The 144,179-nt window shown below is 38.3% G+C and overlaps 2 protein-coding genes across 2 annotated transcripts in view; one reads left to right on the top strand and one right to left on the bottom strand.

The window, feature by feature from the left end:
- Positions 1-6,975: 6,975 nt before the first annotated feature.
- On the top strand, positions 6,976-97,146 carry LGR5 (leucine rich repeat containing G protein-coupled receptor 5). The gene is made up of 18 exons (XM_039571481.1): positions 6,976-7,362; positions 44,823-44,894; positions 58,436-58,507; positions 60,073-60,144; positions 71,047-71,262; positions 73,605-73,676; positions 76,041-76,109; positions 78,358-78,429; positions 79,246-79,317; positions 79,428-79,496; positions 79,629-79,700; positions 82,612-82,677; positions 82,874-82,945; positions 83,820-83,891; positions 85,783-85,908; positions 90,798-90,943; positions 92,550-92,633; positions 93,153-97,146. Exons 1-18 carry the CDS (start codon positions 7,145-7,147, stop codon positions 94,241-94,243), a joined length of 2,733 nt encoding a protein of 910 aa, XP_039427415.1. The 5' UTR covers positions 6,976-7,144; the 3' UTR covers positions 94,244-97,146.
- Positions 97,147-113,998: 16,852 nt separating this feature from the next.
- The window catches only part of ZFC3H1 (zinc finger C3H1-type containing), a 41,578-nt gene continuing 11,397 nt past the window's right edge, over positions 113,999-144,179 (bottom strand). The window contains 29 exon segments of the mRNA XM_039570394.1: positions 113,999-114,849; positions 114,975-115,037; positions 117,431-117,470; positions 118,071-118,172; positions 119,353-119,453; positions 120,117-120,282; positions 120,379-120,483; positions 122,741-122,851; positions 123,754-123,848; positions 124,321-124,519; positions 124,608-124,713; positions 125,879-126,116; positions 128,013-128,204; positions 128,610-128,796; positions 130,554-130,737; positions 131,630-131,746; positions 132,119-132,220; positions 132,774-132,895; positions 133,876-134,007; positions 135,207-135,316; positions 135,400-135,948; positions 136,642-136,773; positions 136,993-137,167; positions 138,085-138,231; positions 138,572-138,690; positions 139,095-139,232; positions 140,819-140,983; positions 141,621-141,824; positions 142,765-142,862. Coding sequence (XP_039426328.1) covers positions 114,712-114,849; positions 114,975-115,037; positions 117,431-117,470; positions 118,071-118,172; positions 119,353-119,453; positions 120,117-120,282; positions 120,379-120,483; positions 122,741-122,851; positions 123,754-123,848; positions 124,321-124,519; positions 124,608-124,713; positions 125,879-126,116; positions 128,013-128,204; positions 128,610-128,796; positions 130,554-130,737; positions 131,630-131,746; positions 132,119-132,220; positions 132,774-132,895; positions 133,876-134,007; positions 135,207-135,316; positions 135,400-135,948; positions 136,642-136,773; positions 136,993-137,167; positions 138,085-138,231; positions 138,572-138,690; positions 139,095-139,232; positions 140,819-140,983; positions 141,621-141,824; positions 142,765-142,862 — 4,337 coding nt within the window. The 3' untranslated portion in view covers positions 113,999-114,711.

The following is a 144,179-nucleotide window of genomic DNA, read 5'->3' on the forward strand; positions in this document are numbered from 1 at the left end:
TAGCTTGCTTCAAAGACAAACACATCACAAACAAATGTGCCTGCCCTAAAGTCAGCTATCCAGCCTTGCCAAGGAACAGAAGGGCAACGCAACGCAATGCATGTTATAAACATGTTCATGTTATGTAAGGCCTCGATTCTGGCATTCAGTCCAGAAATATATCTCTACATCTTTCAAAAAAATTTAGCACAAATACACGGCAATTCACAGAATATTAACACTATCAGGGCAGTGTTTGTAGAAGAAAGAGCAAGAAACTTGAGAGCTGTATATTTCAGCTGACTGAATTCATTGCATGTATCAAGACCTCTTGCCTCTTTCTCTTGCAAGTGTTTTGTGGGACACCTTCTCTCCTCTTCTCTGTAAAGATCTCCCTATCATTCACCTGCCCTAAAACTCCTATTTTCTCTGAGTGTCCCCATTCTCTTTTTCCAAACACAAGGGATCATCCAACTCACTCTCATCTTCCTATAAACATGTGTGCTGCAATCATTCTTCCTCCTTTTGCTTTATGCCCCTGTGCATAAGGCTCCTTCTCTCTTCAGGTCCTTGGCAGCTGAAGAGATTCCAGTTTTCCTTTCTGATGGTTGCTCTACCCAAATTCTTGACCTTCTTCCACCTACAGCAAGAGCTTTGCATGATTGCCAGCCATGCAGAAGAAATAGCATTTCTTGTACATCCATGTATCTCTGGCAGGCACTGGTGAAAGCTTTGTGGATATGTTGAAGGTCACAGATCTATATTTTGCTCCTTCCCTCCCTTTGTGTAATTTTACATTACTGCAGATGGGACTATATCAGCTTCAGAGACTCAACAGAGGTGTATCCTGACAGCTTATCACCATGGTACAAAGTGTGGATGAAGCACAGATACAAGGACACTTCAGCGACTATTCTGATTAACTATAAAGCTTTGGGAATTAATTTTCCACCGGCCAGTATACAAATAGATCTCAAGACCTTCTTAGAAAATTAAGTCCCATAAGGCATTTCCCATCTGATTTTTTCCAAAATTCGAATCAATAAGAGGAAAAGCTCTGCTGTCAAGAGGACAGAGATGTTTGAAATATTTTCATCTTACTCATCAATAAAAAAATCTTGACTTCCCTCCCTGCAAAGAAATTTGCTTTTTCTATGCTTACACCTCAGATGACAAATACACAGAGAAAGAAATAAAAATACAGGCCTCTCCCTCCTTCTGGAGGGGAATTTACAGGAAAACAAAGTATTACACCACATATAAAGCCTTCTGACAATTTGTCACAATTAGGTGATTCTTTCTTACATACATTTCTTCCTTTTGTATGGCAGCTGATCCCAGAATGACTAAAGCTATTACAACCACCACAAAAAAGAAAAAGAAGTACAAAAAATATTATTGTGACCTCCTTCAAACAACTACAAAACACTGTAATCACTCATTATACAGTATCATGCAAATATACTTCAAAACCACAGGAACCCCAGGGTGTTTGCCACACAGACACAGTGGGACAAGGAGGAAAGAATAGGACAGAATTTCTAAATTAAGAAATTACTCTATTCATGTGCATGGTAGGTATAAGCTCTTGTCTTTTACCCAGAGCAGAATGCAGATTAACACAGCACATACCGGACACAGAAATACATCATGCCCTTCCACATGCATACATATTCAAAGGTTTGACATCTTACAAGAGTTTAAGGAAAACAAAAACAACCCTGCAACCCTCTGTGAACTGGAGTTAACTTCCTCACAGGAGTGGAGGTACTGACTTTCCATCGGAGTGATGAACTTTTGTTGCATTAAGTAAAAAATATTTTGAAGACCTCTCTCAAAGTCCCACTGACAAACACCACAGAATGCAGAGGTCTCTGAACATAGCTATAGTGCTAAAATGCACAGTAGTGCATTTCTAAACGTTTGGTTCTGACACCTGCTATTATGTGGAACAGGTAGTTACTGATTACTTTTGTGGGGTGAGAAAGTAGAGATCCAAGACTATGCAATTCAGGAAACTGTCAATGGGATTTCCTCCACCACAGCATACCCTTCCAAAATTCACGTCCTTCTTTCAGTCCTTTCAGAGAAATATTTGAGCCCACTCAGCGTTGGGATTCAAACCTACTAGGTGTTCTTCTGTCCATGAAAAAACAGGACAAATCAGTCCAGAGACCTGCTGCAACAATTTACTGACTATAAGAAGGCACGGTTAAGGCTATGACATAAACACCTGACTAGAGGAAGGCAACAGCTGATTTGACCTGCCTTGCTGCCACACTCCCAGTTCTGCACCTTTCTGAAGAAACTGTATCTTAGCTGTGGATGTGAATGTCTGGGGCTACAAGTGAGACAAACTTCGAATGTGCAGTTAGATGTATCTTGAGAAAATAAGACTTAGTGAGCCAAAAAGAAAGCTCTTGTCTGTTTTCAAAGTTTAGTTGTTCTGATAAAAATTTTGTTACTCATTTAATGCCTTACCATTTTTCATGCATCTTTAGACATAACTTATATGTTCTCCTCTTTCTTCTTCTGGCTTTACCTGAGACATGCAAGGATAAGGTAACAGGCCAGTAAATGTTAGAGTCTGAAAGTTTCATTTAATGTAAAGTTTAAAGCACATCGTTTCCGTGTTGGTGAAATACTCAACACTTTTGCTGCCTGGCTGTGATTCTCTGAATGATATCACATCCACCTCAACTCAAAATAATAGGAGGTTCTCTTCATATACCTTATTTTCACCCTAACACATGGATTTTATTTCCTAAACAGAGAATTACTGTAACAATCAGCTTTCATTTCCTCCAAAAAAAGTTCAGTAAATCTGCAGCCCACATATTTACATTTTTCCCTTGTTTCTTTCCCAAATTTCTAACTATTAAAATGTGCCTGGGTAATCCTGACTTTTGCAGTAATGTTGCCAACTTTACAATCAGATATTTTCAGACTAAAAATAATGTTTCTGCCATCATTTGCTTCAAAATCATATGTATAAGCCAACTGTCACCTCATGAATTGTAACAGTAATAATACTTTTTTTCTATTTTTGTCCCTTCTTCCCAGAAGAAACTTGACTATTGAAGCATATTTCAAAAGAATCCAAGTAAATCTTAGCTGTCAGAGGTTTCAGCTCAGTCCTACCGTCACACTGACTACAGAACTGCGGAGGGAACCTGCAGGTAGATGGCAGTGTGCCAAACTAAAGAATCAATATGAAATTGACTATTTCTAATAATGTGTGACATAGTATGCCTTAAATAGCATGAAAAACAAAAAAATCAAATCCATAATGATAAAATAAAATCTCCCACAAAATCATTTTCACTGAAAAGCTGTAGCCAGGTGGGAAATTGAGCCAGGGCACTGAAAAATCTTCTATTTCGTTCTGGTTCAAAGAGTGACTCTACCCTGACCATCCTCCATTTCAGGTACCAGCTCCTATCACTATGTAAAACAGAAACAGTGCAATCTGCCTTGGTTTGAAGAACACTGTATGGCTTAATAAAGGGATGTAAATACTCATGTTAGCTCAAGGTCCTCCGTGAAACGGGACAGATAATGTGATGGAAACGAATGTGAATATACACCAATAGGCAAATGAACCCAGCATATCAATAGCCTTCTGTTCTAGCTATAAAAAGCCTGTATAGTGATAAATCTTAAGGCATGACCCATTCTCCAGGGCTAGCTGGGATAAAAGGGCAAATCAGGCGTCATGCAAGGAGGAAAGGATCCTTCTGCTCACGTCACTGGGCAGTTGCTGTACTGCTCTCCAGCAGAACAGCCTTAGGGCTGTGGAGCTGCACACTTGCCCACTGAACCCTTGCAATGTAAGGACTTCAACACATCCACTGAAGAATTAATTTCTTATCCCATTAGGCAGAAAAATAATTCCCACTGTGCTCAGGATCTTTGTTTTCTCCACAGTCTAAACACACAGTTGTACTTACTGCCTTCTAGGAAACTACCCTTCATCCATAGGCAGGAAAGGAACAGACATGCTACAGTCAACTATAAACTATCTTGTCCTCTGCTGCTGTGCTTTTTACTTTGGCTCTGTATAGGACTTCCCTTAATATTTAAACTAGCTGCTACCTTTGCTAGTCCAGGATCTGTTAACACTTCTGCTTTAAACTCCATTTTGGCTGGGACAACTGATCATTTCAGGATTAAGCATAATTTTCCATTGTCAAATGTCTTAGCCACACTTTTTAAAAATAATTCTATTCAGTTTAAGTTTACAAAACAGAAATAGCAGTGAATATTTTAGATAGACAGTTTTCTTTTTACAGTCCAATATTTTAAACACAAATTTCACATAAAATCTAAAATCTGCCATGCTGTAATGATCTAAAAGATTCATGTTAAATATATATACATTATATATATATCTGCTGTGACATATGAATTGTGTGCTAAGAATATATAACACAACATACAATTTTGTTTACTTGTAGGTAACATTTCATAAAGATACCTTTGATACTGTTAGACCTCAGGCTGGAGCATCATTAAATCATATATCATATTCAAAAGATAGGGGGTTTTCCCTGAGTATCAGGAAGACAGATTCAAGAGAGCATTCTGCTGAGATCCCTGAGGGATTTTATTTATTGCCTCGATGAAAGCCGAAGACCATTGATGGCTGTACCATGGATGTCACTTCAAGTGACCAGGACATTATGGTGAGATGTTAGAACCTGCAGGAAATCTGACAGTCCCAATGGCCTTTTGGAACAGTAACAGCACCTCCCAGAAACATTGCCAAACAGACTGTTGTTTTTCCTTTTCCCTTTATGGAGAACCAGAGACCTACAAGAAATATGATAAGGAAAAAACTGTACAGCCTAGTTTAAAAGTACAAAGGTAGGAATTACCCATATCTGTTCCTACAAAATCCTTCTTTTAATCTTCAAGCTACTTTTCTTTCAAAAAATCTTCAAGTATAATTGTATAGAAGTACATTAAACATTTTAAAGAAAGTCACTAGCTCAACAAATGTATTTATGCAAAATAAACAACATACAGAGAAGGACTTTTACAGTTGAACCCTCACTACTAATTAATCTACATCTGTCTAACTTCAAGTATCTTGTGCAAGCTGATAAACCCTCAACAGAAAATGAAGAAACAATATACTCCTGGCTTTCTAGAACATAAAAAAAGAGAAGTGTATAAAAGCCTCAGGTTACAAAAAAAACTGTTTCACTACACTTATGAAAAATATAGACGTGGGCAAAAGACAGCCAGAACTTTTGGGGAAAGAGGTCTCCTGGACACATATCATGGCACAGAATGAAAAATCCTCTTCCTCGAGAATTTTTCTCTTCGGGCATTTCTCAAGGACACCTTATGCTTTCAACCACTGTTGTTATTAGCTTAGGACGAGGTGATGCTTGGGGAAAAGTCTCACAGCGGCCCAGTAGGCCAAAACATTCTGGCCTGTCTAAGTAGCCAGACAGCAAATTCCTCTTTTATTATTTCAGATAAAAGTCTTGAGTTCAAGTCTGTAGATTATACCAGAATGTGGTCCAGAGGTGAAAACCCGTGTTACGAACTGGGTAGAATATAAAAGCATGTATTTTGCTGGCCTTTTCATTAGGCTCTCATTTCAGACTTAATTGTAGATTCAAAGAGTGTAGCAGAAAACCTTTAACTAATGTTCTCCAATGCAAATTGAGTAGCCGGACCAACAATTTAGCAACCAGTCTAAACAGGAATTGGGCCGGGACTGGGTTCTTAAACTCTCAGCTAGTCTCAAATCTGGAGCTTGTGGCCAACTTTGTTCACTCTGAAAACTGATTTGGAGGAAAAAGGTTTTAAAAAACTTGCCATCCTCACCTTTACCTCACTCAGTCACAGAAGAGTAGCACTACCTAAGGAGAACTACCTAAGGAGAACTACGTAAGTGCACTACCTAAGGAGAACCTCTGGCAAGAAGATGGGTGAGGAACATCTCAAGAGCTTTCAGTGGCAGCCTCACTGTGAACTCAGTTTCCCTCAACAGCCAGTCTCCTTTAGAAAATTGTTGCCTGTTGGCAAGCCTGTGATTTGACCCTGTGATGAGGGAAGCGAGTGGATCCCCATCATTGACCAGGAGCATGGTCCGCAGCTGGACTGCTGTCCAACTAAATAAGGCCTTAGAGTTTAGATCTCCCTAACAGCCCACTGGAGCACCCAAGCCTTTGTCCCATCTCCCCAGAGACCCACCCCTCACCCCATGGCCTCAGGACCTTACCCTCACTTCCACAACTGCCTGTTCTCCCACTTTCCAGAAACATCCACCACATGCATCCCTGCCCCGAGGGGACATTCCCCCTCAAGAAGAAAGGACTGAGAGGGGACCTCATTAATGTGTATAAATACCCCGACGCGGGGGAGGGAGTGGCAAGAAGGTGAAGCCGGGCTTTTCTCAGTGGTGCCAGCCACTAGGACACAAGGACACGCACAGAAGTTGGACAATGCTCTTGCACATGGTGAGATTCTTGGGGTGTCCTGTGCAGAGCCAGGATTTGGACTTGATGGTCCTGATGAGTCCCTTCCAACTCAGCTTATTCTATGGTGCTTTGGCTGTATGATGCACAGAAGTTCCACCTGATTATTCTTTACTGAGCGGGTGACCACGCATTGGAACAGGTTGTGGAGTCTCCCTCAGTGGAGGTATTCAGGAGCTGCCTGGATGCCATCCTGTGCAGTGTGCTCCGGGATGACTGCTTGAGCAGGGAGGTTGGACCAGATGCCCCACTGCCGTCCCCTCCAGCCTGACCCACTGTGTGAATGTGTGAGACCACGGCCCGAGGCGAGGGCCGAGGCGCGGCCGCCGCCCGCACGGAGGGCTGGCGGAAGGCGGTGTTCCCCCGCTCCCTCCTCCCTCCTGCCCGCCGGGCCCGCGGCCGCCCCCGCCCGCCCGCCCGCTCTCTCGCACGGCGGCGCGGGCAGGGCCCGGCGCGCTACAGCGGGCAAGGCTGGGGCGGCGTCAGCGGGCGCGCGGTGCCGGCTCCAGGGCTTTAAAGCAGCGTGTAAGCTGAGATGCTACCACAGACAGCGGCGCGGCGGCGGCGGCCGCAGGAGCTCCTCGAGCCCAGACGGGCGCCCGCCTTTCGCCCCCGCCGCGCCGCGGGGCATGAGAGCGGCCGCCCCGCGGCTCTAGGTACCCCCGGGCCCCATGGCGACGTCCCGCGCTGCCCGCGCCCTCCCGCTGCTGCTGCTGCTGCTGCTGTGCCCGCCGGGGCTGCGGCGGGGGGCGCGGGGCGGCGCGCAGCGCCCGCGGGGCTGTCCGGCGCCGTGCCGCTGCGAGCTGGACGGAGTGCTGCTCCGCGCCGACTGCTCCGACCGCGGGCTCACCGCCGTGCCCGCCAACCTCAGCGTCTTCACCTCCTACCTGTAAGTGCGGGCGGGCCGGGCAGGGCGCGCCGGCGGCGGCGGGAGGGCTCGGGCCGGCCCCGGCGCTGACAGGCGGCGCTCCGTGCCCGGAGAGAACAGCCGACTTCAAATAAGTTTCTAATCGCTTTTTAATCAGCGGGCGCGTTGTAAAGGTTTGTAGGTATCTGGCTATCGCGGTGCCCGGTCCGGCGCCCGGACGATCGCTGTGTGATGTGCCGTTTGAAGGGTAATTAAAAGGGATTGCAACGGCAGAAACTCGATGCGATCCGCGGGGTCGTTATCTTCACCTTTGCTTCCCGGGACAGGGCTTTGAACTGCGGCCGCTGCTGATTTAATCGTTAACAGATCTCCCCTCGGGTGGAGCAAAGGCAGTGAATAAAGCGCGCTCCCGGGAGGCGGGCAGCGCTCGGGGACCGGAGTGCCTGTGCCCAGACACAGGTGCCTGTGTCCAGATCCGGGCTCGGGCCGGCGCACCCCGCCCCTCCGGAGGCTCCCCCGGGCCTCGCAGTGCCCGTCTGACAGAGCATGCCCGCCGGGACGGGCTGCGGTGCTTGCGGACTGCGCTGTATCTCGGGCGCGCTGAGTTACAGCGTGTAGGGACAGAGCCGGCGAGAACGGAGAAACTTTGTATTTCACCACCCAAAACTGGTGAAACGTTCTTTGGTTCCTTATTTTTGGCTCAGTGTTCATCGTTTAGCCTCTCGTGATTTCGTGTGTTCAAAGTGCTGGTGCTCTAAGTGTTCCTTTGGTGTTCTCCTTACTGGTTCCATAGTTTTTTGTGGTTGCATGACCAGTAGGTTTATTTACTGCTTATTTTCATATCCAGCATAAAGTATGTCTGTTTTGAACGTGTTTGTCCAGTCTCCGTATTTTGACATGCTGTTAACATGCTTGCTGCTATAGTTACTGTGAAGATGCTTTCACAGCGTTATGTGTGTGGGGTACTAAAGTGATCATTCTGAGCACACTTCTCTGTTAATACCATACTTCAAATGACATAAAACATATCTTACACCTGAAAAACTAAAGTAAGCTATAAATGGACTTCTAAGAGAAGTATAAACATGACAACATAGACAAGGTGGAAATTAAATGCAACCAACCAAATCCAAGTATATATTAGGGGAAACCCGAATTTAATGAAAATAGCATTAATTTATAAAGAAGATGAGCAGCTGAAAGACTTTTTTATATATTATGCATGTAAATACTATTCTGAAATTTTTCTTAAGATCAGTTTTAGCTTATTTTATCAGAAACATTTCAAAGTCCAAGCTATTAATAATGTTAGGAGGCAGGAGTCAGCAGTCAGCATTCCTGAACAACCACTTACAGTAGAGCAAAACTTTGGCTATGTGTAATAAAGATACAATCCTTAAGAGACATACAAGGTCTGCCACTAGTTCCAAAAGTAGCAGGTCAGGATTTTGGGTATACATAAGATACTATGTTTTCTGGTGCTTTGGAAAGCCATAAGCAGAAAGGTAGATAGTGATGGTATAAAGGTATACTTAAGCTGCACATATCCTGTGTTAAGGAGTAGAGACCCTAAATTCTTCATTGTTTGGAGGAATGCTAAAATGAGCAACATGAGATAATCTACTGTTTGACTATTTATGAAGAAGAAGACAGCATATGCATGATGATGTCAAAATACCATTGCTGGGGGTCTTCTGGCTCTGATAACCTGCTTCTTGGGAGGATTGTGATCTAGTCTGCCCTTTTGTTTTTAAATCCTTCTGTCCTTCAGAAGGAATGTCTTTCTCCAGTCAAAAATCCTCTGTTGTTCAGTAACATACGCCCTGAAGTGAAAAAATGTTATTTGGACAGGCAGACTTTTAAAAGACCGAGACTGCGTGCAGGCAGTATAAAGTATAAAACACTAGTTCATACACATAGGCAGCTACACTTACCGTTTCCAAATTCACAAGGTTGCTATCCTCGGATTGGTTAATTATTGCCTAATTATGCAGAATTGTAGCTCCTGCCTGCCTTCCGTAAAGAACTGTCAAGTCTCATTGTCTGTAGATGGCTAAGCAATGGCAAATTTTTAAACATGCCTGCTTGTTACAGGCATGTTTGCCTCCCTGAGCTTGGTAATGGCCAACCAGCTACTCCCTGATTATTCTCCTTTCTGTTTTGGGTTTTATTTCCCTAAAAAACCAAAAATGTCTCTTTCCGCTGTGAAAATTTTTACCCCTGATCAAAGCAGGAGATTAAAATTATGTACTCACATTTAATCTCTTTCCAGAAAAAAAAAATCTTCTTTAGTCAATTCTGTTCTTGCACCATAGATATATCTGACCAAAACCAGTGTGTAGTACTGCCTTGTATTAAGTTTGAGCTTTTAAAGCTTTGGGGATTTTTTCTAAATTTCTGACATTTTTACCTTAGTTTAACACTTGCATAGGAGAAAAAGGTAACTGTTTTCTTGGTGTGTACTGGAGATGGTGTGAAAAGCTGAAATGCTGAGGCCATTAAAGGTTTGTTTTATTTTAGGACAAATGTCTACAGAATATGATATATTATGGTGACTGAATTTTGCATGTACCATCATTTTTTTTATGATGGTGCTTTTGCAGCAGAGCTAAATGTACTCTACAGATGGACCTGCTACAATTTTCTCCATTCTCATTTATAATCCCAGGCAGCAATTCTTGCCTCCCATCAAAAATATTTTTATTTATGATTATGTGTCTTCTGTCATGAACTGTTAGATTTTTTAAGAACAGGCAAGGAGAATCCATGAGTTTCTTTCCGTTCCTTTTTCTTCATTTACTTTTAGGCTAAGTAATGTATTCAATGTATTCAAGGCAACTCCTGTTGACATAAATGAGAATTCCATGTGCTGATGAAGGGCAGCACTGAGTCTCTTTTTCAAATTAAGAACAGGTCACTTTCCTATCAGTTCAGAGTGGAAAGAAGCAGCCAGAATCTACAGGTCTTTTGCACATGGGACCCTCATTAATTCTCAAACCAAACCCATGAGTAAGTGAAATATTGTTAATATTTGCTGTGATGCGGAAAACTGAAGTGGAGCAGGACTTGCTCAAAGTTAGAGGTAAAGCCAGTCATTAAAGAAAAAATGCCTTATCCTAACTCCATTGTTTAACCACAGGCTTGTCGTTAATTACTCGTTAAAAATTGTGTAAAATCTGGAATCTCCTGTTCAAGAATATTTAGTATTACAAGTGATGAAAACAGATTTTCTTTTCAGTCTTGTGTGGTGACAATATAGAAGACAACACTTACAGATTTTGAGGTTCTTTGTTATGGGCCTGGACAATACAAAAAAGTAAATTTATTATAAATACTATGGCTGTCTAAAAATTCATATGTCGTGTTTGTGATCAAAACCTGTCAATGATAAGCAGAATGTTTGCAAAATATTGTCGTCATAGACTGACAGAGTCATGCATGAATACAAATATAAATATTGCAGCATATTGCCTTTTACATTATAGTTTACTTTAAAGGTTTAAATTTAAGTACATTTTAAATATGTATGCTAACACTTCATGAAATATGATCCATATAATTTTTGATTTTTCATAGAAATAATTTATTAAGGAAAAATTATTTCTCAAAACTTTAATAACATTGATATTATTACAGTAGAACCTATGAAGAAGAAATCAGTGCATATTATAAGGTTCCAAACTTACCGGTCTTCAAGTAAATTTTGACCTTCCACTTTATTCATTGCTATACTATTGTATTTGATGATTACTATTCCTGTAGAGCACAGTCAAAACCCTTTAAGATATCTGAAAGTGTTTAAGACTACTAAACATAAAAAATGAAAAGAAAAAAAAATACGATGAACCTGAGAGAAAAAATTACCTACTATTTTAAAGGTAAAGAAGTATGTTCCCAGAAATTGACAAAGCTTCTGAAATAAGAAATATAGTAATTTCTGTGACAGGAATACCCAGAATCATTAAGACCAACCCTTTGGGGTAAATTTGCACCCTTTTAGTCATTCTGATCTCACAGTGCAAACTCAAGTCTTGTCTGTGTCTTCATCAGAGGTATTTTAGGAATGACCATGGTTTTTCAAAGCGATCAAACAGCAGTGTATCTTCTTACAAAGAAGTGAGATTTATAAAGTCTCTCACACCTTCCAGACCCCCTGACAAGATTTAGGAGTTAGGTATTTCATAAAATGTGTGTCTTTTCTTAGAAAGTTCTTCTTTACATAGCTACAAACTTTATAGACCTTAAATTAACTGATTGTCATGTGGTTTCAGTTAGTAATCTGAATCTTGTCCTGATTGAGGATGGAGATGCATCCAGGTTCTGGATTTAGAATTCAGTGCTAAATCTCGCTTTTGAAAAGGAAACATAGCATTTCCTCTCTACTTGTGGGGATAGCACATATGCAAAGGTGAAATATACACAGAGATAAATTAGAGGTAAACAAAAACTGAAGAAGTAACAAACTATGTAAAGTTCACATTTGACAGTTTTCAAGAGATTTGCTTTGAATTTCAAAACGTACTTTGTCAAGTCAAAGTTAGTTTCTTTGAGAAAAATTTGGATTGAAAATGTATTTTGAAGTGTCATTTTTCTCACTTGAGAATACAGTGCTAAAAATAACTCTTTACACTGCTTCCTAAAGAGCCTCTTGCTGCTCAGAGGAGAAAAAAAAAAGGCTCTCACACATTACCTCTTTCCTTTAGCATTTGCTCTGTGGAAACACTGCATATATTGACAGGGAAAAGGAAGCTGTCTTTAAACTGGTAGAATATAAAGCGCTGACAGAGTGAAGGCACCTTCAATTTGGTTGGTATCTCAAGTGCATAGGACAATTGGCCGGGCAGAGGGAGCCTGACTCCAGCTGAGAACGCGTGCACCGGGCTGACCTTCCCAGTCAGGATGCCAGCGGAGATTAGACTTTCCTCAAGTGCTCCCTTGTTAACCCAGTCTTTCCTGCAATACCATTTGTCTTTCAAATGCTTAAAATTGCTACCAATTTTTCAGTAGTCCAGATCACTTTGTTTTATTCTGTTTGTTGGCCAAGATAATATTTCATCTGCATGTACTGCTTTCTTAATTCTCTGTTGGCTATTTAAATGGTCATGATTAAGACAATTTATGGTGTTTTCCCTGACTTCTTTACTTGAACTGTCTAGCAGATCTGATTCTTTTCCCAGTAAAAATCATGGTAAATAAGGTGTGGTTACTTTGGCTTCAAGTAAACTGATTGAAGGCAGGACGTGATGTGGTGTTTTTGACATACCAGAACAGCTTTAGACTTCAGTTAGAAGAAAATACCCTAACATCTTTTAAAAAAATAAGATGTGATCAAAGCATGCTTGCTCCTCAGAGATTTAGCAATTCATGTGGCCAATCCATATGCTATACGCTCTGTACTGTTGGCTGAGAAAACCTGAGAATCTCCTGTACAATTTTACTGATCAGATGAGAGAAATTTATTGCCTGGAGAATTATAAAAGAAATAAGTGTGGTTGGGGAGGGGTAGGGTCTGAAATTATGTTGCTGACACTTGTTGAAGGAGTGCTACCTCCTTCTATCTTTCGGAATTGAGGTTTAAATACGAAATGTGCAAAACTAACATAATGAACTGTTTCAGCTGTATAGGACAGCAGCTCATGGTACCCTGACATAGTCCTTGTGCTTTTTTTTTTCCCTGAAAGTCTACAGGGAATAGCTTGTTATTTTTTAACTGGAGACCTTAGAATGAATATTAAAGCAGCAGTGCCCAAATAAAATACTGTCCTGGAATGTCTTTGCCATTTACATGAAAAAGACCCCCAGCCAGCTCGTAGTATACTAAGCACCAGCAATTCCTGGAACTCTAAGCAGGAATGCAATGGGATTACAGTGCAAGTCCCCAGGAACTAGTGCTTTGCTGGGACAGTACATTCTGTATCACCTTCCAGTTTTCTTATTTTGCTGTGTTTTATTAATTTTTATCTATGAGCTTTGGGTTTTGGAGGCCGTGGCCACGGCACTGAGATCATTCCCTGAAAGGACAAGTTATATTTTCATGTCTAGTGCAAAAAATAATTAATCTGAAGTGCAGTGTTATCCAACAATGATAATTATAATAATCAGCCACTCTCAAACTGAGATTTTATTGGTAACAAATGGGCTCTTAGTTTGGGTCCAATTGTATGATTTGGCTTCAGTCCTGCAAATACTTATCCAGATACTTAACTCTACTGTCAGGAATGGTTCCACGGAAATCACATGTGCAAATGTTTGTTGATCAAGGCCTTTGGTAATTCTAAAACAATTATCCGTTTCCCAAGTATCAGTTCATTTGTGGGGAGTAGTTTCATTAAGCTGTTCTGCTCCACTGTCTCACTGCACAGCCTAAAGCATCATGTATATCATAAATAATTTAATACAATTTTTTTTCAAAAATTCTCAAAATCTTACACTGATTTGAATTTAGTTTTATCTGGACTGCACTGTCTTTCAACAGTATTAAGTTATGTAGTTGCAGTGAAATAATTTTAAGGACATATTTTGGTTAAAAATTGCTAAAACATTTTGCATTATATTTTAGAAGTAGAGTCAGTTTTGTACAGGTGATATGATATGGTGTGCATGTAGATGTGTGTGTATAGACAGACTTTGGACAAATTAAAGAAAGAATCTATCCGTCTAAAGCAGCACAAACAACTATACCTCCCACCACACAAAATCTCTCCCCTCTTTTGATGGCACTTGATTAAATGATTTCCTTTTTATTGAGAGTAATCATGCTTAGTGAAATTATTATACTTAAACATTAATTACTTAAGTAATGCAGAAGTAGTTTTTGGATTGGGACAATGTGTATGATTGTGAATAAACTTAACCCTTTTTTTGTGCTTGTGTCATACAGATTTTCCCATGAAAAGTGTACAATAATTTGATACTGATATTTATAAAGGGGGAGTGGGAGGTAGAAGACTAAAGCTGATGTTTGGTACTACTACTTCTCTTGGGGTTTTTTTTTTTGTTTTTTTTTTTGCTGTTAGTTTCTTTACCTAACACTTCAGCCTGCTTTGTTTGAGGATAGAACAGTTAACGCACTGATATTACACAGAAATAGGACTTTTCCTAGCCCTTGTTTCTGCAGCAGTAGGCATCTTATGATGCCAATTAAACCATGTCTTCTGGATCCTGTGATAATAAAAATGCTAGTGTAAGTGAATGAAAGAACAGATGTGAGGTGATGTCAGCATCAAGGGAAGTGTAGCTGCACTGATTTGGCATTCACTGAGTTTGTAAATGAGTCTCTGTGTACCCTGAGGGGAGGAGTAGGTCATAGCTGGCAAAGGAAGCAATAAGATGAGACAAAGCTCTCTCTCATCCACAATTGAAAGTTACCTTTTCTGAACCACCTTGATGAGTAACTTGCCTTTGAGCTTGATCCTTAATCAGCTTGGTGTGGAGGCTGCCTCAGAAATCAAATATTTCTCCTGTAGGTCTCGCACATGATGAGGTTGCATTTATGTTTGTGGTGGAGGGCGAGACCAAGTTGTCCAGTGTCCAGAAATAATATTCATCCTTCTGAAGGCATAGAAACCACAGTTTCTTAAACACCCTGATTCACCGAGATTGTCATTTTGGAAGCATGAGAAAAGGGCAGAAACTGCTTCTGGGAACAGGGACTATTACCAGTTAGCCATAACTGGGATTCAGGTAGTGAGACCTTTAAGTTCTGCTCCTGGATATAGTAATTTACGAATTCAAGTAAATCATGCAACTTTTCTCTAGTCTTATTCTACATATGTGGTGGCTGGGACAACTACCTACGTCTGAATTTGACTAATTTGGTAGTAGCTGAAAAAAGCTGGAGATTGGCAGATTGAGTACTTAATTAGATGCTAATTATGAGTATGACATGGTAAAATAGGGGAAGGAAGTCCCAAGGAATTTTCTTCTCTTCACAAGGATGTATGTTTGCCTTGCTGTTTTGCTCCTGGCTGTCTATGCGAGCTGAACTCTGTGATACATAAGATTCTTATTGGAATGACTAAAGTCTCTGCAGGCATCTGAGAGTAATATTTGACCTGCTGACAAGAAAATACAGGATCCATATGCTTGGTGCTATATGGAAGTATTGCCTGCGCTTATGCTGAAGTTGTGCAAAGACAAGGATTTGGAAGCAATCCAAAAGAGGTGCAGGTTCAACCTTGTGACCTGACAAGGGTCTCAGAGAGAACATTCCTGTCCTAGAGTGTCCCTGCATAAAGCGTTGCTGTATTGACTGTAACCTGCAACAGGCACACACAATTACAGGAAGGTTAACAGAGCAACAAAAAGTACCAGGAGAGCAAAGAGAAAGCAGGTTGCTTGGGAATCTGCCTATATCGGTGCCATAGAGTAGTGAAATGTACCTCTCATCAGGCAGCTTAACCAACTTTAAACATTTTAAATCCTCAGGAGAAGTGGCACTCTAGTCTAGCACTGAATTCTAAATTCACATTTGTGCCATGTGTATGCAGTAAGACTTTGTAGCGTAGTTACTGTGGTAGAGTTATTGTCAGAAACATTGTTTCTTTAGTGGAGATAAGACCTGAGGATATAGGTGTGGTGTGGTGAAGAGTAAGGATGTGCAGTACTCCTGATAGTGTTTTTAAAACTTGAGCATGAGGCACTGTGGAAGAGTAATTGGTAGCGGGAAAAGGGGTTTCATGTGGTCTTTTTTAAGCCTCTCACTGAAAAGGGATAATGTGAAAGCTCTTGATCAGAGAATAGCATCTGGGAAGACTGTGAGTTCCCCAGCATATGGAGGCTTCACGTTGCCTCTTACCTGTTGCCTGCACATATGTAAAGTAGCGTGAACTGTCAAGTGCCAGAAGTTTACTTCCTTCTGGCCAAGACAGAAGATGTGAGAAGAAAGACCAGAACAAGCACTTTGGAACATCCTAACTGCCTGAAGGCCAGAGACAGTACAGAACATAGCTAAACACATTCTTGATATCTTGATGTACATGTTTTTAGAATAAAAAAATATTTACTGAATATGCACTATGATCTCAGAAATGCTTGTTAGCCCTCAACCTTGTTGAACAGCACCCGGGCTAGCCTCATTTTCTTCTTATCGGAAACCCCGTCTGCTCCCAGGAACTAGTTCTGTCTAATGAGCTCCTGTTTTTTAATGAACAGCCATGGAAATTTATTTTTCTTGCTTGAATGACAATCCAAGTGGAACAACATTTTTGTTATCAAACTTTCAAAGGAAGTTACCGACCTGAATTGTGACCACGATGGAAAATTACTGTGACTAAAGCCAACTCCTTGCGACCCTATAAACAGCAGTCCTAAGTGAGACCCTTTGAGCTCTCCTGGTTCACCAGGAATCTCCCTCTGAGTGGGACACCTCTCAGAGCCAGCAAACTCTCAAGTTTGCTATACTTGCAGGATCACTGCCAAATGCCGCCCATGGAACCTGGGTCAATATCCCCACTCCTTGAGACTCAAACCTTCATCCATAGAGAAGATGCAGTGGCATCTGATATGAGTACTGCACTTAAAGGGGAATTTTTCACAGATCGATACCTTGTGCATGCTCCTTTAGGTGTTCATGTGTGTGAGTGTGACTATGCTGTAAAAATGTGCTGCAAATGTTAGATTTTTAAATAGGTTAGATTCATAAGGTAGCTCTATAATGGAGGTGCTATTGCACTTTTAGTAAATTCTATTGAATCTTTTGATAAATTGTCTAAATTTGGCTACTGGTTAAGTGCTGCTAAGTTTAAGTGTGGTTAAAATCTTTAGGCATAAGACACTGATCAAGTCTAGGGCTCAGTTAGATTTCAGTCTGATTTTTCTCTGTGTGCTTTAATCTCTGTGTGTAAGCAGTAGAGTGAACCTTGCCAATGAGCTTTGTCACGCTTTCACTTTAATATTAAACCTGCTTTTGCCAGTGATTCTTTGAGCAACCTAAGACACCTACAGATCCATCTCCACGTGCTATTCCATGTATGTAAATTGGTAGATTTATGCCAAGGAAGACTTCACGTAGTTTCTGGGGTACTTATACTAATGGAACTAACTTAATTGTGTGGAATTGGTACTGCTAAAAAAAATTGAATTTGAAAAATTTGAAGATTTTTGAAAAGTATCAGTGAATATAATTCAATCTAGGCATCTGCTTTGGTTTTAAAGTGCCAACTCTTGACAGAAAAGCTTCTATTATGTCATTAGTATGCACAGTGTCTGTCTTTTTGAAATAAATAAAAGTCAATTTTTCTTTAGAAAAAGGATTTTAGGCATACAAACAAGTGATCATTATTATTGCCTTGTTTGCATGAGGATGCAGACTCTGGCAGGTGAGTTGTGTTGTGTCAGGGAGTTGTGTCAATTCTACAGATTTTGCAGGAGTTTGAGGAAGGAAGGAATTTCTTTGGTTTTCAGTCCTTTTGTGGCCATTGTTGATAGCATTCAGTGAACAGAGCAACAGTTTTTTTGGAGGATGCTTACACAGCACTGTGGTACATTCATTCCACTTATCATAGGCAGAAACAACTGTCTTACCAAATAGAGTTATCAAAATCACATTTCTGAACATACTGGTGCCTCAGCTGTTCTGCCTTCAATGGCTGTCTCTGGTCAATTTGTGAAGAATCCTGTAAACCTGAAGCCAGATGTGGTCTGTTTTCTACATTTGTCATCAATCATGGACACGGCATCTTGTAGTCATGCAGCTCTATGTTCCTGCCTGTCTTTCCATAATGCAGTGCGGGAAGAGCATCAGATTTCACAAGGAATTTGTAATATCCAGATTTACTGGATGGTATTATTTGCAGTGTTGTATCTCTGTGTGGGAAGTCTCTAAGGAAATGCTGCCCGCTCTCAATGTGCTGCTAGTTTAATCCCTTCTGATAAGGGTTTGTGAAAACTAATTATGAGGCAGTTTAGTTCCCAATGAAGCTAGAACTGAAACTCCTTTCAGTCATGTGGGTTGGACCCCTGGTATGTCAGAGTTAGTTTTATTGTAGAGGATTCTGTTGGTATGAGTCTAATCTAAGGGAAATTACTCACTCTTTATCCAAATATCTTCGTATGTTGAGTACACAAGCAGGTATTTTTTTAGTATTTGGTGAATGAGTAATTACCTAAGTAGCAATTATAGTAATTAATTGTTAATGACATTCATTCGAGGTTTGGATTATCTTAGCATGAAGAGCTTCCATTAAGTTGTGTTCACCATATTTATAAAGCAGTATTAAGGTGGTTGTTCGATAATGACCAAATGAAAATAAGAAATCTGTGTATCATCATGTAACTATGAATTTGGTAAATGGATGGATGTCCCAGCCACAGGAGAATTATAACAGAAAGACATAAAGGAAAAAAAATACACCTTACCAGCAAAACATTATATCTGTGTTCTTTCAGTTAGTAATATCACTACTAGTATTAAAGATAAATGTTTTTTCTCTATCTGTAAAATGGTGTTGCTTATCAGAAAAAAATTCCAGAAATTAAAAGGCTTAGTAATTTAACATTTATTAGCAGGTTTAGACATTAACTGAGTGTTCCTCTGTGTTGCTGAGTCTGTTTACAATGAAATGCCTTGGGCCAGCACTAACCCATGGGACACTAGAAGATGGGTCTAAGAAGTGGACCAAGCAACTGGTGTATCTGTATGCTGTTTAACTCTCGGAGCAGCTCCTGGCTCATTGGGCAAACTGAAGTCTTCAAGCAGAGTGAGAAGCAAATGCCCAAGTCAGTTCCCTCAGGTGCAATTACAGCAGGCCTGTTGCTCCTGCAGTGACCCTGGATGCACTTTGGGAATGCACAGTCCGAGGCTGTGCAAGATGACCTGAAACAAACAGGGCTGGCACCAAGTGGAAGAATGACAGAGGACAAAGGGAGTTCAAAATTTTTCTTTATACACTATGGCACAATTATTGATGAAGACAAAAAATGAAGTGGAATTTCTCAGCAGTTAAAGTACGAGATAGAAGCTTTGAAATTGCATCATAAGATGATTCTGCAGTGCTGCTTCAGAGCATTTAATTCCTGAGTTAATATTTAAATGATGTACTATATATATGTTTTCACTTCTAGTTAAAAAAGACATGTTTTGAGTATTTTATTCCGTGTTGGGGGAAGTATAGTGAAAGAACTATGCACAGAGATTGATTTCAGTAGCACAGGGTTTTAAAAGTGGAGAAAGAAACCCCAACAACATTCAGATATTTATGTTCCTTTTAATGTCATCATCCACCAAAATAGATAATGCAGGTCATGTAAAATCAAGAGTTATTTCCTGTGAATATTGATTTTATTTCTTTCTTTGTCATAATAATCTTGTTCATGCAGTTGTCTCTGACTGCCAGTTTTAGTAAAAATACGTAATTAAATGTTTTGGTAGGCAAGGTGATGGTTAGGTTTGCTGATGGCATGACATCATAAACTAACTTTAAAATTATTATCAAGCACTCAGAGAATGAATTGTATTAACATAATATTTTGAGTATTAACATTAATTAACATGAGACACAATATTGATGGATAAAAATTCAAACTGGGCAAATGAAAGTGCACGTTAGAGCAATGGAATAATATCTTTAAACATATGACATTAAATAGACCTGCAGTTTTCTATGAATAGATTGCTGCTGGAGAGAAACAAGTCTGGGATGTCGCTGGGTAAGTATATACATAAGGCTGAGTGATATTAAAATGAATAAAAGGTTGATTACCAGTTTGAATACCTGTTCTGTCCCTCATGCTGCTCTATCAGTATTTCACAGAACACGTGATGCCATTGACTGCGCTAGTTACTAAGAAGAATTCAGTAAGGGATATTGGAGTAGAGTTCATGCTGCTTCTAAAATTCAGGAGCAGGGGTGGCTAGAGGTATATTTTTCTATTTTAAAATACTTTCCTTTGTAGGTTACTTAAGACAGCAATAGAGCTCACAAAGAAAGGCTTCTTAGAAAAGCAGTCAGCTCATGTATATATAGGGAATTGTTTCACTAGTTGGAACTGTCAAGCAGAGAATGTAAAATGTCTTTGTCTGGCTTCTGAGGAGGTTTGCCATATACCACTGTCTTGTCCCAAGAGAGCTACTTAGAGGTGAATGAGGACTGTTCAGACTGATCCACTCTTCCTCAGTTCTGTTAAAAATGATGGTCTGTCAGAACTGTGAGTTTAGTTTAGTAGTTCAAATCATTGGCTTTTCTTGGATCTTTAAAGAAATTACATTTATGTTCTTAAACTTTCACATGAAGAAGGCATGACAATGTAACTACAAGCTTTGCTAGTTCTAAGAAAAGCTTGCCAGTAAAATTATTTGATTTATTTTACATATTCCAATTGTAGGCTAATACCAATGTGTGCATCTTCAGGGTAATGATTTCAGCCACAGTGCTTCTCTATAGTGCAGTGCCTCCACATGGCCTTTAAATCCTACCTTTCAAGTGTTAAATATGTTAAGATATAAAACTTAGTGTATCTTTTTCTCATTGTCTGAATCCTTCATTCCAAAGGGGAAATACTACTCAACTGTACATTAAATTTTCCTTGGATGCCAAGATATCCTGTGTTCATGGGAGTCTGGCAGTTACATTATTTTGGATACAGCTGTTGACCTAGCTGGTTTGTGTCTGGAAGTGATGCCATGAAGATTTTTTGCCTTTTCTTTTATACCCCTGTTATACCTTTCTTCCAGCTTCTGTATTCTTAGTGCTTTTTTCCTACATTCTTGGACTTGTTTGTCAAGCTGAGAGACTAAACATTTGAGAAGCTTCGTAGTTAGGGATCAGTGTGCCCCAGACACCAAGGTCCTCTCCAGAACACATTCTGTAAACCAAGATAAAACCATCCAGGGGAAGGCTCCTTGGGGAGGGGGGCTCACTCGAGCCTCTCATTGGGGAATCTTTGATAGATCTGCTAATTAGTAAAACCTATAATGTGATACCAGATCTTTTGGGGGGGCATTTTGCGGGGTGCATTTCAGTGCATTCAACCTGGACGTGTGCACCTAAGGATCCTTAAAATAAATACCAAGGTAAAATCCCTTTTCCCCTTCTAACCATGTATGAGTCTTGATTTTAAGACCAGGAAAAGGCATCAGAAGGAAAGATGTATTGTGCTGTGACTGGGGTGACATCAGGCAATCAGCTGTGGAGCCTATTACCTCCATATCTTCTGCTCAGTGCCTGGTCCCTTCCTCGTATGTCTGTGTTTGCCATTTGCATCTCTAAGTGCCGACACAGCTTTTAAGACCTTTATCCATCCATCTTTATTGCCCTACACCAGAAAACAAAGCTTTTTCAAGCTTCTTAGATTACTATTCCAGATCTAGGAAGAGACTTTTCCTAAGATTTTTGTAGCTGTTGAATCTGAATTACATCTCATTTTTTTCAGACATAACCTGATAAGATAAAGAAGACTATTTCTTTTCTAAGTTGTGCTTGTTGCAATACATAGAAATATTGTATGTGCCTGTATACAGGCTGGGAAAGAGCTTCTTGGCATATGTTTGAGCCTTATAATATTTATTGTGTTGTATGCTCTTATGGTAAGTTGTTTGGGATCTTTAAAATGCCTTTAAATTAAAGTTCTCAAAATAAATAGTGAATGTCTAGTGAATACAATTTTTTAAAAAAATTATTTACTTACCAAAATGAAAAAAATACAGAGTAGTTGAAATCAGTGCCACCATTGCAGAAGCTGCCTTTGAGAGCCAATTTGTTCTCTGCTCTAATTACTCTGCCTGAAAGGACAGCAGAATGAAGACACTGTGGACATGTAGGGTTCAGTCCAAAGATTGTACTTGAGGGTATGTAATGAAATCTTACAGCATTAGTGCTTTAGTGAAAGAGGGCAGGAATAGCTTGATTTGTATGCTTTATTTTCTAATAGATTTAATCTATACACTTCCAGTCCCATGAGCACAGAATTTCATCATTCAAAAGTAGAAGAAACCAAAATGGGCTCTTTCTCCAAGCTGTGAAAGGAAACAGATTTAGGACTGGCTAGATCTGTGAGGAAAAACAACTTAGAAAAAGTAGAGCACCAAAAGTGAACTTCCAAGGTGCCAGCATGTGTGCTGACTCCTGAGAGCCCTGGCTCAAGCACAGTTGATGATTTTGCTTAGCAGGGCAGGGCACTGGGAAAAGAACTTGCTTTCCGCAGCAGAATTCCGTGTGTACGAGTTGCTTGTCTTTGCTAGTTAAGTTTCTGAATTCACAGAAGTGGTAGAAGATAGTGCTCAAAATTTTCTGGAAGATTGGAGTTGGAATAGGAAACTCAGGAAAAAATGTGCTTCCATATTAAGAGTCCCTCTGAAACAGAGATGTGTTTAGGTGTCCATACTGGCCTTTCCCTCCCCTTGGAGCCAGTTGTTCCCACCCTCCTGCTCTAGGCTCCATGTCTTTCAGCTGCACTGACTCAGCTCTGTTGGACTGTGCTCCTAATCAGTTCTGTGAAATAATCTAGTTTAAAAAGAAACACATTTCTGGTTGAAAAGTATGTATCTCATTTCACTGATATGCTTTAGAATGTAGCCACAGAAGCAGCCAAACCAGCAAGGCTGAAGGGACAGGGACAACAGATTGGGAGTTCAGTGAGCAGATGAAGGGGATCAGAAAGCTTTTCAAGTGCCCTTGCACCACTGCAGATTCCTGTGCAAAAATGATCCTACAGAAAACCATAAGGATGGGATTTTCTTATCCTTGGTTTAGTTGTAGTCATGTGCCCGTTAGCAAAAGTCTTTTCCCTTGATTAACTTGGTATAGTTGATGAACAGTATTTTGTAAAAATTTCATTGGCGATGCTTATAACAGACACAGTATAAATTCTTTAGAGTATTGCAGATGAATCTAGAATTCAGGAAAACTGAGCAGCTAAACATTTGTAGAGAATCTGAGTTCATTTACAGTGCTTCAATTTAGTAGTCAACCGAGAGAAATATTTTCACGCAGACTTAGCTCTATAAGTCACAGCTCTTGAATTTGTGAGTCTAGAAATTGTGAAGTATATACACCAAATTTCATATATATACACACAGATAATTCCAAAATAATGACTGGGAAAAAAACTTTTTCCTAAATAAGAAAAAAAATCCTCTTTATTCCATATTGAAGTATGGGAAAAACATTTTTGTCACCCTAATGGCAAACTTCACCCCATATATATATAGAGAGAGAGAGATATATATATAATTAGCCTAAAGAGCACACAAGGCCATGTCTAAGAAAGTGAAAGATTCATCTGATATGACCTTACAGTTGAAAATGTCATCTTGCTCTGAAAAAGCCATGAAATATATCATCCAGAACAAATTATTAACGTAATAATAATTATTAACCCTGTAGAAAGAAGTATGGCTTGTGTGTATATGCTCAACATCCTGCTACAAAAATAATTTCAATCCTTTGGATACCATAGCACTATTATGATACAATAACAGAACAAAAGCATTTTAAGAAGTGATTGCAGCAGCCAGATTCAAATATATTTGCTGGTTTTACCAAATTCCATATGCAGAAAGGGAATATTCTCTTCTTTCTTCCAGGTGCCGTTGCTTGCTGTGAAAATCAACCAAATTCTGCATCCACAACCAATGCTCAACAAATAAAAATACCACAATCAACCAAATTAATAGGTTATCATCTCATATTATCACTTTACCAAAAAAACAAAAAGGCAGACATGTTTGCTTTTAAAAAAAAAACCCACATAAATCTTCCAATTTTGTGTTTTGCTTTTCTAAAATTCAGGAATGTGAGAAATGGTACACTTGGGGCACTAAAGAAATGTACCTTTATAACTGAATCATCTCATTGTGAGTCTCTTACAGTAGCCAGAAACTGCACTTACATGAGACATACAGCATGACAACATTCATCAGAACTGCTTTTTTTTGCTAAGATTTGTATTTCAACATTTTCAAGGCTGTTCTGTATTTCTGGATTATCAAGTATCTAAACCCTCAGATACATTTTAGAATCACCCTTAACATTTTAAGAAGCTATGTTAAATGTATAACCAGGTAAGTAGGGCTGTATTTTAGACTCTTATTTCTCTTATGTGGTGTTTAAGGCAAAGAAAACTTACATATACTTCTGTAAAAAGTGTTTATTAAAATGGACTTTGTTTTACAGTTTAGAAAACTCTGCAGGTAGCCTTAAGAGCCTGCTCAATTCATTATCATTAAATCAACAACCAGATCTTCTTTCTGCCATTCCCTGGCAGGATTAATGGATTTTGGTGTGATTTGTGTATTTAACAGTGAAAGCTCTTGCTGGGTAAGCTAGCAAGCTTGACTAATTCTCAGTTGTGCTAACTTCATAAACCTATTTTAAGGTTTTAACTTTGGCTAAAGATTAAAGATAGTGACACATGCTGCTGCATTTGAATATATCTAACATGATCATGGTTATTAAGTGTAACTAAGACATCACATTTATATTGTATGGTACACACGAATAGATGTATGTTACAGATATTTTTTAACATTTTGGGGTTTAAAGTAGATTCCACAAAACTATCGATGTACTAATATTAAAACACTTGCATATATTTAAATGCTTGAAATATTAAATTATACTTTTTAATTACAGAATTACTAAACTCTGTAACAGGAACAGATCATTAGTATTTCAAAATAACTTACACCTGAATAGAAAAATGAACAATTATTATTTTATTTGATCTAAAGCTGGTTTGCCCAGCAAACCAGTTTTAACCCATCAAGCATTCCAGTTTCTATCGTTTTTTTCACCCTTCCAGACAATCCTAGAATCAGTATTCAGAAAAGCCTGAAGAAAGGAGAAAAGAGAGGAAAAAATATTTTCAGCCTGTCTGACAAGACTACATAAAAAGCTTGTGATCAAAGGATCTTAAATACACGTTACTGGTGTGACAAACAACATTTTTGTCCCTTTATTAGATTTATTTTCCTTCTGAAAACTGGAATGGCCAGAGTATAGTTTGTGAAAGAAAGCTGGCAGGGTTGTATTCTTTGATTCCTAATTAACACCTTCAGTCTCAAAAGAGAACTAACAGAAATACCATAAAATGTTGCAGCTGCATTGTTATTCCGCTTGGTTGGTTTGTTAAAAGTCGGCTGGGCATTGGCAGCTGCAATAAAGGAAAAGCTCAATGGATGTTTTGTATTGTGCCCACTGAAGTGAAAGAAGGCAACCATTTTATTTTCAAATGGGCAGCTGCATAGTGATGTTTAAATGGAGCTAAATGTGAGATTTACTGTTAATTTATAGTAATTGGTTATAAATAAAGTAGCAGTATAGCTTGGCTTTAATCTATTAAAGCCATAGAACACAAATTGAGAGGGAATGAGTTATGAAGGGTAAAAAATGAAGGGTAAAATAGTAGAGTGATAGAAAATGCAGTTACTTAGAAGGAGTAATGGTATTCAGTTTTGCAATGTAATGCAGCAGCCACCTTGGGAGCAAGTAGTCAAGCCTTCTTTAGATAGTGCTTTGAGAAGTAAAGGTAGACACCACTTTGTCCCAGTGTAGAGGAAACCAATGTTTTAGTGCTGGGATTAGAACCAAGTGCAACTCTGCCTGAAGAGCATAGGTTTGTATTTTCAGTAGTATAATAAAGGAGGCATTTAACTCTGGTCAGATAAATCTCTCTCACATTCAAAAAATGCAATTAGGGAAATATGTAAATCTAGATGTTTCATCAAATGCTAGCTAAGGGGTTACCAGTTCTTTCCTTGCACAATGACTGAACTAAAGAACTTCAGTGTCTGTGTAAGAACCATTGTCCCAGCCCCCGAGCCCGCTGGAAACCAAGTCCAGACTGGCCGTGGGAAATACCTACATATTTGACACAGGCCCCATTTCTGAGAGAAAAGGGGGTGGAATAGAAAGTATGGAGATTTTACTGTTGCATTCTAATCAGCCATGATCTGCCTAATTTGCTTTGATCAGGAAGATAAACTAATTTTCCTATAGGCTAGATAAAAGTAATTAGTAATCCAATGCTTTCATGCTTTTGTGAAGGGTAAATAAAAGAATAGCAGAAATTGTAATGGTGGGAACAAAGTACCCTTTTCGGCTCATCTGAAAGCATTGTTAATTGAAAATAGGATGGTGCCATAGGAGAGAGGCCCTGATTAAGGTGCTTTTTGGGGCTGGGATATCAGTTCACCATGGTCTATGATGTTACACAGCTAAATGTTTCTGAAGACTAATTTCACATGAGTTTTAGTATATTTAGCTTCTGTTCTCTTTTATGGAAAAAGCATATCCCATGTAAACAGTATGTCTGCCATTCTGAGAGGATGCTGTTTGATTTCACAAGGCATTTTAATATCTTTTTCCACAATTGCATTAGAATAATTCAGTGGTTAGTTAATGTCCGGATCTGCTGCTACCATAAGGCTTCAAGATGAGGGTTTCTTTGGCCATAATAGTGAAATGAAAAACTCTGTAGCCATAGCCAAAGCCAAATTACTGGATATCTAAGTCTCCTGATTCTATTAGGTAACAATTGTGTGGTTCTGTGTCCCTGAACTGTGACTGTTAGCCTCATAAATGCACTATGGTGTAGTATGCCTCAGCTGAGTTTCCTGGGAGCTGTCACTCCTCCTTGGCTTTGGCCATTCTACTTCAGTATAAATCAAAATGTCTTGCAAAATGCTAAGTTTCACAGTATAACCCTTAATATACAAACATAATGGAATGCCATCTTTATCTAGGCAAACTGTTCATTCAGATCTTACTGAATTCCATAGGCTGCAGAATACCTAATTTTTAATGTCTTCCCCTACATTTCCTCATCTTTATATGAATTGATTAGTTCAACGGGCAGTTACAACCAGCTTGCTTAATAATTCTGTCCACCTACCTCTTTGTATTTTCAAAGTTTCATTTAAAAAGTCAGATAGGCTTAAGGACTCTGTTTATCATTAATGGTACAGTTGTATTGCAGTCCACAACCATAATTGGGATTGTGGATCCACTATGTCAGGAACAGCTAAAATATAGGGGCAGGCTCTGTAAAAGTTTTCATAGGAAAAAAAAAGCAGTTATTGGTGATGAATGGGAAAAACATTTTATGGTGTGGATAGAGAAACAGGGGCATGTGTTCTATCTCAAAGACGCTCCTATTAAAAAAATAATATCCTTTAAAGACAAAGTTTGGAAAATTAATTTCCCCTGCCAGCAAGATGCATTGAATAGTATTTGGAGGGGGGAAAAAAGCTCTGTTCCTGTATGATAGCAGTCTTAAACTGAAGTACATAAAAATTTTTTCAGTTGTCTTTCAATGTCCTAAAATATGCTGACATTGTGATCATCTGCAGTGTTTGTATTCCAACCCATGTGATGGCAAAAGCTATGTTAGTTTGAATGTGAGAACATAGTAACAAAAATAAAAACTGATGTAAGAGTTATAAAAAAAGTAGAAGCATTTATTGAAATACCACTGAGAGTTGTGTTTAGCCTGGGAATATTTATTCGTTTTGCTTAAGAAGGCAGCACCACCTCATAGACAACGCACTGATTTGATATTCAAACCTATATTTTCTTTATTTCCTTATTGCATTGTTTAGTGCCACAGCAAAATTGTCTCCCACTCTACCGTCTCCTCAACTCCTACTTAGCAGTTAACTCTTTATGTTGTTCCTTGAAAAGTATTGTGTAATTGAATATTGCTGTACAAAAAGTGCAGGAGGGAAAAGACTGCAAGCACGTAATTCCCCCCACCTGTTGGCAATAAACATCCTTCTTGGATATGGGCGGGCAGAAGTTGCTCCCTCAGCCCTCTCAAGAGAAGACACAGCAATTCTGTTTCAGACTTTGGAATGACATCACTTTTTCTGTAGGATGTGAGCTAGAGTTTAGATTCCTACAACTGTTATTCACAGACCTGAGGAAGGACTGGAGGTTACTTTTGTGCCTCTTTTTGAGTTGCACAGAAATTAGTTTCCTAAATCCTTAGTTTTTCCAAATGAAAACCATGAGGAAATCTGACTATCTGTAATTCTTATGGATAAACCCTGTAAAACACTGGCTCTAATTATGAATGTTGTCCTTCTTCCATAGTGCTCTGTTCATTATGAGGCTGAGCTACTACCCCTTTCTTGTGGTAATATGGAAATACACAATTGTCATAATGGTGCAGAAAAATAGTTTTACAAGTTTGACAGTTTTGCAGTATCACTCATTTCTAGTCCCAAAGAGTTCAATACACAGATGAAGTCAGATCTACGTCAACTTTTATAGGAAGATATGCATAAGCTCTGTCCTTGTTCTGAGCCATCTGGAAACCAGCAGCAAAACACTGAGCCTGACCTTACCTGAGCACTAACCTTACCAAAAAGGATGGTTTTTATCTGGAGTCAGCTAAGGAACTGCATGGGAGAGAAACTTGTTCCACCTCATTGAGCCTAAAGGAGTCTGCCAACAAGATTGAAACCTACATGAAACTGGGCTCTCTAAGTTCTGCTTTTGGGAAACACATACTGATTTACAGAGATGAAAGATTTCACAAGTGTTTTAATTGTTGTTACAGCCTAAATTGCATTCACTTTCTTTAGGGTTTTACTAATTTTCATTAAGTTTCCTGTATTTCTAGGAATATCTACCCATTTATATTTTATAAAAGAAGGCCCAACAATCAAGTCACAAGTCTTAACATGTACTAACAAGAGTAAAGACAGCTTCTCACTTTTCCATGTAAAGAAAACTAGTTTCTTCCACTAAAAGAAAAGCTTGGATAACCAACCAGGCATTACAGTATACATCTGATGTCAGAAAACTTGTATTGGTGCAGATAAGGAATCAGATTTCTTAATCTAATTTCCTTGTTCTACCACTAGTATAAATATTGGGCATACATTTTGTCTTCTAATATAGTTGCTCACCCATACTTGCCTTATGTCCTTTAAGATACTCCAGGTTATCTCCACGGGATACATATGATATGGACTCTACAGGAAGTGCATCCTTTACTGTGTGAATAGCATTGGTTGGGAGCCAGGCAAGTGATCTCAAGAAGTGATGACCCACAGCTAAAAAGATCTGGCAGTTTGGTTTACTTTTACTCAGCCCAGAGCCATGGCATGATTCCCCCAGAAATTTTAAAGACACACAGAGAATTGCAGTATTGTTAACACAGTAACCTGTGTGAGGGAGGAGATTTGGAGTAGAAAACACATTCTTTTTAAATTTGTGCGACAGGCTTCGTATAAGTTTTACAGTGAGTTGGGCTGAGCGTGGATGATCTGTTGTGCCATATCCAAGCTCCACAGTTTTCAAATTTAAATTACAAGGTTTCTTCCTTTGATAGCAAAAAAAGTGTGGGACATTGTGATGTCACACCGCCGACCAGAAGGGAGCACCCAATATTTGTAGGTGCCCGTGGTTGAAAAGGAATGACAAAAGTCAGAGTGTCTGCAAAAACTTATGAACTTTTATTCGTAAAATATAAACTTGGCATGGAAATTGGTATGTTAGTCCTTTATCTTATAGTATAATCCACATGGTCATTGATTTTGAATGAGGGGTAGACAGAGGAGAGGAGAGGAGAGGAGAGGAGAGGAGAGGAGAGGAGAGGAGAGGAGAGGAGAGGAGAGGAGAGGAGAGGAGAGGAGAGGAGAGGAGAGGAGAGGAGAGGAGAGGAGAGGAGAGGAGAGGAGAGGAGAGATTTGACTAAGCTTTTCCCTTTCAAAAGCCCTAGAGGGAAGGATAATCTTTGTGTATCCTGGTGAAGGTTGTCCAGTGAGCTTTGCTGATCCCCAGGCTATGTGTCCTTGACATACACAGTAAATTTTCCAATGTGGTCGAAAGGTCGACTTGTTCAAACAATGAGACCCATCTGGATTGGGGGAAATTTGATGGGGTTTGAATTTTTTTTCTTTTAATACTGAAAAATTTTACTAGCATTGCATCACTGGCATCTCAGACTTTGCCTGGGGTCTCCAATGTGTGATGTTGTTCTGTTTTTCTTCTTTTCTGTGGTGCATAAACATTTTTACCATACTATTTCAATAACAGCAATAATAATAATAATAATAATAATAATGCCTTCTGCCTGTCAAAGTATCTCATACCTTGACTCTGGTTTAAGCCATTGGATATAAAATGAAAAAAAAAAAAAAAAAAAGAAAGAAGAGAATATAAACGTCCTTGGGATGTAAGAACAGCCTAAAAAAAAGTGTTTGTGTGTGTAAGGGGCACAGGTTTTCAGGGTTTAAAGCCTGTCCATTAGCTTTATTTGGAGAAAGTTAAATTAAAACTGTATTGTCCTGAAAGACAAACACAAAGCAGTATGTAACATATTAGAAATTATTAAGTATATAAAGTTTTTATAAAATATCATAAATTATAAATGTTGAATAAGGATTAATATCAATTTCTTGTCTGTACTTTAAATATAAAATAAACAAAAAACTTTTGACATCTGATTAAGGGAAATTTTAGACTGTTTCATTAGATAAAGCAATCAGGTTGTGCTGTAATCAGTTTCTTTGTTGAATTAGAAGAAACATACCTTCCAGTCTTAAAATAGTAACATGATTGTAAAGTTGTCAGTCTAGGGTTTCTGTTTGAACTGATTACACTTGATAAAAATAACAAACCATGACAAATACTGGGGCTAGGTTTCAGTAATTCACTGAAGAATGTCTCTACCAAGTCTTTGTCGCAAAATGTCTTGTTTGCAGGACAAATGCAGAGTTGAAATAACAACCCATGAATACCACTGGTGAAATGGCTATGTACACAAGGTGAATGCTAAAGTTTTCCCTTCTGAATGGATCTTTTAATCTAGGCATTATCTAGGCTCTGAAAAAGTCTTCAGTGGCCTTACGTACAGATTAATGAGAAAATCTGAGACTTGGAGTTGGGCTATTTGCAGAAACAGTTTTCAAGATTTACTGATGGTTGACAAATGCCATTTAAGCTTTCAAAGCCATCAATATGCTATTGAAAGGGATTTAGAGGGAAATCCTCCCACTATAGAAGACGAGGACTTTGAAGGATCTTGGTGGAAGCCCTTGGTCTCCCCACCCCTTCAAACCTTTCACTGGCTTCCTTCAGCATTTAGAGCCCTGAAACGCGTGGCTTTGGGAAGGGGGGGTGGCCCCTTTGAAAGGCGTTTGTATATAACTGAATGTGCCAATCTGCTTTTGTTCAGGCATGAGAACTGAATGGAATTGTTTCCAGAAAAAGTCTCTTGTGCTCATGGTCAGTTTTTCAATGGGCTTTCTGCTAATAGATTTTTAATATAGGAGCTGGAAATGGCGAAATACAAGTTTGAAAATTCTGGTGAATTGAAAAATTGCCCAAGAAAGACTCTGTGCCCTATAGCATTTGTTAACAATGCTACCATTTCCTTCTCTAACACTGGCTTTCAGAGAAAAGGAACTTCATACATTATACATGTATGACAACACAAATCAACTGAGTTTAATTTTTTGAAATAGTGGCCTTTATTCTACAGACATTTTAAAACCTGTTTCTATGTTATTTCTTTTCTTTGGTTCTTTAAAAACTCATTTTCAAACCATATGTTTTTATTAAAAGATGTCCATTATGGGATTCAGTTAGGAAAAAAAGATGATGAATGTTAGATGATCATGTTTTAGTTAAAGGGGTTTTAATTTAAGGTCAGGGTGGCTTGAAGTCCTTGCTTTTGCTCATGCTGTTCTGTATCAGCAGGATTCAAGATGAAAATTCTGAAGAGCTCAATAAAATTGTACAAATGAAAAAGTGGCAGAACCTGCTGCACAGTTCTGGAAAAAGGGATCTCTGGAATCTCTGGTGGATTATGCAAGGATATACTGGGGCTTTATTCATTAAGTTCCTGAGAGATTTGTGGTTTTCAGTCAGAACAAATGCCCACTGTGGTCCTTTTAATAGGAACAGTATTTTTGCATGTAAAACCATGTGGTGCTGTCTTCTTCAGTCTGTCACAAGTATGTGAAAGTTGAGATTCAAAAGCCAAGGCCATGACTGAGGGGGCATCCTTACCTCTAATCTTCACATCACTCCCCACATGGGACAGGAGACCAAAGCCTGGATGTCGGCTTCTGTAGTGTCTTTATACTTGTGTGGGGCATGGAAAAGAACATCATTGTACATCCCATGAACTCCAAACTCCTCATGAAGGGAGAGGAAGGCTGACAGCATTCTGCAGAATGTAGAAAATAGGCCAACACCTCTTAGCAGACGACTTGCTTCTGCTTAGTGACGGCTTTGACTTTACTTCTTTATTGACTTTGACTTTATCTCATTTCTATCTGCACCATTTTCAGGCTGGCATCCATTTTGCCACCATTTGGGGAAGGAGAGCAGCAGTAACAGCGTGTGGCAGGTACTGTCTTGTGCAAGGTGACCGGTGGTCATAAGGAGCTGCCGTCATGTAGCAGTTGGGTGTTGTGGTGTTCAACTGTGCTACTTGTTCATCACAAAGCAAATGAAGCCTGTAGGAGAAATCCCAGATTGTCTAAGGCTTCTAATTCCTAAAAAAGGATGGTGCATCTTCACCCAGATAAAACCATCTGTTAAATCCCACTCTACTCCACAGGTTTGGGCAAATGTTGTTTGATTCGCTCTGGGTAATGCGCGGGAGTAAACAGAATTCTCAGGACATTCAGTACCAAACTTTTACTTGCAAACTTTAGAGCATTAAGGTAGAATAAGGTACTTGGCAAATTTTAGATAAACTTAGGGAACTTTAACTTATCCAGACATACAAAGGCACTTACAAGGCATTGACTGAATTTTTTTTGTCTAGCTTGCAGTATATTTTGAGAAGAAGTTAGAAGAAGAAAGAGAGAAAGAAAGGATAAGAGTAGAAAGATTTTACCACCCGTAGATCCAGCAACAAAACTTGATTGTTCCAATTTAGATGTCTGCTGATCCAAGTGATGGTCATAGGCTTGATCTGCCAGGGGTGGGGGAAGCCCACGAAACACAAAGTTCAATGGGTTAAGGTACGGTGAGGTTCAAGTGGGAAAAGTGGGAATGCCCAGGTACCTCCTCTGGGCGGGGGGGGTGGGGTGGGGTGTGGAATTTTACACTGTCAGATGCAACACTGTGGATCATGTGCAGTCTTCTGGTGAAAAGACCTAGAAATGAGTGGGGGGTGCTTCAGGAGTCTTTGATGGTTTATGATGCCTAAGACATGACAGCTTCCTCTCGTTAGAGTGGTTGAGCCAATTATGTTCCATCAGAAGAGATGAACACCTTCAGACCTACATATGAATGTCCCAGTATCTTCCCAAGAGGGAAGTGTTACACCTGAGCCAGTTGTGTCAGCAAGGACATGATAAAAACAGTACCCCACCTCCCAGGATCTGCTTCTTATCAGCCTCTTCCCTTACCTGGCTCAAATCCCAGCTTCTTGCTAAACAGAGGGTGATTTCTGATGGTCATCCTCTGGTGCTCACACCCTCTGCACCTGGGCTGTTTGCTTGCACGTTGTCAGCAAAGCACCCACTGCTTTTGCAAATGGCTGATTGTTTGAGTCATTAACCATTAACATTTCAGTCTCTCACTCCATCAGACTGTACATTATTCTGAGTAATCCTGGTTTTCTGATGGAGCTGACTGGAAACCTGAACTTGATGTTAAAGACAAATTGAGCAAAGGCTGTGGAAAAGAGAGGGTGACAAAGGAAAAATTAGCCGAATCAGCTTGTCACTTTGAAAAAACACCAGGAATGAAAAGTTAAGTACTGAAAAAATTGGATCAGGTGTGACAACCAAACAGAAAACAAAGAAAGGCTGTAACAGCACAAAATTTCCACTCCTTAGTGATCCACATGACATCTTGCCTTTAACTCAACAGATTTTAGAAATTATAAAAGGGCTGAAAATATATGTAGAAAACTTCCCCATGAACCTATCAGTACAACATGCTCTACTGCAGGCACACCAATGTGCTGTTGCATAATTTCCACAGCCATGAAATACTGCCTATTGGATAGAACCTGGCATTAGGAACTCATAGGCCTGGGATGATGTCTTCCATCTATGGGAGTCACTGGGCGTTTTGCTACCAGCATCAGTGGAGCCAGGTGTTTATCCCCAGGCACTGTTCTCATGCTGACATTGGCTTGCTGTATTAGAGGTTTTAAGACGTGTAAATAATAGGGCAGCTGATTGTTCCCAACATTTTTATAACATTTGGAATAGCCAAATAAAAGAGATCTTGGAAAGTTCATTTTTTGAGCAACATAGGCAGACCAGACAGGTGCAGTATAAGGACACAGTATTTCACATGTGCACACAGGTGCAATAGAGTTGGCAGCAACAGTTTACATTTGGTGAAGGTTTGTTTTGGCTACTGATGTTTTGTGATATTGTTCAGTATTGTCTCCAGGAAGGTCCAGAATTCATATTTAAAGCCTGAATCAGCGACAGGGCAATGGATTTGGCTGAACAGCACCAGTTAATTGCTTGCCCTGAAGAGATTTTCTGTTGATCATCATAACAATCACAAGAAGTGTGGGTCATTGGCCTCGAAATGAGGTTGCCAAACAGTGGACTATGTAAACTCTGTGAATAAAAGGAAGGAAACAGGAATCATTTTTTCTGGATCAGTGCTGCCTCTACTCCTACTAAATACTGGCTTATCCTCTGAACAGCCCAGCTGAGCTCAGTAGAAATAGTTCTGAAGTATTTCGCCTCCATATATTAATTGTAAAGCTCTGATCCCATTAATTTAAGTTGTAAAAGAAAATAATTTCTCAAAAGAAGGCATTTTTATAGTAGAAGGAGTGCAGCTCTTTTCCCTGATGATTATGCTGGTATAAGCACATGAAAAATATGTGCCAGTCCAATACAACACATGAGGTCTCTTTACTGGAGATTTCTCCTTGGTAAGGGGACTTAGAGCATCTCAGCCCTGCTCCTTGACCTGAATTGTTTAAAGTTAGCTCAGGTATTTCAGTAGTCTGCCTATCTGAAGGGCAGCTGATCAGTTACAAGCAAAGAAAATATGTGAATACTGGGTCTAAGTGATGCCAGTATAAGATTAAGGACGTGGTATTTGTGTATATTAAGACTGTTTTATACCAGTCCATGTGAAGGTATCTCATGATGAAAATGAATTTTGAGTGCTTAATAAAAAAGAAATCATTACCTGATGAGGAAATACGGTGTTTTCAAGTGCATTATCTTTGTAAGAACCAAGCTACATATTTCTTGGCACTTCCTGTTGCAGAATTTGGGTGTTCAATCTGTCAGGAAAGATCTAGCAGCTTTGTCCTTCTCTGAGCTCTGTAGGAAGCGTTGGAAGAGGCTGTCAACTAGCCAGGAGCTGGCATATCTGGAGGCCTATTGTGTTTCAGCAAACAAGCTCTGTCAGACATAAAGGGAAGATGTGCATATAAAAAAAAAATCTTAAACTTCCTATATCTGAAGAATGTTTACAATATTTACATCCTAGGTATAAAATCAGCCTGCATTAGTCCAAGCCAAAACTGCCAACTGAAATAAATCAGTTCTGCTTCGCCTTTCTTATGTGTTTCTCCTCTGTATTTGGGCTTGTGGAGGCACAAACACCAAGGTACCAATTCAGGGAACTGATTTCTATTAAAACCAAATTTTTTTCATGATGGATATTTTTTTAAATACAGATCAGTTGCCAACTCTGGTTCAATAGCATCCTCACAAGTAATGAGCAGTTCTGGATTAGGGGGGAGATACGGAGAAATTCTTTTAGTAGCAACATTGAATGAAACTGAGTGTGTTGATAATATGACAGCCGTTGGGTTGTCCGCACAATAAAGAGAAGATTCTGTAAATAATTATTTCAGCTAAGCAACAGCACAAAAATGATCTAAATTGGTACTTCAAAGTAGAACCCTAGTAGGTTCTACTGTAGCTAATGTAGCATTAGCATCATTGTCTTTGCTGAAACTCTTCGATTACTGTTCAACAACACAAGGTACAACTAAATGGTAATGAAAGCAGAAGTGACAGTGCTCTGCTAAAATGATTGGACATGATAATATTAATGGCCTATTCCAGCCTAAACAGTTCTTTGATTCTGATGCTATGATTCAGCACCCATGTATAGGAAAATGGAAACTTACAGGATAAGAGTAGCAAAAAAATCACTGGAAAAAAAAAAAAAAGAAAAAAAAGATTAGAAGATCAGTGGAGATCAAAGGGGTGAACTCTTGTCTTGGCTGATTTATATTTTTGCCATCTCCTTACCAAACCAGAATTTCACTCAGAGTATGTGTATTTTGCAGTGAACTATTTTGGGAATACCAAATGTGAATATTCAGAACACCTGCTACATTATGTCACACAAAGTAGCATTGTGAAGAGACCCTGTGTTGTGAAATTGGAACAGTCATAGCATCATCCTGCTGTACCTGGGATAATTAGTCTCTCTGGGGGCACCTAATATGGTAATGTATCTTCCAGCTCTGGACCCAGCTCACTCATCTGTACCTCTGGGACCTTTGCACTGTGCAATGTAGGACATGTATTTCCTGCCCCGAATACAGGTCTGTTGTGCACAGATTTCCAGATACTCGTGCTTACACCATCACTGTTGAAATGTGTCTGCAGCAGATGCTCTCAACGCTGTTTGAGTTTAAATTCTTCAAATCCATGCTGTGAAATTGAGTTGAGGCAAATTAGGATGCACAAAATAAATTACTTACACTGTATCTTGTTACAAACAAAATCAGGCTAATCATGATTAATTTTCACCCTCAGCAGCCTCGCAGAAGTAATCTTGGGTATTTTGGTGAAGATGAGTTTTAAAATTGGTTTGTGTAACATACAATCTGTGCTGCACATGATTTATGGTTAGGTATTCAGACCAACTGGCTGGTGACCCATAATACCTAATTTAGAAATTTGCACTTTATAACTTTAGGGTTATATCTTGAATCTTTGTTTACACTCATATATTTTGATTTACTTTCTGCTGTAGACAAGATGTTGTATGTCAGTAAACAAACTATGCTGTGCTTTTTGTACATGCTCCCCTCTCATATAAATAACCATAATTTAGGAAAAGCCTCACTGAAACCAGAAGGATGAAATTATAGACAGGGAATTAGAAGAAAATTGGACCCCCAGTTTCTAAAATGGATGAATGTGTCCAGTCATTTGGGGGGGGGGGGGGGAAGGCATTTTAGTAATTTATGTTGCACATAGTTATAAAAATAAGCAACATCTGGGGTGGCAGAAAATATTCTGAAACCAAGGGTTTCTTCTTCCAAGACTTGGTCACATCTAATAAATATCTTTTGTCAATTTAATTGTGCTGTTCGTCATCAAAATAAGATAAACAGTACTTGATAAACAAACAGCTAATGATGAAAAACACAATAACCATGCTGGTAGTTGTCTTCATAAATTACAATAAAAACTGATATTATATTCCTGTTGTATATTGTTTCAGTATTTGAATAAGATTAATCATGTATGCAGTACTCATACAATCCATTTGAACTAGTGCAGCAGAAACAAGCAGTAACTCACAAAGTAAAAATGTAGTAATACAGTCTGTGGGCATGGGTGAAAGAGGAATTCCATTCAGTCCTCTTTTAACTGCTTCTGCTGGCTTCTGTGTTATAAAATGCTCCTTTAGTTATTTAAGTTTTTTGATATGTGAGTTAAGTACAGCAAATGATTGACATGTTGGAATGTTTTTGTAACTTAGCCTGGTAATTGCTCCTTAGCAAACTGAGTCTTCAGCCTCAAATGAACAACCATGAATCAGCTTTGAAAGTAAATGGTTAATTTCATCTAGTGAGCAACATGAATTTGATATTAAAAAAAGCAGACAGCCAGAATCTTTGTACCTAAAATGAAATGTCAGATACTTGTCAGATTAATTCAGCACTGGGTGTGTTTGATCTGATCTTTGATCTTTACTTACCTTTTTTGTCCCTAATTGTTTGTTCTGCCCTGCTCCCTCTGCTGGAGTCTTGGATAAACTGAATGGCAAAACTGTTTCCTGAAAAGATTAATCATGCACATACTGTTTGCTTTACAAATGTTCTGCAGTCTAGATATAAGTAAGACTTTGATGGTTGTTTATATGGCAGAATTGCCTATGTTCAGGAATAATGCATGGTGTTTAAAATGACTCTGTTACAGAGCTTGTGCAGTAACAAGCCAAATTTTGCTGTCTGTGACATCAGAGGAAGTCAGTGACAGGTGTTGGGAGTGCAAAAGCCTGGCCAAAGCATTTTGTTACTTTGTGTTGAATCCAGATGTGACCTATCAGCCTGATTTGCCGGGTTCCAGTGTTATGGGCCAATACACAACAGCACAGAAGAGATGTAGACAGAGCCCTCCTGACCTTACTGGATCACCTTTGAGGTGTCCCTAAGTTCAAGGTGCTTGATCCTTACCATAAATATTTATTTACAATTGGAGTGGCTGGAACAAGCACCACTGGTGTGCTGAGGGAAGGTGTGAGAGGGACAGAGGGAGTACTGTCCATTTACTGGAGTAAAACCCTCTGTGAGGTGTGCAGGCACGCAGACCCACTGCAGGGGCTGTTCTCACATGACCACACACCGTCATTTGCTTTTTGCAAGGCATGTTTTAGTACAAAGGAGTTGGGTCTCTGGAAAGAGTGAGCTTCAATGTCAAGTAACAGAAATTTTCTGTAACAAATGTGTAACAAGCAATCCTCTTTTAGCCTTACACCCCTTCCATGTAAACCTGTAGCACAGGATCTGGTGTTGTTCATTTGCTATTGCAAATAATATTACATAGGATAATGAATTTTTAAATACTTAATATTAGCATTTGTCATTTTCAATATGAAGAAGGGCAGAAATGTCCATGCTATTGCCACTTGTTGTTTACCTTGAATACCTTGATGGTGAGATTTCCTACTCTGTGTAATGTCTATAATAGCTCTCTCTACTGCTTCTTCCTGATAATCTACTACTTCTTCTTCAGAAGATTTTTCCAGTATCAGAGATGTACTCTTCAAATGTGAATCATTTAGTGGAAATTCATATCTTAATCATAGTTTATTACAGGATCATTCAAAAAACCACAGATAAAGTTTGAAGCTAATTATGACAAGAAGTGCTATGGTTTAATTGTCAGAAAGCACTTACAATGCTTATTTATTCATGCTTATACTTTGCCCTGTGCTGCTCTGCATGGGTGTATCAAACATGCAAATACATGACTAGCAATTTTCATGTTGACTTTGAAAGATAATGTAATCTAGGAACATTAAAATGAAAATACGGTCTTTTTTTCTGAGTCTGTTGACAGCTTATGCATTGTACTTTGGTAAATTGGTGTAAATTCCATGGTTGGAGTGTGATCTAATGAAAAGGGTGCTGGACAAATCATCATCAGTGTCATTTTCCTCTGTGTTGTATAAACATCTGTTTGACCATGAACATGTCACTTAGCCATTACGTGTCTTAGTTTCCTTTCTGCAAAAAGATGGTAATTCTTACTGTATTTATTTATTGATACCCTCAAATGAAAACATCTATAGCTATTTATTTGTAAGAAATATGAGCTACTATTACTACAGTGTTGGCAAATAGACTTATCTCCTTAAAGCAGCTGTAGCAGATGAAGATGTTTTCCATAAAAGATGAAGCATTTGCATTAATAGATGACATGCAGTTAATAGGCAATGTATTCTTCCATCATGCAGTGGAGTATTCTGCCAGTACTAGAAACAAGAGTGCCGTGTTAAAAAGATAGGCAGAGCAAGGAAAAAGCAGAAGTAGGATTCACCTGTTTCTGTTATTTTGTGTTGCTACATGGAAGCTAGTGTCAAATTTTGCTGTAAATGAATTAAGGAAATTGTCTTAGTTTAGAAACTGTTCTCAGCTGGTAAGAACTAAGGGACTACATTCAGTCTATTGTCAGTATTCTATGCAAGTGCTTTATCTTTCAAAGACTTTCATTAAAAAGTGTTGTTAGCACATCTTGTTGGGATAAGACAAGCTGAGAAGAATCAAAATTAATGATCCTAATAATGTCTTGATAATTTTCTAAAAATCAAACAGGTTGCAACTGTTTAAAAAAAGAGACTACAAAATTATCTTCAATATTGGATTATTGTATTAGACCTGGAATGAGTAGACAAGTTGGTACCATTCAGTATAATAGACATTTAGCCTAGTAGAAGTTTTGCATGTATCCCTAGGCATACTTTTGTTCTCCTTTAAAAGACATAAATATAATGTGAAAACCTGATCTTCCAAGATGAAACATCATCTTGTAATGAAACATCACTTGTAATAACTGAAAGATCTCTTGTAATAACAGTTAATAGAAGGTTGGTAATGTGGCCTGCAGACTCATCTATTATATGTTAAGAACTAATTCACTTAACTTGTTTTACTGGCTTTCTGGAATTCATTGTGAACTACTCAGTTTTAAGATGGTAACTGGATATTTTTTCAGTGTGTATATGCATGAACAATAAAACTGGGGGGAACAAAGGCCTGTCACATTTGCCTTCTTGGATGCTGTTTTGCAAATGCTCAGAATTTGTTCATCTGCTCATCAATTAAAAAACAGATGCATGGTGGAGTTTTCAATATTTTCTGGTCTTCAAAGATTTCATCAGAGATAGGATTCCTTTAACAAGTCACCAGAGGCACAGCATGGTGATTGATTGGCGCAGAGTATAATTAAGATATCATTATAGTGAGCCATGTTGCCAATGCAGTCGCTGAAGCAAAGCTTCTTATCTTTTGAAAAGATGAAAGTTTCATTTGCTGTTATGTTGCTTTTATAGTCAGCAGCTGGAAACAGGCTGCAGGAATGCTGATGGGAGAAGGGACAATGTGTTCATCTCACTGTTCAAAATAACATATTACCTTCTCAGTACAATATGGCAGCTCATGGTGGTTTTCACCAAGGTAGATCTGGTACTATCGCTGTCTCTATTAGGAGCATTGGTAAACTCAGGGTGTATTCATACCATGTTGCTTCTACTGACATCAGTGGGCTTTGTATGTGCTGTGATGCTGGGAGATGGGAGTAGTTCTGTTACGCTGAGTTATTTAAAGGGTTTCAGTATTCAAATAATTCTAAGTTTTTCATCACTGTAGTTTGTAAGAGTCTACCAAGATTTGATACAAAATCAGAACCATTCCCCTGAGGATAGTTAAAGACCCAGTAGCTTGATTTTAATTTTTTTTATAATTTCATTGCAAATGCTGATGCGCAAGCCATCTTTCATGCCCTTCTCTTTCCTAGACAGAGAAAATTGCTTATTTTGACAGGCTAGCACTGAAAGGAGAAATCAGAAAACCCATTTGAAGGAAAGAAACCGTCATAGGTGCAGGACATAAGACACACCCACTGCAATTGTTATTGGTTTTCATAGTAATAATATGTAACCCTAGAGTTTGCCACCTAGCTGTGTCTTGCTGTTAGCTGTGCTTGTTCTAGCTAATGGCTGTAAATCTCATCCTAGCCATGTCTTCTTGGCAGCATGGTTCAAAATGCTAGCAAACCAAGATGCTGAGAAACTCCTTTATTTGTCTCTAGAGCTCTGTGAGGAATTTCTGTTCAGAAGCCCAAATTTTGCGGTATTGCTCACACGAGACCCAGTGACTGATTGCATTACATTAACTCTTTTTGTTTGTCTCACCTCTCTGAACATCCCCCCTGAAGTAGCTTTGGGTCACGGCGCTTCTCTCAGTCATTCCAGTGAACAAAAATTTGATTCAATGCATCCATGGTAATTCTGAAACAAAAGAATATTCCGAATCTAAAAACTGTGAGCACAGACAAGCTACTGCTTTGCCAGTGTAAAGGATGTGTGGTTTTTTAGGCAGAAATAATGTCACCTATTTAGCCAACTGGTACAGCTGGAAGAAATAGAGAGTTTTGATTTTTGTGCCTGAAAGTTTCTCAGTTTTTCCAGCTGTATCAGCTAGCCTCATCAAATATATTACCCCTCCCTGCCGTAGTCTGCCTTATATTCTTAAACCCTTACAGCTACAAGAATAGCACATTGCCAACATAGACTGGAACATCCTGTGTATTAGTTGCTGGTATGTTAAAAGCTAATTTAAAAAGACATTATTCAGCAAGAGCTTGGGAAATAATTTCTGTTACCTCCACCATCCCTGGAAGTATTTAAAAGATGCATAGATGTGGCACTTAGGGACATGGTTTAGTGATGAACACATGGCAGTGCTGGGTTAATGATTGGACTGGATGATCTGAAGGGTCTTTTCCAACCCAAACAATTCCATGATTCTGTGAAATATGCATAGATAATGTTTAGTAGTTCTGTTGCACAAAAACACCTTTATACGTTACGTTCCAAGAAGAGAATCGTCTGGAAAAAAAAGCAACCAATCTAGCAGAAGGAAATTATTTAACTGGTAGGTTTAAAAAGAGTTAGAAATTGCTGTGGTGTACTGGAAAAAGGAGAGGTTCTCCTCTGTCATATGATGCGGTACACATACTTTACCGCATGAGTGGAGTCCAAAAAGGACACTAGGACATAGCAGGTCACTGTTGGCAAATCCACCTCTGGGGTCTAAAGATGTTTTTAAGGAAAATACACTTATTTTTTATTTTTTCTTTGGGCATCAAAGCACGTAATGAAAGCCACCTTCTCTTATTCTAATCCTCTTAAGATATTAGGGTCTGGTCAGTAGACTGCTTCTGACTGGTTCATCATGGGATCCTGCGGGTGATACAAGCAGACAAGTACTGCCTACTAGTAATAGAAGTTAATAGGCTAGAAAAGCAGACTTCAGGTTTTTCTAGTCAGCCAAAGCACTAGTTAATTCTGGATTTGTAGAATGCCCTAAATATGTGTGTATCTGAAGATAAATCGTTCCCATCTTCCACCAGGGCTAGCTTTTTAAGTCTAAAATGTGATTTGGCATGTTTCCAAAAACCCATTAAGACATGTGTTGAAAATATCATAATCAGAATGATCTTGTTAAAATATTGGGCTTACCTTAATATTCAGTAGTATATAATTCACTACCTGGATGAGTTTTTCTTTTGCCAAATAAATCCATGTTCTTGTTCCTTTGCCAGAATAAATCCTTTGAGCCTTTATCAAAGTGAAAGGGCAATAACCTGCTAAACAGTATGAAAGAATTAGGTGATAAAGTATTACAGTAAAAAATGAATTTAATAAGTACACATTTCTCAAATTATACTTTGATTTTGAAGTGAATGCAGAAACGTTACTCAACAGTGATTTGATAATTGTTGTAAAGTATTAACACATTTCCTTTATTTCAAAATCTCTATGTGAAGTATGTTTTTAAATTATACATTTTAAAATTCACCAAAAGATCAAACATCTAAATTAACTATGCTGACTACAAGCATATATTCTGTAATATGAAACAGACTGTGAGTAATAAGAACTAGATGGAGTAGGAATAGGATGCCTACCCACCAAAGTACAGATAACTTATTTACCTTGTAAGCTCTCAACAGCTGGAAGAAATAAAGTTATCTAAATAGTACCCAAAGTAGCTGGAAACTATAAGTGCTGCTACAAATGCAAAGATACGTTTAAATAGTGGGGAATTTTAAGTTACTGTATAACACTTGCATAAAATATGCAGCTCTTAATTTTATTTTAAGAATCTACAGAAATTTTGATACAGTTGTATCTTCCACACAGGATTTTATTATGCAATTTGTTTACAGTCTTGGTACTTAATGAAAAGCAATTGTAATGATACTGTGGGGCATGGGGAAGACAATGGAAAACAACGAAAAGGCAAGTTAAGAATAAAAGGGTATTATATGAAATTTAGTCTAAAACATAGCTTGAATGAGCTCTGACAGAGCTGATATGGCTGGTAGTTTCCTGTACCAGGAACTACTGTGGAACCCCACCAGGAAGTGTGCTACAGAGCAGGATCGCATTACACTCTTGTTTTATGGTTCATTTCACTTATTTAATGCAATTTGAGTACCTGTAACAAAAGAGCACTCAAAAAGAGAATGTTTATTATTTGAAAATATGTCATTTCTATAAATCAGGTTGGGTTTTGGGGACACCTGATGTGCCTGTGTGAGGCAAGGCAGATCAGTATGACCATGCAACAGGCTGTACGGCAAAAGCAAAGTGTTTCCATGTTCATGAAATTTTAAGGATGATGCAGATACTTTGTATCTGTTTGCTTTTGCCTGTCTGCTTTAGTAAACCAAGTGTACTACAGTGCTACAACAACAAATATCATAGTAGTTTTCTTTACTACTCCAAGTAAATTTTAATACAGTACAGTGGTTTATTAAAATTATGTCAACTAGAAGTGTTGTTTAGTGTTCCAGCTGATTTATAGAGCGTGATAAAACATTTCAAAATCCCTGGAAATGAGGAACATGCTACAAGCCTGTATTTGGTTTAACAAAGCTGTGCTCATACGAAATAGGAATGTTGAACGTGCTAACTAGATAATGATTTATCAATTCTGGCAGAGGAACTAATTTTTATTAATGTAGTGCTTAAAAATGTGTGGAATGAACAGCTGGATGCCACAGTTGTGGCATGCCATATTAAGTCTCTGTCTGTTTTCCCCTACAGTGATCTCAGTATGAACAACATTACTAAGCTGCCCTCAAACCCTGTACACAATCTCCGCTTCCTGGAAGAGCTGTAAGTATCATTGTATCCTTGATGGGCATAGTCAGCTCTAGACACATTCCTGTGTTTGTCTCTCATACTTACTGTGGGAACCAGATAAAACAGTGCAGGAAAGCTGTCAGCCTGACACTTTTGGCACATGCGGAAACACTTAGTTAAAAAAAAAACAATTGCTTGTGATTCTGGAAATGAACTTATAAAAGAGTTACCATGAGGCTACAACTTCTCTAAGCAGAGACAGAGCCAAACAAATTAAAATTTTTAAACAAGGACTGTTTAAAAGAACTGGATTGCTCTTTTGGAAATAGTTAAGCAGCAGGATATTAAAAGTTTGAATACTGGCTCATGTTTATTAAAATCCCAAGTAAAGCTGTAATCAAAACCAAAACCTGCTGCCTTGTTCTGCCTGTGTCAAGGACAATTGAGTCCACATTTCATAGTATTGAGGCTTCTTGTCCTAATCACTTTCAATTACTGTTTCCTTACTCTTAAACTTAACATCCCTGAAGGCTGACCGTAGAATGCAGAATCCTGCAAAAAGCTTAGTTACGCTATCTACTACATTCACTGCGGGGAAAAAGTGCCTTGTGGAAACTAGCTGATCAAGCACAACATCAAAAGAGGAATGTTGGCTTGAAGTGATGGTGACTAACCAAAAGTGAAAAGTATTGTGCATTCATGAGACCTGGATTTGGCAGTGACTCTAGTTATAATGGCCCAGGCTTAAAAGAAAATGTATGTTTCTGAGGAGTGATGGAGACTCTATAACTGATGCACCATAGATCTTGTGGAAAAAAGCTGGTGCCTGTATTTGCATGAGTACCTCTAAATATTGATTAAAAGCCTTTTATGGCATGTGGCTTTTAAGTTTTTAGAAGTGAAAACCTGGGGTTTTTTTAGCATGCTTGTCTGCTAACACACCATAAAATCCATGTAAGACATGCAAAATCATGTTCCTACCCCTCTTGCAAAGACATGGTCTGTTTTAAGCTATGAAATGTGTACAGTCCTCTGCAATTTAGGTGTGTATTGTGCTGACAACTTTTGGTGTCCTTGCTAATGCTCATTTGAATTTTGCCACCTGGCCTTTCCAGCCAGCATCTACAAAAGCAGACAAACAAACAAAACAAAACAAAAGAAATAAATTGAAAACATTTTGTATGCTAACTTTGGACAGTACTCTATTTGGAGGCAGGTTTTTCTTTTCCTGTATTATTTTTATTACTCTCAGCACTTCTGTTTGGAAAGCTTTCTTTCATTTTCTTTTCTCTCTCTTCCTTTACTTACCCCTTTTCTTTGATTATCAATATCTGTCTTGCCATAAGTGCAACTTCCAAATAATGTAACAGATAGGAACATAACACAGAGAGATGTCACACACCAAGTGTTAACAGTATCAAGTGCATATGGAGTGAATCATGCCACAAAGCCACTGCTTGTGAAGTTCTTCGTCATGTTCATGTTCTCTTGTCCAATCTCCTGTCAATTGTAATAACCCTTCTAAAACTGGCCAACTCCAGCCATTAAAGAAAAGAATTTTTTTTTAAAGTTTGGGCTTTTCCTGGAAGGAAATTCTAATACAGCCAGGTTACCTTCACTCTCATTTCATGGTTAGATCACAGAATCTTATGAGATCTTTGCAATGTTTCATAAAATTAAATCCATCTTAGAAATGTCTGTCTGGTCTTTGAAGTACAACAGCAGGAGCTTGAAATGCAGCTTTTAGGGGTTTTTAGTGTTGAAAAAACTAATTAGCATACAAACTGTTACTAATCCCTTTATTAGAGATCTGGTTCAAACATCTGATAAAAGCTCATGACTGAATCACTGAATTTTAGCTTAGATGTTACGTACTTGATGCCTGGTTTGGCAATACTAGTAAGTGATTACCCTGAAAGAACTGAGATTTTATTAAAACAGTTAAACTAATGGTTTTGTCTCCAAAGCAGAAGTGTATAAGACAGGTCTGTTCAGCCAGTTCTGACCTTCCAGAGTGAATCTGATCAACTTTTACAGCCAAGGTTAGACACCTCTAACTGCAGCATTCTTGCAAACCTGATGATCATTCCTGGTATTTATTCTTAACCAAAGACTATCATCACTGAAGTAAAATATATTGAAAGTGGTTTTGAGGTGCATATTCCTCTGAAAATTTTTGGAAAACTCTGAAATACTTGGAACTTTCTAACTGTCAAAAAAATTAATTCTGAGCAAAATCTTTTATTTGTAAAAATTATGGGCTTTTCAGATTTATTTTCTCTTAAAGCGTATATGACAGAACTCCCACCAAGAAAGTATGTTTCAGCTGCTTGATTATCAGCAAGTTGCTCTGCATGAACTTGTACAACACTATTAAGTTAAATTCTTCATTATAAATTCAAAATAACTGCAGATATTTATCAGTCTGACCGAGTCCAAAACTCGCTCTCATTTTGATTATTTCTAGACGTTTGTCATTATACAGGTTGTGTAGAATGCCTGCTCTAATGGAGAAGTGAATTAGAGTAATGCATGGAAAAAAGGGTTTTTAAAAAAATCTAAAGACTTACTCAGGGTGGGACTCTTAATAGAGGCAACTACATCTGAGTGCAGACCTAACATTTTGTGATTAGATACACTTCAAAGCAGTGCCTGAAACTATTTTATTTTATAAATTAATGTCTCAATGAAAAGTGAGGAAGAAAGCCAATAATAATTTAAAACTATTTGAATCAGACCTACCTACAAAATCACTCCAACTAGATATATATCCACATAGCCATACATATGCATAAATATATGCACAGACACCCACGTATGCACACATATAAGGCTTTCATTTTAATTTTAAACATAGGAACATTCCACAGATAAGTGAAGCTTCAAGTGATTTTTAGTAAATTGCTATTTTTCAGTAACTTAAATTGGGTGTTTTAGTAAAACAGCAACAAAAGACTGCTGTGTTGCAATTACTTTACTACAGAGCAGGACAGTCCTAAATAATCTCTTTGCTACAAAATCAAGCAATGAAGTCACCCTAAGTTATTTGCAATCTACATACAAGTGCAAGAATGTTTTCTGACATGCATGATAATTTTAAAACAATCCTAAAATCAAATAAATATCTCTACAGATCTTGTCAGATTGAACATTATTACAGTAGTCTTTCAGGCAAAAGTGCCTTTAAAAGCACATTTTACTGTAATACAGAAGTGCAGAATTGCAGATACAATACATAAGTGATGTATTATATGAATCTTACCATTATATCTGTTGAAATCCCTCTGCACTGCAAAAGTGGTCAAGAGGCCACTGTATATGTGAAAATGAGGTCCTAAATTACCAGACATGATCCATTATCAGCTGTTCTTATTTATTTATTTTCTTTTTATTTCTCTCTCTGTTTGCTTTTCTCCCTGCAAAGAGGTTTTCCAAGTGTTAGTGGGAATTGGGTGTTCTTTTCCCCATTGACTCTGAGTTGTGGGACTGAGATCTCTGGTCATGTACATTTTTGAAAACCGAGAGCATTTGCTCTTGGGGTCCTGTACAGTCTTTATTTTTGTGCTGGTGCAGACACATTGTGACTAGCACTGAAAATGGATTTTTAACTATAATGTAAGTTGGTAGAAAACATGAAAGTGCTGCAACCATAGTCCAAAACTTTTTTGACAAAGTGGGGGAATCTTGTAATTTATTTCAACAATCTTGGAACATTAGCGTTAAATACTAAAATATTTCTTAAAGGTTAATCTGCATAAATTTAAAAACCTCTAGAGAAATAAAGTAAAAATGCTGGCAGCTGACAAGCAGAACTAAAATAAAAATAGAGTATTATCTAGTGGTCTCAAACTGCCCACGCATTCCTATGTCGCTTCAATACCAGTTTTACAGTTCCTGCACAGCAGGGTTTAGCTGGTCCTGGTGGAAATTGGTTTGTGTCACCTCCATCAGCTAAAGTTTCAAGAACTGTCACTGCAAAATGACTTGTGATCCCCTAGATAATTTCAGAGCGGTGCACAATCTAACACCTAAGTTGTGAGTTCAGTTTCTTCATATAAATTGCAAATTTGGCTTCTTCACTTAGTGTGTGCATCCAAGTGGATCAAACTGTGTCTCTGTGTTTAATACATGGTGTTTGTCAGCCAGAATTACCTGTCACCAGCCCAGCAAGTGGCCCATGGCACATTGTGAATTCTCTTGCTGTAAGACAGACTTTGTTGATACCTGAGGACTGTAGTTTCCCAACTTTGCTTTAATATAGGGCTGTACTCAAAGTCCTGACAGAGGGAAGTGCACCAGTTGTCTTGAAATATGTTGGCAAAAACAGTAAGAAGATGTTTACCTAGTTAATCAGTTGGAAACGATGACAACACTTTCCTCCCCTAGTTTTTACATGCACAGTTCAGGTTTACTAGAAAAGAGCAAACCCAAGCACAGAAGATTCCTACTGTATGAGCTAACAACTTGTAACCTTTACATCCACAAAACAAGAGCCCTGGTGTTCTGGAGCTGTCACTGCCTTTGATGCCGTCCCTTTGATGCCACCAAAGCGAGTAACAACAAAGAACTCGCCCATGTGGATGTGTCAGCGTGACATCCTCCAAACTGCCCTTTTTGCCATCTTATCAAGAATAACAAGATGAGGAACAGAAAAAAAAAAAAAAGAGAGAGAGAGAGAAACAACAGAGCAAATGCCTTATTAAATCAGAGCTGCTTGCATTGCTTGTTGAATAGCTTGTGCTGACAGATAATTATTCTGGAAATATTAATGCAAATTGCATGGAGCAGCCTTGACACTGGGACTGCTGTGCATCCGTGGGGTAAAGGGGAAGAACGGGAGATGATGGGGTAGGAAAAAGATAAAAGAGAAGTGAAAACGAATGCTTGCAAGTAGAAGCAATAAATGTTCTAGGTTGATATCCAAGAAATCTTTTCAGTGCTGCTACGTTACTCTTATGAGTGTCTGTTGAAGTTTGCTTGTGGCTTGCAGCTTATAAATGCTTTCTGGAACTTGTAATTTGTTTTCCAGCAATGTTCATTAGGAACTAGTTTAGCACATCAAAAAGAGTCATTGGAAGTGCTTTTTGTGTTTTGCGATCAATACAGATAGTGACATTACACTTAATTAAACTAGGGTGAAGCATGCTATATATCTGTAGATCCTGAGGCAGGATTTTAATTTAAGGCTTACACATTCTGTGCATACTGCAGTAGCAAGTATGCAGAAATAATTTCCTTTTTTTGTCAGTGGAAGTTCAGTCTGTTTGTAGACTGCTTGATTTCAGTGTGGTGAGAACTTTTGGTACCTACATGGGTCAATTTTTTTCACTTGCTTAGGATTATGGGTAAGGAATTCAGACCGCATCAGATTTATATCTAATAGGTTCTCGAGCACAGTAGAACCAACTTCTTCCCTCTGTTTTTTTGAATTCCCAAAGAGGAGTAGCCATAATTCCTCCAGTAATTCATTGCTGTTGCCTCATTGTACCACTCAGAAAACAGCAGCTGCCTCAAAACTTGGATCTACACAATTTGTGTTCTTTGCCTATCACACTGAAATGACTAAACAGCTAACACATTTTTCATTATTTTCAGTTTGATCATAGTGTGTGGTGTTGCAGTACACTTCAGCCAGTTCCTGCTATTAATGATTATTATTATTAATTTCTGCCTTTTCTGATGATACTGACACTACTGGGATAAAACCAAAACCAGCATCAGAAGTGTAAATGATACTTGGGAGACCCAGCCTAGGAAATATTATGTATATGATTCTCCATTTATTGCTCCATCTTGCTGTAACATTTAAATACTGAGAAAGAAATTTTAACAATGTTAATATTGGTCTGGGAGTTGTGATTTGGTGGCAGCATTCTTCAAACACAGAAGCAGTGCCTCTTAATGGTTGTATCCATGGGATCCACTGCTGGGAATCAGTGTGGGATGTCCTGGCTGATGCTGGAGTCCCTCCTGAAGTTGTCCTTGCTGCAATTGGAAGGCGGGTACTTGGATACCTGTTCAGCAGAAGGACCCACTTGTTGTCAGCGCTGGCTAGGGACAGCTTCACAAAGGAAGAGATCAGTTGTCTTTAGCAGTTATTGGATCACAACCATGCCAGATGCAGAAAGAGTCTGTGCCTTTTATAAGTGGAGAAAGAAACAGTACGTTTTAGACCATATTCTTAACTGACAAAAATCTATGATCTGTTTCATCAAAGCCAGTTCAAGATCAAATACACACTGATTTCATTCCAACTGCTTTAGGTCACTTGGAGTTATTCCAGTTTACACCCTATGAGAATTTGGCACAAGCATTTTAAAAGGCAATTAGGCCCTAAAGCAAGAGCAGACTGTGTTATATTTGAATTTCCAACTAAACTGTAAGCAGCAATGAATATAACACACAGCACAATTATGACTTGCACACTCCCCTCCCCTTATTTAGAGTATTTTCTTCTTTGATCTCTCTGAGCATCAGATTTTTTAATAGATCATTTGACTCACACTTCTTTTCATATTACTGTAATTTTATAGTTTTAATTAACATGACAGATTGAAATATAAAAAGATAATTAAAATACAGACTAATATTTAAATTCCTAGGCTAGCAAAGTAATTCTGAAAAAACATTTTGAAATATGTGTTGATGTCATCCGTGAATTATTAACATTATAATTAATCACCCATTAATTCATACTTTTCTATTGCATTAGCCTGAGAATAATCATTAATAAATATAAAATTAAACTCTTATCTCAAAATTTTAGTTGACTTTGGTTAAGTGCTATATAAGTATCCATATTGTCAAAGCTTTTTTGATGTAAGAAGCCAGAACATTTCATGTTACCTTTTTATTGATGTACATGTAAGCTGAAGAAAATTAGAAATAAAAATATATGAATTATATATTGGCTATATATTTATATAAGTAGAGTAAATATGTGTGTAGTTGTGTGCTTGTGTACTTTTAACAAAGTTTGACAGGAAACAAAATGGAGGCAAGATCTGAGATTGGTAAATTCTTCCTTGAACAAAGGCAATTTTTTATACCAGAACAAGTTGTTTTAGAAAAAAATTTGTAAATTTATGTTTTCTTGTTATACTTCTATGTTGTTCCTCCCCAAATAGCCATTTCCTCCATTAGAAATTGGGGTAGTAGGTTTAGGATTGGTAGTAGTGTTATTGGTGCCACTCCTCAGAGAGAAGTAAATTACTGGCAAATGTGATACTGTGGTAGGATGCAAATGAGAGCCCCATTTTTACTTGTGTCAGCACAAATTTTTCCCCAGACTTCAATGAGACTGATATTTCACCATGGATCTTTATCAGGCATTCAAAACAATGAGGGCAGTTGGAGGAGGCAGATCAGGCTTTTAAAAAAGAAGTTTCAAATTACAAAAGAGAGTCTCTTATCTGTACACAAGGTATAAAAGACACAGTCCATGATTACATTAATTTTAATGGAACTTTCTGCATCGCATGCTAGTGTTTTAGCACCAAATTCAGGAGGGTACCACACACAGCAGAACAGTCCCAGCTGGTGGGGTTTTTCACTGTCTCAGGCTTCAGTTTCTATCCACAAAAACAGATTTTTTTTTTCTACAGTCTTTAGGTTCTTCTACACAATTTCTTTTCACTTTCTGTCTGGAGAGTTTGTTAGCTGTAGCATATAATGTAGCAAATGATGACTAGAACATCTTTTCCAAAGAAACAGACAAATAGAAAACTGACTGGATTGTGACTCTGTTGGTATTAACCTACTCATATATATAAATATAGATATATAGATATAAACATATCCATGATAACATTGTCTCAGCATGTGCAGTTGTTGCTCTCATTCCTTAAATAAAATCAGCACACCAGTTAGTGAACAGAAGTAAAATGCAGAGTCAAGGAGACGTAAAGAAAGGCTACTAGTTCACAGAATTATTGGTGTAGAAATCCCTCTGTATCTTTGCACAGTGGAAGAATGATTTCAGATGGCACTCACAATTACATTCTGTATAGGATATTGCACTACATGGGAACTGATTAAATATAATGCAACACAAGTGATGCAATGATATATAACCTAATCTGTATTAAAGGGCATGCACTGGCATTAGTCTAGAAACATTGAGACAGTCTGGTATTCATATCATAGTTTATTAGCAAATACTGAGTCCAATATATTTATCAGAAATATGAGTGTAATTAATTTCTACTTAATTGTATCTGTTCTGAAATACAATTACAACACTATCACTGTATTTTCATTTTGTAATAGTGAAGCTTGACTCCTTTCACATTGTTTATTCCCATTATATGTTGAGCTACACTGAGATCCAGAGTGTCATCTATTCTCCAACATTTTAGCACCTTGCAAGATTTGATAAGTAACTTGTTCCAGAAAATTCCATTGTGCTAATCTTGTTATATCACAGCATGAGTATTGATCAGTGTAAACATATGCTTCTTCCCAAGGAGACAAATACCTCCCTTTCATGTCTTTTCTTTAGTTTTGATACTACTAGATTTGGAAATACACTTCACAGATGCTTGATCAGCTTTTGCTGGACTAGATCTTACTTAAGCAGAGAAGGAAAGCAGCCACTACCCATGTTGTACTGTCACTGTCTGCTGCAGACTGAGAAGTAGCTGGGTTAGTAGTGGAAATATGTTTTATTTATTAAATGCCACAGTTTTTGGTCTGTAGAGAAGACTTTTTAGTGTTTGAAGTTCACCTTCCATCCCAGCAGATACAGAGGAGATGCTTGGTACGAGGTAAGGTTTGTCCTGATGCAGAAAACATCCACACAAAAAAGCTGTTTGAGTTGGCAAAGAAAAATTATTGTACTAGAAATGTAAAGGAAATAGTTGACTGTTCTCAGTCACAACTGATATTTATTTGCTTCTTTCTGATGAATGAAGTTTTTCTTTTCAGACAATCAAAGGAAAACAACAAAAAAGTTTCTGATAATTTTTGGAGCTTTAGTTCTCTTGTCTGGGAATGTTCTTTTGACTGGATAACCACCATTTCCCAGAACTATGATACTGCAGGAGAGGTCAGAATATGTCAAAGGAGTCAACAGATGGGAAACACTCAAAGGACAACCCAGACACCTTTTTTCCTAGATCTGACCATAGGCCATGAACCTGACCTGCAGCACTACACCCTATTCCAGCAGTGAGCAGTGATTGCCAGTGGGGCTTAATGGCATGGAAAGATATTTTATAAATTGCTGCCACTTAAAGTATGGAGGCCACTTGTTTTTCTCTCAGCTCATTTATTTTACATCTTTTAGAAAGAAACTTGCAGTAGTATAAAAACTATGCCTAAGCCAAAAGTATCTTGACACCAAGCATAGCAAATAACAAATGCTGAAGGAGATGTGTGGTGGCACTTCTCTGTAAACTTTTCCAGACTCCATTTATTTGCAAGATTATTCAAAACAGTGGAATTAAAATCTAAATCTAAAATAATATAGCGCAGAAAAAGGATCCTTTTTGATTACTTTTTCATTAAAGAGATGTGATACGTATAAGCCTGAATGTACTTAATGAGATACCTCTAATATCAGAGATTTTTAAAATAATGTCAGAAATGCGTAAGATAAAAGTACTTTTAAAAATGGAGATTCAAAATTGTTCAAACAATAAAAGTCAACCATTTGGTTATGTAAGTGCAATTTCATTCCTGCTCTCAGAAATCAGTAACTAAATGCTCAGCTATAGAGACAGGTACTGTGTCCATTTTCATTTTTTCAGGGAAAATTATACTTACCCATTCAGGCTAAAATTACTATCCAAAGTACCTCCAAAATTCAATAAAATACTGGGCAGCTTCCCTCAAATAATTTGGGTAATGGAAAACAAAATCCCCGAAGTGGAGGAGTGAACCCTGGTAGACACTTGATACAAACTGTAGTGTCAACAAAGGGATGAATTTTCCCTTATGCCAAGGTTGAGAATAGAAACACAGTAATAGCAAAAAAACGTTGCAAAGAAGACATTAAAAATTATCAGGAATAAATAAGCTGAATTTCCTGAGCTTTGCAGCATGCCATAAAGGACTGATGTGCTAACTTTTATCCAAGAATGTTAAAAGAATTAGACAACCATCCAAATGAATAATTTTTGCTGATTTTTACCAAGTACTACAGTGCTGGGGAATTCTAAAGGGCTGGGAAGATGCCACTATTGTGCCAGAAGTGGTTTCAGAGAGCATCTTGGGAATAGGTAGGTGCTTTTGCTGAGCTTGTTCCAGAGAAAATCATGAGAAGTGCATCATGAGAAAGAATTTAGTATGGTAAATGAAAGTCAGACAACATAATTACATCAAAAATAATTGTTGCCAGATGTCTGCCTTTTCCTGACACTGTCAGGTTGCTTGGTGAGAGAGCTACAAGGACATACTTGCGTTTTGGCATTTGTGATATACTTGATGTAGCCCTGTGCTGAAATATGTAGGGCTGTACATGAAGAGCGTGATCTGCTGCTGCATCAGCAGAGGAATATCATATAAGATAGTTCTAAGCACTGTCTGTAAAATTAGTGAGAGCTCTTTCCAAACTGAAAAATATGCAAAGCAGAACTTCAAGAATTACCTGAGACTGAAAAAAAGCTCATAAGGAGTAAACACAGAAGTTGTGCCTACGAAAAAGTTTAACATGTTGTTTCTAGATCTATCTTAAGTGTTTGTACAAGACAATTTTAATAATTAAGAAGTTGTGATCTAAAAGGAAAAGAAGCAAAATTTTTTTAAAAGGGTTGGAATCTGAAAAAAACCCAAGAATTAAAAATCACATTTCAGTTTAACAGTTCAGGTAACTACCACTCAGAACAGCTCAGGGACATGGCTGTACATTTTCAAAAAATTCCAAACATTAGGCTTGCCACAAAGAGCCACAAAGATGCTCCAAAGCTGGGGAAAGTGAGTGCTTAGACATTGAAACGAAACTTTAAATCTGCACAGTGTCCCAGTCATATTGCTGCCGTCCTGCATTTGCAGCCAGGTGGTGGGTGCATGCTTGGTAATTGCCACAGCCCTTCTCCAGGAGATCTTAAATACGTTTGATTTTCTCAGCTAGCCCACTTTATAAAGAGTATTACAGTTCCAACAGGGGGTATTAACATGTAGTGCATTCAGCAGTTTGCATTGCCTCAACCATGAATGAAGAAGGGACAGCAGCCTGAAAGAGCACTCGCTTGAGTCTTCAGATGTGTGGGTTTAGTGCTCTGCTCTTCATCAATTTTTCCATATGACACTTACAGCAGTAACTGAAGTGAAAATCCCAATACCTGCACCTTCTTTTTTTTCCAGTAAGGTTTTGCAAACTCATTGTTTCCTGGTTCATGCCAAGCTCATGTCCAGAATTGTGTCGGTCATGTCATTAAAGTGGCAGAGCAAAAGGGTGTTGTGGGGGTGAAGCAGTCTTTAGGTTTTCTTCTAAAAAATTATATCATAAAAACTGAAATCAGAATTAGACAGGTTCTCAGCCCCTTCTGGTTAGCGATTCACAAAAGGCATTTACTTTCAGGAACACAATCTGTTGTGCCTAACCTAGCACTTGCCTGCTTGATCCAGTAACAGCCCAGAAGTCAATGCCATTTGTGTTCAGAATGAAAGCTGAAGCTTGCAGAAAGCCCTCACACATCTGAAAAAAGGCCCTCACATCTGAGCCTGTGAGTGCCTCATCTTGCAACAAGAGTGAACCAGGTTTGGTTTGCACATCTGCCTGCAGGAATTCAGCTACGTGTGCCCAATTCTCAGATGCCTGGAGATCGGACTCCAGTACACTCTGCAGTGAGAGACAAGCCCAGCAGCTCTGTCTGAAGCTGATTGTCATTGCAGAGCACAATTACATTCATGTAACAGAGAGGCGTAGCTCAGTGTTACGGGTTGCCTAGCTCAGCAGGGATGTCTGTACAGGAAAGAATCTTTTCCACTAACTGAAAACTCCTGAAAAGTCTTTGGAGCGAGGATCTAGATTCATCCTTTTTTTCTTTTTCTTTTTCTTTTTCTTTTTCTTTTTCTTTTTTTTTTTAATATGTAACCAAATTTATCTTGTTATTTTCTGTATGAAAGTGGTGACTTAAAACAAGGTGTGCACAGGACCCTGCAGTTAGCTCAGGGAACACTCAACCCCAAAATAAGACAGCATTTAAGGGCCAGTCCGTGCTGGATCTCTGGGACTCCAGTCAAAAGTACTTGGCCTTTTCCATGATCAGTATTGGCAAATCTGGTGCCTATTTCAGTGCTCTAGGTTCCTCTGTGGCAGCATGGCACCTAAGGAATTCTCTGGAACTAGTCCTGTGTTCTTTCCTAAGGGGCCAGAGGCCGAATCAAATATCAGCTCTGTTACCGCATCAGCTGGGGTATGGGCTCTGCAATTCCGGTGCAATATCTTGGCTGATGGGACATGCAATTCCACTTGGCTTAACTTGTTCTGCAAAGGGGGTTACATCATACCAATTTGCATTTTTTGTCAGCTAGGAGCACACACTGTGGCCCTGCTGACTCAAAGTAACTTGACTGGGAAGCCCTCCCTTACCAGTCAGTTTTCCAGGCAGGGTACAGGTATCACAGCAAATTCAGGCTGAGTTGCCATGTCAGAAGGCTAAATGCAAGATCAGAGTGGGTTGGGTTGGAAGGGACTTTAAAGACAATCTAATTCCAATCCCCTGCCATGGGCAGGGACACCTTCCATTAAATCAGGTTGCTCAAAGCCCCATCCAACCTGGCCTTGAGCATTTCCAGGATCATCTGGAGTTGCACTGATGGGGAACATGGAAATGCCATTATTTCATATCAAATAGATTCTTTCTTTCCTAGACACAAACCTTACAGAATGATGCAGTTGTTTTTTTGGTTTGGTTTTGGGGTTTTTGTTTGTTTGTTTGGGGGTTTTTGCTTTTGGTATTTTGTTTGGTTGGGTTTTTTTGATCAGAGTAACATGCTTTACAGAGGTATTTGGTGTACTTACCTAGGTCTGTAAAATGCCTTCAGGCAATCTGAGAGCAAGATGCAAGCCCTACAAATTTTAACAAATACACTTTCTGTCAACCTGTTCCATATCTGCTCAAAGGGCAAACTATTATTCCAGCATTACAGCAGTTTTATGTGTAGTTATTTCAAAATAAACTGTAATCATCGCTATGTGGATATATTTTTATATTAGTGCAAATTAATTAAATGTTCACAGACATCATACATGCACAATTCCAAAACTGCATGCCTGTAAATCCTATGACGCTAATAGTTGTTGGTATGTCTGTATTTTAGTTGCTGGGATTGGTCTAATTCCTGAAAAGAATATGAAGAATTCAATGTACATTCTAAACCATAAACAAAATTTGCAGTGAAATTGAATTTTTTTCTCTACAGTCCAGCTGTCAGTGGATCAACTGTGCAGTTACAGGCTTCTCTCTTTTTTTTACTTTTAAAAGTGTATTAATGACAAAGCTAGGCTCTTAAACTACTGCCTCTGGCATCAGTTGCTCAAACATAGCTGTGTTGCACTTTTTAGCAACCAAATTAATTCCACATGAAGAGAAAAAGTATTCACTCTTTTCCTTTTTCAAACTTTGCAGACGTCTTGCAGGAAATGGCTTGACATACATTCCTAAGGGAGCATTTGCTGGCCTTTTCAGTCTTAAAGTGCTGTAAGTAAACTGTGTGTTGTTTGATATATTTCTGATTTCCTAAAAGCTCTAGGGAACTAATTATCCAGTGAAGTTTTGATCAAGTAAATTACATATTTTGATCAGCTCATTTTGAACAATTCAATTGAAGATACATATGAACATCATTAAATCTTTGTTTTTTCACATAGAAAGTATCCTAAAAAAAGTTGGAAAACATTAATGGCATTCTAAAAACAACTTGCTGATCAAGTAGATGTCTCTGTACAATATCAAAGGTAAAAATTGGTTCAGTTAATAGTTTCTTTATTTTCTCAAAAATCCTGATTTAAACTGAACTTTTCATGGTCACACAAAACTGGGGGGAAATTGCCTTTTCTTTTTCTTGAGAGACATGGGGGAAAAACATTATTGTATACAACACAATGTAGTTTAAAACACTGGTCGCATTTCCTATCTTGTTCTTTGCAATGTAATGACTATTACATGTATTATAAGAACATTACAAAACCCTGGATTATTTGGAGTAATAAGACATTACATACAGTTACTAAAATTATTAGCAGGCCACATCTCACAGTGTTTACACTAGAGGGGATCTTTGCCCATGTAAAGTTCACAGAAACTGTATTATTAGCAAGAGCACCGACCTCCAATCAAGCCAGGCCTGAAGCTACTCTACAAATCTCTACTGAAAAAATACTGAGCTGGAAAAGAAGTATGAAGGGATTCCCACTCCATCTGCTTTTAAATTGGCAAGCTCTAGCTCTTGTTGGCCCAAGCAGATTTAGGCCTGCCAGAAATTATTTAATTTACAGTGTCCCATTAAATATGCCTCCTTTTGAAGGCAGCATGTACTACTTCAGAGTTATCCACATAGAATATTTATATATGTAGGAGCTGGTCCAAACAAGGATGTTAGGTAGTATGAATGAAACCATATTGAAAATATTCTTTAGGAATAGAAAGTGATTTTTCAATCTTTGCAAGCTAAATGATGTGATATTTCAGAAAAAAGTTTAGTCAAGTCATTGCTAACAACCTTTGTTTTGAGAAAATTTATTTCATTGAAAAAAAATAGCAGTTTATTTATAAAGATAAAATTTTATTCAAACTAAATCATAAATGCCTCACACAGGTCAAAGTTATATTTGCCATTGTTGCATTTTCCTGAGTAAGAATTTCAAGAGTCAGTCCTCCACAGCTTTATCAGAATAGAATCACTTCAGAAGGAAAACAAAATCAGTACACGAGAATGAAAATTTCGGAATCACTGGAGGCAATTAGGAGGTTATAAGCCCTATTGAAAGCAAATCGGATTTATCCTTTTAACTTCCTTGGCTGCTTTGAAAATCCTGCTCAAAGCTGATGTCTAGCTGTTAACAAAGCTAATATGCTACAGGTATTTGTTTGCTTTGAAGGGAGTGGGCTTTTGACAGGGGCAGGGGGATGGAGTATTTGTGTAACTTTCTTTGTAATCTCGAAGCACAGCCAGTACAAAGAAGGTAAGCTTGGAAGAAAATTTGCTGTAGGAAGAAATTATCTTTACTGTGTTGATTCTGGGTTTTGTGCTACTCAAAATGTAGGATGCTGCAGAATAACCAGCTACGCCAGGTTCCTACCGAAGCACTCCAGAACTTGCGCAGCCTGCAGTCTCTGTGAGTATACCTGATTAATCAATTTGCAACCTTGCATGAACAGCAATGTACGATTACCTAATAATTATCTGTTAATATCACTTTGTAATGTGCTGAATCAACTTTTTCTTTTAATTGTCTTTGAGCTGCTTTTGGAGAGAATTGTACTCTCAATTAAACATCAAAAGTGGCTGATTTCATTCCAGTAATTTCATGACACTGGCAGCTTCTTTGCAGCGTTATAGACTGGTTCAGCATCTGAGAAGACACTCCTTGGCCTGCAATGCTTTCTGTCACGAACATGGTTTCTTGTTAGTATTCTTTACCAGGGAAGAGACAGAATCCCAAATTACTCCCTTCTTTTTTTTTTTCATTTGGTGTAATTTTTTCTTTTTAAGCAGTATGGAAAACACTAATAACTCATGAAACAAAGTGTACTAGAGGATGCTTAATTATATTCTGTGCTTCAGGCAGGCCTCTGTATTTATAGTTCTTGACTGTCCATGCTGACTCAGTCCACAAGCTTCAGTTTTAACAGACCTCCTGCCAGAACTGCTAGACCAAGAGTGAAGATTGGCTGTTTTCGTGGTATGAATAAAATTATTTGATGTGCTTCTACCCTGTAAGAATGGTTGTACCAGGTTGTGCTAAAAGCTGACCTAGCCCAGCATCCAACCTGCAACAACAGATGCCAAAGGAAAACTAGAAGGTCCAGCTAAAAGTTTAATACTGCTTTGGTAAACTGTTCCAGCTGCCAGAGATTTGCACTCAGGGAGTCACTGAGTCTATATAGCTAAAGGGTCTTTTTCTATGAGTTTGTACAATTCCCTTTTGAGCCAGTGAAACACTCATGATTTTTTTGTGGCAGCATGTCTGGTGATCCAGCTAGCCTGTGCAGCATGGTGAGGTACCTCCTGATATTTACTTGGAACTCCTCACCACATTTGATGTACTCTGCAGCATCAGAAGAAAGTGGAAGCAGCAGTTCCGTATTCATGTACACCAGATTTATATACTGCTCTTTTATCTCCATTAGTCAATTTTTCAGATGTAGTCTGTTAGGATTGTTTCTCCTGTGGAAGCTATTCCATTCTTCTGGTCATCCTTGTCATGTTACTGAACTTTTTTTCAGTTCTCATGTGTTTGATCTGAGACAAGTGAAGGGGGGATAAGTCTTGCACAGCATGGTTAAAGTGCTTGCTCACCATGGGTTTATAGAGGGCAAAAATGGATGCTTTTTTTTTTCGCTTTCCTACTAATTCAAAACTCTATTTTGTTTAATTTTTTAACCTTTACTGAATGTTGAGCTGTTATTTTCATACGTACTGCAACTGCAGGACCTCTTTCTAGCATGTTAGTAGCTACTCAAGAACTTGTCCTGTAGAGTTGGAATTGCCTTTTCCCTAAGTACCTCTCTTGACACTGATCTATACTGAACTTCATCGGCCATGTTCTTGTTTAGGCAATTTGGTGTCAGGAGTTTCTTCTGCTGCACTTGCAGTTCATATTTGAAACTACAAAGACATTTTTGCTTTCTAAACACATGATGCAGTAAATTGAGTTAGTTTCTGAATTATCCACAAAATTGTATTGTCACATGATACAAAAAAATTACTAAATTTTCTAAAGGATCTACTGATTTTGAATCTGCAGCATAAAATATCTAGACGATTGAAAACAGAGAAGCAGTTCTTTGGTCAGAGATGTCAAAATGTCAGCTGACTCTTCTCTATGCTTTAGTTGCCCACCTTATATTGCCACAGAATTACTCTCAGATAAAATTATTTTCCTAAAACGTTACAAGATCCAAATAGGGAATTCAAGCCAGAAGTTCAAATAGCTTACACAAGAAATGTTGCTACAGTGTGCACTGATCACCAACATCATAGGTAAAAGTCTAACAATGACAAGGATAGAATGAGCATCTGTACCGATCTGGTTAGAGTAAAGGTGTGTTGGTTGAAAAATGTGCTATGTTGAATATACTGTTCTTTTTTGTGTAGGTAAAGAAGTTCCACCAGAAGGTTAACATATTTTGCATACATTTTGTTCAGCTGCAATCTGAAGACCAAAATTAATGAAATTCATTTATTTTCAGAAAAATCATGTCATCTGTGTATAACTTAGCACTACACAGATACACATTGTACTGTAATAGCTCCCATATTCTTATGTCTGTCTTGAACTACATGTACCTCCTTAATACACAAAGCATTTGTTAAGGTTTCTAAAGGTGAAGCAGCCCTAAGAATTAATTATCTTATAATTGTTATTTGGTCAGTGCCTTTTTTCTTTATTGACCAGACACAGACAGAAATATCTCAGCCATATGCTTTTGAGGTTACAGTTCTTTCCTTTGATCTTTGAAAAAGTCATGAGAAAATGCTGATCTAGTGACTATATTAGATTTTCTTTCTACTAAACAAATAAAAAAAATCTTGCTGAGATCACATCACTCTATACACATTCTGGACCAAAACATGATAAGCCAAGCCAACAAGAGTTCCTTTGTTGCTCTGAAAGAGATTGTTGAATTTTCAGTACAGTTTCTAAACAAAATGACAGTCTCACTCCGTCTTTGTTGCAAATATTTTTTTTCCTTGGGTGAAGTTGAAGAAGTAAACCAGAGTTTGTGCAGTCCATGTAAAGGACTGAATTAAAACAGAGGGAGAATAGGAATGGTCAGTAGAAACCTTTAGACAGCTGTCTAGCAGACCTAAGATGGAATGATATGGGTTTGTACTATCACCTGATCACTGGTAAAAGAGACTTCTTTGAGAAAAAGAAAACTATTATTCTTTTGTTTGCTTAAAAGGGGCTGTGCCTGTCAGATAAAGGTGTGCACAGATTCAGTTTCTTGTTTCGTATAGTCTAGGAATTTTCTGTTCACAAGGTTGTTTTGCATTGGTTTCTGATTTACAATAGGAATTATTTCTTGAAGCCTTTGAAATAGCAGGAGTCTTTTCAAGAGTGTAATTAAGAGGTTAAAAGCCTTCTCAAAAGCAGTTTCTATAAGATAACAACTTCTTCTATTTATTATGTTTAGGTCTGCAGGTGGCATGATTTCTCAAAGCCTCATTAACCCTTTGCTTTAGGTTAGCATATATGTGGGGGAAAAAAAGCTGGTGACAGGACTCAGATCTCTGCCTTTTGTGGTTTTACTCAAGAAAGGCAGTCATGCAAAGGAGCAAACCATAGCAGCTGCCTTGATACCTTAATCAATGTGAAGAGGATTATGTTAAAATTGTTTTTATAGAAGTATCCATATATAATTGTGCATGCGTACACAATATATACATACGCACACTCTAATATTCCATGTTCACTCATAATGCAAATTCCTCACAAATTTTTGCATCCAGGGTATTTCTGGATGATATGCTCTTGCTATTATCTCGTTCCAGGCTAAAAAATTACAGTAAAGCTGTCAGTATTAATAGAACCGTTAATTGATGTTAAATGGACTGTGGTACAGAGAACAAGAACTGATGTATTGCAGGAACAAGCAACAATTTATTCCACTTTATTGTCCAAGTTGTATTATTGCCAGTATGCAGAATGGTATGATAAGTTTGAGTGACAAATATTCATAAATTTCTTAAGGCTTGACCTACCTCTAGAACAAATCAGTCTTCTTCAGACAGCAGATATTATTCAATACTTACTATAAAATGAGAAATAGGCACAAAAGTTAACCAAAAACGTGTAAGATTTGTGAATTTCACCTTTGACAGGAAAAATCTGAGAAAATTTTAACAAATGAATGACAATTTTTTTCTGTCACTGAAGCAAAAAAAATAAGATTGAACAATGTTAAAATATTCTACAATTTTATAAAAGTCTTCGTAGTTTAATAGTCAAAACCAGGAATGTGCTGCTTTGATTAATAAATGCGTTCAGCTACCAGAGCTTGGACAATGTTAGCGTAGGACTCAAGTTCCCTTGGTGGCAGGAGGAGTAAGGAAGTTACCGGCACATGTTGATTTTGAGATGTGGTTTTGAGCAGAAGGGTGTCTGTATTATTGTGTAGGCTATAATTTTCCTCTGAAATCTAGTGTGAGCACAAATTATCCAGATTATTAGTCCTAACAATTCAAATTGATTGAAAGGGAGGAACACACAGTCTCTGATGTGTCACAACTCAGTATTTGGCAGCAGGGTTCAAAGAGTCACTCGAATGCTCTCATCCCTATTAGTCACCTTAAGCAAATGTATTTCTTTACAACAGACTGTAAGTAGGAAATCTCTGGATTTTGTGTTTCCCACATCACCAATATCTCCATTCTGTGTTTAAATCAAAAAAACTTTTAGTGATTTTTAATATATACGTATAGTTCAAAAACTTTTTATGTATGAATATTGATTTGTTTTTCAAGTGTCACTTTTAATGAGCAGCTTATTTTCTGTCAAACTTTTTTCATTTAATGCATGTATTTGTTTAAATAGGTATCTTTGTTTCTCTAGTGTAATCATCTTGTTTTTAATTACACCCCTTATACACCAGAATTGACATATAATTTCAGTATTTTTGAAGAATCAGGGACAGGTCAAAAACTGGCAATGACATATCAATAATATTTTTACTTTTTTCCTGAACATATTAATATATATATTATATTACTAGCCACTGAAAAGTTGCAAATCTCCATTTGCAAATATTGCTAAAAAAAGGAGGAAAGGGTAATTGGCATTGCAGATGGAAAAGCAAAGCTTCTGCTATTCTTTTACTGGAACTATTGTAACACCACCCTTTGCAGTGAATAGTACAGATGAAACTTCATTCCCTGTTTATTTTCTTGTTTAGACATCATTGTTAATAAGCAGCTCTTACTGCTGCATTGTCACACACAGAAGTAGTCAAAATTAAGAACAGGTTGGATTCTTAATCTGTCTCACTGCCCATGTCAAACCAGTCATGAAGGACATTTAAATGCAAGCATTATTTACTGTATCACCTGCTCTCATTCCTGTGATATTTAAAGAACTTCTACTTTAATAGCAAAGACAGGGGAGAATGCAATATAGCCCATTTTCCAAAGCACTTTAAACAGTTGACAGAGGGAAAAAATAAACCCATCTTTTCTCCCTTAACAACTTGCAAAGTTTCAATCTAGTTAAGCAAATTAATTGGACTTTACAAGTAACAGCAAAGTAGTATCAATGAAATTTTTTAGAATTTTTCAACATAATTTGTAGGTTTCTTAAATTTTATTTATAAAATATTTCAGTATTTATAGACCACCTGATGGTGACACAAGGTTTTACACTAAATATTATCTAGAATTCATCTCAGATGTTCTCAGTAGTTGCTTGGCTGGAACAGGTCAGCAAATGGATTTTTCATTGGCCCCCTACTCCCCCAAATATTTGACATTTCAAGGGAAGTTTCCATGCTTGGCCTAAAAAGGAATGGGACTTTGAGGGCACATGGTTCTGAAGTGCTTCCAGTTCAGGCTTGAAATTAAAAAGCCACTTTTCTTTTTCCCCCAGAAATGTTAACTTTGAACAATTATTTTCCAATTTGATGCTTCTGTTAATAATCCTGATTTTTAGTTGAAAGACCAAACAACTTTGATGAAATTACATTCTCTCCAGAGAATTGTTTTCATGAAAAGACAGGAACCTTAGTTGTGGTTTTCCATGTCACACCCATGATAATGAAGGCTACAGAAGGTATTATCCTTCTTAAGAAAGCTGGTACCTCAACAGGTACCCACAAACTCCCAGAGGAGGAGTTTCCCACATTTTAAATTGAGGTTGTTTGTACCCATGCAGATGTCTGTACACATACACAAAGACGTCTCAAAAGTCGCTGTTGCAGTCTCCTTGTTCTATTGCACACCTTCACCATCTGAGCTGCTACAGCCCCAGGGCACTGGGCAACAGAAGAGTGACTGAAACATCAAGCAGTAGTACAGTATCAGACCACCCCTCTCTGTCACAGATATTTTTCTGGATTGATAACCAAGGGGAGGAAAGTAGAGGTGCAAGGTTCCCTAAAATGCATTTGCTACTATTTTTTTTATGTGCCTAACTCAACCAGCCAGTTGCTCTCAAAGGGGGGTGCAAAGAGACTGTATTAGATTAGCAATTCCAGGCCACCAGGTGATGTTTTCTTTCATCCAGTAGAAGGTACTAGGCATCTGACTTTTTCCTGTCTTATGAGTAACCTCAAAAGAGGAGGGATTTATCTCATCTCTAACACAGACAAATTTCTCAACCTCAGAACTGCTAGCCAGAAATCATTCTGCATGGCTGAAGCCCACCAGAGCGTACAGCACATCTGGGAGGCCAAGAAGCTGCTGTTGGAGTGTTTGGCAGTATTTGGCAGTATTTGGCAGTGTTTTACAGCAGATTTCCAGTCAGGTCCTGGGGGCCATGCAGTGACACGCTGCGGTGATCGCACCCAGCCGAGCACAGCAGGCAGTGCTTCAGAGCGCTCCCGGGCTCTGGCCACGGCCGCCCGCCCAGCTGCGCTATTGGCAGAGTCCTTGGCACACGTTTGACCCATGCCAAATTCCCCTGAACTGGGAAATGTATTCCTGGGGTTCATCTGGTAAATCACATGCCCCTGGGACTGTCTCCAGCAGGTGACACCTTGCTTGGGAGGCTAGGAGAGGTCACTTGGAGCCAGTTGGATGAGGACCTGTGAGTGTTCCCAGACACACCAAACATGCCTGCCTAGCTGTGGGGTCATGATGTGAGTCTGCAGCCAGACTCCTGGGAGAACCCAACAACTCCAGCTAGTCCCCACTTTTTCCCAGTTGTGGGGATTGAAAGTACCCAGTATCAGAGCCAATCTTTGTATAAACCCAGCAGTGCTGTTGGCTTCTTGTCTGTATGTAGTGGGCTAGCATCCATCATCTTGAATGCAGGTTTAACAAAACCCCTGAGCAGCACATCTGGATGTGAAGAGAAACACTACAGATTGAAACTCCCATGGCTGCAGAAACCTCCTCATGTTAAACAGAGCACTGGGACAGAAACAAATGCTCCTAAACTGTGACTTGTGATTTGTCTTTTTTGGTCTTCTTGTTGCCATACAGGATTCTTTGTATCAATACTGTAAAAGTGAGATGTGAGAACTGCTGGGCTGGTGTGTTGTAATTAAGCTTTTTACAATAGTCCTAGCGTTTTCCCCTGTGGACTGAAGGGGATATCCTGCATAAAAGACCAGGTTTGAAAAACATGGCTTACAATAGCCAGCAATATTTTCATTACATTCACTTTTCAGAGCTAGTTTAGATGTCACTTGCCATTACTTAAATGAGACTTCAGTTAACCCTATGTGAACAAACCTTTAAGAGGGTCTGTGTGCTCACACACTAACAAAGATGGTGGGCTGTAAGTGACCCTCTCCTGCCCTTTATGCCCTCCCCAGACAGGCCCTGTCCACAACCCCTGTCCATCAGTGCTCCATACTTCGTGGAGAGACTTGACTGAGGCTCCCTGAATGACAGAGCTGAGTCAGGAGAAGAGGAAGGTGATAAGAGAGGGAGCAGTGCACAGCTTCTTTAATCCACCATGTCTAAAATCAGTCCTCCTGTGCTCCCACTTCTCTGCCTCCCCTACCTGTTACGTACAGTCCTTTGGTTTTACCTGTCCTACTTTCAACATCAGAAGAAACATTTTATCCTTGGCTTCTCTATCCATCTTTGTGGCTTCCCTCCTCTCCAGACCTTTCATATTCTGGCCCTCGTCCATCCAAGATGAGGCAATCCATGTAATAACTGTTTATTTCAGAGGGAAAAACAACCTGGGAGAAATCTCCTTCCTGATCCCATATCTAGCATTTGATTTAAACCTGAATGAATGAGCAAGGCACTCCAACAAGACATTAAGGAATTTCTTGGTCTTGAGATACACCCAGGTTGTAGCTGTTTTTGAGAGAAGATACCAAAAAGGGGCGGGGGGGGGGGGGGAAGTACATATATATTCCCTTAGAAACCTACTACTGGCATGAAACTTAGATCCATTCATAATAAATTGATTAAAAAATGCAAATCAAATCTTTTTCAAACATCTCCCTTCGTCTGTACCAGTAAACGAGTCCAGTTTTCATTCTACATTAACAATATCTTTTCACGATTTGTGCACATGGTCGTAGTATTCACAGCGTGTCACAGGAAGCTCTAGTGGGTTACAGTCCACACAGCTCAAGCATTTGCTTTGAAAGGTTTAGACATTTTAAGTGTGCTCATGGTGAATTTCATAGTGGCTGCTTTATTTACATGCTGCCTATCAGAAGAGATCAAGTATTTCTGTTTCCCTAAATTAGCCCTCTCTGGAATATAATAGCAGCTTTCAAACTCACCACATGTTATCTATATATATTTTCAGTTATAAATAGGGTCATGTGTGTGAGTTAATGGGTTTAGTTCTGAAAGTGCCAAAACTTTGATCAACAGATGTAAAACAATTGGCTGGAAAGGGTGATTTTGATCAGTGTTTTATACATCAGTGTGCATTACCTGCAGTATGACAGGAAATATAACCACTACTGAAACCTTTTAATATCTGCAAGAGAGAAAACGGTGCTTGGAAATTTAAAAAAGATTAGATAACAAAAGAGCACTTGAGGCAGTGCACTTCTACTACTACTTGCAGGATACGTAATCCAGTTACAGAACCTGAAGCACAAATCATTGCAGCTTTTTTGTTTCTTCCAAGCTTTATTTAAACAATAATTCAACTATCTAGAATTTCATTTACAGTACAACAGTTCTATTTTTCTTTCTGTTCTGTGTGTTTTGTTTACATAGCCAGTGGTGGGTTTATATTTGGAAACTTCAGCTACTAAAAAAAAAAATCAGTCCCTTCATTTGCTACAAAATATTGGTAACATAAAATTCCTGGTCTCACTGACGACAGCAGAAATACTGCCATTTCAGCCACAGGGTCACATACAAACAAGTGACTGTTGGCTTCTCCACACAGCCAGGCATCCTGTGAGTAACTCCTGTGGAGTCAGTGGGGACATCAGGGCTGCACAGGCAGGCTTCCTATTGAACAAGATGTTGACTGCAGTACTGCAACACATGTAGTTTGAATAAAGCCTCCATTCTTTAATCAGTGAAACTGTCAAACTAAGGCAACTGTAACTTCTTTGTTTACATACCAGCATCACCCAGGGAAGAAATTTACTTCTGACTGAACACAAAGAAACCTCATCTACTCATTAAAATTATACCTTATTTGAAAACACAGGCATAACATGGTTGTTGCCTGGGGAAAGGGGGAGGAACAACATGAGTATTTCTAAACATTTCCAGCCTTACCCATTTGTTGACAGACCATTGAGTTATTTTGGAAGCTCTGTCTCTGCTGCCTGACATGTCAGTTATTATACTGAAAATTTAATTGTACAAGGGCTTTGACACTGAACCTTATAAATTTGTTCCAACTGACCTTGTCTCAGTTATTTGCCAGCCTGGCACGAAGCCTTAGCAGTCATTATTTGTTCTCATGCAGTAGGTAGGGCCAGCGTGGAACAGGAGATAGAATGGACCTGACATTTTACACGACTGTAAATGAGGAAGCAGCTTTAAATAAAGAGATTAGTATGCCCACCACAAAGAGTATTGCATTTCTCTCAAACAGACCAAATTTAGGTTGTACAGAACTACTTCTTTGTACCCTGGGTGCGGCTGTTTGTTCTGTAGTGTTTTCAAACATTTATTTAAATTTATTTCTGTTTTAGCATTCACTTAATTATTCCTCTCTACACATTTCATGAAAATTTTTAGAGCACAGCTTTCATGTTATGGAAAAGGTACAAGTCACTGCAACACATTAAAAGCAGAAAAAGTGTATCGGGGCCCATATGCCCAACTGGATATTTCACGAAGTTTCAGAAATCTGAAGTGCACTTTTAAATCTTTCCCTGAAAGAATCACAATGAAAAAGCAAAACACAGCAAAAGCAAAAGCCAGTGAATAAATGGCATTATATTTGAAGCACCACATCTGAAAAAGTTTCAGCAGATTTAATCCTTACTTACCCAAGTGTGAGAACAAAGCATCACCTGCAGATTCTGCAAAGGTACAGCGTGCAGTTGAGCTCCCTCTGTTGGCTCTGCAGCAGCTAAAGTGCATTCAGTAACTTCTTTCTCAACACAAATAAATCACATTGGCAACACTAATCTCTAATGTAAAAAACATTATGTTCCACTACTAAAAAATGTGAACTTCAGTTCTCATTAGAATCATTAGAATAAACAATATTTGCGCTGGAACGGGCTCCCCAGTGAAGTGTTCACTGCAGCAAGCCTGACCAAGTTCAAGAAGCGTTTGGACAGTGCTCTCGGGCACATGGAGTCACTCTTGGGAGCAGTCCTGTGCAGGGCCAGGAGCAGGACTCAATGATCCTTGTGGGTCCCTTCCAACACAGCTTATTCTGTGATTCTGTAACTCTGTAATATTTACGAAAAGGTAAAGCAGGAACTTCCAGAGACTCAGAAGTGAGTTCTATTTATGGGTCTTGGAATGGGTGTTTAGCATATAGAAATCCAAATTATCTTGCAGCTCAGTGATTTATAGGTTCTGAAAGAGAATCTCTGGATGAGTTTCTTGCACTTTTTTGTTCCATACATTCAAACAGTTGGGAAGGGAAACAAAGTCATACCCAGTGTTTAGAGAGACTGCTCAAAAATTATCAGTGTGTGCTCTCTGTGAGTTGATGGCCCCAAAGGAGAGGTGTCTGTGCAGACCCAGCTGAAAAGCAGACATGTAAACATGATTCAAGATCTCAGTGGTGAGGCTGCAAGCAAGATGGAAATGTAGAATCTCCAGGAAATGAAAACTGGAAGTGGCAACCCATGTCCATCCTTTGGGGTTATGTTTATGGTGATAACTTCTGATAGCCATTGTGCAAAGCTGCTGTTCTTTTCTTGAAGTCAGTTTTCTCTGTTTCTTTTTCTCCTAGACGTCTGGATGCCAACCACATCAACTATGTACCCCCCAACTGCTTCAATGGCTTGGTCTCCCTTAGACACCTGTGGCTAGACGATAATTCCTTGACAGAAATTCCTGTCCAAGCTTTTAGGAGTTTACCAGCACTTCAGGCAATGACATTGGCACTGAATAAAATTCATTACATACCAGACTATGCTTTTGGAAACCTCTCCAGTTTGGTAGTTCTGTAAGTTTTATTGATTGCTTTTTAAACACAATGTGTTTTTGCAGGGCTTGGCCTCTTGGAGAAACAGATTTTATTGCACCTTCCTACAGTTTGACTAACATTTGCTAAACCACTTGTTTTGATCTAGCTCAAAATTTTCCATCTTAATAAAAAAATATTCAAGGGAATTAAAAAATCACCTTATCTGGTCAGCAAAACAAATAGGAAGGGATGAATTGTGTGCTCTCTAAGATTGAATGAGGGAAGATTAGAAACAGGAAATGAACGGAAATCTTTCTGGGGGACGTGGAAAGAATGCCATCCAGTAGAAAAAATATGCATTTCCCTTCATAGAAAGTCTATGTAGTTTTGTATTTGGTTATGTTTGCATACCGGTTCAACTAACTGAAACATGCACAGCTGGCACCAAAATCTGGAAGGTATACTATGAAGCACATGGTTTCAGCTTTTTATCTTCTGGGAATGTACCAAGTGGAAAAAATCTAGACTGGCTGGAGAAGTAACTTCAGGATGCTTTGGAAAATGTTAGCATTATTAAAGAGAGAATTATATATTTGAGGTTTACAGGCTGTCAGAAACCATAGTCTTATGTAAGACACTTAACATGTTTTAGCATACTCTAGCCCTAGTGTAAGCACTGAACCAGGCACACATCAGGGTTCTTTATTGACAGTTATAGTCACTGTCTTTGCTTACATGGGGCCCCAAAAATGGGGGTTAACAGCTGACTTGTGCTGCAAAACCTTTGCCTTCTCTTTACATTAAGTATCAACCCATTCAAGTTAAAGAATGGATGGACTTGTCATTTGATTGACCTTCTAGGCTTATGTCAACAATGGAAAAGACAAAGGCTGTCTTGAACATTGTTCTCTAGATCCCCACCAGAAATGCAGTGGTAAGAGGACAGTTAAGAAATGCAGGAGAAAATAATTTCCTTTCATGCCATGCTTGCTTCTGCTCAGTTAGGTTTCTTTATTTGAGGTCTGCCTTGCTTATTTCTAATCTTCTGGGCTTTATAGTGATTAATAATTGAATCATTCCTCATGACCTGCAACATCTGATCTTTTTGGCTCATCAAAATCTTTGTGTGTGGTTCCACTTTCACTGGGTTGCTGCTCTATACAGTCTGGCAAATTTTCAACACAGTGCAAAAGTGCATGGTCAATTGGAGCAGGTTAAAATCTTTATAATTAAAGATCCAAATGGAATTTGAAAATGCACTCTTCATACTAACTAAAGCATTAAAGGTCAGAGTAATCATTAAAAATAGAGTTGATTAGGTTTCTTCCTAGGGAAGGAAAACCCCACAGAACATTTTCATTTTGCTGTCAGAATCCCTGCCTTTGCTGGACAGGTAGACTCGATTTCTGTAGGTTCTGCAGAGCAGTCAGAGAGCCTCTGATCTTTAACAATATTTTCAGAGTAGAATGAAATATTTAAGGGGCCTGGCAGCCACTCATTCACAGCCTTTCTTTTCTCTTAAAGCTACTCCCTTGGTTTCCCTCCACTATAGGTGTAGGATTTTGAGGACAAAATAAAAGGAAAAATCTGGGAAGAAGGCATACTTTTTAAATTAAATGACCTGAAGTGGCTACAAGTTGAATCTACTCACATTAATGAGCTTTACTCAGAGTGTTTTTTCCATGTCAGTCTAAAAGACAAAAACGGGCAGAATTCAGAGTCGTGGGGAGTGAGGGGGCAGAATTGGTTAAAATATATAAAATTACTTTCAATTGCTAAATATTTTAGGAAGCCATTACTAATTTTTATAATTTCAAAGAAAGGCAAGTTACAGTGCTTCTAAGATCACTTAGTTTACTCATCATGGGGAAGCTACAACTTTTTGTGTTACGGCTTTTTGTCTTTTTGCATTCTGCACACCTAATGCTCCTTACCTGTCTGCTGTGTTATCCACCTCCTCTATGGCTGCTCTTTTGGGCCATACCCTTAACACCCCCTAAATATACATCTTCCAAATATACACCTCACACCCCACACATGGTTTTTAAGACATGTTAATTAACTAATTAGCTATCATTGAATATGTCTACTCATTATGCAAACCCCAGCCTGGAACTCCAGGGTATAACACTTTTGAACTATCTAGGTGGTTTTAAAACAGATCCCCTCTGTGAAACCAAATCGAAGGGTGGAGAGGTATTGGGAGAAAGGGTGGAGGGTGGTAGAGGTGCCTTCTATACATGCTCTTGCAAAAGCATGATTGCATATAATCAATGCATGCCTGAAAATAAGTTTCTTTTGATTTAACCATCAAAATGTTTTGCTTTAGTCCACTTTGTGCAGTGTGCTTTCCTGACTGCGTACTTAATGTTCCCCTGCAGACATCTCCATAACAATAGAATCTATTCCCTGGGAAAGAAATGCTTTGATGGGCTCCACAGCCTAGAGACATTGTGAGTTGACCTCTTATTTGTTTCTTCTTTTTTAGAGTGTTTTCATTAATATTCTGAAAGAATAAAAATAGCCCAAAAGCCAAATGCAGGGTTTGGCTTGCCTAATCGCTACAGGATCTAAGTGATAGTTCACAATGACTCTATGTACTAAATCCTATTTTTGACTATAAAATTAGTTTGCCTTTTTAATAAGCATTGTTAATTGATAAATTGTTTGAAAGACAGTTTTCAACTGTGTTGAGCATTGAAAAAGAAGTGACTATTCATGAACTTACGATTGCCTAGTTTAGTACTATTTGTCTTGTTCAATCAATAAAGCAAATAGCGAGATTGGGAAATTGTCACAGTGAAAAGCTTTAACGTTAAGAAACTCTTATCATAGAGGAGAGTTATAAAATTAGATGGGTTTATTTTTTTATACCTGGAAAAAGCAAAAGTTCTAGGTAGTCAAATTATGCATGTGCTTTACAAGTGAGAGAAGAGAAATGTTTCAGTTGTATACAAGTTTTTGTCTTTAGAGAGCTCTGATAAAGAATAGCGCTGGTAAAGACTGAAACTTCCTCAAGTTTTTGCTGTAATTCTTTTTAGACCAATTCAGAATTTCTTGAGTTTTCTAGCAAAAAATATTCTCCATAAAATGCCGAACAGGAACGCAGTGTTGATGGTTAGCAGAAAGTATTTTGCTAGAGTTAGTCAAATACAGATGTTGTCTGCTAGAGTCACCCACAGACCCCAGAAATGCTACAGGGACAGTAAAACTTTGCGTGTGCTTCCCCCAGCACCTGCTGCAGTCAGCTGCATCATTTCTAGAGATTTTGGATGTTTTACCCAACCAGGACAGAGGTTAAAAACCCAGTTATGAGAAAAAAATAGTTTCAGACATGGATATTGCTAGTCTAAAAGTGACTATTTGCTTTCTCATCCACAAACCTGTGTACTGAGCACTTTCATCTTTTATTAAGATCAGGAAGCAAGAAGGTTTGGGCTTCTTGGGTTTTTTTATCCCCAGTTTTGATTGCATTGATCCCTTGCCACTGAATTGCAATTTTACAGTTTGGACTTTTAGCAGTCTGTGAGTTGAGGGGAAGTCCCTTAGTGTAGCACCGGAAAGGGGGACAGGAAAGGAAGAAGGAAAATTTAATGGTTTGGTTTGTTTATTTAAGTGATATTCACATGGCACTTGGTCACAAATGGGGAAAAACAGAACAATGGAATAAATAATTGCAAGCCCAGTCCCAGCCACCTGGCATGAGCAAGATGAAAATACAGAGGACAGTCACAAACCTGGGAATGAATGTAGGTGCAGCCATTTCCCTGCAACAGGACAGTGTAGCACTTGCCTCAAGCACAGTAATTGCATAATGTATAGACCAGTTCCCAGATAGTCTCAAGATAATCTGAAGAGATCTTGGTGTAAATGACGGACGCCAGCTTTAAGATCATTTGTTTGCATTGAGGCGTAGGTCTGGAAATCACATATCACTGGAGGGCAAAACCAAACCGTACATGCCTGTAATCTCTTCTTGTCAATAAGCAGGAGAGATTTACAAGCAGGAAGGAAAGCCTTGTTGAGTTCAGACAGCAGTTTCCTGCCTGCATTACTTCAGCCTGATACTATTTCAATTTCAATCTATTGTAAACTGTGGCTTGGGTTTTGCCTGTTTAAAAAGACTTTTGCACCAGTTTTTCAGACTGTTTTCCTCACAAAGCATTGCCAGAGAGCACCACAGTAAACTGGCATACCTCAGTTTTAGTTTCAGCCATCTCCTAAATGCTAAAGGATACACATGTCATGCTGAGGGCAGAAGTAGGATTATAATCCATTCAGCCTACCAGAATAAAATCTAATTTCTGCTGCAGGATGAGCACTTGTTAAAGCAGAGGTCACTACCTTTTTACAATTCGTGTGGTTAGAAGTATTCTCTTGACTATTGACAAGTCTTAACAATTCAGTTAGAAATCTTTATAGAGAGATGTATTAGGCATGTAAAGCACAGCTCACCAAAGTAATTGAATATTCTTTTGAAAGACTTTTTCCCTATTAATACTTTAATGTAATGAAAAGTTTGGGCAATTTATAAAACAGAAAATCCCTTAGTAGTACTTGAATTCACGTACATTGTCTTTATTACAGAATAGCTAAAATGTGACTAAAAATAGAATGCTGATAAAAAACAGGAATGATAATGTGCTCTAAAATAAAGGTTTTTGGAAAATATCCATACGCTTTTGAGGATTTCCTGTCTTTTTGCTGTATGTATTTACTCAATGCACAGAAGATGATAGTTCATTACAAATGCCAACAATGCTATGTTATCTGTTATGCAGTGCATAACCGAAATAATAAAATTTATTTTTACGCAGAGATTTAAATTACAACGGTCTGGACGAGTTCCCCACTGCTATCAGGACACTAACAAACCTAAAAGAACTGTAAGTACAGAGCTCATATTAGGAAGAAGGATGTTTTGTCTAGTATGTGATTTTTTTTTTAATGCTGGTGATTTTATCAGCAATCCTTAAAAACTGATATCCTAGGAAAAACTAATAAACATGCCAACATACATAAAAAATAATTTTCAATGTTCAACTTAGACCATTCAAGTTCTGACAACTTTTATTTTTATACTGCCTTGTGCAGCAGGTTTTTTCCAGGCACTTCCTCTTTGGAATTCAATAAATAATAAACACAATTAATTCACTTTTAGTGCCAAACATAACAGTTAGATTTTGCAAACAATCCAATAGTCTTCTAGCTAAGAAGGCATGGCATCCTTATTAAACCAGTCCGTCAGGTTTAATTAAATTTTACTAACTTCCCTCCCTCATTTCCATTAAATTAAAGCAATTTCTTTTCAATATGTATAGTCACTTCTTTGTAATGTTGTGAATAAAACACTTTTGTATGCGCAGGTATAGTGTGCATTAAGAAAATCAACAATTAAATGAAATTAATCAAATTTATTTTGAAAAACAGTTGAGTTATTAAAAATAAAAAGTAATTAAATCATATTTATACATCATACACATAATGTATACATCAGTGCATGTTTTCAGAATTCTTTCCATTTGACTAATTTACCAAGTTAGTGGTACTATCAGCATAGATTTTTGACAAAAATAAGTAATCACATACTAGTTGGACACGGTTGTACTCCTGCTACATCACAAACTGATGTAAAAACCAATTTTAAGTAGCTACCTGAGATTTTTTCCAGAGCAGGGACCCCTGGCCACTGTGGACTCCTGCTCAGCACCTCCAGTGTTGCCAGAATGCAGCTCTGGAAGCGGCAGAGGGACTGTGAGTCTCTCAGCCCAAACGTTCTCAACTGCTGTTTATGCCATAAAGTAATTGATGTGAAATCCAGTGACCTCAAGGGATTGCCTTTTCGATGACCTCTGGAGTCAGTAGCCACAAATGGATAACTCAGTTTGCGGCAAATGCGCTTGGTCCAGCAAAGTGCCTGATGTGCCTGAGGTTGCATGCTGGCCCCCACAGGATTTCACCTCCAAGGATCAAACTGTTCCACCCACGCTCCTATGTGCAAGAAACATTTGGGGGCTGAAATTGCAACCTGACATCCCAAATCCAGCACAGATCATGAAACCATGTGGTTCCGTGCTTTGTGTGGGCCCTGGGAGCTGATCTTGTAAGGATGGGATGTCTTCCACAGATCCACATGGGAGCCCAGCCCCACAGAGGCTCAGCTCATTGCAGGGTCACCTTAGTAAGGGTGTTTCTGGGTGGGACCTCATGTCTCTCTCAGAGTTTCTGCCTGGGCTGAAAACACAAACTGCGACCTTTTTGTCCACAGATAGTAGCAGATACTGCTCTCTGAGCTAGTCATGGCATTTCCTTGTTTTTCTGCCTTGCAAGGAATCCCATTCAGAACCAGTCAGTTTGCTGGTTCTACATGAGATGCTGTTACTGCTTAGAGTCTGCATCTACATCTTGTTACTGCATGCAAAGCAAGTAAGGATGTAAAGCCTTGCTCTGTAGCTCAATGCCTAAACAAGTAAAACCAATAATGTGGGACCTGTTCAAGTAATGGCCAAGCGTGCTTGCATCAGTGAACAATTGGAGGCTTAGTAATGCATAAATTTAAGCTGGGAAGCATTCTTCATACCCGACTGAACTAATGGGAGTTTCCCACACAAATCGTCATTGTTCTTTTGAAATCTTAGTTGTTCCTTTTGTTTTTCACAGTGGAGAATTACTCATATGATTGAAATCCAGTAATTAATGATGAGACAAAGATTTGGCTTCCTATCCAGCAAGCAAACTACATTTTGTTTGTGTCCGCATTTAAAATATCTCAACAAGAAGGTGCTTGTGCAGGGATCAACATTACAATATGGTGTATAAATAATTTACTTGATAAACTTGTGCCATCCAGCAAAAGAAGTAGTTGCAGTTTAACAAGCACAGGGGGAAATATATTGTTAGCTACTTAATTATTAATATCTAACTATTAATGTTGTTAGCTCATGTACATGTGTATATTTACATTATATCTATATACATACATGCATATACTCTGAATTTTAAAATGCCATTTTGAAATTTGCTTCATCTGAATGGTTTTGTTCATTTAGAAAAGTGCAGAATTTCAGCAATTTTGCTGCTTTTCTTCTTCTCTTTTTTTTTTCCTTACCATATGATCAATTTTTTCTTTTGTAGGGGATTTCATAGCAATAACATCAAGTCAATACCTGAGCGTGCTTTTGTGGGTAATCCATCACTTATTACAATGTAAGTGATAAGAATATTTTCAATGACTCTTTGTATTAGAGAACATGGAACTAAGTATCATATTTGCAGCTAATTGTCAAATAGCTTCTCTTGTGAGTACACTTTGTAGCACCATGCAAGCCTACAAGCTCATATCTTTCCAGCTTCATGGAAAGAATGGCAGTTCGTGTGCCCTGTTTAAGGGAAACAAGTAGTGGTCTCTGGCTCTGACCTTTTATTCAAATGGTTTCTTCTAAATCTCTTAGCATTACTGGCCATGTAAAAGCTGGTAAAAATTGCTCTTGGTGGACTCTGGACTGAATTCCAATCATCTTACATGAAAATGCACTTAATGGACAACTTCAAATTAAGAAATTGCAAAATAAGTGTGAGAAAAATAATGACTCATCTCGAGTAATATTCTATGAGCAAAAGCAGCATGACTTCAAAAGGGCAAAGGAACCTCTTCCTAATAGGGGAAGTAGTGACTTCTTCATGTGCTATCCTTAAATTTGTCTCAGATCATAGGAAAATTCTGCATATGTGAATTTCTATCTTTGCAAACCTGTGAGGAAGAGGGAATATTTTGTTGACTAGCTTCTGGCTTTAAAACAGGAAGACAGTGACTACTTGAATATTCAAAATGTGAAATGTGGCTGGTGAATATAGATTAGAGGATGAGAAAAGCCCAGAAGTTCACCTCTGCTACAACCAGAGGGGCAGAGTCTGTGATTCATCACAGAGAGTTTACTCATTTGTTTATAGTATAACAATATAATATATTTAGAATCTTTTAAAATATTTTTCATTAAATGGTTTTTTTTCCTCTTTTTTCAGACATTTTTATGATAACCCTATCCAGCTCGTTGGAAAATCTGCTTTTCAACACTTACCAGAACTAAGAACTCTGTATGTGTTTACTTTTTTATTTTAGTTGTCTTTTTATATTGCAATATTAGAGTTGTCCCACACATCCATCACCATAATTTTATTGAATTTTTTTTTTTTTTTAATTCTAGGACCTTAAATGGTGCTTCACAGTTAACAGAGTTTCCTGATCTGACAGGGACTACAAGTCTGGAGAGTTTGTAAGTGCTAGAGATGTATTTTTGATTTGTTTTATTTCCTTCTATGCTTACTTATTGTAAAAAAAGTCCTAAAAATTTTTTTTGTTTTTCAATCTTTAAAAAGTTCTTTTTTTTCATAAATTCTTTCAACAGGACACTCACAGGAGCACAGATCACCTCTCTCCCCAAATCAGCTTGTGACCAGTTACCTAATCTCCAAGTGCTGTACGTTTCAGTAAGATTATTAACATGACATTAATGCAATAGATTAATAGACAAATGAAACTATTATGATTTCAAAATTACCTGATTACTGCTATTTCTGTGTATCACATTACTTCCTAGGAATTCAGCTCAGGGAGCTGGCCGCTGCGTTATTTAAAAACTTTACAACCCACTAGCAATCAGGATTTCCCATACATTGTTGAGAAAGATGATTACTTAGAGTATTTTTAGGAAAGGATAAAAAGGTTCTTGATTTTGTTTGAAAAAACACAGAACTACCTTATTTTCATGCATTCTGTCTCTCATACAGTACTTTGGGAATTTTTTTCTCACTAAGGCAAATAATTCATTGAAGTGAATAGAAAATATAACTAAGGACTGCAGTTATGAGTTATGCTCCTCTTTTAGTTTCTTTCCCAACCAGACATAAGTAGCTGACTGAAATTTTAATAAACTATTCCTTGACATAGTTGGGCATATTTGATATGATAAATATACAATATTATTTTAACTTGGAAATTTCCTTGGAGTTTGCTTAATCACTAAGGAAAGTAATCATTGTGTCCACTTCTTTGAGAATGAGCCAAGAGCACTTTCCTCTATGTATTACATCACTAGGAATGTATTTGGTATTAATTCTCTGGCCAACATTGAAATAGCACTAATTATAATGCATTATTTGAATACCAGAGTGAATGTCAAGAACATTTCCAGAAAAAATTAAGTTTTAGTTGATGGACTCAATATAATCATTTCCAGAGTGATAAAACACAGAGTCTGCTGCCAGAAGAAAGTCTACCCACAGAATTAAGTTTAAGTATGTCCTGTATCATTCAAAAACAATAAATAACCTCAAAACAGAGGACAAACAAATAATATAGCAATTAATAACTTAGAGAGTTCATAGTAGAGTAGGACTGTACATTGGAAATTCACATTTTTTATTTTTGAGTATTACCCTATATTATTACAGCTGATTCTTAAAAGATCAGGGAACTGATTTATCAGCAATTTCAAGTACTCAGGGGCTGCTCTTTCCCCATTGCTGCCAGATTGGAACAAGCCTGCCAAGTCCCATTTCGGTTTGCACATCAGTTTTGGCTGTGCCATGGAGGATAATGGTGCACTGAACCCACGAGTTGCTTGGAGACTGAGACCTTGCAGGGGGTCCCTGGCTCAGATGCACTCTCAAACACAACAAGTGCAAACACTGCTTTGAAAGGCAATGTGTGCATCCTACCCAGCCACCAACACTTCCAAGTGTGGATTAATGTACACAGAGGCTTCCTGGATGTGTGCACACCTGCAGTAAAGGTGTGTGTGAGAACACTGTCCCAGCAGTCCTCCAAAGACTGCCCTCAGCACAGCTGGGAATGCACCTCAACACAGGAAACAAAACCACATGCCCTCTGCTGCTGCCAAGAGCCTCATGTATTAAGAAAGTGGGGAAAAAAGACCTTAAAAATAAACAAGTAAAATATTTCCTGGCACTCTGACAGAAACTGAGGGGAGATTGCTCTCAAGTTCAGGGTTTTTTTCGGTGTGTGAGGAGGGAGTGTCAGTATGTACAACATTCAAGCTGGTAACATATTTTTAAGAAGACCTAAGTGATAAACCTGTGGATGACAGAATAGCCACTGTCTGCCAGACATACAAAACATCCTTTACCTTGGCCTGAAAGCTTCTACCTCACTTGAATCCTCCTCTGTAATGTCTGATTTGGACCACAGTGCTCCTTTTTTTGTACACAAAAAACCTCCCAAAACAGAACCATGTTGATGTTTGCCTTTGCACAGAGTAAAATCAGAGTAGAATACCTTAAAGACACACACAGTCATTACTTGCGCTCCTTCCACAAATCATATATAAAATAGTCCAAATGCCCTTGTTGGAACAATAACAGTGAAAATACAGTTTTACCAAGGAATTAAATAGGTGGTTATGAACCAGTTTTAGAGAATTGGAGAAGTGAGAAGAATTTCAGAAGTGAAAAGTGATTACTCTTTCATGTGATAGTACTGGATAACTGTGAAAAAGGACATTTTTTCTAATTCTAGGCATAAGCTTTTTTTCTCTATTCTTTTCACAAGCAAATTTCCCATTTAGGTTTCCCTGAGCAACACACACACACACACACACATACACATATATATATATATTGGATGAGACTCTTGGGTGGTGGGGGCTGGTGTTTGGTTCATTTTTTTTTTCCCCTTCAGTTTCTGCAAATTGCCTGAGCTTGGTTTTGATTAGTTATATTATACTATAAATCAGTCCAGATGTTTCAGTTATTCTGTAATTTGTTGTGTTTTGGCTCAAGTCTTTTTAAGGTTTTTTTTGCCCCCATGTAGTGATTGATTTCAAAGTTAGTTCCAATATTTTTTCGACCATTTCCCTCAGTTCTAAGATGTAGCAGTCTAAGGATCAGAGGCAATACTGCTTAATTAAATGTGTAGTGGGAAGCTGATTGTGATTCTTACCAGAAAAATACAGGATCTTTGAAAAAATATGAGTATATATGCTTAGTAGATTATTTTCAATGGTTTAAATATTTATCAAAATGTAAACATTATAAATATGAAGTCTGTGATATAAATCCAGATGGCCAATATCATTACTGTAAAACACTCAGCAGAGCTCTACAATTCAGGCAGGAAATCTTCAGACAATGCAAGGAATTTGCAAATGTGGATATGGAGTTAATGTATCTTGCCTTTTCACCTCCTCTCTCCTCTTCAGTTAGAAATCAAAATGTGACAGATGAGACATAAGTGAGTTTGTACACTTCTATTCTTCTGTGACTGTGGATAAAAACAAATTATTTTTAATTGACCATGAAAGTACACAATGAAAGCTATTTTTCTTTTAACATGCCTTTGATGTTAATCTGTTTGTTTCTCGTATAATTCAGGGATCTGTCTTATAACCTGCTGGAAGATTTACCCTGTTTTACTGCATGTAAAAAACTCCAGAAAATGTAAGTGTCAAACCACCCAAAGAAGCTTAAAAAGAAGCATCTATGTGTGTTTGAGTATAATTAACTTGGTTATTGCTGGCTGATTTGACATACCCCAGATACACTTTACTGAAGTGGATCATGAACACAATCTAAAACACCTCAAAGTGCCCTCCAAGTATCTTTGAAACTGAGGAGATTCTTATTGCTGTTTCAGTGACTTGCATCACAATGAAATCGCTGAAATCAAAGCAGACACGTTTCGGCAGCTGGCTGCTCTTCGGTCTCTGTGAGTACCCCCTAGCAGACGTTCACACAGGTTCTCAAAAATATGGGGTATACAATGTCTGCTCGTGATGTACCCCAAAGGATCCTTATTTCAGTTTTTTCTTGCTATGATCTTTTGCCTGAGTTTATAACTGTGAAAGGAGAGCAAACATTGTGAAGTTTAGCATCTGCAGCAACGAATTAAAATATGTAAGCTTATAGCCATAAAAACTGTTACTTCTAAATGTTTCTAATGGAGGTGGAGAAAGTTACTGAGCCAGAGCTGGTATCTGTTGGCAGGTTCACGTTATAATCAGCTCTAGGGAGTGGGAAATCTTTTTACAGAGAACAGCATCTTAAGACATAGAGTCCAGTCACGTGCAGGTTTCCAGTTTTCACACAGACACATGTGCTAGAGGAGTAATTTTGTCAAGAAATTACTCATGGTTGTAACTTTTTGCAGAATTGAACCCATACATTTTTTTAAGAGTTGCTCTCAGTCTTTTTGACTTTTCAGGGGCGGTGAAAATTGAGATTAGGAAGTTAAGCCTATTGACCATGGTTTTGGTGTTCTTAGTCACATGAGAACATTTTAGAAGACTTAGTCCGTATAACCCACCCTTCTTTCTGCTGTCTTAAGAGGCAGTGAAGGAGATTGAAAAGCCTTGGGCTGTGGTGAGCATTAAGACATTTTAAGTTGTCAGTTTAATAGCACCACAACTGACTAACAATTAAAAAATGGAAAAAATACTTTGCACTGTGAGGTATGCAGGAGCTTATTGAAAATATTGGCATGTAATTAATACCTTTTTTATATTTAGGCCTCCTAATCAAGTGTTTGAAAACTTCCATATTCACTCAGTGGGTATGTAATTTTCTACTCACTTTTCTTGTAGGGATTTAGCTTGGAACAAAATTAAAATTATTCACCCCAATGCCTTCTCCTCTTTACCATCTCTGATCAAACTGTAAGTATTTGTATATCTTATACATTCAAATTTTTCTGTTTTTCTTGCAAGAGTATACAAAAATCTAGTAACTTGGGTGCCCCAGCAGAAATGAAGGGTTTCTCTGTTCTAATCATCTGGTCTCTTGAATCCATATCTAAATGTCTGCTTTCTTGTACTTCCCCAATTCATGTAGGTATTACAGCAAAGCTGCATCCAACACTGTGTAATGATTTGGGGTCCATGAAGATTATCAGTGCATCTGCCTCTTTTTATTCAATTTGTTAGCAGTTTAGTCTGTTTTAGCAGTGGGAAATATTTCCTGTTAGTTGTGTTTCAGGCCTCAGGAATTGGATTAAAAATCAAATAACTTTTTCCAGAATGCATCTTTATTTCATTGTTCCTCATTTGATGAAATAGTTTTCCTTCTTTAGTTAGTGCAGCCAGAGCAGTTAGTGGTCAAAACATCAGCAGACATTTTTGCAGGCCTTGTTCACAAGCACTTCTCAGTGCTTAATTTTTTTCTTTCTTCCAACTGTCACTTAATGCTTTTTTAATATGAATCCCTGAGGCATTGGCTGTATGGGGAAGATGTGAAAAGAAATTCCTCTGAAGTCATTGTGCTGTATGGTTGTCACAAAGATATGATACTGGGCATTTGCTCTCAGATAATTTGGTAGCTGCTAAAAAGCCTAAATTTGGAGAGGTATTCATTTCTGTTGATGTGCAAAGCTTTCTGAATGGTGCACTGACAAATGTCCACACAGACAATTTTGTCTATAATATCCCTTTTGGGGCCCTCCTGAGAGCTTACCTACCTTGTGAGGTGAGCAGTAAATTGTAGCTTTGGACAATAACATATGACAGTCAGAGAGGGTTAAAGAAAAAAGCCCTCAAACACACAGACAGTAACACGGTGTACCAGTGTTTCCTGAAATGCTAGTCTCTAACCTTGGTCTGACTCAATCATTTTTACCATTGCACCAGGACCTGAATTTCACCTTTGGTGTTTAATGGTGCTGTGTGCAAGACACACACTAAATCAGATAGGTAGAAGCCCAGTCCATCAACATACCTTATTTTATGCCTAGGCCTTAGATTTCAGTATATAGTCCAGACTTTGCTGTTCAGCCTCGGACGTAAAAGCGTTTCAACTGCATCAGACTCCACTTCTTTCTCCTTGACTGTTGACCATCTAGGATATTGCAGAGTAGATAATTTTGAGGAGGACTGAAAAGACTCATTGAATAAATGGGAGAGAGAGCGAGAGAGTGAGAGAGCGCAAAGTAGAAAACAGTACCTCTGGACTCCCCTTCTTTCACAGCTTTGCAATATCTCCTTGATCACTTACCACTTTTTCATTCACCTGTTTTACTTTCCTCAAGTTATGTATCTGTGTTCATCTGCTCTGTCTTCCCTCAGCCACTCAGACAAACCTCAGCTTGGAAATGTCATCTCCCTCTGCTCCAGCCCAGACCTGTCCTTTCCTGAAACGCACATCTTCCCCATACACCTGACCTGCTCTTTGGGGAGCTTTCAGGGCAGCCATGCCCTGTAGCATCCCACTAAACCTTTTAAATTGTGGGAAGCTGTTCTGGCTCCTTTGAGTTCAAACAGTCAAGTGAGAAGATTTTAAATTCACTTGCTGGTCTCAAAACTGGCAGTATGAATGGAGTCAAAATCTGGGAACAGAGTCCCAACCAACTGCTAGATGTTACTGTTAGCTTTCTGCTAGACATAAAGGTGAGTACTCCTGAGCAGTGCTGCAGCTTTGCTGCGTTCACTGGGCCTCTGTTTAATACAGGCATTTTTTATTGAGTTAGAAAACTTTAACCTGTTTTTTCAATGTGACACTTCTAGTGCTGAAAAAAAAATGAAAACTGTAAGCTGATTTTTATTTGCTGTTACGCAGGGATGTGTCATCCAACCTTTTGTCGTCTTTTCCTGTGACTGGGCTACATGGTTTAACTCATTTAAAATTAACAGGAAATCATGCCCTACAAAGTTTGATAACATCTGAAAATTTTCCAGAACTCAAGTGAGTATATCATTAAAACTAATAAGCCACATTTGTGTTCATGTGCAATGGAAGGTGTGTCAGTGTGTAACGCATGTTACTTCGTACTGTCAGTCTTTGATCTGTGCCATTAAAAGTAAAGCAAATATGATAAAAATGATAGACTTCTTTTATTATGCTCACTTTCAACTGAAGAAACTGTGAAGGTTTTGAAATATTAACCCCAGTACTTGCTTAGTACGAGCCACATCTGCTTCCTGGTGATATGTTTCAAAAGCTGTTAAAACAATATCACTGGCAGCTTAGTGATATGTCCTTCTTCTACTGGACTGTGCTTACAGAACTCCCATTATATGTTATGAGAACACAGCAAATACAAGGGAAGAATATACTCCTGAAAGACCAAAAGATTTGACCTCTTTTGTTTGAACATGATTTTTCTGTAATCTTTTGATTAAGATTCAGATAATACTTTGCCAGTATTACTAACACATTTTGATACTAATAATTTCTGCGGGTCCTCTGCAATATGGGAAGGAAGCGTCCTCTAAAGATCATTTGCAGCTCTGCCAGTCACTGGGTGACCATGGCCCATGTGGGGATTGAACCCAAGACCTTGGCATTATTAGCACCATGCTATAACCAACTGAACTAATTTCAGGGTTACAGCAAAGAGGATTTTGTCTCTGACTTCAGGGTATTTGGGAGTGTCCCCTAACTCTCCTTTCATTTTTATATTTTAATTAGAAGATGCTAAGTGCAACATATATTTTATCACGTTTTACTGTAAAAAGTTTGGTATCAGAAAATATGAAACAACTAAACAGTGTGCACATAGTTACAAAATCACAGAGTGGTTGAGGTTGAAAGGGACCTTTGAGGCTGTCTTGTTCCAACCACCTGCTCAGGCAGGGGCACCTGGAGCCCGTTGCTCGGGACCACATCCAGACAGCTTTAGAGTATCTCCAAAGATGGAGAGTCCATCCTTATGATGTTTTCACTGGATTTGCCTTTTGCGCTGGAAAAGGCCCAAGAGTCTTAGCAGGCAGACAGTTCAATATGTGACCAGTAATGACAAGGACTGGAGTGTTTGGAGTTATCAATAAGGGAATGATGAATAGAAGTGTGGAGCTGATTAAAGCTCTATGTACAGCACTGGAGGGATCCACCCTAGAACAATTCTGTGATGGCACGTTAATACAAACCGAGATAAGAGCTGCAAAAAATGGTACCAAGGTTAGGAAACAATGCCCTAAAAGTCTTAATAAACCCAAAATTGGTAGTTTGTCACAGAGGAGATTAGGCAATGACTTCATCAAGTGCAAGATAATGTTGCACTTTATGTTAACTATAACGTTAACATTCAAGGTACTAGTGGTCTCTTTTACATTAGAGATCTTGAGATAGGTCTCAGAGGCCAAGGAGCAAGTACCATAAAAATCATGATTGGTTGAGACTGGGCTTATATCATACTTTTTCTTCTCTCACTGGCTTTGCCCAAATGCTAAGACAGGTGACAATTCTAAAATAATTGAAGTTTCTTTAAAAGAATGTACACACAAGAAAATGGATTACTTCCAACCTGGCAAGTATGTAATGATGTATATACCATGACCTAGAGGCATAAGAGGTGCTGCAGTAATCCTAGAAAAATCCATTATTCAACTGAATTATGTATAACTAAGATTTTTTTAATTCTTTTCTCAAAATTATACTTTGTATGAATTTCCCATCAGTAAAATGGTGTACATTGCTCAAATGAAAGTACAGTGTATTTCAGTGTAACAATTGTTAGCAAGGATGTGTCAAACTAACTTAATTCTTTTAAAAAATTTATTCAAAGTATGAATAATATATCTAGAGTCAATTACATCTGTAAGAACAAATTATATCCAGTCAGCAGAGAATAGGGTAAAATCCTGATCTACAGTCTGTGTGACTTTTACCGTAAATCAAAATGAGGTCAGGATTTCACAGGATCACTGCACAGGTAATGCACAAAGCACCAAACTTGAACAGAGATCTAAAACAAAATGAAATTTCACCCTTTGCAATTGTTGTAACTAGCCAATGGTTACATTAAAGACAAATTCCTGTATAAAAACTTCCTACTCATCTAAATTCATCAATACAGACACATCAAAGAGCTGAGCATCCCCTTCCCCATCATCAGCAGTAGCACTAGGACACTCTACAGAGCTGAGCCCAGCCTATTACAGCAAGCCTTGAGGAAGCAAAGTCAGGCTGCCAGCCACTCCTTCCTTCTTTATCTGATGCTTTGATTCAGTGCTGAAAAGAACTCAGTGCTTTGCTCCATTCATCATAACTGTGCCTTCCTGTTCACCATTAACTCCACCATTAGCTACCTTTGTGAGGGAGGACACGACCTTGTGTTCTCTGCTGCTTAATCTAAAAACAGAAAAAAGAGGCATTCCTTGCTAGAGGAAAAAAATTATCAAGGATACAGATATCATTAGTGAGATAAGGAGTATATAAAAATAAAGTTTGCCAGTATTTCTAAGAGTTTAATTTGACAAAGTCCAAATCTAATCACCCACATCAAATAAGCACCAGCCATAAAAAGGACTGCCTTCAGCACTGTATGCCTGAGAGCTCCTTCTTTTTTTTTTTTTTTTTTTTTTTTTTTTTGTTGTTGTGTTAAATGTAGCTTTTGTGACAAAAAGCTCCTCTGTCACCAAGATCTGATACTTGTTAGCCACTTTGCAAAGTATGGTTTGTCCTCTGTGTTCTGGATTGCAGCCACTGTGTGCAGTTGGGCTTTGCACACAGATTAAGCAACATTTGTTAATTTAAGGATTATGTGTATATCCTAATAACGCAGGCTAGGGGGAAAAACAAACAAAAACTGTTCAGATTTAAGAATGGATGCTAGAAATACCTACAGAGAGGATAAGAAATTGGAGTCTTGCTCTTTAAAGATCATTTAAAAGCCATGAATGTTTTTTGCTACATCATCAAAGTAGTGGACCAGTACAATGTGGGACATCCACATTTCCAGTGTATGACAGACCAGCAGGTTGGTAGAAGCACAAGAGGGTCTGGAAATGGGTCCTTATTGAGTACATAGAGCTGTTTGAATAACCAGAGAATAGAATATATTTCTGTTAGTCTCTTGTGCCTGAAATATCCATTAACAGTTCATTCCCCCAGCTATATCAATGTCCTTCCAAAGGTCTGAAGCCACAAATTGCAGGGATTACCTCACAGAACTGTCAGTGTTACTTTTGATAATTTTTTTTGTTCCAAAAAAAGGAAATTTCTGTTTGGAGATTGGGATTGGGTTTATCCCAGATGATTAGCTATGGGTTAGTCTAGTAATCGGTGGGTTTAATAGTAGTTTATTTAAGAAGGGCTTCTGGGAAATGCATTCAAAAATGTTTAATCAAGATAATCTCATGTTAAAAGATGGAATGCAGATGAATGAGTTAGAAATTAAATATTTAAATCTGCTGGCCTGAGGTTGCTTGACAGTTAGATCTTGGTTATCTTGAACTTTTATTGAGCACCCTAAAAATTTTGTATTGGGTACAAGGGTACAGATTATTGTGGTTAATTTCCAACAGAAATGTAAGGGCATAGAATCTAAATGCCCCCAAATGCACTAATTTAAAAATCACTTTAGAACTTAACATTCCATTTGTTCCCCTTTGTACCAAGCTTTTGGCTAGTGCACAAGTTTAAAGTCTTGTTGGCACTGGGCCTGATTCAGCTTGGTTTCTCTGATTTCCTGGGGGTTAGAGGTTGCTTATTACACTCATTATGTTAATTTACATGATTAACCTGTTGAAAGTAATCTGATAGGAGGATCTAGTTCTACTTTATTCCTTTTAAGTTAACTCAGAATAACTTCTAATCACTTCTTTATCTTTGAACTTTTTGGTTTATTGGGCTTTCAGAATTAAGGTGAGTTGTTAGGTTTTACTATGTGCTATTGGTGAACTGTGCAAATTAAATCTCTCTGCTTCCGAAGCATAAAATATATCTATGGAATAGAAGTAGTCCGTAGAACTCAGATAGTAGTTCTTCTATGCTCCCCCAGAACTTGCACATTCCCAAAGGAATTAAATTTACAGCATACCAGAAATATGCAATTTTTTGACAACAGAAGCCTTCATAATGATTGGAACTCACTGACATATATTGTTATGTCAATGTTATGTTAGGAATAGCCATGATCTTAAAAGAATTAAGAATTAGTATCCTGTGTCCTGCAATGATTGTTCTCATTTTTAAGACAATGAATAAAGTAAAACCTTTCTCTCAGTGACATCTATTTCACACACAGTGCCTGATTCACTTTTGGTTTAGAACACTGCTTTCTTGATCTTCTGCAAAGAAACAATCTCCTTTTTGCCATCTTACTGTGAAAAGAGTTGAATGTGGAAGGAGGTGAATAAAGCTTGACTTCCAAAAGATCTCATTCTCCCTAAACTGGAGAAATTCAATTTGGGAAGTGTTTTGGTTTTGCCCGGTAGACAGGTTGTTATCTTTGGATGTGTTTGGTTTTTTTTTTAAACAAACCATTATGAAAGTAGAAAGTAACTGTTGGAGAAACTGTTGATTTACACAGTAAAGTCATTGAAAATCATAAAAATAGAAATACAACTCTGAGTAACATTCACTCAACAGCAAGACACAGATCTCCCACTTTCATGTCTCCTATGAAAACACATAAGAAAACTTCATTGTGTCTTTCCTAAAATTAGCCTAAAAACCATTGGCATTTCTGATGAGGAATTTTATTTGTGAATCCTCATTTTGTATTATCATGATGGATTTTTACCCGGAGATAGTTTTACTTTGCTTTGTGCTAACTGTAGAGGAGCAGTACAATCCAGTAACTCTGGTGCTTAACCAGTATCATGGCATGCTTCCTTATTCTTCTGCAGGGTTATGGAAATGCCTTATGCTTATCAGTGCTGTGCCTTTGGAGCTTGTGAGAACCACTACAGAATCTCCAGCCAGTGGAGTAAAGATGAGAATAGCAGCATTGATGACTTTCATAGAAAGGATGCTGGACTGTTACAAATTCAAGGTAACCATCATCTTAGGCTTTTAAGTCTGCCTGAAGGCTGGGAGCAACCTGTGATGTTAAATAAATCAAATACTCTTTACAGTCACAGAGGTGGCCTCTCCCTCCCTCTTGCCCAGTAATGTTATTTAAGCATTCCTGTGCTTAGCAAACTCATTATTTTAGGTCTGCCATTCAAAAATCTCACTCACTCATGCACTCATCTTTTCATCCAAATAATAGCTATAGTAATGGGGTAAATTAAATCTTGCCTTTATATGAGAGACAGGGTAGTTCAGCTGGTATGTAACTCCATATGAGAGCAGGCCAGCAAAGATGTAGTTTCTTGCCAGCCTCAGAATGGAACACATCTTTGGCTTACCCACACAGTTCAGGATGAGTCATAGCGAAAGTATGTGGCTACTTTGGCATATTTTTTCATAGAATCATAGAATATGCTGAGTTGGAAGGGACCCACAAGGATCATCAAATTCATCACCTGACCCTGCACAGGACAGCCCCAAGAGTCACGCCATGTGCATTGTCCAAACACTTCTTGAACTCTGGCAGCCTTCGTGCTGTGACCCCTTCTCTGGGGAGCCTGTTCCAGTGCCCAGCCACCCTCTGGGTGAAGAACATTTTCTTGATATCCAAGCTAAACCTCCCCTGGCTCAGCTTCATGACATTTCCTTGGGTCTTGATTGTGAGAGGAAGAGTTTTGTACCAGCCCCTCTGCTTCCCCTCATGAGGATGTTGAAGACTCGAATGAGGTTTCCTCTCAGTCTCCTCTTCTTCAGGCTGAACAAACCAAGTAACCTCAGCTGCTTCTCATACACCTCCTCCAGACCCTTCATCATCCTCATAGCCCTCCTTTGGACAGTCTCCAATAGATGTATATCTTTCTTATATTGTGACACCCAAAACTGCCCCCAGCACTCGAGGTGAGGCCGCCCCAGTGCAGAGCAGAGCGGGACAATCCCCTCCCTTGCCCAGCTGGTGATGCTGTGCCTGATGCACCCCAGGACAGGGTTGGCCCTCCTGGCTGCCAGGGCACTGCTGACTCATGTTCAACTTGCCATCGACCAGGACCCCCAGGTCCCTTTCTGCAGGGCTGCTCTCCAGCATCTCATTCCCCAGTCTATGCACATAACCAGGGTTTCCAGAGAGTGCGTTTGTTCTCTAGGACACAAGACTACTGTATTTTTCATCCCCTTCAGCACTAGGTCTGTTACTTGATCTGTTATGTAGGTGCACACATACATTTATACCACCCTGTTGCTTTCTGTGCTATCTCTGCTCCTGCAAACCAGTCTCAAGAGTTCAGCAAGAATAGAGCCAAGAATACATGGTAGAGTCATGACATAAAAAACACAGATAACTTGATTAATTCTTAGCAGCATGGCACAACAGCAGAATGCCCATTTTAAACTCCTTCCTAGGCAATCATCACACCTCAAATTAGGCGATAGAGAATGTACCTGTAAGTGATTATTTTCAGAGGAGTAAAGATGACAATCCCTGGCAAAGGGACAAGACCAGGCCTTAAATAGCACAGGCATTTTTGCAACTTTTACTAAGAAAACTCTTCCTGAACATGCAGTAACAATTCTGGGTATTTTCTCCCCTATAGATGAACGTGATTTTGAGGACTTTTTTCTTGACTTTGAAGAAGATTTGAAATCCCATCATTCAGTGCAATGCTCACCTTCTCCAGGTATGAAACTGCCAGACAGCAACTCTAAGAGAGATGCGAAGAGAGACACAATTTTCTTGGACTGTGTAATGACATGTTATAAGGTAGCCGAAGTACATCTGTCTGTACTCATTCCATCACACTTCACTAGGACTCATTAGGAACCTGTTCTAATTTATTGAGAGGTAACGTTTTCAGCTTTTTTCACATACTGACAAACATCACAGCATTTCTTGAAACTACAGGAGTTGACACTTGCAGCAGTACTGCCAGGCACAAAAAGAAACTCACAGATTACTCATGATGAAGGACAAAGACTTACATGCACCAGTAATGCAACATGCATCACACATTTAGCAGCGTGTTATCAAAGTCTCAGACTCCAAAGAAAGAGCAGATTTCCAGCTCACTTTTTAGACTAACATCCACTGTTTGGCTGTGCTGAGAACCTGCAAGAAGCATGAACTTTAGTGTCTTAGAAAGCACGAGGTTGTTTTGGTTTACGTAGGTTCCCCTTACCCTTTTATTTTGTCTTTTCAGGTCCCTTCAAACCATGTGAGCATCTGTTTGGTAGCTGGCTGATCAGAATTGGAGTGTGGACCATAGTGGGTTTGACCTTTAGTTGCAATGCACTGGTGTCTGCTACAGTTTTCAGATCTTCATTGTATATGTCCTCCATAAAACTTCTGATTGGTTTAATAGCTATTGTAAATGCCTTGATGGGTGTGGCCAGCGGAGTGCTGGCTAGTGTGGATGCATCCACTTTTGGTAGCTTTGCTCGGTACGGAGCACAATGGGAAAGTGGAATTGGTTGCCAAATAACAGGCCTTCTCTCCATTTTTGCTTCAGAGGCTTCCATATTCCTCCTCACCCTAGCTGCACTCGAACGAGCATTCTCTGTAAAGCATGCTTCAAAGTTTGAAACAAAATCCTCCATTGCCAGTGTAAAAATTGCCATTTCCTTTTGCTTTATGTTGGCACTAATCATTGCAGTGATACCCCTTCTCACTGGAAGCGAGTATGGGGTTTCTCCACTTTGTTTGCCACTCCCATTTGGAGAGTCCACTGCTATGGGCTACATGGTAGCACTGGTACTGCTCAACTCCCTTTGTTTTCTGGTAATGACTGTTGCTTATACAAAGCTCTACTGTAGTTTAGAAAAGGGAGAACTAGACAACATTTGGGATTGCTCCATGGTCAAACATATAGCCCTGCTACTTTTTACTAATTGCATTCTTTATTGCCCTGTGGCCTTCTTATCTTTTTCCTCTTTACTAAACCTCACTTTTATCAGCCCAGAAGTGATTAAGTCAATACTTCTAGTGATTGTCCCATTGCCAGCATGTCTAAACCCACTGCTCTATATACTTTTCAATCCACATTTTAAGGAGGATTTGGGAAGTCTGCGAAAGCAAACTTTGATGTGGAGGAGATCAAAACATGCTAGTCTGATCTCTGTGAATTCAGAAGACATAGAAAAACAGTCTTGTGACTCAACACAAGCATTGGTAACCTTCACGAGTGCCAGCATATCATATGATATGCCCACCAGCAGTTCATTAATGCCACCATCTTATCAAATGACAGAAGGCTGCAATCTTTCGTCAGTCGCATTTGTTCCCTGTCGCTAGTTGCAGTAGCAGTACAGAAAATCTCTGTTTACAAAAGTTTTAATCCCAAAAGTAAGTGTGGATGTGTGCATACGAGTTTAGAGACTGCCTCTAAATTATTGTGACACGCATCAGAAAACAGACAATGACAAAACTTGCAACAGGCTGAAAATCCAATACTTGAGCCTGCTCAGCCTGCTCCCAGAATGCTGGGATGAAGAGAGGAAAAGAAAGCTGTTGAAGTTTGTGCAGTTGTATCAGCTGTTCTCTTTTAAAGTAGCACTACTCAGAAAGGGCATCAGTTGGTCAAGAGCAAAAATAGCATATTAAATTTGTAACATTTTTTCAAAGCATCACCTGATGTTTTCAGGGGTTGGGTTATTTTTTTTCGTGTTTATTGCAATTTGGTTTTAATAATAATTTTTCAGTGCCATGGTTGTTTTTATAAGCATCTTTGTATGGCCTTTGTTCAGCAATGTATCTAAATGGAAGAGTAATCCTGTTGAAGTCCTAAAGGTTTCTGCAGAATACCCTTTGATGAAGTTCCATGTTTGATAAAGCCGATTAAAGGGTTTAACTGGCATTGGGTTTGGATTTTGGAAGTCATCTAACTTGACAAAGCATTTTTAATTGTCAGCGAAAGCTAAAAATTAGCATGATGTGAAAGAAGGTAGTCAAAATCCTGTTAAGCATTTAAAATGTAATTGTAAATGGCAAGGCATTGTCACATGGGTATTTTTCTAATGAGGTTCTGCACAGTTTGGTCCTGAATTGCTTTCATGCCGGTAGAATTACTTCCGGAATTACTGATGATAAAATTGGCAGATGACTCATATAATTTGAAGGTGGAAAATACTAAATAGAAAGTTATTGATATAAAAAAATTGGCATGCTGAGAACTATTAAAGGACACCAAAGGCACTCAGACAGAAACATTCATTTAAGGTAGTATGTGCAGGAATAAAAACTGTAGTCCTGCTCATGGAATGATGTCTGTCTCATGAAACAGTGATTCTAGAAAGCTGCTAGTTCATAGTCACTAGTCAGTTGAAGATTTAGAGGTCACTGGGTCTTTTTGGATAAGGATAGCCAACATCCTTAGCTAAGGCAATATCAAGTAGGAGTGAAGAGGTTGTGTGATCTGTCTTCTTAGCACTGATGCAAGCACTCCTGGGATATTTCAAACACTTATTGCATTTGCATGCTGGAAAGAACATTGTGAAATTGAAAAGGGTATGAATATCATAAATTTAAAGGAACTTAAAAAATAAGTGATTTGATCACAGTTTATAAGTAGCTGCTTCTGGGATACAGAAGTTTGAAGGCAGAGGACTGCTCATCTGAGAGGAGAAGAATCTGGTAAGGTCAACTGGAAATTGACATTAGGGATAAGCAGCCTAGAAATAAAGGTGCAAGTTGTTGATAGAGATGGTCATTAGCTAGTGAAATTATCTGTCACCAAAAATCTCTAAATTCATATTGGATATATGGCCAAAAAAGATACTGGAGCAGCTGTTGAAATTCAGGGGCTTCTGATGGCTTCAGTTTAGGAAAAGGCTTGATTAGATTAACAGAGTTCTCTGACTTTGAATCTGTTAATACTTTGCTGAATCAAGGCATGTATGTTTACACATCAGAAGCATCCCAGTTAGAAAGAAGAGACTTCACGTCCTTGCCAAGTCTACTGTTTAAATATCTCAAACAGAGCCACCTAGAATATAATTCTTTGACCTTGTCCAAGCCATCAGGGGATATTCCAATATTCTTTTCTCAGAGCTGGCACCTTTTGCTTAAGTAAGCTGATCATTTAAGACAGAAAAATGCACAAATTTAGCTTTTGTTGTTGTTGTTAGAAAGAGCTCCCTGAGGAGTAACATTTAATAACCCAGTACTCACTACTCAGTTAATGGCCACTCAGCCTCCAGGTGAACGAGACTAATTTTTTAACATCACGAAGGTTAGGCTAGGCCCAGCAATTAAGGTAATCAGTTACAGATGATTTCTGTCGTTCATCTGTTCCTGTATATAAAAATTACTGGGACTCCAAGGATGGATTTTCACAATGAAGAATTTGCTGCCAACAATGCATATGCCTTGATTTTCCTGCCTATTCACACTGGCGTATTTTTAGTTTTGCAGTTACAGATGGCATCAGTTGACTTTGGCTGACATATTCATCCTTCAGGGAAAAAAAATGAACCAGTTCTGGAATTGTGTATGATAAAGTCAGCTGGGTACTTATCTTAATCCTTATCTGTTGTGGCTTTTGAAGCAGTGCAGCACACAGCTGCAGAAATGATGCCTGAAACCACTTTGGATTAAACAGAGGATCAGTCAACCATTGCACAATACCTATTACCATGTTTACTTAGCTTTAATTTAACTGGGGTCCATCTGTGCTGCTCTGCTTGATGTCAGTGAGGTTCCTTTCAGCTTGCTATATTTAAGAAGTTTGTAAAGAAATTTGAGAAGCAAAATAATGTTATAATTCTAAAGACTAGTTAAAGAAAGCTTCTTTTATCAGAACTTTTATAGCTTGCAGAAGGTCCTAAAGGCTTTGTGTCTTATTTTTATAAGCATGTTTGAAATATTTTGATCAGATATTTTAAACTTGAAATTGTTAAAATTCATTTAATAGATTTTTAAAGTAAAATGTGTAAATATAGAACTGTATTTATTATTACAGTGAAATGCAACTACAGTAAAGGACATGAGATTAAGCCCTGTACAGTTTCTTATTGATATTTGCTATATTTTCTGCTCATATATGTTACTAAATTCATTATCTGTAAATAATATAATGTAAATGTGTAGTGATTGTAAATAGGTGACATGCTTTCTTTTCTATGTGTTCTGAACATATGAAAGTTGTAATAAAATGTGACTCCACAGTAAAGAGCATTTAATCCTGACCTAACACCTCACAAAATGGTGTGCATTCTCAATTAATCCTTCCTGAGTTATTGTAATACTTACACTAACCTCCCTAGGTGTCTGAAATTCTTCACAAAGTATAAGTTACAGGTTGTGTGCTGTAAAAAAAAAAAAAAAAAAAAAGAACAACAAAAGAATAATAGTGTTTCATTTCAACACATACTAAATCTTTTACCAAAATTTCACTCGCAGACCCTTACAAACAGATCCTGCTCCCTGTGCATGCTGCCGTGTCTTGCTGATGACCTCTCAAAATTGCCACAGGTGAGACCAGCATCTCCAGCTGTGTGACAGGGGTGTGCATCAGGTCAGGCACAAGTTACCCACAACCTTCAGACCACAGACATGAGAGGTGCAATTCAACTGCACTAGGCTGCTGCTTCTAATGAGACAGCAAATTCTCCTGCATCCTTCTTTATTTTCTCTCTGACCCCTAATCTGGCAGGTGAAGCAGGTGAGGGGATAACCAAAGAGGCTGGCAAAGTTCATCTTGGCAGAGAGGCAGTAGCACCATCAGGTTTGAAGTGGATGGAGTTGCTAAGGGCAAATGAAAGGTGGGGCTTAAAACACAGGACTTGGCAAGAGCCAGGTTGCTCAGGCTGCACCAGAACTTCCAGCTCAGTTGAATTAAAGGCAGGCAGCAGCTAAGCACAGCCTTGTCATTTTATAGGCAGCAGGGAGAGGTGAAACAGTGCGTGCATTCTTGTTAAGAGGCTCTGCAGCACAGGACAGTTAGATGTGCTTGGTTTTTCAGAGATGGGGATTTTAATTCATTTCTATGATGTACTTGAAAGACAGAGGTAAAATACCAATGAAGCAAAAACTCTCAGAAAGCAATTGTTTAGTCAGGACTTCATATGGCAAGTAACAAATTACAAAGATTTTAAAAAAAGAAAGTAAAATTATCCTATATGTAAATGGATTTTAGCAAGGAGCATGCAGGTTCCCAGAGTAGATGAGGAGGCTAGTTTGGGGAAGATCATTTCTGCCAGAAGGGCCTGTGGAGAAGAAGTTTGTTGGGTGAGTTTTAGAATAGTCTTATTGAGGTAGGACAGGACCAGCAGAGAACAGGAATAAGAAAGCCATTAATTATCTTTAGGAGAAAAAAACAGAAGCGTGACAAAGCATAGGGGAGTGCATAACTCAGGGAGAACAGAGGGCTTCAAGAGACAGGATGCAAATGGGTTGAGTTTTATGAGGTACTAAGAAGCGTGATGGAGTTTTGTGAAGGGTGGAGAGCTCGAAGTGGATACAAAAAGATGGAAGCATTGTGATGGCTGGGACATTGAAATGGTGAGAAAACAAGCAAGTAAAGATGATTTTACATGCATGTGTGCACCACAGGGTAAGCAATATTAGAGCCAGGAACCCTAAGGAAGAAGAATGAAATTGTGTTATTTTAGGAGGAAAATATTACAACTTGAATAATGAAGGGAAAGAGAATACCTACAAAGGAAGAATGAGCTGGTTGATGAGAGCTTCAGTGCAGAAGGGAAAAACAGGCACCAAGGTTATACATCTTGATACATGGAAGAAAGACTCATATTAATTTATGTACCGAATAGTGAGCAGTAGTGCCTGAGGTCACAACTTCAGTGTTCTGGGCAATGTGCTGTCACACATGCACAGGGGACTTCTCCCTGAAAGCACTCGTGCCACAGACATGTAGTGCTCTCTGCAGTAACAACTGAAGGAGAGTTTACTGCAGGCTCATACAACAGGTTATTTAGGGAGAAAAGCCAGAGCATGCCATTACTCTGGCTCACTAGATACATTACTGAGTTTTATTCGGGAACTCTGTCCTCAGAGAAGTTTCAGATGGCCAAGAAAAAAGAGCTAGTAAGAGATACAGTGAAAGCCATAAAGAACATGGGATCACCTGTAAAAGAATGGATGGGGATAAAGGCCAAGCCTTAGCAGACACTAGCAGAGAAGCACAGAGAATGACACCACACAAGTAATGCTGTACCATGTGGGTGTGCAGCTTCAGTCTCCACCCCTAAAAGAGGGGAGAACATCCCTGACTAATCTGGTGGTCATAATTGAACTCAAATGGAGACCAGCCACTTGTGCAGTCCTTGCTGTTGCTGCTGCTCCATATTTGCTTCCTGTCTCCATGACCTATATACACTAGACAGCAGTGACCTATATATACTAGACAGTGAGAGAGCTACTACCATATGAAGTATCAAACTATCTCCTATCCAAATCATCTGTAATAGGAATTTCAGCACAGGGGCACCACTTACTTCCTCTGACTATTGTATGAAGTACAATATCATAATGAGACATTTCTCTGTCATCAGTTTAGGTTGCTATATGAAAGTTAAGGTGCTGAAAATTTCATTGATCAATCACTTAAGAAGGGCTCAAATAATTTAAAAATGTAGCAAAAGTAATGTCTTCCATAGGAAGACACTGGAATACAAGGAAGTGGAGACAGAGGAGTAAGAACATGGATATGAAAAGCTAACAATATAAAAACAGAAGTAGGATCACACTGGCAGCAGTCGTAGTGTCAGAAAATTCTTTCCAGATCCATGACGCATAGTAATTGTGCAGATGCTCAGGTGCTGCAGAAGACAGCTCTCAAACTCCAGGAGAGCTGTACTGCTTCCACCAGCAAGGGAGGGACCAGTATCTCCACCAGCCATAATAACCACCTCATGTTCTCTTTCATTAACATGTGCCAAATAAGGGACTAGTCTGTCCTTCTGCAACAAAGTTATTGTAAAAAATAATGTGAAGCTAAGCCTAGAACACTGACTGAACTCTTTCTATGTCTTTGCTTGAACCAAATGCCAGCTACATTAGATTAGACATTTTAAAGAAAAATGCAGATTTACCCATGCTAATAAGTAAAGCAGAAGAGACTCCATGTGTTATACCCAACCCTTACAAGTATACTGGGAAGAAAAGGCAGTATCAACATTAAGAACATCTTGTTCATATAATGAGAATCACAGACTTGTGCTCCAGTGACTCTGGAGACATAGGAAACCTGAGTATGTTCTCTCCATAAAAAAAAAAAATCTGTTGTGGCATTGTCAAAATTATCTAAAGTCCGATCTCAGTCATAAGAAAAAAAAACCATTAAGAATATTCCTCTTGAGAGCTGGCCTTCAGCCAGGATTTCTAAAATTCTTAGTCACAAAGAGTCCACTCAAAATCCCTACTTAATTTTTTCACAGGTGGCAACATTTCCACTTGTCAAGTAAAAAAATATGCTTTGTTTACAAGAGGAAGACTGTCCATCTGTGAATCTAAATACTTCCACTAAGTTTTATGCATGCACATACCAGAGTCTTCTGCAGTCAGCCTTGAAGGTCTCAGGACTCCAAAACTAATTCTTGAAGGAAGTTTCAAACATCTCCTTCTGCATCTGGTATCATTCTCTATATGCAATCACTGTTTTGACAGGTGTCTGCAGTTACTAATTTGGTTCCATGCATAACAACAGCTTCTCAGGACTATCTATAGAGGTCACTGCAGTTATTATCAGCATTTCCCATTTATGATCTAACCTATTCCTGGAGGAAGGAGTTCTCCCAGCCTTCCAAGAAAAAAGTAATAGGGGAGATTTTTCTACTCAAAACAGGTGTTTCATCTCCCATAGGAAGTACCACAGCCTTCTGGGAAGTCCTTCTAGGTCTCTTTTCTGGTTGACTATGAAAATGAATTCCAGAGAGGTTTGTGTGGCCAGAGAATGATTTCTAGAATATGAAATCAGTGCTTCAGTGTGAGACACTGAAATGCTGATGGTGAATGGCTCAAACAATTGGCCACTTGCAAAAGTAATGGGCGATTTGCTGACAATGACATGCAAGGGAACAGCCCAGGTGCAGAGGGAGTGCACACCCTCCACCAGAGGCTACAAACAGGGTTTTGAACCACACAGGGGAAGAGGCCTGTAAGAAGCAGATCCTGGGAGATGGGATAGTGCTTTTTATCATGCCAATATCCTACATTACATAACTGGCTCAGGTGTAAAACTTCCCTCTGAGAGAGATAATGGGACATTCACAGGTAGGTCTGAAGGTTCATCCCTTGTGATGGGCATAATTGGCTCAATTGTGCTGATGTGAGAGGCAGCTGTCATGTCTTAGAAGGTGTCATAAACCATCAAAGACCCCTGAAGTGCCACATGACCCACAGCGTTGCATCAGACATTGTAAAACTGCCCCCCCCCCGGGGAGGTACCTGGGGGTTGCCACTGAGCCTGAGTGTATATTAACACATTGGCCTTTTTGTTTCACGGGCTTCTCCCACCCCTGGCAGATCAAGACTGCCACCATCAATTCAACCAACAGATGTCTAAATTGCAGCAATCAAGTCTCATTGCTGCATCTGAGGATGGTGACTGTATACCTTTCTCCCTTCTTTTTCTTCCTCTCTACTTTTTCTTTCTTTTTCTCTCCCTTTCTTCTCCTAACTTCTCAAAACATTCTGTAAGCCAGACTAAAAAATTCGAGTCAATGCTTTAGTAAGTGCCTTGTTTTGTCTGGATAAGTTAAAGGTGGCTACCTTTAAGTTTGCGAAGCTAAAGTTTGTGAAGTTCCTTACTTCGTCTGGATTTTGTTTTGAAATGTAACAAGTACCTTAGTCCACCTTAATCTAAAGTTTGCAAGCAAATGCTTGTTATTGAACCTCCTGAGAATTTTGTTGTTTCTCCTGTGCACCATCCAGAGTGAATCAAATGATGTTCCCCTAAACCCATGGAATGGATTGGGACACAACAACATCTTAATACCCAAAGTGGGAAAACAGTTTCCTGACATAATTGAATGCCTTACTGTGAATGCAAAGTATGAGGAGTTTTGCTTTATTTGATACATATTTGCCCCAGTATGCAGATAATTCCCAAAATTGTTGGAATTTCCCATGGGTTTTTTGTTAGGGGGGTTTTGCTGGGATTTGTGTTTTTTCTCGGTTTTTTGGTAGGTTTGGACAAGAGGACATATTCTAGAAAATCTTCCACTCCCCCGGATACCCAGTCCTGCTCAACCTGGCCACCCAGGTGGGCTTCTCCATCCTGGAGTCCTCCATTCTGGAGGACTTGGAGAGCTAAAGACACCAAGTCCTAAGACATTGAAGAATATGTCTCTAAGGGACAATGACATTCTTGCTGAGCTGAAATAAGGCAATAAAGCACACAGGATGAACAGCAGAGTTTGGCATATGTTCATTAGCACAAAGACAAGGAGTCAATGTGCTCTGTCAGAGAAAAATACACTTTCACTTGGCAGAGAGGTAAAGTCAGGGCAGACTGGAAACTCTCTAGGATCACCATGGGCCAGAAAGCTTTTGCAATTACCTTAGAAAAATAGAGACTGCATATCAGAAAAATATTCTCTTGACACTATTCTTTACACAAGACTGTGGGTGTATGTAGGTCTTTCCAAGTCTTTAAGCAATTTCCCACCACCCCACCCCCCCCAAGAATTTTACAACTGTAAGAAATCCATTTTGTGATCCATAGGTGAATCAGTATCAATTTCTCTCTACTTTTATTATTATCTGTGTTAGGAGAGCACTTTGGAGCCTTGGTCTCAGACCAGAATCTGAGTGGTCTAAGCACTGCAAAAACACAAAAAGAAAAAGCCTGTTCGGAAGCTCTCAGAGCTATATCCTGAACACACGTGAGCATAAAGAGAAAGGAGAAAAATGGGTAAAAAAGTCCACATACCTTTGCAGTGTAGAATTCAGAAGCTTTCCAAGGACCTTCTTCCCTTCAGTGGATTTCAGCAAGTGTTTATTCCCACACCAAATATTCCTATTTGCACAGTAAAATTTCTCACGTTTATAGGCAGTTAACTACACCATAGTCCTAAAAACTGTTGCTTTATGGTAGAGTAAAGCATTTCTCATCAAATGTTGGACCTCAGAAATAAAACATTAGGTCTGATTTTTAATTTTTTTTTTTAAATAAATGACAAACAATAGAGCTATTGTCCACTAAGTACCATTCTTACACCAAGAACCTTTCATAATGACAGCAGCATCTTAAAAGTGCTTTGATCTATGAAGGATCAAATATCTTTGTTTCCTATTAACATAGCTCTCTTTCCCAACAGAGCACAGAGCATTTCTGATAATGGCACTCTTATTACAATAATTAGAAAAAGATTGTTCAGCTCTATTTCCCTCTTAGAGCTCCCTGGCAAATTTCTCCTTTCGTGTCATTCAGATTTTCTACCCCAAATACCTCTGTCATAAGGGAAAGATTTTAAAGTTTCACATTTTATGGCTCAGAAGTTTAGGCTGCCAATGTGATGTTAACCAGCCATTAAAAGTTCAGAAGAAGGACTCAGACTAAAAAGTAAGCCATCACCTTTTAAAAATAATGTATTTTTAAAATGTGAGCAAGATTTTCAATAAATGTCATAGATCATTTAAAAAGGTAGCAGAAATGTGCCCTGGCTTTATTTTCAAGGCAGACATGAGAAAACACTCCAGGAAAAGCTTGCCCCAAGGGATTTGAGGGTGTAATATGACCAGAAGCAGAATTTGCAAGACAGATGACAGACAGAGGAAGACACTTGCTAAGAGAGTATTCCCAGACATCCTACTGGAACCTTAGATTTCTTACTTTGTCTTGCCCTGCAATACTCAGCCTTTTGCCTCTTCCATCAGGGGTGTAGCTCTGAGGTCGCAGGCAGTCAGGGCTGGATGGAGAAAGTCAGCCTTTTTTTGCCAGGCACTTAGTGCCACCACGTGCCCAAGTGTGCCTCACTGCCGCTGGGAAACACTTATTTTCCTTTTCAGTTTCTGATTCAGCGAGCCCTCCCCTTTTCTGAAAGGGTCAGAGGGACAGTTTGAGAAAACTCCCTGTGCAAATTTGAGGAATTCTGGGAGAAGGCAGGCTCCCAGCCTCTCCTGCCTTGGTGGTGGTAGAGACGGACAAAAGGCTGGCAATGGGAGCCCTTCCACTTCAATGGTTTTCCAATCTGAAACACAGCATCCTTGATCGGCAAGATGGTTTCAAGTCACAGCAAAACCTTTTACATGCAGAAGGGAAACAATCAAAGAATAGATCAACTGATAAACTGATCAAAGGGCTCCAGCATTATAAGAGAAAAGGATCTCATAAGCAGCACAAGGAAAATTACATCAAGAAAGTCAAAGGCACAGAAAACAGACCCCAACCAAGTAGATCTGGGAAAGCAGTGGCTAGGAAATCATGTGCAGAGGACTCCCATGTCCATACAGAAGAATGGTCAGGAAATCAAGGAAACTAAGTGTATTGACACTGTTATTCATATCTATGTATTTATTATTCTATAAAAGGCACACATTCCTATTTTCTTCAGCTATCTAAAAAGGTAAGCTGTAAATCCAGAGTATTTGGAAGGCTGAAGGTAGGACAGGGATGTCCTGAATCTACTGATGTGTTACAGCTCACGATTCCAAAAGCATACAGCAGGTGGGACATTAGAAAGCGTGTTGGAGAAGCCAAGGAGATGGTCAATACTGCAGCTGACTTTGAGAGCCCATGTGCACAACCTAAATACTGGCAGCCCAGCAAATGTGCAGGTGGGCAAATTATAGTAAGGATGTATAACCAGAGACTCCTACACTCCTCAGAAGCAGAAATGTCCTAGAAAAGAGCTCAATCTGCACACATTTGACTGCTCAGTCAAACTGGAATCTTATTGCCATCACCACCGCCACAGTTTCTATAGGCCTTACAGAAAAACAATCATTTTATTAGGAAAGCATCCCCTCTTTCACCCTGTATAACTGTTAACATACTTGTTCTTTTAACCCTACAGTCCTGGGAAGGTTGACATGTCATGCTAGCTCAGAGGAAAAGAGATGTGAGCTGCACTGGAGAGCTTCAGCTGAAAGAGCACTCAGGCAGTGCCAATGGCCCAGCTGCTGCCTCCAGGAAAAGGCATCAGGATCCCATCTTCAGCACTTTGGGCACTCAGGACTTCCAGGATCCCAGTTCCATCCAGCAAAAAGCCAGGAGGCTTCAGTCAGTGTGCTTGGTTCTGTGAGCTCCTCTGGCTCTGGGGTCCTACCACACAACTTGCCACCTGCCTCTAGACACAGTGGCTACTTCTGTACTGTGAATTAAACTGTCTGGGGTTATTGTCTGCCCTCAAAGCATTATCCAGGTCTACACACGCTCACTCCAATCCCTCTTTCCCCCAAAATAGAATGGTCTTGTCCATAAACAATCTCAGGAACAGTGTCTGATCTACACATTAGTTCACCAAACAAAACTGGGACAGATGCTGTACGGCCCAAAACCATGTCAGGGAGCCTGCTAACGGCAGGTTGAACTATTAGCCTCAGCTTAAGTCTGTATTTTGCCCAATCCCATTATTACAACCGATGTGTCTGGAGTTCCTGGCACAAATCCAGTGGTTCAGAGGACTAGAGTCCAGGGTGTAGGCTTAGTATTCTATCAGTTTGTCAAGCAGAACTGGATGCAGGATATCCAAGGCTACTGGGTGTATTTCTTGACTTGGCTTAGAGACTTTCCAGCCCACTCAATTGTCCAGTTGCCTGCAATCTAGGAAACACAAACCCCAGTGCTGGATAAGGCCCAGTAGCCAGCCTCATCAGTGGGTGCTATGTGACTGGATCAAGGCTTCTTGACTCCAGGTTTCTATGGATGATTCTCTATGCAGCCATTTCTACATATTACAATTTACGACTTCCACTACATCAAAAATCAGTGTTCAATACACAGAGTGAGCTCAGGTCCTGGCGTTGTACCTGCATGTTCTGTGCTAAGTGCTAGTTGAGAAGGTCAGGCTGAAACAGTTTTCATTTCTCCATTTCCACAAAAGCTTTTCATTACTTGAAGCCTCTGGACTGCCTAGTAGAATTGGGCAGAAAAAAAGGCAGAAAGACACACAAAAATAATAATCAAGCCTAACCTTTGATCTCAGTTCATCTGATAAAGTGCTGGCACAAGGCTTTCAAAAATAACTCAATATAGAACTCTGGAAGGATTATGCTGACCAAGTGATAAAAGCACTTTCGTATTAAAGCATAAAAGCATTTATGTTCATTGGCACTTTACAGACCCTGACCCTCTCATGTGCTGATTTCAGACAAAAATATTTACTTTTTGCTTCCAAGATGAATTCCACTGGTCATTTTCTTGCCTCCCACCACGTAATTATAAATCCATTTACATTATATATGGTGTGGTATCTTTCTCTCTCCACAGTAATCTCCAGATAATCCATCAGATTATGCTGTGCCTTTACAGCCAGAAAACATGAGGAAGCAGGACTTCCTACTTACAGAGTCAAAACTACTCCACTGAGCTGGTGCACAAGCACCACATGCCAGTCCTTCGCATTTCTCAGCTGAAGTAAACAGATGCACTCTAAAACCAAGTTCTTTGCAGTCTGAACAAGGTTGTTACCCACAATTCAGCCTTTAGCTTTATCCAAGTCTCCTACATTTGGCTTCTGACAACATAGTACTGTAGGATGCACCTGTTACAGGACTTGGTCTTGCTATATGCCATCTCCTCCATCCATCATTAAACCCTCAGCACAGACTGCATGGCTGTCTTTAGGCATAGCCTCAGCTGCCCTAAGACTTCTGTGATAATAACTTTTTTAACTGTGGAGTTTGTCCTCTGGGTAGAGATTTTTAGTTGATCCTCTCACAATCACTTTAGAAATGATGGTATCACACTTAAAATTGCATTGTTTGGAGCCACTGCTCTTTTGAAAGCGTGCTTCAGTCTTCTTGGTCTACGTACGGTGATGTAAGGAATGTACTGCCACTCTTTCCTGCTGTCCCAACAAGAGTTTTCAGACAAAGTTTGACTTTTCTTGACTCTACAGAGGTTTGAACAGTGCAGCTCATGGCATTAATCTTCTTATTGAAATCTATCTAATCTATCCTGTCAGAGAAAGGTGCCTTAAGATGTCTTCTAGAAGAAAAATTAAGTTCACAGAATGTTTCAAAGTCCTGGTTTTGGCTGGGGTAGAGTTAATTTTCTTCTTAGTAGCTGGTATGGTGTGTTTTGGATGTAGTATGAGAATAATATTGGTAACACATTGGTGTTTTGGTTGTTGCCCAGTAATGCTTATACAAAGTCAAGGACTTTCGGCTTCTCCTGGTCAGCCAGGACAGCTGACCCAAACTGGCCAAATGGATATTCCAGACTGTATGGTGTCGTGCTGAACAATAAAACTGTAACTGGTCAGGATGGGGGGATCCCTGCTCAGGGGCGGGCTGGCCATCTATCAGTGGGTGATGAGCAACTGCATTGTACATCACTTGGGAGTTTGGGTGGGGGGATGGGGGGGAGTGGGTTATTTCTCGTTTTCTCCCTTTTTATTACAACATGTCACTGTTATTGTTAGCATACTATATTTTATTTCAATTATTAAAGTCAATTTGTTCTTAAGCTGTTCTTACACCAGCCCATGGGTTTTACCTTCTTCCTGATTCTCCTCCACTCCAGGGAGGGAGGGGGCGTGACTGAGCAGTTAGGTGGTACTGAGTTGCTGGCTGGTGTTAAACCACAACAGTCCTTTTTTTTTTTGGCACCCGACATGGGGCAATGAAGGATTGAGATAACGACAAATATGATCACAACATGTTAGAACAAACCTGTTACAAACATTCATTACTAATAGTCGCTGATCACAATGTTGATTTACTTGCTCTCAGAGTTGTTGTGCTTGTTATCTGAGTTGCATCATGTTGTACTTTAATGCTGGCTTATGATATGACAGAATTGCTGGTTGTGAAACTAATCTGTTATTTGTACTCAGCACTGCTGTCATCTTCATACTGTGTGAGCCATCTATTGGAAATTATTTATAATGGTATCTTTTACCTTTTCTCTTTGTGAGACCCAATCCGTGGGAGAGATACCTCCATTCATCTTCCTCTTCTCCTCCAGGCTAATTACTACAGCTCTTGCAAATTTCAAATATCCTTGGGATGTTCAAACCAGCACGGTTTTATTGCTGTCTTCTGACTGTGTTCCAGGTCTTGTTGAACAACTCTTTAAGAAAACCACCCAGAAATCTGCACTGAGATTGGGCAGCTCTGAGTGGATGGGTGTGTGGGATAGTATGGACAAATGGCTAGGACAGTGGGTACCTCCAGCATTTTGGAACTTCCCCTGAACAAGTACAGGATCCAAAAAAAAAAAAAAAAAAGGAAAATATTTGGGAAAAGGATGCCATCAGCCTGGCAATTCCAGAGTGACACGAATCACTGCAACGCGCTGGGTCCTGGCCCAGGCCTACCAAGCCCTATACAACACTATTGAGGATCCTCAAGGGAAAAGAATCTCCCTGGATTTGATGACAAAGTGACAGGCGCTGCGGCTACTCCAACCCTGGCCCCAGGCCCTGTGGCTGAACCAGAGCACCAACCCCTGCCGATATCAGTCACCCCTTTCCACCAGAAGAAATGTACACGAGAGAGCTTGTTTAGTAAAGGAGAACAAAGCAGGGCCATCACAAGAACAGGAGGAAGAGGCAGAATGGGTGAGCATGTGACCACCTGACTGCCCAAATGCTGAGTAACAGGGCTAGTACCGTGGAATTAGATAGGAATTAGAGCAGCTGGGATCACCTTCCAAACTCTGGAACACCTGCATTGATGACATTGATGATGTCATCATGTGAAGCACTAAGCAGCAGAATCTTTTGAGAAAGGAAGGAAAATAATAAAAACTATTATACATTATTAAACTTTTTTTATCTCAACCCATGGATTTTACCTTCTTTCCCATTTTTCTCCCCAACCCAATGGGAAAGGGAGCAGTATTAGCAAGTGGCTGTGTAGTACTTGGTTGCTGGCTGGGGTTAAACCATAACACAGAGGAAGAAGAAAGCCTCAGGAGGGAAAGGTGAGAGCTGATGTGATTACAGAAAGTAGGTGCTGAAAAAATATGGGCTATTTCCACATCACATAAAATCACAACTAAAACTTCCTCATGGAAGCTAGTAGAAGCAGTTCTTCTGTCTTCCTATTTATGCTGTATTAACTCTGGTCAATACAAGCAAAAACATCACTGCCCTCAAGACTCATTCTTAAAAGTTCCCCAAGAACCTTTCCTCAGCCACAGTTTTCTCAAACTGACCAGAAAACCTAACTCCAAGGGTCACAAATGAGAGCTGGATTGACAGCTGTCATGAAAATAGAGAAATCAATGAGCATTATCTAAAAGAGCTCCTCACAGATCACCTGTGGCCATCATATGTTGTGGCAACAGTGAGAAATTAAAAATCATTACCTTTTCCAAAGACATAGAGTTTTTCCCAGCTCAGGCTCTTTGAAGCAAGTCACTTACAGAACAACATGAGTGTGTTTTCTGTGCTATTTTCTGCCAGATGAGGCCCTCCTGACTGCACTGAAAGGCTTCTTCCCATTTAATCTTTGTCAACGTTTTACTGAGCCATGATATGGTCACTGCTGCCAGTACCCCAGGTGCAGCAGTGCAAACTTTATGGTGGCATTTTATGCTCCCATTAACAGAGAACAAACAGACACATTGATAATTCATTGCTAACAGCTTTACAAGGTTTAAGTTTCAGTTACGGGCCATTATCTGCTACTCTGGTAAGACAGTAACAAATAGTTGCATGCAATAAAAAAGAAAAGTAGCAGTTAACGTTTATATCCACTTTTAAGCCAAATTTTGATCTTGGGCTCCTTGCAAACATTAAGCCATCTCACAGATAAGGATAAGCTAACACTCCTGCTCTGTTCTGGAAAACAAACCTTTTCTGCTCTCATCTCCCTTCTGACTGCTCCCTAAAATAAGCGGTAGGATGCTTCCCAGTCTCAGGGGAATGGGAGGTCATGTAAGGACACGGTCTAGATTCCGCAGGTAAGATGCAGCTCACTGCTCTGTAATTCCAAATGACACTTAACGGGATGTCAACTGAAATTACCTGTGAGGAGGAATGGGCTTAGTCAAGGTGTGACCAGCATAAGGAGAGATTCAGGCTCCCCAGGGAAGTAGTGGAGTCACCATCCCTGGAAGTGTTCAAATAAATGAGTGGACTTGGCACTTTGTGGTAACGGTTTAGTGGGCATGCTAGTATGAGGGCAAAGGTTGATCTTGATGATCTTGCAGGTCTTTTCCAACCTTAACAAGTCAATGTGAGTGCTCTTGATCCTCAGGGACACAAACTCATCTCACAGAACATTTACACTAAAATCCAGGAGAAAAGGGAGCTAAGGAAAAACACCCTGTCTTCATTATCAGCACAGTCTTGACCGTGGTATACTGTGAAATTGGATCCAAGCATCCAATTGGACGTGGTATAAATGCAGGACAGCACCACAGACCAGTGAATGTATGGCGGTTTGAGCTGTACTGGGCTCTTCAGGGAAGCTGCAGGATGTGGAAGTTTTCACAGCCCCTTTTCACTTAGCTCCTCTGAAGATGATGTGTATTTCTAATGTTTGGTGGGATATTGCCACTTTGAGAAGTTAGCTACTCCTTTGAGTAGTAGTTACTGAGCACAGCAACAGTAGTACAGGTGCACAAGGAATATGCCTGAAGGATTTTGAATAAGCCTGTTCTATACCTTCCCCTCTCAGAGATGAGGTAAGGTCTCAGACACCTGCTGTACAAGATCAACACACCTCCTTAATCTTCTCAATTTAAAGCGTCCATTTATTGTTTCTGACAATCATCTTAACAAAAACTAACAAAAAATAAAAAAAACCACCCTAAAACACAACTTTCATCTAGAATTAATAAAGCCAGGCAGGAAGTCTCTACCACTAACTGCAACCAGTGCACTCACTATATAAAACAAAAGGTGCAGTGGGGGAAGACCTCAATAAAAACATTGAAGACACTATGAAGTCCATAGCTAGCTCTTCAGCTCCTGGATATACTACGGCAAGAAGTATTCACAAAGTTAGAGAAGTGCAGAAGACCACACACTCATAGCTCAGTCTTGACCAGAGATGGTCAGAAAGGACCAACACTGCTGGCCTGGCCCTGTGCTTTTTGCCCTTGACTACAGGAGCACAGAGACAACCAGGGTGGAAGGTGAGGTTGGTAAGACAAAGGTGGTTGAAAGCACACAGGTTTACGTACACCAGGAACATGACAGCATCATAAAATCACTGAAGCTGGAAGGGATCTCTGGAAATCACCTGCTCCAACTCCCCACTCAAGCAGGGAGATCTAGAGCCAGTTGTCCAGAAACACAGCCAGGCAGCTTTTTCATGTCTCCACAGCCTCTCTTGCCACCTGTGCCAGTACTCAGTCACTTTCACAGTAAAAGTGTCTCCTGACATTCACCCAAAACCTGCCACATTTCAGTTTATGCCCAATGGTTTTAGCCCTACTACTGGGCACCACACCACTAAGAGCTTGGCTCTTTACAGCCTCCTTTTGTACACATTGATAAGCTCTTCCCCTTAGATTTCTTCAGGCTGAGGAGTCCCAGCTCTTGCAGCCTGTCCATATATATGGGATGCTCATCCCTTATTCGTCTTTGTGGCCACTCAGTGGGCTCTCTTCAGTAACTCCGTATCTCTTTTGAACTGGGAAGCCAGACTAGGGTGCATGGCTGCAGGAATGGCTTCATCAGTGCTGATGAGAAGGATCACCTCCCTGGACCTGCTGGAGATGTCTTTCCTAATGGAGACGAGCAGGGGGACAATGGCCTTTGCCACAGCACAATATAAGAGCACCAATGTAAGAATGTTAAGAGCTGTCCCACATGCATTAGTAGTGAGCACTAAAATAACCAACACCAAATGAGACTAGTAGATTCAATGTAGACCTACATGAAGATAAACAAAACAAACACCAATTTCCATTTATTCTTCCTAATAAATGCAGTTGAATGTTTTGCTCATGCTGATGTGTCTTTACAAGGGGCCAGGAAATGAAAAATATTGTAGTGGGAGTACTTTGGTGCAGTATTATTAAAGATCTAGACTTTATTTCCAGAAAGACTTAAACTAAAGACCAAATAATCAACTCACTCTTCATAAAGTAGCTGTTCTGAGCACAGAACAAGTAGCAGCACAAATTTCTGGTATAAATTACTGTGGTTTCCTGTTATTTTTCCTCTTAAGCAGCTAGTAGTTTGCTCGATTGACCGGAATTACCCTTTATTCCCAGTTCTTCACCACTACTGCCTGTAATAAAAAACTGCTTGTAGAACAGAAGTCCTTAGGAAAGATCACCAATTTGAAAGATTAGTATGTAGATTAAATTAATGCCCTTGGTAAATTTAATTCCTCCTGGTGAATAATTAATGAAGTTTTGCAAATGATAGCTAGAAATCCCCTTGTTTCTGGAACAGAAAGCCCACTTAGTAGAATACCAGAGCCTGGAGAGGATTCCATGCTAAGTGCAGACCTGTGGAAGCACTAACTCCTTCCTGGAACTTCTACATTAGCCAGCAGGGCATTTTTCTTCTTTCTTGGAAAAAAAAACTCAAACAAACAAAAAAAATTTGTGCTGCTCTGAAGACTATACAGCTTCTTCATATTTTTTCATTTCAGTTTCTAACTTAACAATTCCTATTATGATTAGCCACTTTTATATACTGTCAAGCAAGTTTGGGTCAAAAGGCCACATGCATAAACCATGAGTATTTTAACCAGAAAAATATGAATTAAGGCCAATGGAAATCAGAACATTGTGGGCTTTTGGTTTCCCCTGCCCTATCTCCAAGTATTTAGAGAAGCCATTAAGGCAGAGTATACATGGATTAATCCTTGATGAAAATGTAAAGCTTGATGTCTTCTTTATAAAGGTCTTTTGCTATCAAGTCACTGTACAAGAGGGCAAGAAAAGGCTGTTACTTTGTGACCTAAGGGCAAGATGAGACTAAGGTAAGAGTCATACAGGGTAGCATAACAAGCACCGTAACCCTTGACAGCTTTTCCACTTTTAATAGTGGAAAAGGTAAAATGGTATCCCACTAAAATAAACACTGCTGCAGAAAAATATCAACTGTTTATCTGAAAAGTTTTAAAACAAACTGTGAAAAAATACTTGGCCACTGTATGTAAGCCAGCATTCATCAAACTTAAGGGGGTTTTTAATAGAAAAAATTAAATACTACACTTTTGTGGTCTGTGCCATATTACATAAGTGTGAACAAAAATCAGGATACCACCCTACTCCAGAGAAGAACAGGTTTGAGTCAGTTTTGCAATACTGGTCTTGTAGTCTGCAGGAAAACTTGGCCATTAAAGTGAGTACTTGAAGTTTTATATTTAAGCATGACTGATAAAATTAAGTATGAGTTGTTTAATAGGACTTAAGGTACAGAAACACTCTCCATTCCCCTGGATGAAAATCAGTGTTTCCCACTTTTACCTCCTTTAAGAGCTGCTTCATGTTTAGCTTTAGATAAAGTAAGGGGTTTGAAAGTTACTGGGAACTATATGTCACAAACTACTTTGCTTCCCTCTCCTACCATGAAGACCACTCATTTACTGGCACCTTAATGAAACACCAGTGCAACAGGTACTACAGCCACCTTTTGATACGATTTGGCACATATTTCATCTCTCTCTCCAATGTACACGTAGCAACTTTGGAAAATGGGCCTCATTTCATTAAGGGCAAAAAGGACAATATAAAATGCATTTTCCATTACTGAAGTGGTATTATTGATAAGAATAGCTGTTACAGGACAAACAGCTGTGTACCTGAGGCAAGGGGATGAAAAAAAACCCCAAGGGGACAGTTATTCTACATCCACAATAGGCAGCTCAACCACATTTGCTTATCTCTTGATCAAAATAACAAAAGACAACAGATTTTTTTTGAAAGGTCGGCTTGTATTGAAAATATCTCTGCAAGAACACCTGTAATAGCACGAAGTAGTACCAAAACAAAACAGATGAGTATTATCTTTCTTTAAACTGTTAAACTTTATTATAAATTAAAATTTCTTTACAAAAAAATTGCACATAATTGACCACTCTTAGGTTCTGATGCACTGGCATTTGCAAAAGTTTCTTTAATCTTCAAGTTTAATAGTCTCTGCCATGAGTCCAATGCAGAAAAGGGCAGTAAGCAACCCTCTTAGAGCCTTCAAGTGCAAGAAGCATACTTGTGGCCACGGCAGTTACACTTTCCTTAAGAGCGGCTGCTTTTGTTTTAAATCCTGTAATGAAAAGGTCTCAAAAAAGGTTTAAAAAAGGAAAAACCCAAAATGGACTAGTTGCTTTTTACTGTAAACACAGCCCAGTAAATTAATCCCAAACACAGATCTCTCAGGCATCAGCGAGAGTGTCAAGTGAATCAGGAACAGCAAAACAAAAACAGTAAATAAAAAGAAAACATAAAAAAATAAAGTCTGTCATTTTGATTAACTATACTTACGTAGATGACGTTATGAGAATCTGGCAGGGCCCAGAAGCAAGGCCAGACAGGGAGTTCATGTTTCCAGAAGAAGGTCATGTTAATTGTTTCCAGGTTCAAGGAAAGCAGACTGGAGACTTGATACGCTCAGCAATACTCATCTGCCTTACATAGATCTTAGGGCATGGATCAGCCTGAAGAACCATTCAACTGATTTTGGCATTTTATAGGACTTAGGGCTGACCATACCCAGCGTTCAGTGATTCTTGTTTTCTGTTCTGTAAGTGTTTAAATTTAAAAGCTCATCTAGGCTGACTCCAACCTCTTGGCACTTGGAAACTAGTTTTCTCAGGTTATCAGTTTTACCTCCTCCTGATGCTTCAAACAAGAGTTGCTGAAAGAGATGGGGAAGCAGATATAAGATTTAGCCAGAGCCTGAGCATCACCACATCTATGGATATGGGATATGCAGAGAATTTATATGAAACCTCAAACTGAATCATAAGGAGAAAACATTACATCTTTCCACAGTGTTGCACATAGAGGTAACTTCTGAAGGGCTCTCTGATATAAATGATGGACCTGTAAAATAAAGGCAAGTATTAAAAGTCAGCACAATTTCATGCACTCGAAAATGAAATCTGAAGTACAAAAATCTCTTGCAATAATTTTTAAAATAGTTTTGAAGTCAAGCCTTAAACTGGTACTAAAAGCAAAGGCAAGTTTATGTCTGACCTTAATTCTGACCCTTGTATGAACATGACTAGTTACATAAGGACATGCTATTTTTCTTCACAAGATTCTTGCCTCATTCATTGCACAGGATGGAACATGTTCAGGGAATGAAGAAGCTTACTGAATATTCCACCACTCAATATGTAGTCTCAAGTCTTGTTTATTGCATATCATCACAATCCTGCAATGAAAATAACTGTTTCATGGGCTTTTTTTCCTTCAGCATCTATCTATCTATGCTTTAACCATCAGTATGAGTATTAGCAACTCTCAAAAAAAATGGTTTTACCATTTTATGGTTCAAAATAGAGGACCAAAATATTTAATACTAGTACTTACTCAAGTGTCCTTCAACTACTGGTATCTAAAGTCCCAACTTCAATCAGAGTCACTAGGGGAGGTATTTGCTGGCATTTTAAATACTTGTACTCATTTTCATACTCTTTTAACAAACCTTTACATGACCTCTGAAGGAAATAAATGACGGGTTCTCCAGGAACAGGAAATCCATAATCTGAATCACAATTCAATTTTAAACCAATATCCTACTTGTTTACTAGAAAATCCAGTTATCTGGACCAATCACTGATTTGTGTAAACAGTTGTAAGTGCTCACTACATTCCAAGCCAAGACCCCCACAAAAACCCAACTGCATTGTGTGTGCCTACTGAAGTGATTTTACCACATACCGTATAATTAGTGAGGTGGTTGCAGAAGAAAATCACAAGATTTCTTCTGGGTGTAATCCAGCTACAATGTTTCACATATGTCTCCATTTTAATTGGTTCATTTTCTCTAAGGGCCCTCTTTTTTATGCATTTGACATATATTTTTCTAACCAAACAAACCAGCCACCAGCCTTACTAGAGGCAGTGTCTTAAGATATAGTCCATCTAATACAATGACTGAAGCAGGGATCTGTGACTTATTACAGATTACACCAAACCAACACAGAGACAGAATTAAGGTTGAAGAGGCAACCCAGTCTTTGGTATCTCCTGACTTTGAGCTATTTGATCTAGCGAAACAAATAATTCTGCTTAGGGGACGTTCTTTTTAAACATTCTAGGAGACCGTAAAAAAGGAAGGAAAATATTTCGTATGTGAGTCTAACAACAGCCATGCTACCCTTTATGGATCAGCTAAAGCTTTAGTATTGATTCAGAAGACCACTGACAAAAACAGAAGGATGCTAAGAATAAGTCACAACAATGACACAAAACCAGATACAAGCACAGAAGTAGATCAAACACCACAAGCAAGTGATGAATCACAAATCCAGGGCCTCATGACAACCCCCACCCTCAAATACACATCTTTCCACAGGCAGAAGAGTATTTTGAAGGTAACAGCAACAATACCAGGAAGAGCATTCTGTTTGAAAAGTGATTCAGTTGCTGTACCCAAAAACCTCTTCTGTGTTTGTACATAGAGTGGTATTCCCTACCCTAAGTACTAGTAAGTAAACCTATTATTTTTGGCAAAAAAGGAACTGGCATCTTTTGTGTCAGGAACTATGCAAACTCTTTCCATACATTAGTATGGCAGACCCACCCCTCCAACTACTTCCCAGAACCAAAGAATGGTTTGGGTTGGAAGGGACCTTACAGATCATCTAGTTCACAAACCCCATCGTCAGCAGGGACATCTTCCACTAGACTAGACCAGGTTGCTCAAAACCCCACCCAGTCTGGCCTAGAAACCTCATCCCTACAAGAGATCTACAACTTCTCTGGGCAACCTGTTTGTGTCTCACCACCTCACAGTAAAGCTGTTTTTCCTAATATCCAATCTAAACCTCCTCTCTGTCAGCTTGAGGCTATTCCTTCTTGTCCTAGTATGACATGACCTTGCAAAAAGTTCCTCTCCAGCTCTCTTGTCCACTTGTAAAGATAGTCACTAGCATCTTCCAGCACAAGTCTTGCTTCCCTCTGCTAGAACTTAAAATACAACAATCTCCTCCAGGTAAAAAAAAGTAAAATGGGAGAAGAATACAGCCTTCCCAGTATGGGAAAGATACACAGAAAGACTGTGCACTCATTATATAATCCATTCTACCCTGACTGACAAAAACATTTCTCACACTTGAGGCAAATATTTTGGTGTTCATAAACTAGAGTACTTCAACTAACTAGAAATCTTGGATTTACGAGATGACCATTGCTTTGGGTAAAGCCAAGGTATGAGAAGTTTTACAGTATTTCATAATCACTTGTTTTAGTACACTGTATTGACTTACTTCTCTTTGTCCCATTAGAAAGCATTCGGCAGCAATGGCTCTGAGGAAAAGAAATATATAAAAACATTTATTCTTGAAGTATTTTAAATGCCATTAATGGCAAAATACTGACTGCGGAATGGAATTACTAATTTCTTGAGAAGAAACTAACTTCCAATGAGGTTAAATCTATTGTGAAAAGATAAAAATAGCCATTTTTTAAAAACAACCTTACATGAGCAAGACATTTCAGTGGTTCCCCATTATGAACAAACACTGAAGAAAAAGATCAGTTCAGCATCACTGGATAATGGAGAATACTGCTATTGTGATATATAAAGGGGAGGGGTAGAGAGGGGGAGACAGAAGTCAATAGTTGAATTTTAAAAAGCAACTTGTAAATACATCATTCATATTTATCTGCATAATATCCATTCACTTAAGTTTTCCCCAAGAGGGAAATTTCATTTCTCATTTTAAAGAGGTGACAGTATCTCTGTCTGCTGTAATGAACTAATATTACTCTCTAAATAACAAGCTAACGAAAGAGAAGTTTCCAGTACAAGCCCAACTGGAAGGACACTTCTGATTTACCTTTGTGAAGTAAACCTTACAAACAAAAGCAATATCTATGAAAACAGATGTATGACTGTTGCATTACATTTTCCAGATGGCCAGGCATGTTGGGATATTATATGTAAACATCTTGGCTTGTAGTTTCAGAATCTGAACATTGCTCTCCTCCCAGTATTGCAGAAGCAGTCTGTAAAAGGCATTCATGAGAAAGGAACACTGTTCTAATCACTTGGAACAGAAAAGCTATCCAAAGATACAAACACATTACACAAAATATATTATACCTAATCTGAGACAAGAGCTGTAAACAGGAAAAAGCCCAAGCCACCATATACAATACTGACTGATCATGCTCTCAGAACAAAACAAAACAAGGTAAGATACACTTTCAGAGAGTAACTAAGAAGTGTGAAATCAGAGAGAAAATACAATCTTGGCATATTACAAGATTCCAAGTGGATTACACATCCACTTTGAGCATGCACAAGGTAACTGCACATTTGAAAGGAGACAAATTAGTTTTATAGTCATGTGGCCAGAGATGCTACTCAGTCAGTTCTGCTCACCCATTTCATGCAGTATCAACATTGTCTAAAGGAGCTGCAAGTTCCATCTAGACAGAATCGCAACTTGGTTTAAAATGAAGCCATTCAACTCCAACCTGCCTAAGGCAGGTGTGTCACACTCTCCCCATGCTCACAACCACACACTCACTTCAAGCCTTGCTTTGAGTTCTTTGGGGTCACTGTTGATGATGAATAGTGTTTTGAGACTTTTCAATATTACTCAAATATTCATGTGTTCAGTGCACCTGAACACAGTAAAATATCAACTCTCATCCTGGAAGAGCATGTTTTGAAATACTGTTCAAGTAAGAGTCAGTGCAAGAGTCAGTGGTTGTTTCCCATCAGATTTTGTTTAAATTATGATTTATCATTGATAAATAAATGTCAAGTTAAGCCTTAAGGTAGCATTGTTATAGACTGGTATATCCATTTTTATTTGTTCTGGAACTATACTTGTGTCATGGGTTAGCTAGCACTACAACTTGTAATAGATCATCAAGTAACAACAAGATTTTAATATATATCTGATGTTTCTCTACCCACTTGAAATTTTGACCATTTGTAGTCATCATGTACAATGCAGAGTTAGTTCCTGTATAATTATAACCTGTCTGTAGATAGAACAGAACATTGTCAAATCTAAGATTGAGATGACATCAGAAGGCACAATATGCCTCAAGCAATATGCAATAATAGAGGAACAGTTTTACTTCCGTAGTAGAAAGCAAATCATGCATGACTTGCACAAAAAAATGATTGTTATGTTAACCATCTGCCTTGATTAAAAGTATTTTTACATACCTCAGTGCAAGTCCAGGATTAGTAGGCATGGTAGAACAAAACCGTTCCAAGGTTTTGGAATGCTGAGATTTTGGAATGCAGCTCAAATAAAAAAGAATTACCTGTAGAATTTGAATTATAAGCATTAAACCACTTTACAGCTCTTATTTTGCTAAGAACAATGGTATCACACACTATGAACACTATGACTAAAATGAGTTGCCACCTTCAAACCTTATATCCCTCAAGGGTACAGAAATCAATTTGTATAATACAGTGTCAAATCGCTAGCACCACATATTTTAGTCCTTCTAGCCTGCATGTCGTGCATAAAGATCAATGCACTGCTTGTTAGCAAAATGGGATCCAGGATTTCTATAAGCTTTATTCTGTCTGTTACAAGTGCTCAATTTCTTCCTCCTACTTTATTCCTTCTGTTTCTCAACCATTATAATTTCTATGATCAAAACTGTTTCCATCTGCCAGTGGTACTCTTGCTTAACCTTATCTTCCCTCCCTTACACATTTTCTCTTTTCTCTAGAAAAAAATCATTTGTCATTAACATGCCATAAAGTTTCTCTTTGCATTACATGACCTTTATTTGAAAAGGTCACTGCTAGATACTCTTCTGCTCAAAACACTACTATACTCAGACACTTCTTTCTTTTTCTAGCTCTCAGTGTTCATATACTGATGCTGTATTTGAATAAATAGATTACAGGTACCTGCTAACAGGTCATCAGCCTCTTTGTTTAGCTAAAACTGTCCACAGACACATTTTTACCTTATTATGAAACTCATAATTGGTCCAATAATCAGCAGTACTAAACGGAATTGGGTATCTTGTGGGGATTGTCACCAGACATCTGTTCACTAGATCAGTAAAAAGCTTGAATTCTTGAACTTTGTTGGTGGATTCAACAACTTTGCTATTGAGAAAAACAAGGTAACTGGAAGAAAAAAAAAAAAAGAAAAGAAAAAAGATGGTTCTGGTAGCCTTCACTTAATAATTGAGATTAATTAACCTTCTTCCCTTAAGAACTTACTCCAACCAAATGTTCTGAACAGTTTCCTGCTGCATCACTGCCCCCAGAGCTGCTTCATAAGCATCCAGTGCTTCACCAACACTTGCATGAAGAGACTGGCACAAACTGTTTATATAAAAAGATAAGAACTGTTGTATGTCATAAACAGCATGTGTAATTACATATTAACAGTAAGATACAATTAAGACTTTCCCATTCTCAGATGCAAGAAAAAAAACCAGTGCTTTCAGTTTAACAGCATCATGGACTAATCTATCAGTCGATTTATTAGAATGGGTAAGTCTCGCAAGCAAGTAACAAGGAATAATAAAGCAACCATGAAGTTTAAAATGCAATCCTTAAGAACAAATTAAATATTACAAACTGTCTTCTACTCTTGTAAAGTACCCTTTACTAATCCTTCTAATAGGAATGCTCTAACTGCTACAGAATGGAGACAAGTCTTGAATTTCCATTGGGAAAGCTCCAAGTGATAAATTTCAAAGTCTGATTAAAGCCACTTGGGAAATAATATCAGTCTCTGGCAACAAAGTTACTATTCTGAAACAAATATTATCAAGATCTGGGGTAGAAACATACCGATTGTGTCAGAGGAAAAAGAAAACTGACAAGAAAAGGTCAAAACCCCCCCCTTAATTTTGTTAAACAGCTTCTCAAAGAAACATACAGCTAGACCAACATACAAGACCTCATCAAGAGCAGACACACTCTTAGATCAAGACATGGCGAAAAATCCGTATTTCAAAGTGTAAAGTAACAATAAAAAAAAGGCAAGACTTCCAGTAAGTAATGGGGGGCAGGGGGAAATCTAACAACCTCATAAAGAAGCAGAATACAGAAATATATAAAGTAAGATAGGGCTGACCTTGCTACCTTGCTGTAGAACCCTCCTGACTGAAGTCACATAATCAGTGCCTGATTCTACTCCTGCTTTCCCCAGGAATTATGAACTAAACCACCAATTTGCTACTCTAAAATAGTGTGTATACATTTGTGTGCACACACAATAGGATCTTTCCAAGTAAAACATTGTTAGAAGACCTTTAAGACTTTGCTGATTTCAATCTATTTTCAGTTGGTAAAAGTGAACTTTTACGTCTTTTGTCCTCCATACCTGAAGAAAGGAAATACAGATACACAGGCCCAGGTACCTAGAGACTTACTGTAGCAAAACTCAAACAGAGAAACACTCCCATTATCTCTGAAAGTAATTTAGGCACTTCTTTCACGAACACTTACTTTTCCTCTTAGAAGCAGGTGTTAAAATACAGGAGAATCTGAGTTTAAGTCAAGGTACCTTATGACTAAATAGTGATCTCAAGTGTCTTAGTAACAATACTTCTACTGTGTAAGTGGGAAACCCAAAACTGAACTTCTCAAGAGATATTTTGGTTAAAAAAAAAAAATTAATTTAAGTTGATATTAATAGACAATGTAAGAAAAACCCCATAAAGGTAATCTTTAAAAAAGGTTTAGATTAAATTTTCTTGAAAACCATTCATTTTACCTGTAGGTTGTCCACCAACTAAAAACAATAAGCAACAGTGTTGAAGAAGTTCTGAGGAGTCTTCACTCAGTATGTGAAGCAATACCATCTTTGCCTTTTTACTTATCTGAAAAGCCAAATAGGTACTTGTGTAGACTGACAAACCCAGACCACAAAGTGGTAAACTTCCTAAACAGCCTAAGCAAGCACCTTAGTAACCACAGTTAAGTAGCTAGTATAAGTCACAGATGGCTAATACTGTGGTGTCTGGCAATCCTGTATAAGGCTGCTATCAAAAGGAATGATGGAAGCAAAAGAAAAAAAGAAAAAGGAAAAAAGATTGTGTATACATGACAAAGACATGTTCCTTTACAACCTCTTGCAGAGGAACAGGTCACCCTCCTGCATTAACTCTGCTGTGGAGCTTCTCCATGAACAGCTGAAACAATGAATCAAGGAGCTGGGGAGATCAGGACTAAACAGAATGGAAACTTTGCGAAGTAGAACTATTGTAAAATAGAAGGGAGACAACTGAAAGCCACAAGGAAGAGGAACACTACTAGCAGCAGTAACCTAAACCAAAAGTAAAACAAACAAAAAAATCATTTTGAGATGAACACACCTTTTACCATTCCCATAGGTCAGAACTTCTGAAAGATTTCTCAAGTGGAAAATTTAAGCTGACATGCAACTCAGTTTCATAAAATTATCTCCAATGTGCAGCAGGCCAGTAGGTTCTCTAAAGACTGGCCAATCACTTATTGAGAGAACTGAAAGTGATACACCCTTAGGCAAGTTATGAATACTCTGCTTTTGCAAATGCTATTTACTCAGACCCAACAGCTGTTTCTCAGAAATTCCTTAGAAAAATCTCACCAGTAGATCTGCCACAGATATGGGATTTGCTGGTTAACAACATCATCTGTAAGATGTTCTTTATAGAGAGGTGATGTAAATTCAATTGGCATTGGAAAATTCAAGAGATATCTACAAGAGAAAAAAGGAGTAGTAAACAAGAATATGCTTCTACATGGAAGAATTCTATGTAGACGTAATGTTCAGTTACGAAGTCCAGTTCACAAAAAATACTAAAAAAACATGCACTTTTCCTAGATTTCAGTTTAACTCTATCCAGGCAAAATCTGTACAGAAAGCATTACACAGAAATGTAGAATTAATACAGAAGGCATTTACTCTCTCATTATGCACGAAGTTAAATATTGCCTTATATTACAGACTTTCCCCTTCCTTCATAAAATACATCAAGTACATAACAAACGTAAGCAAGAACAAAATCTAACACCTAACTTAAGAGATAAAAACATTTCAAAAGCTCATCTGAATGAGCTCTAGCACGGAAGGTTTTTGCTTTGAAGACCTTCAGAGGCATCTATTTTGCTCATAGGGAACTTGCAGATTCCAAAACTTTTGCCTTTCAGTTAGGTGCTAATATTCAAGGGGAAAATCATCAGGCTATATACGAAACCTGTATCTTTTAATCAATACTAATGTGATTAATAACATGCTGGATGTCTTGACTGAGGTCTTTTACAAGTGCCTAAACAGTGTATTTCAGATACGCCATTTTAGGCTCCTAGCTTTAGGGGGGAAAAAAAAACCAAAACCAACTTTGGTATATATATGATTGATTTTCATTGCCCAGATCCAGACATTTGACTTGCTTGCTGTTTTATTTTTAGATGCTCATGGTTTTATAAATTAGCGTCTATGCAAAAACAAGCGTAAACCTTATACTAAACCATCATTCACTGAAGTTCTGGCAAAACACACCATGCTAAAAAATAGAGTTTGAAAGTTCTAGGCTACCATGTTATTCATGAAAATGCCAATATTGCCAAAATTTAAATTAAAAATTATTCTAAACATACCTTAAGAGATCCATGGGACCATGCTGTTGGCATGTATTCTCAAAGAAAGCTGCCACGAAATCTTGCAACAGTGGAAGAATACTGCTTGACCTTTCCTGTTTTGTTGTTTGGGGTTTTTTTTTAAAAATAAAAAAATTAAAATCAAACATCAACCTGGAATATGGTGAGAGTAATTTAAGCAAAATAAATAAGTGGTGTGTTTATCTCTGCAATGCTCCACTGTCTTCATTCTCTCAAGAATGAAGTTTAAATGGGGAAGTCAGCAGTAGGAAGAAGCTGAAAAAATATTACAGGGTTGTTTTTTTACTTTCTGTTACTCTTTCTTAAGACTAACACTGAATTAGAACAACCCAAACTACAAATTTATGATTTTATGTAATTTCTAAGATTATCTTTTATCATTTCACTTGTCTTGACAATTATACTTTTCCTATTTATATAAAGGAGTACTAGACATTACAAAAATATCACTAAGTTGAATCACTTTGACAAGCTTTTCAAACAACAAAAACCCCAAATTTTATAGAGCTAGCAGACCAGCAAACAAGTTTTGACATGGAGTATTACCTGTGAAACAAGAAATTTACACAACTGATAAAAAACTTCTGCATTCTGAGGATTCCTCTCAAAAGCTCCAATCCACACCTTGTGGGCATTTTCACTCTGCTCCATCTGCAAATACAAGGTGGCCAAACTCTCCAAGAGCTGACAGTTGTTAGGGCAGAGCTCCAGTAAAGATCTACAAAGTTCTGCAGCAGATTCCCACCTTAAAGAAAAGTAAAGGTCAGTTAAAAAAAAAAAAAAAAAAAAAGTGAGTCAAATACTTCAGTTAAGAATGTCTTGAAACAACTTACCTTTCAAGCAGTTTCAGCAAAGCTATCATGTTTCTGTAGAGAGGGAAGCAGACAGCTATTCTTTTGTCAGCCTCAAGGCTTTCATCAGTACATGTTTTGACTGCATCTTCAAAATAAAAGTAAAAAGTGAAGCCTTTACACCTCAAGCAGTGTCAAAGTTATGTGAAGCCTTAACATAATAAAAAGTCTCCTTTAACATAAGGAAAATACATAATCTGAAAAGATTACTTCTGAAGGTGCTGGTTTTGCAAGTTATTAGAAATAGATGATCATCTTTGGAAAAGCTCTCTTCACACTTATCACCACCGTACAAAAACAAAAATCTTTGTTTCATCTCTTACTCATTTTAAAAACAGGAAACATCCTAACAATGAAACATTAAAGCAATGTTTCAGATAGAAGCATATGCCTAGATTTAAAATCACACACCAGGATTTCCAGTGTAGCTGCTGAAAGCTATTGAGACAAACACTAATGCAGGATATTATTTTTCTCCTCAGCATAATAAAAAGTTACCCAACAACGAACACCCCATTACCATAGCTAGACTGCCCTCACTCACACAGCTGGGCTACTCCATTGATCCTTGAGTATTTCAACACTGCACTACCACTGGAAGCATAGGTATATTCTCAGTGGCAACTCAATACTGCTGCTGGCTAACACACTAAATACTGACATTTATAAATACTATATAACAGCACTTGCCTGCTACTGTGAAGTCTACCTCTGACAGCACCACCATAAGTTAAAATCTCGATTTCTTCTAATATCTCCATTTTACACTTTAAGTAAATTGAATAAATTTTTTAAACTGTGAATTAAGATGAACACATGGATTGTTCTGCCTCTTTTAAGGAAATACACTAATATTTCACGAAAGTAACTTTCCAATAAATACATCCTAGCGAGAGAAAGGGGGAAGGGTAAGAAAGAATGACAACTGAAGCTTGGCTTTAATAAGCCCAAAAAAATAGCAATGTCATACAATTACAAGCCACTGTCTGGTCTTTTTCTCTGAACGATCATATTCTATCAAGCTAAAGCTGTGGCTTGGAACCACAGACGCAAACCTCATGTTTGTTAAGCACCCAAGAATGTGGATTTTCCACACTATTCTGTTCAAATCAAAATGAATACACTGGATTAAGTCAATGGCTTAACGAAGTCATCAGCAATATTGCACTGCCTTGAAATTCCAGAAGCTGAATAATACTTCTTGAATTACAACGTGTGAAGAATGTATTAAATATTTACTGCCTTAATCTTACCTTCAAACATAGCTAAGAGTGTATCAGGATCAGTCTTCAAATCTTGAACTGTCTGCCATGGTATTAAAAACGCCTCTTTGTGCACAATCCTAGAAGGACTGACATTAGCTGGATCATAGAACTTGACTGGGAGAACACCAAATTCAATTAAATGTATGTAAGCCAGCCAAGCCAAACAACGGTCACTTGCAGTAAGGTGTTCTGATATTATCTTTTCATTTGCTGATCTTAAAGCATTCTGTAAAGGTTAAAAGAAATACAATGCACCTCAACCACAAAGTCTTTAGAATTTAAGAATGAGAAAAGAAAACAGGAAGAGTAGGTTTCAATATTCTCCAATTTTTTCCATAGAAAAGACAGGAACTAATTCTTCATGTAAATCAGGATTATATTCAGCTTATGTGAAAGGGTGGCTATTCAAATTATGCCATTTCTAGTAAAAGGTTTGGAAAAACCACAGAAGATTCTTATTGCAAAAAGTGAAGAGAGACTTTGAAAACATGCATCTCCCAACATATATGTTCCCTTTTCCTTCTCTATTCTCCTATTACCTCCAATTCCATAGAAGTAATACAGTAACACCAGATACAACTCATCTACAACCTGGATTCAACTAGGTTTTGTGCGTTTGGGGTTGTCTGTTCACCTTGGCATTTTTATGTATTAAATTCTAGTTGTAAAGGTACTAAGTTACAGCTATTCAAGTCTACTGAAAAGGCCACCATCTCTAGACATGTTGTTTTAAAAAATGTTTTGAAATCCTTACTGAGAACAAGGATACTATTTCAAATTTTTCTACTAGTCACATGCAAAGATAGAACAGTCCAGTTAAACAAGCAGATCCCAAATAAAATAATTAGAGCATGCAATTAAATAAAGTCTAAACATAAATTCAATAGAACCTCATGACTAGTGATGTGTCAACATTTTCCTGGACAAACACAGTATGATCAAAGAATGCATTTTTCAAGGGAATGAATGTACTTGCAAATTTATGCAAAATTCAGCAGGACACATGCCCTGAAGTAGGTGAAAACTGGTGTTTCAAAAGCATTTCACTTATTCACGCCACAAAATACTTAGAAATTGCTTTCAAGTTTTCCAATACACACTGCTATTTACTCTGAAGTAGCAGTTACTTTGAAATTATTTTCTCTGAAATACGATTAAATAATCTCTTGCCATTCTTTGGCAAGAGATTATTCAAGCCATTCTTTTCAATTACACATTTCAGATTCATTTAGAAAAAAAAAAGTTTAGCTTTGTGATGATGCTTTACAGAAAGGTAAGGGTAACCAACCAGTGTTATTCTCCCTGGATTCCCATGTTGATTTGACACAAGGAGTTTTTTCTCCCTCTGTTCTTTTTATTAATTCAGACTTATGTGTCTCAGTACCTTTGGAGAAAGCCAGCACAGCATTGCACTCTCCCATTCTAACTGGAGCCAGACAAAAGCCTGAAGGCCTAAAACTCTGTCTAAGGACAGGCTGCAGCAAGCAATAGGCGGCACCTGCTGGCAGGAATGAAACACCTTGCAACTGAAAGGACAGAGCTCCCACTTTGGGAGAGGATAATGTCCATTTCTCACCCTCAGCCACCACTTTTATCATCTACGCAACAGTTAACAGTCACCTAAATTATTTCTACATAGTTCTGGCCTGAGATAACTCAATGACTTCGGAGTTCATAGGAGAAATAAAATCTGATTTAACAGTCTCCAGATTGGAGAGCAGGGCAGTACTGTTAGATAACTACTATATTCTTTCCCAAGAACTACTGGTTTGATAATTTCTGTGGCAATTTTGAATACCTAAGGCATTACTAACAGGCCCTTCACTGCAAAAACCTGATCTCTGGCTTACTAGAAACCAAAAAATAAAGCATCTCCCAGGGCATTATTTTGAGACATAGTAATCTAAGCTATTAGCTACTCAAACAAAAAAAGTAGGAAACGAAACCCCCAAAGGTATATCCAGATTACAACAGCATCATAGCTCAACACAGAAGCCTCTATTTGTTGAAGGAATTCTCCTAAAGGAAGGCACAGTTCCTCTAAAGTTCAAACTATCACAGTCACAGGCATTAAAAAGGTAAAGCTATGGAAATACTCCTGAGGTGGTAACTTGGAAGTTACCTGCAGCAGAACAAGAGCATTCTGATGTCTTCCTGTAAACAGGCTTAAATGAACCCTGTAGAGCAGAGTCTCCAGCAGCTGAAAGGACACAAGATTTGGATTTTCTCCTCCTTCTCTCACTTCCATTAGGAACTGCAGCATCCTCCCACAAACATAGTCCTTTCCATCAAAGGAATTCTCCAAATTCAAAAACTAGAGAGAAATAAATCATAATAATAACAATCACAATACAAGTAAGGCTTCTAGGTTAAAAATCATACAGATCGCAAACTTCGAATCGTATCTTTTGCTAGCTTATGAACCGTGTTACCCTCCCTCACAGTTCCATATTAAACATATTAATTTAATATGTACAAGAACAGCCAAATTTTGCAATCAATGTAACATCTTGATTTTAAATAACTTTTACTACCTAAGGAAAAGTGATGATTTCTACAAATAACTACAGGAACTTCATTTGTTTCATTTTCAACTTTTGAGTTTTTAAAAAGGTACAGCGCTTTTTATTCTACAGTTTCCCTGTCATACATACTGACTTTATACAGCAGAAACACACTTACAGGAACATTTCACGTATACTTCGAAATTTTTACTTACTGTCCACCAGATTTGATAAGAGGGAGCATATTCCACTGCTGTTTCACACATTTCCTGTATTTCCTCCTTGGTTCCTCTTTTTGAGAAAAGTCTGAGGTAATGACACCAAATTTCAGGATTTTCTTTGTTGTTCTCAAGGGCTCGAGCCAAAACATTTAAAGTAGAATCTAAACACTCAGATGACGAGCTGTAAAAAATAAAAATTTTAAAAAAGCACTCTCATCAACTGTGTTGGTATTACGACTTGCACAACATCAAATATGAAAATAGATGCTTTTAATTAGAATTAAAGTCACACACAGTGCGCTATCTTTTTTACACGTTGTCCTTTACTATCACCAGGTTTCAAAGCTGCAGCAAGTTTTCAACCTTCCGAAGTTATCAGGTGCAATTATCATAGTGCACGGAAATAAGTATTCTATGAAGACTGCCAATTCTAATAAAAGAGTCCAAATTATTGAAAATGGGTAAGATTCATCTGTAAGCAAAGTTCTCAAGCTGCAAGGATATAAAGGCATTTACGTCATACAGGCTTAAGGACTTAAGTAGGGATTTTAAGAATGTAGTAAAGTAAGCTGTATTTTTGTTAAATATTTAATAAGTAATAGTAAAAGGATGAAATTTTCTACAGTCACTAAACAAAAGCCTTTACTTCAGCATACCATGCAGGTTCTCTAAGACATTAAAAAAAAGAAATTTGCTTTTTTGAGATAACGAATCATGAGATGACACCCACCAAGTAATATATGATTAGCTGAAATAACTGACTATACTGCAAACCACAGAGCTGAGCTTTAATTCATAAATACATCTTGCATAAAACCACAGAATACTTCTGAGGTCCCATTTGTCCTGAAATCATCTTTAGAAATTATTTTGCATGGACATTTATGAGAAGAAAAACACAAGTCTCAAAAAAACCTTAAGACAGTTAACCATGCATATGTCTGAAGCTTTCCCAATGCCACTACTTTCACCTGCTACAGCAGTCAAATTTCTTCAGAGTGCTGAGGAAGTGGGGAATGAGAGAGGTGGCTGTTTTATGAAAAGGATGCATATCTTCCACCAGGTTTTCTCCCTTTTCTTGGTTGTTTCCCAAGTACACTTATTTTTAGAAGGCATGCTCTTCTCATGCTGCCACTTGCTGGTAATACATTGATTACTGGTCTTTCCAGTTCTACCCCTTCTACTGCTCAGGCACCTATTGATACAGCTAAACTGATTTTTCCCTACATTTTCCATTATCCACAGTTTAAACAAGGCTTTTAAAGTAGATCTGCTCCTCTCCATTCCCCTTGCTTCCTGTTGCAGTTGCTCAGCTGTACCTCACTTAAAACTGAGGTTAATCGTCATAATGGATGAAACCACCATGACAGAATTCCTATTGAAATGATCTGATTGCCAACAGAAACACGGTACCCTGCAGTGTAAGTTTAAGGAAGAGAAGCTAGAGAAACTTAGAAAACCAACATTAAAAAAAAATATCACAAACTAAGAAACCAAGTGCTCAATTAGACCATTTCTACAGGGATAAAACCAACTAGCAGAACTGTTCTTATAAGAAAGTTTGCTGATGAAAGTAATTTCAAACATTATTCCAACCATCCACTCTGCAGAGAATGATTTGAGTTCACTGGTCCACCTTTACTGCAACATTCCACTGAGCACTTTTCAAACATGAACAATTACTTCTCCCACACTACCTTCCATCAACTTCCGCTCTGAATCAGAACCTACCCGAAGATAAACCATCAGTGTAATTTATTACTCATATACTACACTAAATACAGTAGGAAATATAATCTATTTTTTAATCTGAATTAAAGTAATCAATTATTTGTGCCATTGTTGGAGGAAGTTCTTTAACATTAAGTAGGAAACTTTATCATAGCATTATAGGTACATAGCTAATAGGTAGCAAGTGTCTAAAATGTAGCGACATACCCTTCATTTTGATTCAAGTATTTATATGCAAGTTTAATCCAAAGCTGTACATCACAGGGGTTTTCTTGGACACTTGCTTCCAAGTTGGAAATGTCATCAGTCTCGCTTGTAAAATACCGGACATCATCTGGAGTCACCACAGCATCAAGCACTGGAACTCTTTTTTTATGTTCTGTGGGAGGGGCTGTAAATAATATACAAATTTTAGAAAAAAAAATTTTCCTTTTCAAAACAGTAGTGATCTGTAACTCTCACAAGAGGTGGCATCTATATATTTCAAGCATAGCCATTGATCAGAACTAAGTAGCATTATCCAGCATCCTTCAAACTGTATTGCCTGTAGAGAACTGGTTATATTTCAAATGTGAAGGAATGAAACAAATAGCAGCAAAGGCTGCCTTGATCAACAGACACCAGCTGAGGCAGATCATTAGGCACCATTAGGAACTAGACACATTTGACAAAGAAAAATTTTTCTCAATTCTGAGTCTCAAAAAATCCTTTTTAGGGGATCTGCTAACAAATGCTAAAGCTCCTACTTGCAAGAGTCACGTGTGAAACACTGGCAGGTTACTGATGCTCCAGCAGCTTCAAAATGCTGTTTAACAGCAGCTTTTTTTAACTCCTGAGGTCACAGCAAATATTAACTCTGTAAAAATTTAGGATAACTGAACACTGATGTTCTTCCACTTAAAGTTTGGGGGGAGGGGGAAGGAGAAGGTGGAGATGCTGAGGGAAAATAATTTTTTTTTTTTTTAATCCCAGGAGTGTATTGGCAAGGCTGAAACATTCTAGGGAAAAAGGTCTTTATGTTCCTTTTGAGAACAGGTAATTACAAATTCCACCTTAATTTCCAGTCACATTAAAGGAAAAAATCTAATAGAATTACAAGTGTAGGTCAACCTTTACCCATAAATTCATGTAAAATAAAGTTTGCATACAGGAAGTATAAAGTCAAGAGAACTATTAAAACACTGATTTTCTCAAGAACCACTTTAAAAGCCAAGTGTTAGAAAGAAGTGGGTGGGTATTTTCCTCCAGTACTCTTTTTAAAGGCCACCACACATCCAGATTACCATATTTAATAGGTCCAACAAACTGTTCCTCTTCACTGCTGCTACTATCTAACAGAGGTTTTCTCCAGTACTTTGGTCTCCATTTCCGTTTCTCTTTCCAAGTTGTATGTGGAGGTGCTGTAAACAAAGTAGTAGAAACTCTTTCACTTTTCTGTATTCAAGAGTAAAATATTTTTCCTGATAAAGGTTTTAGATAAAAAGATTCTGTGAGTTCAACAGAAGTGTATAAACTTCAATACCACTCATTTAAAATTTATTGTGCTTAAGTGCATAAATAAAGTCTACAAATGGAACTCAAAAGCTATTATATTATTGCCTTAAAACAAACTCTGTGTTGTCTTGAATTCACCATAATCAGAATTTATAATACTAAGATAAATAAACTAAGCAACAATAAGAAAAAATATTCTTGGTTTACAAAATCATCGGGGTACTTACATAATTTTTAAAAGTTTATATATATTGCATTTAATCTACCAAGTTACTTACTGTGACTTTTACTCTCGTTGACATTGCTGGCCAGAAGAACAGCCATCTGATCCACTGACATACGATCTCTGTTTATACCAAAAAGTTTTTCAACATATTTTTCTGAAACAAGAATATGTGTAGCTTAAGATAAGCATATGGATGAAAACAGTTATGCAACTTAACAGCAACTTAATACAATCTATGCTAAAATTATGAACTATGACTGCTTTAAGATGCATGGCGATTAACACACTAGCACAAAGAAATGAAAAAGAAGGAAGTTCTGTTTCGCAACTTGCCTATATGGCAAAGGCATTGTTATAAAATTCCAGCTCCACCAAAACAGGTCAGTCCAGTAGTTGCAGAAAGAACGGAGGAAGAGGAGAGTAAAGATTCCATGCTCACTGCTCCCCAACACCCTGAATTGCAGCAATTATATTTTTTAGAGTGAAATGTTTTTCAGATCAGTGATTGTTTTTGTTTTGTAAGATAACAAGGTAACTAAGTAACTACCCACTACAAAGGGCAGAAATGGACAACAAAAGAAACTTCATATAGCTGTATCTTATACATTGCTTCACATCAAAGTCCTTGCACCCACAGCTTTTACTGAAACCTATTCCTTCAGAAATGAATTTTTAGATACAAAAGAGAATAAAAGACTCTTAATAACCTGTGGCAGCGCTGATTTCCTCATCAGTGCTTTTTTCTGAACAGCCAATCAGTTCCAAGTTGTAAGACAGAATATCCTGAAAGAGCTGCTTACGGCTAAGAGTGCAATCTTTCATGTGCTGCCTAAAACGAATAAATAAGCAATTAATACGTTTATCATAGCAACAAATTATTATGAAAGTTTTAGTACACACTTGGGTGAGGCATAAAGAAAACAATACCCACAAAAAAACCTATTGTTTGCTTTGATGTTTGGTTAAATATACCTAGGCCTTTTCTAAACTTAAACCTACGTAAGTAACTTAATCCTAGTCCTCATTATTTCACTACAGCCTTACTCTTTAAATTACATGTCTACACACTCATTTTGCAATAACACAAAACCACAGCACTTAGAACCTTCCACTTCAAATAAGGTAATTGTAAGAATTAGTTATCGCTTTGTATTTTGAAGAGTCAAACAATAGTTGATGACAACAGCTAAAAGCTGATCCAGAATAAAGCTCACTCCTATTTTTCCAGTAGCTAAGTTTTCATATTGAGTTCATTCCTAACCAATTCATATCCACTTGTAAATACACTGCACAACACTGTTAAACAAATTAATTTTTAATAAAATTTAACACCAGCCTTTAAGGAAACAAACTTAGCCAGTATTTTCCGATGAAACTAGAATTACAATATTACAATATTATTATTTTTTTACTTAATCATGTATTTGATATACACGTTTCATCTCAAGTGTGCTTAACAGTATCAACCACTTAGTGAGGTTCTACAATGAGTTGAAGTTATGCTGAAGTTGTATGAGACCAGTTCCATTTAAACTACTAGAAAGGTGAAATATTCTATAACAGGCCATACTACTTTTCTAAATGTACATCTAAAGAGCCTCCTCTTTTTTCATGGCTTAGATGAAAGGAGTTTTTCTTCCAACTTAGTATCTGCAATAGAGTATTAAAAATAACCTTGTCTAGAACTTGTGCATAGGATCACATACCCAGATCTTTCAAAGAAAAGAAAACCATACTTATTTCGGACTCAAGAGTCAGACATTTAGAAGAGAGGTTTAGTTTAAGTCAAGAAAATTAAAAAGTACTCACCACTGACAGTCATCATCATTACACGTGCCTGTTAAATCAAAGCGGCAGAAACACTGTTTGGGCTCTATCATATTACTATACGTTATTGAACTGAGGAACAGCTTTTCCTTCGTACGAAAATAAGGACTAAACCTAAAATGAAACAGTGAATTACTGTCATAAAAGTACACAAGGCAAGACATCAGTTTTCTAAAAAAAGTAATTAAAAATCACTTTCTGTATTAAATCTCATTATTTCCAAAACCCTGCTACTAATCAAAAGCATCGTTAACCTACAGGCTAAGAAAAGAGGGAGAGGAAGGGAACAAAGGAGTACTTCTCAATCTAATCAAGCTCTCCTCTAGCATTCTCTTCTTTAGGTGCAGAACTTCAGGAATATGAAAACAGGAAGTGCAGTAAAAACCCAGTACAGAAAGCAAACTAATGAAAGTGCATTTCAGTAGTTTATAGAAAATCTCATCCTCTAGTCAGGATGACCAACATCAAATAAAAGTGTAAAGAGAACTGTTAAAGATGAACTTGAAGAAACAGTGGGGAAAAAAGACAAAACATATCAGCCTTAGAATGTATAAAAAAATGAAACCAGTCGTAGCTAAGCAGACTAATGCTTATTTTAAATCTTTAGCTGAAGTTTGACTACAGCAATTTTGGGATTTCTAGCTCCTTCAGGAATTGAAGTCATAACCTGGAAGTCAAAATGAATACTCCTGCAAAGATGGCATACTCCATCTTCCACTACTTAAGAGCAAAGCAATAAAAAACCTGAAGCACATGGTAGGATACAACTACTCCAGTTTAAATTCCAGACTTTTGTTTTCTAAAATTTGATGTGCAGGAGCAAAGTTCTCTTTAGTCAAAAGACAGATGTTCCAAATTGATTACACTTGCAGATGTTACTGTCAAGTCAAGATGAATCACAGTGATTATGCCTCTTTCCACTGAGCAGGAATCCAAAAATAGATGATTGAGCCAATTTTGACTCAGACAATGTAAATCCTAGCCAAGTTCAAAGACTGCATAATTGAAATATGCTTCTTACATTTGCATTATTCATACTGGATATAAAAATCCTGTTCTCAAACGCTTAACTATTTTTTTAGCTTAGTTGTATCAAACAATGTGCAATACAATGTAAAAGCAGCATATTGCATGGAAAAAATGACTGAATAAAATGATTAGATTCCCTAGACCAGACAATATTGTTTAGGGATAGCCACGTTTCTCACTAGGACTTGTCTTTGTGTACATGCCTGGGTATCAAGGAACAGCCCTGAAAACATTTGAACAAGAACACCTATGCATTAGTCAAAGAGCTGATACAGTCTTCATACCTGTAGGATTTAAACAGTAGAAGAGGACTATGATATGGTCCAAATGGAAATGGTTTCACTTCAGCTTGTTTACTTTGTGATGTAAAAAAATCCATGTCCACTGAAATTTCCTAGGAAATAGATAAACAGATATACAGCAATTGCAATACCACCTAATAAAGACAAGCTTCATGTTTAGTTGTAAAACATTTACCTGACCACACAACAGATCTTCCTTAGGCACAATAAAGGCAGTACTTTTCATTAGCAGTTCTTTCAAGCTGTCAGCTTTAGCATAAAGTTTTTTCAGTTCATCAATATTCAACCCAAGGAACAGCTCAGGCTCCTCTGAAGCCTTTTTAGAAAGTTTGTTTATACTTTCTTGTTTTGGAGTGTCCATGTGTTTAAGATTTGGTTTAGTAAAAGAATTTGATTCTCTGAAAGATCTCCTTCGTTCTCTGTTTGTATTAGACAAAACTTCATCATCAAAGTAATTTTCTTCACTGTCCAAAGTCAATTTGTCCTGTGTAAGATCATGAAGCGATGGCTGAGGTAACGCAAACTCAGATTCTTCTTCTACATGAGGTGCAGTATTTGATTGCTCCTTGGTTTGAAGTGCACGGGCCTCCTTCAACTTCTGAATCTTTAGAGCATATTCATACTCTAGTTGCTGCAGTCGTTTTTTCTCTAGTGCAATCAATTCTGCTGAAGGCTTTTTTGGACTTGATGCAGGGGAGGTATCCAATTTCAGTATTTTGCTTGGCTGAAAAGAAAAAAATTCTCTTTATTTCAATTTTCTCATCTACTGATCTATCGACAGGAGGTAAAAACATAAGCAAGGTATTTAATTCAGAGCTTATAATAACATTTTAAACTCCTGCCTGAAGATTTCACCAAACAGCAGAAAAACCACGCAGGAGTTTGCCACAATTCAACTGGCAGATTTGCAGGTTTTGCAGTAAAAATTATCCTGCATCATGTACGGGGCTTCAACAGAAGTTCTGGCCCCACTTAAAAGGCGAGCTATAAAACAAGTACACACAGTGATGTTGGGAGTGGCAGCACTAAAATTGACAAAAATATTTTAGCCTTGTTTTCATTTATTTTTTCAAAACAATATCCGATCCCCTCTGCAGCAACTTTGCCTGATAGTTTTAACAAGATTATTGATGTCTACAGACAGCAAAGTATTTTCTTCCTTCTTTCACAGCCATACAGCTCCTCTTATTACTTATCTATGAATGACATTCCCCTAGCACAGAAATAAAGGTTTTGAAGAGTTTTCTTCCTCAAATCATTAATGCCTTTTTTGTTGAATTCTCAAAAACGCACAAAATCCAGTAGGAACACTCCCTACAATGTTTCTGAAATGTTTTCCTGAAATTCCACTTGAACTTTGTTAATCAAAATTTATACTCTTTTCCAAGTAGTTTGGTTTTAAAGCATGCTAACTTACACCAAGATGATCTTGCTCTAGCTTCCGTTTCCCAATTTCCTTACTTGCTACTGCTTTTGCTCGAGCAAGTTCTTCTCCATATTTTAATGCCAGAGCTTTTTTTACTGTAACTCGTTGTTGAACTTTATGTATCTGAAAAAATAAAAATAAAAACTAAATATTACAGCAAGATGCAAATTTACAGATATGACCGGATAATAAAAATATAATTACATGGAATTAATGAGACATAATATAACTAGATGGGAATTAATAATTAATTCAAAGAAAGCCTACTGCCTCCAAAAATCAGGCATCCCTTTTCAAGATTTCCAGCTCTAGGAAACAAAAACATTTCAGAGTGCAAGTTACATGTTCCTGAATCCTCTTGAGAAATGCCTTGTTAGCATTCAAGATCTTCTCTGTTGCTTGTAGCTGTTCAGACAGTTTGTTAATTTTATTTTCAGCAATTCGAACATTCTCTCTCTTCTTGGCCTGTTGTTGCAATAAATTTTTCAAGACAGACTCATCCTTCATCAACAGCATTCTGAAAGTAGAAAAGGAACATAACAATTTTTTCCAAAGGTAAGTTGCTTAGAGCTACTGCTGCTCCTCCAAAACTCCAGTTAATTAAGAACACAGCTCTCCTCACTTATAAAGAGACTACACATTAAGCCTCTCCAGATAGTCCTAACATCTGTAGGACAGTAAATACTGTCAATACAGCACATTTCATCATCCCAAGTTCAGCATGTAAGTATAATGCAGCTGTAGTTACAAGGACAGAGGAAGGTAAGCAAATGTTCTATCTTTAATACTGTTTTTAATATAATGACAACCAAAACACATGTTCTTGCTTTCTGCTAAGTAACAACCTAGTTCCATCTTAGGGCACATACACACATTATTGGATTACAAGCCATAATATTATGGCACAACAATAGAGTAGATAAATACAAAAAGCTATGCATCAAAGGAAGCAAGATAAACACTTAGGTAGATGGGTGTGGATAAAGAGAGGAGGGAATACTGTCCTTCAGTTGATGACTGACCACAAACCAGTTTGTTCAGAAGACCATACCGTAATAATCAAGTGGCAAGAGAAGCTGAGTAGAGGATGCAAAGCACTTTTACTTCCAACCATAACTTGAAATTAGGGTGAGAAACATGGAAAAGGCATGCCACAAGAGAAAAGCTGTATTAGGTGACACAAATCATATTTGTCACTGAACATAAACAGCTGAAAACAGTTAGCATGACAAATCATACTTAAAAGTTATCAAACACCACACTGGCACTACAACACAATTCCTTTTGCACAGCAATAGGATTAAAGGCTGAATAGTCCAAGACAACAGGAAATCAATCATTTGCTGTTTTTTAAATGCTACACATTTAAAAATATTATTTATTCTTTTCATCCTGCTAAGCAAAAGGTAGGACTTACGACAGTGAAATGCATACCGGTTTTTCTTCAGCTTTGCTTCCGCTTCTGTGACTTGTTTTGTCACTACTGCTATTCTCCCAATTCCATCAACTTCACCATCAGAATTTGCAGGGGACGAACTGTTCTTCACTGGATCAGACTTAATTAAGCGCTGTTTCTCACGACTGAAACAGAAATGTTCAAAACAAAGATGTTCAGTAGCTTCAACATTCATTTTAATGTGTACTCCCAAGAGCTTTTACATCTCTGAAGAGTAGCAGGACAAGATTTCAAGTTAAAAGAAAAAGTACTTTCCACAACTGCAATCAGTTACTATAAATCAGTTCAAATCCAAGGATTTTCTTTAGACCTCTATGCTGTCTTACCAAAAAATGCATGGGGGGGAAAAACCTGAAGGTGATTGCAAGGTTTTCAAAATCAGATTTACCTTCAAGTTACAAAAGTAGACTAGTGAAGGGCTACAAATAAAACACATTTTACATTAACAATTAATCTAAGTTGCACCTGGCAATCTCTTCTTTTAGAAGTCTGTATTCTATTTTCTTATCTTCTGGCAGAGCCTCTGGAGTTCTCATTGGATCATTTTCTTTTTCTGATTTTGGAGGGGCTTTGATTTTTGATGCCTGTTACAATGAGACTCAAGTCAGTACCAGACACACTAGTTTAAAATACAGCTATCAAGTAGTATTTATAAGAGGAATTTCAGCACTAACTTAAAGCTGTTCAAGGCTAGTTATATCTTTTAAGCCAGTACTTTTTTGCTTAATAATGCACTGAATTTTAATTGAAAAAAATCAAACCAAAATATATTACAAGTTCTATCTTCAGGATGCCATCTTTAACAAAAAATTTTTATTTGCTTGTGCAATCCAAATTACAAGGTAATTGTCCAGACAGGAGTAATGTACACACTCTTACCTCCTTCTGATGCAATTCAGTATTTCTTGACCAAATTCTAAACTTTAGATTCTATATACAAAGAAAAATGATTACAAAATAAACCTATTAAAATCCAGACAGCATTTACCTCAACATTTCTCCTTGCTTCTTTTATCATAGATTCTAGTCCTCCAAACACACTGCTAGTTGAGTTAGAGGGCTCTCCATCAGACTCACTGTCATCTGAGTCATTTAAGGTAACCACAACAGACTTGTGTTTCGGAAGCTGCAGCAAGAATGTAAGAAGTTTTGTAGTTAGAAGAAAAAGTTAGAGATATAGGTGTAACAGAAGACATACTTACAAGATGAGAAAAAGGTTAACTCCTTTTGTTATCACACACACCAATTCCACATTGTAAGAAAAAAATAAGCACTTGAACATCTCCACAAGACAGTAACACTGTACATAGTCTTGACATTGTAACATGAAAGGTACTCCAACATCTTCAACCTACCCCCAAAAGTATCTGCAGCACATTTATGGCTCCATGGTCATAGCACAAATCTCAAACATCTAACTCCTATAGGTGATTAATTATTTTAATTGCAATTGAAATGATCATCCGTCACTTAGAAGGCATTTTTTCAAGTAACTCAGGAGTAACAACCAATCAAATCTGCATTAGAAATGGTGTGGCAGACATACCAAAACTCCCTCATCTTTCTGCTACACAGTTGCAATGTCTCTTGTCCCACAGCTGTACTTAAGCTGATCTCACAGCAAGCTGCTCAGGCAGTTTAATTGGCAGAACACCAATAGAATGTAACAAATAGATGAAATCATGATTAATCACCTTTTGCCAACATAAATTTTAAAAGCTCACTGAAGATGAGGTGACTGCCATTCCAGCACAAAGAAAAATGCAGAAACAAACAGACAATCTAGATTAACCTCAAATGCTCTAGGAGTTACAGCTTGGAAAAAAAGCAACTTATTTCACATTTCCAGGACTGCTCCTCTGATCTCTCACGGTAGATCTGGACAACTGTAATTATACATTACATCCTTTATCTCAGGATAGAACCTTGATCAAAGCTCTTAAGTGTCTTTTAAAGCATTAACCCCATCAAAAAACCACCATTTTTAAAAATGAAAAAGATTCAAATTTCCACAATCAGTTCTTTTTGATACTCCTTCTGGGCAATTCTCAAGATATGGGCTGTATTTACTACTTCTGAATGTACTCCAGCTGCATCATTTTTCACCACAACAGGACAGGCGGGTGAAATTCTAGTTTATGCTCATGCAAGGCACTGGTCCCTTCCTCACAAATACTCTCTTCCAGCCACACTCACAGACATGCTAACTCTGACATACATATACTATCCACTGAAAAAATTCAACTCCCCCTAGAAGGAAAAGTACTTTTCCCCCCACAGAAGTTAGTTTTCTAACCAATCTAGCATGTTAAAGTAAGTTCAGCCACGGGACTGGTGCTTCAGACCCCACTGTAAAGGAAGGGAGACACCAACTGACCAGGTGCAGGAGGAAGAGCAAGACTACCTCTGCTTCAGCAACAGTGTCTGTGCTAGTCTGGATGAGAAAATAACTGAACTGTATTTACAATCTCTTAGTTCACTGCATGCTGGCATATTTTGATGCTCTCTTCAGCTATAAATTCTTGCTTCAGTGTCAAATTCTTTCTAGAAGAGAATATGGATTATCAAAGTGACTAATAATTCAGATGCTTAACTGAAGCTTCACTCTTCCGTGCTGTATCACTAGAAAACCTAAGTCTAAGTCTGCTCTTCACTTCTGAGCTCAGTTTCAACTAACAGTCTTATTAGTAGGAAGCACCAGTATTTCCTTACTGTGATCACTGCTCGTGGAAGCCTCGGTACTCTAACAAACTTTGTATTTTGCACCCGTGGCTGAGACACAGTATTAATACTGACAGCAGACAGATTGCTTCTTGGCACAGGTTGCAAGTTGTCTGGAACAGGAGGGGAAGGTGGACCACTGTTACTTGACGTTTCCTAAAAAATAAAAATATAGTCTTAGAAATACACACCATCCATAGCTATTTTAAAAAGTATCAGTATAAATGAGACTGTTTCATACATGCTTTGGAACTTGAAAATGTGATTTAGGCAGACTATCCAAATGTATTAGACAAATGTTGCAATTCTGCAGTAATATCAAAACAGCACACAAGAACAGGCCAGTTATTCACAGATCAACTGCAAGAGACCTTTAAATAAGGGCAAAATCAACATATACTTTCAAAACTACAAGCTTAGCTTCTCACTCCAAAAGAAACCCTCAAAACAACAAAAAACCAAAACAGTTAACCTCTCCCAACTCCTTTTCCTGGAAGGCTGAAACAAATTTACTTGTTTTACTTTCTAACTGAAAGTTGAAAAGTAGTAAACATTTTCTAGCAGAAAACCCTCACTCCCTTGAACTTACTCCATTATCAGTACCTTGAACTTTCTTAATTGCTTCAGAAATAACAGGCAAGGTGCAATTTGCAACTCCAGAGTGGCTCTTGATTTTTTTTAAGTCTCCAGAAATGCAGCATAAAACCCCTGTAAGCCTGACGTTAGCAAGTCACATTGAAATCTCGATCAAGATTGCCATCTAGAGGCTTACATTCAAAAAACAATAGAGTACCTCAGCTCTGAAAGCACGTTTGTTCGCTAGAGACTTGAGTAATTCTTCTCGTAAGAGCATCTCCTCCTCCTCTTCCTCATCAGCAAATGGAGGTTTTGGTGGCTGTTCAGGTTCTTCAGGGGGAAGAGGGGGAAGAGGTGGAGGTGGCTCAAGAGAAACACAGGGAATACCCTCCATGTAAAGATGGCTCAAAGATGGTACAGGCTAAGAACAAAAAAGTAAAACAAGGGTTTGAAATGTGAAAATAACTACTACTTTAGCAGAGGTTTAGACCTAAATTATTCCATGGTTTAAAAGTAACGTAAACTGTGTCAGTTTAACATTCAAACTGCATTTACATGACTGTCAAAGGCTGTCACTGAACTGTTAGTAATGTCTCACAGTGGTTAACAGTAGCAATAAAGTTAGATTTGGATAGTGGAAGCTGTGGAGACATACAAACTAAACGTAAATGAGAACTGGAACCAGAGATAGTCTAGCCAGGGAAACATAGTTGACCAGCAGTCCTTAAACAGTTTTATGAAACTGTCTTAGCTAACAAAATTACAATTTCCCTTAGTCAAAAATTCAGAAGCTGTATGTGAGAGAGAATGGTACATTTCTATCGCTTTTCTAAGAAGAGTAACAATCATTCAGTGAAAAAAATTGGTAGTGAAAAAACCCCCACACTAATTCAATTTCCATGTGGACTCTTAGGTGAGAAGACAGAAAACACAGCCAAAAAGCACAAAGTTTGAATGAGTGATGAGCTGTATTTCTTGGCTTTTCCCCCCTCTAGGTAACAAGTCAGAGAATAAGCTTGTCTACCTACATACATGGCCTAGAGATAAGAGGCAAAGTTGCCTTATGCTAACAGTCAAATTCGTTTTTCTTTATGTGCTTCAGACAAGTTTTGCTTTCTGTATGAAAAAACGCAGCTCTAACAATGAAGAGAATTTCAATTCAATAGGGAAAACCTCCATTAACCAACAACTGCATCAGCCAAAAATAGGTGAAATAAAATTTTAAAAAAGCAACCACAAGTCTAACAGATAGTTCAAGGGAATCATTAAACAGAGAATTGTATCAAAACCAGAATCTAAATTTAATCCTAGCTTTAGCATTAGAAATCAGATACCAAATGAGAATTATCAGGGTTACTTACTGGAATTGGAGGAGGTAGTGGCAAGGAAATTGGTGGTACTGGAGGTGGAAAATATCCTATTGGACATTCAAAGAAAGGAGGCTGCACTGGGGAAGAAGCTGTAATTAAAATACTGAATGTAAGAAATCTGACAGGTATTTACTAAACAACAACTCACACTTTATGCTTCAACTGATTAAATGAAGCAGGAGGAGACAAATGTTTTTACTATGCACTAATTTCAAACTTAACACCAGACACAGCACAGCGCATTTTTTTTTACACGTATGTATATTTTAAAAAAGTAGTTATGTTTTCTTTTCCTGTTTTACATACAAAATATAAGTGCAGCCAACCAGTACTGCTGAGGTAACGCAGCCCTCATACTGGATTTATATTGCAAGAATTTACCTTCTAAAACAAGGTATCTCAGTTGCCTGACTACTGTCTACCAAAATGACAATACAACACAAACTAGGACAGAAGCAGACCCAAAGCACAGCTGATAAATTCTGAAACATTAAATGAGAGATTGAAATGCTTTATCAAGAGAGATTTGTAGCTTACACATACAAAATACCAGGTGCATATTTTAGCAATGTAAGGTATAAGGAAGGCTGACCAGAAAGGAGAAAAAATAAGAAAAAAAAAAAAAAGAGTGGAAGATGAAAAGCAAGAGAAAAGAAGTAGCCAATCAAGTAGTATGCTTAATGAAATTTTCTCAACTCTCCACGTGTTGAGATGGAACACAGAAACCCGACTACCTTAAATGTACCTCAAACTCAAGAGTCAATTAATCATTTAGGCTGGAAGAGACTTCTGGAAGATAAATGACCCAACACAAGTGCCCAAAGCAGGGCTGCCCCCAAAGTCAGGTTATTAAGTTCCAGGTATACCTGACGATGGAGATTCCACAATATTTAAACCTGCTCTAGTGCTTGACCATCTTCTATCTATGCAGAATTTGTTTTGTTACAGTTTAAGTGTTGCTACTTGTCCTTCTGTTGCCTACTTGACTGAAGAGTTTGGTCCTGTCTTTTCTGTAACTGTCCACTAAGTAGCTGAAGACAAGAGCAAAAAGCCTTCCTTAGCATTCTCAACACAAATGCAGCTTTCTCAGTCTCATGCTGTAAGCCAAGTGCTTCAGTCTCCCAATGAACTTTATTGAAAACCAGGCCTGAAACAGTCTCCCTTAGTCAAAAAGGTCTTTTGCTAGGCTCGTTTTAGAATGTCACTCTTTTGTACCATGAAACCAGAAAACTGGCAATCTTGACAGTGTTTAACAGCCCCCTCCAATCACTGACCCCCGACAGTCACAGTGCTACAACCCAGGCTACGGTTTGCCTGTCACCGAAAGCCACACTGCTGACCCATGTGCCACTCAACGTCCACTGAGACACCCAGGCCCTTTTTTCTGCAAAGCTGCTGCCTGTCCA

Source organism: Corvus cornix, chromosome 1A (genome assembly GCF_000738735.6).
Source record: "Corvus cornix cornix isolate S_Up_H32 chromosome 1A, ASM73873v5, whole genome shotgun sequence".
In the NCBI taxonomy this organism is placed as follows: Eukaryota; Metazoa; Chordata; class Aves; order Passeriformes; family Corvidae; genus Corvus; species Corvus cornix.

Coding starts and splice junctions, on each gene's coding strand:
- LGR5 (XM_039571481.1), top strand. CDS start 7,145: ATGGCGACGTCCCGCGCTGCCCGCGCCCTCCCGCTGCTGCTGCTGCTG. Junction 73,677..76,040: donor CTCCACAGCCTAGAGACATT/GTGAGTTGACCT, acceptor ATTTTTACGCAG/AGATTTAAATTACAACGGTC. Junction 92,634..93,152: donor GCAATGCTCACCTTCTCCAG/GTATGAAACTGC, acceptor TTGTCTTTTCAG/GTCCCTTCAAACCATGTGAG.